The 121,896-nt window shown below is 44.2% G+C and overlaps 2 protein-coding genes and 1 pseudogene across 2 annotated transcripts; 2 read left to right on the top strand and 1 right to left on the bottom strand.

Annotated features, from left to right (window-relative positions):
• Positions 1-10,822: 10,822 nt before the first annotated feature.
• On the bottom strand, positions 10,823-18,813 carry LOC135547189 (7-dehydrocholesterol reductase-like). Its single transcript, XM_064975959.1, has 8 exons — positions 18,729-18,813; positions 17,459-17,579; positions 14,140-14,362; positions 13,828-13,918; positions 12,982-13,195; positions 12,656-12,860; positions 12,370-12,501; positions 10,823-12,152 (listed from the first exon to the last, which is right to left on the bottom strand). Exons 2-8 carry the CDS (start codon positions 17,566-17,568, stop codon positions 11,688-11,690), a joined length of 1,440 nt encoding a protein of 479 aa, XP_064832031.1. The 5' UTR covers positions 17,569-17,579; positions 18,729-18,813; the 3' UTR covers positions 10,823-11,687.
• Positions 18,814-20,251: 1,438 nt separating this feature from the next.
• LOC135539873 (glutamine-dependent NAD(+) synthetase-like) lies at positions 20,252-35,100 on the top strand (annotated as a pseudogene).
• Positions 35,101-46,827: 11,727 nt separating this feature from the next.
• Positions 46,828-56,486, top strand: LOC135557490 (two pore channel protein 2-like). The gene is made up of 22 exons (XM_064990818.1): positions 46,828-46,891; positions 47,171-47,348; positions 47,495-47,611; positions 47,737-47,843; positions 49,692-49,764; positions 50,063-50,162; positions 50,271-50,336; positions 50,442-50,506; positions 50,615-50,724; positions 50,825-50,906; positions 51,011-51,097; positions 51,265-51,384; positions 51,502-51,690; positions 52,094-52,143; positions 52,505-52,604; positions 53,088-53,159; positions 53,321-53,394; positions 53,535-53,628; positions 54,062-54,144; positions 54,565-54,646; positions 54,760-54,851; positions 56,004-56,486. The coding sequence occupies exons 2-22, from the start codon at positions 47,202-47,204 to the stop codon at positions 56,077-56,079; spliced, it is 1,986 nt and encodes a 661-aa protein (XP_064846890.1). The 5' UTR covers positions 46,828-46,891; positions 47,171-47,201; the 3' UTR covers positions 56,080-56,486.
• The last annotated feature ends 65,410 nt before the right edge of the window (positions 56,487-121,896 follow it).

Below are 121,896 nucleotides of genomic sequence, written 5' to 3'. Positions count from 1 at the left end.
ATAGCCCATAATGACAAAGCGAAAACAAGTTTTTTGAAATTTGTGCAAATTCAAAATAAAAAACAGAAATACGTTATTTACATGAGTAGTCAGACCCTTTGCTATTAGACTCGAAATTGAGCTCAGGTGCATCCTGTTTCCATTGATCATGCTTGAGATGTTTCTACTACTTGATTGGAGTCCACCTGTGGTAACTTCAATTGATTAGACAAGGTCCCACAGTTGACAGTGCCTGTCAGAGCAAAAACCAAGCCACGAGGTCGAAGGAACTGTCCGTAGAGTTCCGAGACAGGATTGTGTCGAGGCACATATCTGGAAAAGGGTACCAAAACATTTCTGCAGCACTGAAGGTTCACATGAACACAGTGGGCTCCATCAATCTTAAATTGAGAAAAACTTGAGTTTGGAACCACCAAGACTCTTCCTAGCGCTGGCTGCCCGGCCAAACTGAGCAATCGGGGGAGAAGAGCCTTGGTCAGGGAGGTGACCAAGAACCCAATGGTGACTCTGACAGACCTCCAGAGTTCCTCTGTGGAGATGGGAGTACCTTCAGAAGGACAACCATCTCTGCAGCATTCCAACAATCAGGCCTTTATGGTAGAGTGGCCAGACGGAAGCCACACCTCAGTAAAAGGTACATGACAGCCCGCTTGGAGTTTGCCAAAAGGCACCTAAAGGACTCTCAAAAAATGAGAAACAAGATTCTCTGGTCTGATGAAACCATGATTGAACTCTTCAGCCTGAAAGTCAAGCGTCACGTCTGGAGGAAACCTGGCACCGCTCATCACCTACGGTGAAGCATGGTGGTGGCAGCGTCGAGCTCTGAGGATGTTTTTCAGCGGCATGGACTGGGAGACTAGTCAGGACCTGAAAATAGCTGTGCAGCGACGTACCGATCCAACCTGACAGAACTTGAGAGGATCTGCAGAGAAGAATGGGAGAAAGTCCCTGAATACAGGTGTGCCAAGCTTGTAGCATCAAACCCAAGAAGTCTCAAGGCTGTAATCGAGACCGCAGTTGCTTCAACAAAGTTCTGAGTAAAGGGTCTGAATACTAATGAAATATTGATATTTCAGGTTTTTTTGTACAAACATTTCTAAAAATCTGTTTTTGCTTCTTCATTATGGGGTTTTGTGTGTAGATTGATGAGGGGGGAAAAACAATTTAATTACATTTATAATAAGGCTGTAACGTAACAAAATATGGAAAAGGTCAGGGGTCTGAATACTTTCTCAATGCACTGTACACACACACTTTCACACACACTTCTCCACACACATGGTCCATGCAGTGTGTACAGTATCCAGCTTAACAGCAGGGCACCAGGGGAAGCTTGGACGGAGAATGTGTGGTCATGAAATTACCCAGAATACTGGCAGCCATCCGTTAAAAGAGAGGCCCAGAGAGCACTCTCTGAGGCACTTATAAAAACACACATAAACCCACACATCCATGTGGGTTGTTCCACCAATTAGGTGCCTTTTGAGTAGTTTAACTTGGTGATTTTTTAAAACATTTATTTCACCTAGTTTTAACATTCTGTCATAAAGAGCTTATGTTCAACTTAATAAAAAACATGTTTCCCATCTGAAGAGTTACAACAACAACCAAAAATACTACAGTAAGTGCCTATTTAGTGCAAAATAAGGTAAGTGGGTTGACCGTAACAGGGTTGACGACTTCATCTCAAATGATCCATAAATCCCCTTGTGACAGGGGGAACGGAAGCTGGTGTGTGCAACAAGGAAGGGCAATTGAAATCAAGCTTCACAAAGACGTTGAAGATGTTTAAGCATTTCCAGCCTGTCTATCTATGGATAACAGGGTTGATGTGTAATTACTAGGGCTTTTCAATGATGGTGAAAACTTGGATCAATGTAATGTTGGGATTAAGTTGGTTAATTGTTCCTAGAAGTCAAACAGGATCCATAGAAGGACAGAATGTTGTCACTTTAGCACGTCTTTATTAATATTTTTAAAATCTGCTTTAATGAATTTTCCATGTTGTCTGTATTAAAGGGCACTACATGAATATACAGTAACAGGCTTTAAAAATTCTATATTTCTACTTAAACTATCAAAGGGACGCAAAAGGCACTTATTTTGTGGAATTACCCACGCACACGTGCCCACACACATAAACACATGCACACACACACGCACGCACGCACGCACGCACACACACACACACACACACACACACACACACACACACACACACACACACACACACACACACACACACACACACACACACACACACACACACACACACACACACACACACACACACACACACACACACACACACGGGCCTCAAACCCATCAATTCTCCTTATTGAATTTGCCTCATCACAGGACTGACATCCTTATTTGAATCACAACAAGCCTTTATTCTCATTGTCAGAGTGTTGTTTCAACCCCCGTTTTGGACAACTTCCACTCGCTGATCTACAATTTATGGCTAAATCAGAAACATGCTTTGTTAGAAGTCCGCCAAATTCAATTTTACACACTAAGCAGGAAAGCTGAAGGCAGATGTTCCACCCTGTTACTGAGGCGCAATAATATTCGTACGAACCTGAGGATATATAGCGGATTTATACTGTTCCACATGCATGCAAAGCCAAAGCACACAACTCAACATAGGGCCTGTTGCAAAATGCTGTCGTTAAAAGTCTGGATGCAGCTTAGTCCATGAGTCGGATGTACCATGCTCAGGATAGGATGGCATAGGACTGTAGAACAATAGAGTAGAGTGGCCCACAGAGAGGGAGAGATGGGGGGGGGGGAAACGGGGTTTATGTACATTTAGGGACCTTTCACAGGAAAGCCTGGGCTCTATCCCTGTCTGTGTCTCTGTCTGGGAAAGGAGAGAGCAGCCGGGCACAGGCCTCGGTCCTCTGGCATGGAGCCAGATTGGAGGAAACGGGGGGAGGGGTCTTTCCAGGCACATATCATGACCACTAAGAGTCTGCTATTGGGGTGGCTGACTTGGATGTTGTGCGTTCAGTATTTGAGTGTTTTGTGTCTGTGTATGTGTATGTGTGATTGTACATTAGCTGAATGTTTTTCTCCCTGTATCTGTGTGCTTAGAAAGGTGAGCAGGGGGCTTTTGACTGTAGTGTATTCAAGGCTCCAGTAGCTTTGGTATCAGTCACAAAGCCAATGGCCTTCAGTATGGCTAAAAACAGCTCCTGTATAAAGTGAATATATCACGTCACATTGACTGATGATATTTAAGAATGGGCTTTGCTCTGCCCAGACTGCCAACCGCCTTGCCCACCGGGGCTGAACAACACTCACAGATTTGTATCCCTGATAGATTGATGGGCAGTGGCGGCGTCACCAGCCAGAAGGATTTTTGTTGTTGTTGTAAGTGGGACAATGAATAAATCTTTGATAGAGTCCCTGTTGTATCAGGACACTCATTCACTTCTCCCCCTCAGTCTTTTCCCTCATCCTCCTGCCTTGACGTTTTCTCCCCCCAAATACATTGTCAACAGTCCGTTGTAGATAGTGGACTCGTTTTTCCACTCGGCGCATTTTTGTTTCATCTTCATTTTTTCCTCCGTCAACCACGGGTGTTAAAGCAGCTTTCTCCGTTCGACCCACATTCACACACTCACATTACAGCTTGGTCAGAAGTGGGTCACATCAGCACTGTGAAGGGGAACAGAGAGGGGGGGGGGGATCTATGAACCTTTTCCTGGAGATCAAAAATACCCACCCCAAAAAAACTCTGCATGCCATTGAAAGCTTTCAAAGCAGTACTACTACTGCCGATGCTCCAGAGGAAGCACGAACTGCGGCTGCTGATGGCAACAGTAAAGAAGAGGTGTGTGTGTGTGTGTGTGTGTGTGTGTGTGTGTGTGTGTGTGTGTGTGTGTGTGTGTGTGTGTGTGTGTGTGTGTGTGTGTGTGTGTGTGTGTGTGTGTGTGTGTGTGTCTGTGTGTGTGTGTGTGTGTGTGTGTGTGTGTGTGTGTGTGTGTGTGTGTGTGTGTGTGTGTGTGGTGGCTGGGAAAGGGTGTGGAGGGCTGAGTCTGGGAGAAAGGCATTGTGTGTGCATGTGGTTTGGGTGTGTGGGTTGGGGGGTGGGCGTCAGGGTTGGCCGTGTTAGGCTTTTAGCATAGTTTGAATCAAACAACTGGGGCGTAGAGGGGGGGGTGGACGAAGCACGCAACAGATGTGATTATTCTATTGAGCTTTGTTAAAGTGTCGGCATGTCACCAAGAGTATGATGAAGGGGAAATCATGATACTATCATCCATCCATCATCAGCCTCTTCCCTCATGTGAACATGAGTCAATAAACGCTGATGCGGCAGGAAACTCTCACAACGGCCCAGGCTCCACCACATCTCATAAGAAATAAATGGAGAAGAAGAGAACATGTAGGGGACTGGCAGAGAAAGGAAAACAATATTGAGGTTTATAGAGGAAAGGAGCCCGAAAGAGAAAGAGGGGGAGAGGACGAGGGACCCGATAGACAGAAAAACAAACAGAAGGTGGAGAGCTGAAGAAAGAGAGGGGGTAGAAATAAATGGATGACAGAGGATAAAAGAGTTCGCGGCCGGCTAGGTGGGTGGAGAGATTGGGAGGTTACATGGTTAGGGAGTCTCTACGGATCAGTTTCAGGCTCTTTAAGTGGATATATCCACTCTGAATGCACATATGTTTGCTCTTTATATCCAGCACCGATTCTGGCATGAATCTCTCTGGCTCTGTATCAAACCTGAAATGGTCACGCAAAGGCCACTATCGATAATATGGCAAGTCAAGAGGCTTTCTTAACCTAAGCCGTTAGAAACTGTGTATCGTGTGCAGTATAATCGTCTGGATTCATTTCATGTGTGATTGAGTCTAATGGAAGAATGATCGCCCCCAATGATTTATTAAAGACAGGACATTAAAGTTGTGCGCTCTCAGAGGCACTTTACTCTGTGGCTCGTTCGATAATGACATCCGGTACAGGCCAGCCCATTTAACCGCTGGAATGGGCTGAGCCCTGCATGTGGATCACTGGCCAGGTCTCTCTGCAGTGGGTATGGCTCAGTCCTGTCTGCCAGGGTTGAACTGGATGACGGGGTGACCTTGCTGCCTGCTCTCTGCCAAGTTTGGCAACGGGTCCGCGTGGGCTGTATTACCACCCAGCCCCCCTGGACAGCTGGCCACTGCCCACACACCCGTCCCACCATTTCACACCCATTCCAGACCAAACGCCCGCTCGTCTCCTAGATAACCAAACGTGTCGACCTCCTCCCACAGGAAACTCCCCCACCTGTTCCCTGCTGGGTGGAGAGTTATTCGTGACGGGGTTAATGCTGCTGGACCAAGGGAGAGAATGGAGAAAGAAACATCTGAGAAAAAGCGAAGTATTGTAGCATTTCATGTGAACACAAACCCATGCTGACCACACGAATGTCAAGTAAGCCTCACATGGCAGAGGAGCCCATCCCTTGAGTTTAATGGACTACTTCAGACTGCAGGCCTCCCCAGAGAGGGATTTGGGTAAGGTCAGGGTCAGGGTGTGTGCGTGCGTACGTACGTGAACATGTTTGTGTATAAGGGTGTCTGCGTACTGTCAGGATGAGAATGTCCAGGGAAAAATACAATTGCCACTCCTTTTGAATTTCTTCATATTAGTAGAGATTCAGGAAATCTGTCCAGCTGATGATGTATTTCCACAGTAACGTCCTGCCTATAACTCCCAGACCACATGGGAAAGATCTAATTACAGGACAGCGTGTATAGTTCTACAGCACTATCACATCCTATCAGTATCGAATACTTCTCAACTGCACTGAGCACAATGAGTTCATCTCCACACCTCCATCTTCCTGGCTTAACGTGCAGCCTTCTCCTGGGATTATTAACACGGTCAGTGGTTAAGGTGATACAGCAGGTTCTATGGTTAGGGTCCGAGAGTCAGGGGTTGAACATGGGGTTGGAGATACAGTTGGTGCTAGGGTTAGACATGGGATAGGAGTTGGAGACAAGGCTGGGGTGTGTGTGTGTGTGTGTGTGTGTGTGTGTGTGTGTGTGTGTGTGTGTGTGTGTGTGTGTGTGTGTGTGTGTGTGTGTGTGTGTGTGTGTGTGTGTGTGTGTGTGTGTGTGTGTGTGTGTGTGTGTGTGTGTGTGTGCGTGTGTGTGCGTGTGTGTGTGTGTGTGTGGTTCTGTTGAACGGAAAGAGACTGAGGTCAGTGTCACTCTAAGGCTAGGTGTGTTTAGTCTGGTTTTTCTCTGGTCATCTCATCACAGGCTTTCTCATCCGATGGGTTTTGAGAAGGAGACGAGGAGAGAGGACGCGAGACGTATGCAATTGAGGTTCTCCCACACTCTGTGAGACATAGAGAAAGTACATTAGAACTAAATACATCATAGTTCATTCCAAAGAGAAATCTAGCAGCCCACTACTCAACATGTCTACTCCATTAGCTCCTTCCCACCAGATCAGTCAATCAACCAACCCCAATGACCACAATCTGAGATCCTCTGTTCAGGGGCCCATACAGAGGACTGCAAGGTCACTGCTTTTCTCTGCTAACACACACATCAAGCCCACATCCCCCCTCTGCCTCCAAACTAATTTTGCCTCTTGGGAAATAAAGTGCCTTGCGAAAGTATTCGGCCCCTTTGAACTTTGCGACCTTTTGCCACATTTCTGGCTTCAAACATAAAGATATAAAACTGTATTTTTTTGTGAAGAATCAACAACAAGTGGGACACAATCATGAAGTGGAACGACATTTATTGGATATTTCAAACTTTTTTAACAAATCAAAAACTGAAACATTGGGCGTGCAAAATTATTCAGCCCCCTTAAGTTAATACTTTACTTTTGCTTCGATTACAGCTGTAAGTCGCTTGGGGTATGTCTCTATCAGTTTTGCACATTCCTCCTTGCAAAACAGCTCGAGCTCAGTGAGGTTGGATGGAGAGCATTTGTGAACAGCAGTTTTCAGTTCTTTCCACAGATTCTCGATTGGATTCAGGTCTGGACTTTGACATGGCCATTCTAACACCTGGATATGTTTATTTTTGAACCATTCCATTGTAGATTTTGCTTTATGTTTTGGATCATTGTCTTGTTGGAAGACAAATCTCCGTCCCAGTCTCAGGTCTTTTGCAGACTCCATCAGGTTTTCTTCCAGAATGGTCCTGTATTTGGCTCCATCCATCTTCCCATCAATTTTAACCATCTTCCCTGTCCCTGCTGAAGAAAAGCAGGCCCAAACCATGATGCTGCCACCACCATGTTTGACAGTGGGGATGGTGTGTTCAGGGTGATGAGCTGTGTTGCTTTTACGCCAAACATAACGTTTTGCATTGTTGCCAAAAAGTTCAATTTTGGTTTCATCTGACCAGAGCACCTTCTTCCACATGTTTGGTGTGTCTCCCAGGTGGCTTGTGGCAAACTTTAAACAACACTTTTTATGGATATCTTTAAGAAATGGCTTTCTTCTTGCCACTCTTCCATAAAGGCCAGATTTGTGCAATATACGACTGATTGTTGTCCTATGGACAGAGTCTCCCACCTCAGCTGTAGATCTCTGCAGTTCATCCAGAGTGATCATGGGCCTCTTGGCTGCATCTTTGATCAATCTTCTCCTTGTATGAGCTGAAAGTGTAGAGGGACGGCCAGGTCTTGGTAGATTTGCAGTGGTCTGATACTCCTTCCATTTAAATATTATCGCTTGCACAGTGCTCCTTGGGATGTTTAAAGCTTTTTGTATCCAAATCCGGCTTTAAACTTCTTCACAACAGTATCTCGGACCTGCCTGGTGTGTTCCTTGTTCTTCATGATGCTCTCTGCGCTTTTAACGGACCTCTGAAACTATCACAGTGCAGGTGCATTTATACGGAGACTTGATTACACGCAGGTGGATTGTATTTATCATCATTAGTCATTTAGGTCAACATTGGATCATTCAGAGATCCTCACTGAACTTCTGGAGAGAGTTTGCTGCACTGAAAGTAAAGGGGCTGAATAATTTTGCACGCCCAATGTTTCAGTTTTTGATTTGTTAAAAAAAGTTTGAAATATCCAATAAATGTCGTTCCACTTCATGATTGTGTCCCACTTGTTGTTGATTCTTCACAAAAAAATACAGTTTTATATCTTTATGTTTGAAGCCTGAAATGTGGCAAAAGGTCGCAAAGTTCAAGGGGCCGAATACTTTCGCAAGGCACTGTAATCCCGAGTCTATTCACAGTTGCCACTCAGTCCAAATATTTCATTGTAGTTTTTGTATATCTTATTTCGTTCCACTCGCTCACACTCTCTCGCTCTTTCTCTTTGTTCGGCTGATCCCCAGTGCTTTGTAGATAAAACCAGGTTGTCTTTAAAGTCCGAATGAAAAACAGATCAAGAGGAAGTGAAAAGAATTAAACATGTTCAGGCTGTTTGCAGTATGGTCATTTGGAAGTCATGTGTGGGGTGATATTTGGTTTAATTCTCACAAAACTATCCCTCATAGTTTTTTCTACTCCGTTTTGAAACGTGAATCAATAATGTATAGTAGGACATTAGTAATAAAGAGAATCAATAATGTATACTAAGTTATTAGTAATAATGAGATTCAATAATGTATACTAGGACATTAGTAATAATGAGAAACAATAATGTATACTAAGTTATTAGTAATAATGAGAATCAATAATGTATACTAGGACATTCGTAATAATGAGAATCAATAATGTATACTAGGACATTAGTAATAATGAGAATCAATAATGTATACTAGGACATTAGTAATAATGAGAATCAATAATGTATATTAGGTTATTAGTAATAATGAGAATCAATCATGTATATTAAGTTATTAGTAATAATGAGAATCAATAATGTATACTAGGACATTAGTAATAATGAGAAACAATAATGTATACTAGGACATTAATAAGAAATAGAATCAATCATGTATTAATAATGAGAATCAATAATGTATATTAAGTTATTAGTAATAATGAGAATCAGTAATGTATACTAAGTTATTACTAGTAATGAGAATCAATAATGTATACTAAGTTATTAGTAATAATGTCATATTCAATCTGGTGTCGTTGCTTTATCACTTCTTCTTCAGTTCAGTCATCCTCTAACTGGCATTCATTTAAAAAAAGAAAAGCAATTTTGTTCTATCTAAGGCAATGTAATGCATTTGCCTGTACATTGGGTTCACTTTGAATAAAGACAGGGGAAATCGATGCATATTCCATTACCTTAACTGACTTACGTCCATTATTGTCCTTGTGAAGCATCTTATCAGTGGTGTGGTGCAGTCTCTGGGCAAGTGCTTACATTATGTAATGGACCATTTATTCGAATGAGAAATAACCCCTTCTCCCCCTTGGTAATCATCACTGGTCATTGGTGGGTGAATGTCTATGTATGGTGTGTAGTTTCACGATTGGGAGTAGTTGTGTAGTTGTGTTTCTGTGGATAGGACATTAGGGTCCCGTGTTTGTTTATTTGTGTCGGTGTGAAAAGGGATGGGAGAGGTGATTGAGTACGTGTGTATGTGAATGACTGAAGAGGGAGTAGAAGAGCGCTCTGTGTTTATTTGTCTAAGTCTGTGTGAAGAACGAGTAAAGATACGTGTGTCTGGGTGAATCATTTGGATCTTTTGTGTTGTCTTTAATGTTCATGTTGATGATATATTCATCATTCGGTGTGCTTGCTGAAGGCAAAGCACAACTCGAGATTTCTTACATACTCATATTCTTAGTATTTGATTTCTTTAGCCCACTCCAAAGCTTTAAGTGACTTACTCCATGAACACGAAAACCAACTTCAAAACGTAGAGACGGCCCAGACTTAGATTGCTTGAGAAAATATTTTTGATAGCATTTATACTTTTTGAACTATAACAATATTTTTAATGAGCTAACAATACATTTCAATGGGGGAGAAAAGGCACGTAGACTTGAATGGTAAAATAAATAATAATTCTCTATGTTCAGGCATATTATAACTTCAAATTCTTTAAGATCTTTATCAACTATAACTATATATATTTACATAAATGTAACTCGCCAACAGTTACTCTTCAAACGTTCAAGCAAGAGACACAAAACCAACTCTCGCATGTTCAGGCTCTCCTATCTTCCAATTCTTAAAAAATGGTATCAACTATAACTATATAAATAAGCATATATTAACTGTCCTAAAGTAACTCTTGAACCGTTCTCATGTTCAGGCTATACTAACTTCACATTCGTAAGAACTTTATAAACTATTAACAGTGGTAATTAGCATCATTAGATTTTTTCACAAACCGTGTTCTACTGCCCCCTGCTGCTGGATGTCAGATTTGAGGTGACTTTAAATTAGAGTGGGAGAGAGGGATAGAAAGATGAGGATTAGGGAGACATAAGAACAGAGAATAGAGGAAGAAATAGTAAATGGAAGTGAAGGGTGCACTCTTGATGTTAGTGCAACCACCACCCTTACCAGTGAGTGATCACTGTTATACCCACTCCAGGGGGTCTTTCCACCAGCCACCCCTTCCACATTCACCCTCCTCTTGTCTGTCAGAGCCTAACATCAGCCTCACATCCAGCTCCAACCGTCTGTGTTTGTTTAACTCTTTTCCTGGCAGCTGTGATGATCGGAAGGGGTCAGGCAGGTCAGCGTGAGAGACGGGAGGCCTGATCAACCTCTTCAGTCACAGCAGGAGGAAGTGGTGGCCTTCCACAGGAACAACTCTGTGATGTTGCAATGACACCTCTGTCGTTGTCATTTCCTCCACTCACACACACACAATGCACAAACACGTACAATTTTTTTTTTGTTGGAATCAAAGTAAAGAAATCAGAAATGTATTCACCATGTTAGGTTTATTTACTTTGCTAAGTTATCACTTGAGGAAAGGCAGATGAGGTAAAAAAAAAAATGCAAACAACTGAAATCAAATGTCAAAAAGACTGTTGGATAAAGTAAAAGCACTATTAGCACAAAAACAGGTACCTCAAATATATTGACAGAAATAAAGAAAAATGTATTTTAGCAGGAACAATCATTGTATAGTTGTAGCTGCTTCTTGAACATAATATACCAGTCTGCTGCTAGCATTTCATGTAATGCTGGGCTGACCCCTAAGTAGAAGAGACATTTGCAATCGACAGTGCATTGTCAAAAGACATCTAGATTATTGCTCACTTGTAGCTGTAGTTACTTGACCAACGCCAACTAAGTGCTACTGTATGGTTATGTGATGTTCACGTTGCTAGACTACAGTACACTCAAATACAGATTTTAATTAGAAATCCATTTTGCAGAGTTTCTCATAGCATCTATGTACCATAGAACATAGATATGTACCATAGTATCAACATTTACGGAGAAATGCTCCTAGGCACCGGTGAGAGCAGTTCTGAGAGTAGCTGAGGATTGCTTCTTAGAGCACAATGCTGGCTGTCTTCTGACTACAAGTGAAGATCTCACTCTGAGTACTATGTATTTTCAGACAGAGAAACCCACATTGACATCCAAAGACACCACGGCACACACACACACACACACACACACACACACACACACACACACACACACACACACACACACAGCTCAAAATGTCATCAACGGCTTTCCCATGGAATGTGAACAGTCCATTTAACACACATCTCCTTCTTCTGGTAAACTTCTTTCAGGATGCAGGGATTCCTTCAACCTTTGACTCGACTCTAGAAGATCCCAGGCAGCAGGCGATAGGGAACTGCATCCGTGTAGCGCTTCCAGTCTTTGCCGTACTTGCTGCTGCAGCGATGCTCGTCTCTCACACAGCGGTGCACCAGCAGGATGGTCATGTAGACAATGTAGAAGTAGGGGTGAATGTGGCCGAAGCCGCAGGCTGCACAGTAGGCCAGCGAGCCCATCAGGTCGCCCGTGTAGTTGAGGTGGCGTGCCACGCCCCAGAAGCCGGAGGTCATGAGCTTGCTGTGGTGCAGGCCGCCGTCACCCGAGCGGTAGGCACACTCAATGAAGGTGGGCTTCTTGCCCCAGACGGAGCACTTCCCCTCGGTACGGCGGAACAGGTCCTTCTGGTGGTTGGTGGAGCGGAAGACGTAGTAACCCACCAGACCCAAGAGGAGGACAGCAGCAGCATGGGCTGTGGAGAGCTGGACTGGGTTGTACACCAGGTACAGGCCCTGTAGAAAGAGACATGATGCCAACCATACAGTATGATGTCATCACTGTTGAACAGAAAACAAGAAAGACTGCATCACAGCCATATTTAACTCAGCCAGTATAATAGAAGCACGTCGATGCATCTATAATTTCCATTACTTATTCATATTTTTTTGCAGCGGCTTCTGTGTTGGGTGTCGGACTCATTTTTTTATTTTTTATGATGATGTGACTTACCTGCAGCGTGTAGAGGAAGGGCAGCCACACACAGTCTCCCCAGCCCAGGTACCAGCCGAAGTGGTCATGGCAGATGTCAATAGTCTTCAGGTACCATGCCTCATTCCAGAAGAAGTCGAGAACATAGATTGCCTGGAGGAGTAGCTACTACATCAGTAGCCATTCACTGGAGGCCAAGCTTGCCTAAACTGGTTCATTCAAAGCTACCACTCTAAGGTCTAGTTTAGCTAGCTCACTCGCTTAACATACCCTGCCATCTAGTGGTAAAGGGAGAGGAGTGTCTCACCTGCAGCACATTAACCAGGATCATAGAGTTGGTCACATAGCCATAGAGCTCCTGCTGTTTGGCTGCATAGGAGAGGTTGATTAGAGTCCAGGCAACAATACCAGGTCTCCCGTTGAAGAAGAGCTTGAAGTCGAACCATTTGCCGATGCGGGGATTGAACTCAATGCCCATCATGTAATTATAGAAGACGTTGCCTGTGAATTTGCTGGAAAATGACAAAGGCAATTCAGATTAACTATGCCCAAAGTGACAAGTTTTATGAAATGTTACATGCAAGTGACAAGTTTGAATATCCTAACATACTATTGGACGCATGTAATCCTCACCAGTCCTCTGCGTTGGTGGGGAAGAGGTAGGCCTTGACAAAGGCAAAGGTGGACACAGCATAGCCCAGTATGTTGGTGCACCACAGCAGTGGGATCCAGTTGTCGAAGATTATGGTGGGGGGAAACCAGTGGAAGTACTGAGCGTTGGCATACCACAGGGCATGGGTGATCAGCCACGACTGTAAACCGTTGATCTCATACTTGTTTATGAGGCCTAGGAGAGAACAAACAATGTGGGCTGAAACAATGACTGCACATGAACAAAGCCATCGATCACGTGACCCCATTCTTTCCTATGCGAAGACTCAACAACACATTGAAGCCAAATTCAGTTGTTTAAGATGGCGTCTCATGAAGACAACATGCACAGTTTGAGCTACTCCAGGAAGTGACGTTGCAGGCCAGCTCAGCGCTGCTCCCTCTCATTGAGTAACTCAAGTTGAAGGCCGACCGGGGCACTGCAGACTGCCATTAGCAACTAAATTACCCTTATAACTTTGTCTGTGTGTGATTTTAAAAGAAACGGCTCAAGGACATACATCACGTGTATTAGAAGCAATTATTGTTACCATAACGGTTTTCAAGTATTATTATTTTTTACACGAAAATTGCCATTTTTTTAAATTCACTATAATGGGGATCCTGTTTTCTGCAAACCCTGCCTGCAGTACCGCGAGGCTTCAATGAGAGGGGGCAGTCGTTCTCCTGGGTGGAACAGAGACAAGTGTTTGCAGACAACTACACTTAACAGTATTGTGTGCATACAATATCTGGAAATATTAATAGAAACCAATCCTTCATGCTAGAAATCTCCAAAAACAACTTTTTTCTTCTCAGGTGCCTTACCTGCTGGGGTGCGAGCTCCATCCTGAACCCCACCTGCGTAGCCAGGCAGGAACTTATGAGTGACATCAGGAACACACATGTAGAGCACCACCTGATGGAGAAACAGTGTCATTCCACAGAACTCCCAGCGGTGAAATATTCTGACGCTATAAACCATAATAAAATGCAATTTACACCAACTTAAAAAAAATACAGTGGCAGCCCAATTCTGATCTTTTATCTGTTCTGATTGGTCAAAGGAGCAATACATGGGCAAAAGAATTGGGCTGCCTGTGTCAACGCAGCCTATGTCCCTCTCTTCTCTGGCCCTACCTGGAAGGAGACCCAGACGGTGTAGATCTGAGCAGCGGTCCAGGTGAAGGAGGGGGCCTTGTCCCAGATGGAGCGAAGGGTGGCCTCTCCACTGTAGAGCTCCACCAGGGGCTGGCTGACCGAACATTGGTACTGGTCACACACCATGACGAAGAAGAACACCAGGAAGGGAGCTGTGCACAGCAGCAAGATCACAGCGCTTAGAGAGAACCAGTCCACCTCCCTAACAGAGTGGTAGGTGTGGAGGAGATGGGGGAAATAACATACAGAGTTGTAATGGTGCAAATGCATAATCATTGGAGCATTTATAATAATTAATCATTCCTTACATTTTTCCTTTAAAAAACACTTGATACTCTAATTTGTTTGAGAGTTGTTATTATTAGGCTGTAGATCTATTCTGACATAAACGCTATCGGCCGTGTTCTGACAACTTTGCTAGAGTTCACTTTAGAAGATAAGCATGACCAGTTTATATTACAGGCTCATTTGAATAACACTGATTATGACAAGAATGATATAGGCCATTTTAGTGACTGTCTGTCCATGTAGTGACTGTCCATCAGCAGAGACGGTTGAGGGGCGGACGGCTCATAATAATGGCTGAAACGGGAGCAACTACAATGGTAGCAAACACATGGAAACCATGTGTTTGGTGTATTTGGCACCATTCTACTTATTCTCCTCCAGCCATTACCACGAGCCCATCCACACCAACGAAGGTGCCACCAGCCTCCCGTGCTGTCCATGTGCAGCACAAATCAACCGCATGAATAACATAAATATTGAGAGCCTAGTTTTTCCTTAAAAAAAAAAATATCATTCTGTTGTGAATCCATTCGCTAACCCGAGCTTTGCATAAGGGCTACAATGGCAAAAACATGCATGTCACTTTTTAACTTATTTCAGTGGCAGCGACCCATAACCCAATGACAACTGGAATAGACATACAGTGCCTTGCGAAAGTATTCGGCCCCCTTGAACTTTGCGACCTTTTGCCACATTTCAGGCTTCAAACATAAAGATATAAAACTGTATTTTTTGTGAAGAATCAACAACAAGTGGGACACAATCATGAAGTGGAATGACATTTATTGGATATTTCAATTTTTTAACAAATCAAAAACTGAAAAATTGGGCGTGCAAAATTATTCAGCCCCCTTAAGTTAATACTTTGTAGCGCCACCTTTTGCTGCGATTACAAATGTAAGTCGCTTGGGGTATGTCTCTATCAGTTTTGCACATCGAGAGACTGAATTTTTTTCCCATTCCTCCTTGCAAAAAAGTTAGAGCTCAGTGAGGTTGGATGGAGAGCATTTGTGAACAGCAGTTTTCAGTTCTTTCCACAGATTCTCGATTGGATTCAGGTCTGGACTTTGACTTGGCCATTCTAACACCTGGATATGTTTATTTTTGAACCATTCCATTGTAGATTTTGCTTTATGTTTTGGATCATTGTCTTGTTGGAAGAGAAATCTCCGTCCCAGTCTCAGGTCTTTTGCAGACCCCATCAGGTTTTCTTCCAGAATGGTCCTGTATTTGGCTCCATCCATCTTCCCATCAATTTTAACCATCTTCCCTGTCCCTGCTGAAGAAAAGCAGGCCCAAACCATGATGCTGCCACCACCATGTTTGACAGTGGGGATGGTGTGTTCAGTGTGATGAGCTGTGTTGCTTTTACGCCAAACATAACGTTTTGCATTGTTGCCAAAAAGTTCAATTTTGGTTTCATCTGACCAGAGCACCTTCTTCCACATGTTTGGTGTGTCTCCCAGGTGGCTTGTGGCAAACTTTAAACAACACTTTTTATGGATATCTTTAAGAAATGGCTTTCTTCTTGCCACTCTTCCATAAAGACCAGATTTGTGCAATATACGACTGATTGTTGTCCTATGGACAGAGTCTCCCACCTCAGCAGTAGATCTCTGCAGTTCATCCAGAGTGATCATGGGCTTCTTGGCTGCATCTCTGATCAGTCTTCTCCTTGTATGAGCTGAAAGTTTAGAGGGACGGGCAGGTCTTGGTAGATTTGCAGTGGTCTGATACTCCTTCCATTTCAATATTATCGCTTGCACAGTGCTCCTTGGGATGTTTAAAGCTTGGGAAATCTTTTTGTATCCAAATCCAGCTTTAAACTTCTTCACAACAGTATCTCGGACCTGCCTGGTGTGTTCCTTGTTCTTCATGATGCTCTCTGCACTTTTAACGGACCTCTGAGACTATCACAGTGCAGGTGCATTTATACGGAGACTTGATTACACACAGGTGGATTGTATTTATCATCATTAGCCATTTAGGTCAACATTGGATCATTCAGAGATCCTCACTGAACTTCTGGAGAGAGTTTGCTGCACTGAAAGTAAAGGGGCTGAATAATTTTGCACGCCCAATTTTTCAGTTTTTGATTTGTTAAAAAAAGTTTGAAATATCCAATAAATGTCGTTCCACTTCATGATTGTGTCCCACTTGTTGTTGATTCTTCACAAAAAAATACAGTTTTATATCTTTATGTTTGAAGCCTGAAATGTGGCAAAAGGTCGCAAAGTTCAAGGGGGTCGAATACTTTCGCAAGGCACTGTATAATGGAAAGACAATGCGTGGAACATGGGAAGCTTGTGAACTGATTCAAACTGGTCGTTAATTTTCCACAGTCAAATACGTCTACTTCCTTTCCATACTACCTTTGTTGACCGAAGATTAAGCAGGTCCCCACACACAATCTTACCCAATGTTTTGAGATGCTGCCCTCCCCAAAGAAATACAAGGTCCCCACTGTTCAGCAAGAATAGGAGCAGGGAAAATGTCATTCCGACAGCCATCAGGCTGCTCAACAGTGGGACATGGGACAGATGTAGGCCCGATTGTCAGACAGTAGGCCACGGGGACTGTGAATACGTGTGCATTGACTATGAACTTTCCAGTGTTTTCTGTATTGTGTATTTGTATGCTGACTTGACAAAAATGAATTTCCATATAAAATGGACATTAAATATGGAATCCACAGTTGGGGAAACAGCGCCACTCTCCGCCCCATGGCCGTTTCTGTTGACGAAGCAGAGGTGGGGAGTGTGAAACAAGTCTCAGTACATATGCTGCTGCTCTACCGTGCGCGCAATGATGCTGCTTGCTTGAACTACGTTGTTGTCGTGATATCGCAAACGGATGTGGCAGTTTCACCATTACGGACGGCAGCTTTAAGTATATCGTATCACAAATCAGTCCTGAACCAACAGAGAGTGAAACCAGTGACACGTCAACCCAAGTTACCTGAGTAGAGGATTAATGACCATAGGCCTACAGCCGGTCAGCCTCATCTTACCATGCTCTTCCCCACTGCCCTGCAGGTTCCTCCGTGGTCTCAGACGCCCCCCCGTTAGAGCTGAGCCTCTGGCGCCTCCGGGTGGCCTCCATGGCCACTGCAGAAGACATCTCTAGGGAAACTGAGAGAGAGTATAGAGTGTGATGGTAATGACCAGGACATAACAGACCCTACTGTACCTTATAAGGTCATGTGGGAAATCAAAGGACATCTGGGGTCCTTGAGGACCTGCCATAACACAGTCTGTGATGGTGCTGTACATGATGCATGGTTTGTGAATAGACTTGAGCATGATAATTCTACAATGAGAGGTTTTAGCACAATACAGTTGTGTATGTTAGCAAATCTAATGCAAGTGTTCAATCATATCAAATGCATTGGAAAAATGTGTATGTACACTTTCATAAGACCATTAACTGCCTATGGTATATGATTACTACATGGGCTCAAAGACACCATAGAAGCAAACAAACTTTCCGCCCCCATTATTAAACTACCCATTAATAATGTTGCTCATCCCCACCATTAAAATAAACATATATACATGCATTACTAAGTCGCTTTGGTTAAAAGTGTTTGCTAAATGGCATATATTATATTATTATACCATAAATCAGAAGTAGGCCCTACACATGTACTGTAACAATCCACAGAAAACACTCCACAAACAGCTTCTGGTGTAGTAAAAGCAGACCCACAGGGATAATAGCAGGTCTCAGTGCATAGGTTATGTCAGCTGATTTGGACCAAATCCAGCATACAGATACAACGATAATGCTGAGGGGAACAACAGTTGTACAGGTTGACAAGGACACTTTTGGCTGAGTGACAGCTGTCACACATTCACATAGACCACTCAAATAATGTTGTGTACAAGACTGGTTGAAGTACGGGTTTCATAAAAAGCATAGACTTCATTCTCCACCCTTTTAACGTTACTTATAATTACTGATGGGCCTACAACAAGCGTCAGCTGTTTATATACCCGATTATTGAATAAATATCCGCAATTCCCTGAAATTGCATTGTCAATAATTCTGCACGACAACGGATCGAATACATAAATAGACGATCGATAAAGGCTATCACAAAACAATTGATAACGAATTGCCTAACGCAGCCATAATGCACATCCGGAAAAAGCCATAACTCATATGGACAACAGCCCATGCATAATGTCGAGGATCATAGACGGAAAAATTACATAAACATTATAAACAGACATTTTAATAGATCTGTCTTATTAAATATCATTTCGTGGGCTACTCACCAACTTTTAAGACCTATGGGAAAACTCTTGGCCCAGATGTTTACGATATAACGAATAAAAGGTTATATATTAACAACAGCTCCGCCCAAATAATAAATGCGTGTAAACGTACAGCCAATAACGTCTCAGTAGGGTGCGCCACACCTCCATATCGACTTCTGATTGGGTAACACGGACCTGAAGCCACCACCGCCTGATGAGCTCATGAATGGATGGGCCATTAAAAATAATTAATCTTGTCAAGAGCCGACACATTACCTGGGAGTAAATCCAAATAACTCCTCAACATATTTTGAGTGGTGGAAAAGGTACCCAATTCTGATACTTGAGTAAAAATATTGATACCTTAAAAGATAACTACTCAAGTAAATGATAAAGTCAAACAGTAAAATACTACTTGAGAAAAAGTCTAAAAGTATTTTGTTCTAAATATACTTAACTATCAAAACTAAATGTAATTGCTCAAATATACTTAAGTATCAAAAGTAAAAGTATAGATCACTTCAAATTCCTAATATTAAGCAAAGCAGACGGCACCATTTTATTGTTTTTAAAATGTACGGACAGCCAGGGGCACACTCCAACACATCATTTACAAATTAGGCATTTGTGTTTAGTAGATCCGCCAAATCAGAAGTAGTTATCTTGATAAGTGCATGAATTGGATAATTTTCCTGTCCTGCTAAGCATTCAAAATGTATTGAGTACTTTTGGGTGTTAGGGAAAATGTATGGAGTAAAACGTACATTATAATCTTCAGGAATGTAACGAAGTAAAAGTAAATGTAAAAAAAAAAAAAATTAAAGTAAATACAGATACACAAAAAAACAACTTAAGTAGTACTTTAAAGTAATTTTACGTAAGTACACCACTACACATTTTCAAACATTATATACAGCAGAGGCGCAGCAGCTGGTTGTGTGAATGAGTTTACCTGTCTCTTTAATAAGATATATGAAGAGGAGGGGCAGTAGTAACAATGATTTGTATAACTAACTGGCCAGAACAAGCGAGGTGGGCAGAGCCAAGCACGAGTTAGCAAGATTTTATTTTTGCGTTCTAGCAATGTTTTGAAACTTGTCGTGTTCTAGCAATGTTTTAAAACTTGTCTCGCGTTCTAGCAATGTTTTGAATCCACTCTGTTCGTAACATGTTCTAGTTTTGGGAACAGAAAACTGTATTGAGATCAAATGTTTCATCGATGAGAAAATTAGCAGAATGTGGGACAAAATCCATCTCGTTCCATTTTGTCCCACTGCGGTTAACACAGCTTCCTCTCACTACCATATTTGGTACATTATTTGAGCGAGTGGAAAAACCAAGCGGATGCTTCACATTTTATACATCCGGTGAAATATCTGTCTCATTGTTGTATTTGTGGTTGGAGTGCCCGGATTGAAGTGAAACAACGTTGCAACTCAGATAGTATTGAGTCGAGTGATGCAGTAACTAATTTAAGAATTTAGACTAAGGTTCCAACGTTTGAATATCAACAAGGATACTTTGTTGCACCATTATATACAATGGGACGAAAGGTTATATTAGCTACGTGCTCATTGATACAACGGGCACTAGATTTTGACTGAAACTTGGAGAGAATACAAAGAAGTCAGAATAAAAAAATCCATTACTTGAAGATGCATTGTCCATTTAACTTAAATTGTAGTGGGCTCATATACAGGGCTGTTTTAAAGGTCATATGGTGTTGTGATGATTTATAGACATTCCACTCATAAGCCTATAGTCTACTATACTAGGTTACTTGCTCTGCTGGAATAGCGTGCACATCTTGCAAATCAGGACTCTGGACATGCCATTAACATTAATAATGATATATCCTCATGCCTTGGTGTCGCGATAGCCAAGTCTCATGGGGAAAAATACAGATTGGGACCAGAACTGAAAATATGGTATTTATTAAGTACATCTCCTTCATCAAAGTTATGACTGTAGTGATTGTTGAGTACATTACTGTATACAGTGAGTAGCCTACAGCACACATTTAGCTTATTAGACAAGTGTATGTCTTTGTTTATTTGACTCCTATAAAGCTCTGTGCTTGTGCATATAATAAGCATCCTACATGGCCATGCCTGCTCTGAATTTCCATGAACTTTCCCTCAACCTCCTCTCTTTCTGTCCCTGGTCATCATTGGGTATGGCTGTGCAGACCACTTCTACGAGTCAGACACCCTGCTGCACTGTTTCTAGGTACTCAGGAAGCTGCTAGGGTCACCTGTCACCCAGGACATCATCTGACAAGCACTTCAGCTATGTTGTGGCTCTCTTTGCCTCCTGGACTATCACGCCCCACTAAACAGTGTATGTTGCTGTTTAGTGTGTATGATGCTGTGGCTAATGTTCATTATAAGTCTTGGAAACCAGGAGTTCCACTGGTTTTCACCATGGAATAAACTCAGGTTAGTGATCAACATAGAATCTGCACAAGAAAGCCTACCTTCTGAACATAATGATAATGCTTTGATAAACAGGGAAATTAAAGATTCTCCGGTACTTGTGTATACGTTTTAGCCAGTAGTTCTGAAAGTAGGGCTCATAAGCCAAAAGTATTCTCAGAAAATTGCATACTGTGTCACAAGTGTTCAGATATGTCTACCGAGTCATTGCTCTCTCTCTCGCTCTGCTGTGTGTGCATCTTGATAGTTGACACTCAAATGGCGAGGGGCAGAAGCTTATTGGCTAGAACTCTAATTGCTACGGGGCTGGGCCACATAGGGGAACATTTAGGGGAAATGGCACAGCACAGCTTCGAGAAAAACAGTTGCTTTCAAACTAGGGATTTTGTGGCTAATTTAGGGAAGACAGTAATTTTGCTCATAGATTATGTATGTATGAACTACACATGGACACTATCCAGCCCAAAGCGGGAGGTTAAAAAATACTTAGTATTCACCAAAGTACCAGAGCATGTCTTTAAATGTTTTGATCTAAGGTCAAAGCAGATTTGGTAAGTGGAAAAAGACAATAATCCATTTATTTCACATCACTCATAATAACATGTACGCATTTAGCTGCACCCCCCATAACACCTGCAAATATCTGTACGCCACCAATAAACTTTGATTTGATTTGAACATGGCATTATTGTGCTTGTCTGCCCCAGACATGTGGAGGAGTACTTCCTGTCCAGGATGATCCAGGATGTCACAGGACAGGTAGGATCAATCTCTCTCCCTACCTCTCTCTCTAATGGCGGGGTGTTGGTATGCACTAACAAGGATCAGTGATGAGAGGATTATTTGCATGTTTCTTAATTTAAAGGGAAACTGTACCATTAATTAATATACAGTACCAGTCAAAAGTTTGGACACACCTACTCATTCAAAGATTTTTCTTTATTTTTACTATTTTCTACCTTGTGGCATAATAGTGAAGACATCAAAACTATGACATAACACATATGGAATCATGTAGTAACCCAAAAAGTGTTAAACAAATTAAAACATTTTATATTTGAGATTCTTCAAAGTAGTCACCAATTTGACTTGATTACAGCTTTGCACACTCTTGGCATTCTCTCAACCAGATTCACCTGGAATGCTTCTCCAACAGTCTTGAAGGCGTTCCCAAAAAAGCTGAGCACTTGTTGGCTGCTTTTCCTTCACTCTGCAGTCCAACTGTGAACTGCCTGTTCAGGGGCAGAACAACAGATTTGTACCTTGTCAGCTCAGGGGATTGAACTTGCAACCTTCCGGTTACTAGTCCAACACTCTAACCACTAGGCTACGCTGAACTCTGTGAGGTATTTACTTGGGCTACTTCCTCTGCAGCAGAGGTAACTCTGGGTCTTCCTTTCCTGTGGCGGTCCTTATGAGAGCCAGTTTCATCATAGCGCTTGATGGTTTCTGTGGTTACCCTTGAAGAAACTTTAAAAGTTCTTGACCTTCATATCTTAAAACAATGATGGACTGTCAGTTCTCTTTGCTTATTTGAGCTGTTCTTGCCATAATGTAGACTTGGTATTTTACCAAATAGGGCTATCTTCTGTATACCACCCCTACCTTGTCACAATACAACTGATTGACTCAAACGCATTAAGACGGAAAGAAATTCCACAAATTAACATTTAACAAGGCACACCTGTTAATTTAAATGCGTTACAGGTGACTTCCTCATGAAGCTGGTTGAGAGAATGCCAAGAGTGTGCAAAGCTGTCATCAAGGCAAAGGGTGGCTACTTTGAAGAATATACACTTTTTGGTTTCCTATATGATTCCATATGTGCTATTTAATAATTTGATGTCTTCACTATTATTCTACAATGTGGAAAATAGTAAAAATAAAGAAAAACCCTTGAATGAGTAGGTGTGTCCAAACTTTTGACTGGTACTGTATATGTGCAGCAATCAATAGTATCATCAATTTAATGGGATCGTTAATTAAGTTATTTTCCATTGTTCTGTCTCTTGAAGGACACCGTCCCCTTTGTTGACTGCGTCCTCTCAACCAAAGACACCTGCATTGGGAGTGAGGTCTGTGCTGAACTGTGGAACCCTAGGAGGCACATTCAATTAAGAGCCTCAAACGAAGGTATTTTCTTTTCCAACCTTACTCAATTTCTGTAATGAGTCGTGTACTACTGTGTCCTCAGTCAGTTGTGTAATGGATTGAAAGAGAGCTCAAAATGTTTTTGAGAGATTAAGTGAGATTGCTTCTGTGAATAAATATATACAGTATACAGTTTTTCTAGTTTTTCTAGGAAGCTACAGTATGTAATGAAGTATGTGGGAATGCCATGTGCTTGGCAGGCCCCATGTGAACATGGGTCTGGACGGTGTGGAGATCTTCACCAACTCCTCAGCCAGTTACCACGAGCTACGCAAGGCAGACCACAGAGTCATCCTGGTTAAATCAGCCATCATGAAGGTGATCATACACACATGAACGGACGGACGGACACATGCACATGTTACACCGCCCTCAAACTCAACTCTGAACCTCGAAGCCGGTTCCACTGCATTTTTTATTGTTCCCCTCTAATCAGGGACCGGTTTAGACCTGGGACAACAGGTGTGTGTGCAATTAATTATGAGATCGAGCAGAAAGCCTACGTGGTCCGGAGCCCGCTGGTTAAGGGTTGAGTATCCCTGTTACACAGTATGTTTAGTGAGAGTAGAGGTACTGCATGTTGCCTGCCCAGTAACCACTTAGAGGTACTGTTTTGTCATTAAAGCACTGCTCCATTTCATACAGTTTTTTTGCCTACATGTATATTTTGATTAGTATGAGTTTGGGTAACACTTATCATCACATTGATCCTAGATGTGTGTAATAACACTGTAATTACTACATAACTACATTGTTGTTTCATGTTATTTTGTGTTCACTGTTATTGCATAGTAATGAAGTTGGGCAGTTTCTAATATTACAAGTGGAATAAGGACAAGTGTGTTGTTTTGCACAGAGTGGGGAGGGTGGGGTCTGCGTGTTTGCCAATCAGAAGGGTTGTGATGGAGACAGACTCTACTATGATGCTTGTGCCATTGTGGCCGTCAACGAGGACATAGTGGCCCAGGGAAGAAAGTTCTCCCTGGATGACTTGGTAAAGACAGGCAAAACATACCGGAAAGCAAATGTGAGAAGAATATCTTGCAGCCTATTCTTTCACCCTCACTTCACACACCAGCTGTGAGCTGTGCTTGATTACATGGCATGTCAGCATATCGTGTAATGTTATTGTTAATGTTAGCCATTCCCAAAGGGAACTCTTGGATAATGTGTAACCTGTGTGTGTGTGTGTGTGTTGCAGGAGGTTGTGTCACTCTGTGTCTGGAGGATGTCCGCAGCTACAGAGGAGGGCATTGCCACCCACACGTGGTGAGCTGACATCTCTCTTCAAAACAGGGCACTTTTTTACTTCTCATAAATGGCAGATGTGATTCAGAAACGCCTTACTCCCCTAATGAAACTAGCCACTCAAGGGAAGCCTGTTCAACTCCCCAACATTCAACTTCCCAACCTAAGGCTCTGTCTCTGTCCAGTGTCGTCTTTCCTCCCTATACTGGGTACACACTCGAGAGTCACTTTAACTTCTCCCTTCAGTTATTGACTCAGACTCAAAATAACATGCCCATTACATTTAAAATGTCACATGGTTTGCTGTTATGTCCTCCACTGTGTCCAGGAGTATGAGCACAAGCCGTGCCATCGAGTCAAAGTAGACTTCTCCTGGTCTGACTGTGAAGATGTCTACCTCCCCACTCGCCAGCCCATTGAGTGGCAGATCCACACCCCTGAGGAAGAGATTAGGCATGGCACCCCCTGACAAAGACTGTGATCACAAGAGTGTTGTGTGGCTAAAATGCTGCCCAAAATAAATAGTAGCTATTTTTGACTGTGTCTCCCTGTATTTTCCTTTTCACCATGGAATCATTGGAAACAGACAGAGACAGCAGCTACTATATCGCCACACAGAGGATTCCGAAGCATGGAGTGTGACATTCATTTACCCTGACTGCTCCCTTTGTGCCTGAAACTGAGCTGCCTGTCTTTAGTGGAGCCAATCCCTGTCTGAGAGAAGTTAAAACTAAAAAGACACGTTTTATTTAAAGCTACTTTCCAGATCATGTTACTGCCCACCTCTTTACAGTTTACAGTGTACACATACAGACCCTTCCATTCATGTGACAAACAAGCACAGGCCTTCATTCTAACCTGCAATTTGACCCATGTCAAATACATCCACATGCGTGTCTCTGTGTTCTTGTCTTTGGTGTCTTCAGCCTGGGTCCAGCATGTTGGCTTTGGGAATACCTAAGGAGAAGTGGTCAGATGAGTAGTGCTATATTTGGTTTGAATGATGTGTAAATGTGCTTACACTTACTTGCTTATTACTGAATATTTGTACTGAATATTTATATTGTCTGTATATCTCTGTCCATAAAAACCCCCTGTTATTCCCTGCTCCAAGCTGGTTTCCTCCTGCCCCTCAGTGGTGGTGTGGACACTTCCTCTACAGCCTGTGTTGTCTACCCTATTTGTGTGCTGGTCTGCCAGGCAGTCAGAGATGGCAGTCAGTACTGGACTGGATACTGTACAGGCCCATAATGGTTTGTTGTGTCCCACAAGGGACACATGGCTCCTATTCTAAAGTTTGACGTTGCATTCCAAGTTTGTCACTACAGCTTCGGACAGCTATAGCTTCAACTTCTTTCCTTCCCTCCCTCTCCCTGTATCAGACTCCCAGGTGCTGGAGGATGTTCAACTACACCCCACTGGATCCACTGGAGCTGTGTGGACGCATCTTCACCACCTGCTACATGGCCAGTGAGAACTCCTCGGTGGGAACCCGTAACAGGGCCAAAGAGCTGGCAGCTCAGATTGGCTGGTGAGCGTCACTGGCCCCATCATAGTTGGGCAGTTACAGATTAACAAATTAGAACCTCTGTTGCATCTGTTATAAATCTCACCGTGTGCTTTTCTTCAAAAGTTATTTTTTCTTCTTTGTATTTTTCTTGTTGATTCAGTTCACACATGAACCTCAACATCGACATGGCAGTGAAAGGCATGCTGGGAATCTTCTCCATGGTTACGGGAAAGTGTCCCCAGTTCCGTGCTAATGGTGGAAGCACCAGAGAAAACCTTGCCCTACAGAATGTGCGAGTGGGTTAAGTGTAAAGGGTCCAGGAGTACTCCAATACATTGTTCAGGTGATACCTGAAACACTACAACAAAGCAGAGACCTGTTTTTTGCAAAGTGAAAAAACAAAACAAATCTAAGATGAGCAGGGCTTTTGCCCTCGCTTGCACTTCTCTTTTATTGCGCCATTTACTTGCATATTCACACATGCTCACCACAATCCTCACACCATCATGTTTCCGTTGAACAGTCTGAGCTGAGGAAACAATTGTGTGGTGTGTGAATTTGATGATCCTTTACTGTTTTGGGGCGGCAGGTAAGTGAGCAAGTCTCAGAGCAAGTGACGTCACCGATTGAAACGCTATTTAGCGCGAACCACCGCTAACTAAGCTAGCTGTTTCACATCCGTTACACTGGATCAAACCCCTGAGCTGACAAGGTAAAAATCTGCCCCTGTTTCCTCAGCTCAGACTGTTCAACTGAAACCTCTCATCCACATTGGCTGGGCCAAGAACTAGAAGGCCACCAGGTTTCCCCTCAGCCCACTGTTCCCCAGCAGGCCTGTCCCACCCAGGCTAGTATCAGGATGATTCTAGCCTGCCTCTTTGCTCAGTGGGCTGAGGGGAAACCTGGTGGCCTTCTAGTCCTTGGCTCAGCCAATGTGGATGAGAGGTTAGTGAGTACTTGTCACGTTCGTTGAAAGGAGTAGATCAAGGTATAGAGTTCCACATATTTTAACAAAACAATAAAGCACAACCGAAACATGATGCTAACAGGGCAACTATACATTGTCAAGATCCCACAAATCACAATGGGGAAATGGCTACTTAAATATGATCCCCAATCAGAGACAAAGATCAACAGCTGTTTCTGATTGGGAACCATACCAGGCCAACATAAACCATTAATCACCTAGATGACCCACCCTAGTCACTATCACGCCCCAACCAACATAGAGAATAAACAGCTCTCTGGTCAGGGAGTGACAGTACTAGAGAATGTCAATGTTTTTTATTTTTTTATTTAGAATTTTCTTTTTCACATTTAAAAAAAATCTGTGTTGTCTGCTTCAGTCCAACTTAAAATAACAAAAATAGTATGGACCCCTCTCTCTATTTGATCTTCACCTCAATACCCCTCTATTCTGCAGCCGAGCTGGCTACTTCACTAAGTAAGTATGACTGCTCAGTAAGGCAGACCTGACAAGCTTCCTGCAGTACTGTGTCGAAAAGTTCCAGCTCACCGCCCTCAGAAGGTGAAGCATGCTGTTCTGCAAATCCATATTCTTCTCTGGGACAATACAAAACAGTCAGTATAATGTCAGGAGACTCACCGTGTTTTGCAACTGTCTTTATGTCCTCTGTAGTATCATGGCTGCACCTCCCACTGCAGAGCTGGAGCCCCTGACAGACGGTCAGGTGTCGCAGACTGATGAGGTAACAAGTCACCACTAGTGGAGCCAGATGTGGCCTTGGGCCCTCTGACTATGTTGATCGTTGTGGGTGTGGGCCAACCACATATGAAGTGACAACTTATTCTTCTTTTTTTTCTTTTTTTCTTCTCACATACTGCACAACACACACTGCTGGGATTGACCTTTCTTTATACGTATTAAGAAAAGTTGACATTTAAGACTTAGGAGTTAAAGTCATACCATAAAATAAAAAACCCTCAGCTCTATTCAGCTTGACTACTGTTGTTATTGTCCTGCCATGCTTTTCCTCTGTGGCTGTGTTGACTGTGTGGCTCAACTTTCCTTGTCCGTGACTGCTGTCTATATATACCACCTCACAAGCTTGGAAGATGGATGTCTCTTCGGGGATGTCATCTGTGCACATAGCTTGTTCTGTTAGGGTGTAATCTGACCTCTTCCTTATCCCTTGCTGTCGTCCTCTCTCTTGCTCTCTCTGTGTCCCCTTCTCGTCAGCCTGATATTGGGATGACATACTCAGAGCTGTCTGTGATTGGCCAGATCAGGAAGATCTCCCAGCATGTCCTGCAAACTCATCCACACGTGGAGGGAGGTCTTCTCCCCTCCACAGGTCACTCTACACCCCTGTATCGCACACCATTTACTATTTTCATACTATTATATGCCTACCGTGTAAAAAACGAGGGAAACTCTCAATGATAGAGTGTTATGTTTCACACAAAGTCATATACACACTGAGTGTACAAAACATTAAAAAAGAACACCTTCCTAATATTGAGTTGCACGGACTCTACAAGGTGTCAAAAGCGTTCCACAGGGATGCTGGCCCATGTTGACTCCAATTCTTCCCACAGTTGTGTCATTTGGCTTGATGTCCTTTGGGTGGTGGACCGTTCTTGACACACACGGGAAACTGTTGAGCGTGAAAAACCCAGCAGTGTTGCAGTTCTTGACACAACCCAGTGCACATGGCACCTACTCCCATACCCTGTTCAAAGGCATTTATAAATCTTTTGTCTTGCCCATTCACCCTATGAATGGGACACATACACAATCCATGTCTCAACTGTCTTAAGGATTAAAGGTTGTTCTTTAACCTGTGTCCTCCCCTTTAATTACACTGATTGAAGTGCATTTAACAAGTGACAACAATAAGAGATCATAGCTTTCACCAAGATTCCCCTGGTTAGTCTATGTCATGGAAAGAGGTGTCCATAATGTTTTGTGCACTCAGTGTATGATATCTGTTTGTATGATTGAGAATAACACTTCTTCTGACCATTGAAATTTCAGGGGGCAGTCAAAGTGAAACACTTCTTCCAGATGTATTCTGTGAACAGACACAAAATGACAACTGTGACACCATCCTACCACACTGAGAGCTATGGATGGCCCCGATGACAACCGCTTTGACCTCAGGCCATTGCTCTACAACACTCGCTGGTGCTGGCAGTACAGAGCCATTGATAATCAGGTGGGGAGCCAACAGTCAACATGCCATTTTACTGTGGATCTTTCACATTTGCTTGTTCCCTCAACGGCTTTAGCGGATTTGATTTAATCTCACAAGAATTGTGAACGTCTACTGAACATGGTAAGTTATTGTTATTTCATACACAGGTTGTCACGCCTTGGTCTTAGTATTTTGTGTTTTCGTTAATTAGTTGGTCAGGCCAGGGTGTGACATGGGTTTATGTTGTTGTATTTCATAGTGGGGTTTTTTGTAGTATTTGGGATTGCGGCTGAGTAGGGGTGTTGTATAGGCTTGGCTGCCTGAGGCGGTTCTCAATCAGAGTCAGGTGATTCTCATTGTCTCTGATTGGGAACCGTATTTAGGTAGCCAGGGTTTCACTTTGTATTTCGTGGGTGATTGTTCCTGTCTCTGTGTTAGTGTTCACCAGACAGGCTCGGTCACTTTGAATTTTCTTTTTTTCTTGTTTTGGAAGAGAAGAGAACGAGCGCCATTCTCCTTGCGGAGATGGTGCTAAATACATCAACACGGTCGGTCCCTGGGATTGGGCTGGCCAACACGATTTGTTTTGCTTGGAAGGAAAAGGAGTTGGAGCCTTTAGGACAGGAATCTTTTGGAAGGATAATATTGATGGGGATTCTAAAGCTGACGGTGAAGGACGTGTTTTGTTTCCAAGGCAACTCGTTGGAGGGAGCATACGACGTGGCGCTATATACAGAAGAAAAACACGATGATATCCTGAGAAGGGCAAGAGCAGTGGGAGGTGAGAGGCCGATGTGCCACTACGAAATATCAAGCCTGGCGAAGAATAACTTTAGGGTTGTAACTGTCAACATTTACAACCCTTACGTTAAGGAGGAAGAGGTGAGGGCTTTTCTGGGGAGATACATGGATAACGTCTCACCAGCAAGGCACTTCAAAGACTCCCTTGGGTTTTGGAATGGGAGGAGAGGCTTCCAGGCCCTCCTCAGGGAGGACCCAAAGGGACATGGTGGCTACCTCCATCCTCCTGCTATGTTCTCCCTTGGGGCTGACAGGGGGACGTTGTTTTATGCACGTCAGCCCCCATTTTCAGGCGCTGTATGGCCTACGGACACATTTTCGCCTCGTGCAGTATGAGAAAATGCAGATTTTGTGGATCTGAGGATCACGAGGCGAGGGATTGTGACAAGCCTAAGACATGCCATGGGTGTGGCTCGTCAGCACACCTGTGGCGGGGGTGCCCGGCCCGTCAGAGGTCATATGCGTCTGCGGCTGGGGGGGGAGCAGGAGCGGGGGATGGGAGAAGAAGAGGAGGGGAAGGAAGCACGCCTCATGACAAGAGTACAAGTCCAGAGGGGAAGGCCACAAGGAAGGAAGAGGAGCAAGAAGCGGCGGATGAAAGAGAGAAGGAAACGGAAGGCACGGGAGTAGGAGAACCAGGAAAAGAGGCGGAAGAAGGCAACCGAGTGGAGGAGTATGAGAGAGAAGAAAGCGAGGGAGGAGTGGTGGAGAAGGAGACGGTGGAAGAGCAAGTGGACTGGGGGGAAAGTGCCCTGGTGGAAGAGATGAGGGGTATGGTGGAGGAGCTGGCGGGGGGGGGGTGGTATCTCTCCACTGCCGCCATCACCAAAGAAGAGAATGAAGAGGAGGGTGCGATTGGCCGACAGTGAGGGGGAGGGGATGGCCAAGAGAGTGATGGGGGTGGGAGAACCCTCTGGGTTGCTGCTGGTTTCCCCAGGCCCTCAACCTCGTTTGGGTGGGGACACACCTAACAAGACTCAGGACTGGGTACAGGAGGAGGTGGGGAGTTTTATGTTTGGGGACTCAGCCTCCCCAAATTTTTTCCAAACCAGCTGCAACACTGGGGAGGGGAGGATTGTGGGGATAGACCCAGGGTGCAGGGCAACCCGGAGCCAAACACTATTCCTGCATCCTGGGATGGTGTGATGGAGGAAGAGGGGGGATGTCGGGATTACGGATGGTGTTCTCACCGGTAGATATGGAGCAGGGGAGCATCGGGTGAGTCTCCTGTTTTTTTTTTTTTCTGTCTGGGTTTGGAATTTGAGTGTATTACATGTTTTTAATTTTTCATGGAGTCTAATTTTACTTTTGTAAGTTTAAATGTAAGGGGTTTAAGGGATATTGTTAAGAGGAGGGCGGTTTTTAGTTATTTGGAGGGTGTGGGGTTTGATTTTTGTTTTTTACAGGAGGTTCACCTGAGGGATGGAGGGGATGTTAGAAGGTTTAAGAGGGAGTGGGACAAGGGGGAGTCGGTTTGGGGTGTTGGGGGGGTGCACTCATCGGGAGTAGGGATTTTGTGTGGGCGCAGGGAGGTAAAAGTGGAAGATTCTTTTGTGGTAATGCAGGGGAGGGTTATAGGGGTGGATGTCACGATAAGGGATTGTAAATTTAGATTAGTGGTGGTGTATGGGCCACAGGTGGTGGCAGACAGGAGGGAGATGGTAGACTGTCTGAAGCCCCTGTGTGTCACAAATAGGAAATTAGTGATAGGGGGGGATTTTAATACAGATTTAGGAAGAGGGGGGGATAGCAGTGCAGGCGCCATTGCCAGGCTAATGGCTTGCCATGGTCTGGTAGATGGTGGTCTGCACACTACTCCGAAAATGGACGGTCCTACATGGCGTAACTCCAGGGGGGTTGAGCGGAGGCTCGACTATATTTTTGTACCCAGGTCTTTGGGTAATTTGTCTGGGCGGCTGTTGCCTGCTTTCTTTTCGGATCACGACGGGGTGCTCCTGCAGGTGGGGTCGCCAGTCTGCCTCTTTGGTAGGGGGTACTGGAAGCTAGATCGGGATGTGCTGGAGGAGCAGGCTTTTGTTGACGGGTTTTATGGTTTCTTTAGGAGGCTTGAGGGCCCCTGGTCCATGTGCGAGGGAGTGTTAGAGTGGTGGGAATTAGTTAAGGTGAGGATTAGGGCTTTTATAATAGGGTATTGCAAGAGGGAAAAAAGGGAGGAGAGGAGGGAGGTGGATCGTATCCAAAGGTTAATTGAACTCAAATACAAGGCAGGCAACCTCGGCGGGTCGTTTGACTGGGAGAGATCCTCAACCCTAAAGGCGCAGCTCAGGGAGTTGCAGGAGCGGAAGGCTCGAGCTTTCCTGGAGCGTGCGCATAGTGGCTTTCTAGAACATAATGAGACTTGTTCTGCTATGTTCTTTAAGTTGGTTAGGGCAAGACAGAGTAGGAAGGTAATGCATGGTGTTAGGGAAGAAAATGGTAGTATAGTTAGAGAACCAGAGGATATGGTCAGGGTGACAACTGATCATTTCCAAGGTTTATTTAAGGAAAGGGAAATAGATGTAGAGCAGGGAAATGTGTTTTTAGAACACTTGTCCAGGCGGTTGCCGGAGGACATTAGAGAAGTGATGGAGGCCCAGATCTCACTAGAAGAGGTTGAGAGCGCTCTTAGGAGGATGGGAAAAGGGAAGGTGCCTGGGATGGATGGGCTGTCGGCTGAGTTTTATCTCAAGTTTTGGGGTATACTTGGACCAGTGGTCCTCGAAGTCTTGAAGGCCATCCTTGAGATGGGGGTCCCGGGGGGATCAATGGCTGTTGGTGTGCTGTCACTTTTATATAAGAAGGGGGAAGTAACAGACCTTGGCAACTGGCGGCCGTTGACCATGCTGTGTGTAGATTACAAGCTACTTGCAAAGGTTTTAGCAGACCGGTTGCGCACAGCCCTTCCCTACGTCGTTCATGAGGATCAGACGTGCGGGGTAGAGGGCCGCTCTATTAGATGGAACCTACAGTTAATCAGGGACTCCATCGCTTGGGTTGAAGATAGAGGACTGCCTTTTATGGTAGCAGCGCTAGATCAGGCGAAAGCCTTTGATCGCGTGAATAGATCCTTTTTATTCAGAGTGTTAGGTCGATTAGGATTTGGGGAGAAGTTTATAGGATGGATTCGTACATTATATGTCGGAGCGGGGTGCCGAGTTAGTGTAAATAGTCACTTGGGTGACGTTTTTGACCTCTCGTCTGGGGTCAGGCAGGGGTGCCCACTCTCGGCTCTCCTCTTCGTTCTGTACATGGAGCCTCTGGGGGCTGCCATTAGGGTAGACACAGGGGTGGAAGGTTTGCTGATCCCTGGAAGTGGTGGGCTGCGTGTTAAGATGACGCAGTATGCCAACGACACTTCCTTGCTGTTGTGCAAGGACTCGTGCCTGACAAGGTCCCTTGCCATCTTTGGGGATTTCACCCGAGCGTCGCGAGCAGTTCTGAACCATGCAAAGTCTTCCGTCAAGTTTTTCGGAAGATGGCGCGGTAGAACGGATGTGCCTGGGGGGTTATCTCTCTGAGAGGGGGCCCTGAGGATTCTCGGGGTCCATTTTGAGACCTCCGGCTCAGCGACGCTAAACTGGAACATGCGTATCGCAGTGGTACAGAGGAAGCTAGCAATGTGGAAAGCTAGGTATTTGTCTTTTATGGGCAAAGTCCTGGTCCTAAAGGTGGATGTGTTGCCGTCTCTTTTGTATTTGGCATACATCTACCCATTGCCTGCATGTCTGAGGAGGCCTCTAGTGAGGCTTGTGTTTCAGTTTATGTGGAGTGGCAGGTGCGAGTGGGTCGCCAGGGCACGCATGATCTGTCCCATCGGGGAGGGAGGTAGGGGGGTACCACATTTCCCCCTCAAGCTGGACACAATTTTTGTTTCTTTCTTGTTAACGGAGCTTGCTCAGCCAGTGATACACCCGTCCGGTTACCTCCTGCGGGTATTTTTCTCGTATCAGGCGAGAAACATAATGGTGTGGTCTAACACGGGTCCTCGGGCGGAACAGCTGCCGTGGCACTTTGGTCATGCGGCCAAGTGGCTGCGTGCGCACCCTGAGGTTGAAGTTGCCCGAGTAGGTTTAGATCGTAGGCACCTGTACGAGGAGGTCAGAAAGGCAGGGAGCCCGGCGCCTGTAGTGGGCATCTCGGAAGTGGTCTGGGAGGGAGTGCAGGCGCGGGGTCTGGACAACAGGCTCAAGGACCTGAATTGGTTGAGCCTTCATAAGTGTTTGCCGGTACGTTCCATCTTGTACCGGTATAGTTTGGTGCAATCCCCCACCTGTCCAAGATCCTCTTGTGGCAGGAAGGAGACTGTGCGCCATGTCTTTTGGGACTGTGCCTTTGCCGGAGTAGTATGGGCTAGGGCACGGGTGTTGTTAGGTTTGGTAAAGGGGGATTTTGTATTGACGTGGGCCAGGTTAGAGAGGGGTGTAGGGAGAGCGAGAGGGACGGATAGGGACAGGTTTCTGCTCTGGCTTCTCATTAGTCTCTTTAAACGGGGGCTGTGGGAAGCAAGGCAGAACATGGTGAAGACAGGGAGAGATTGGGGGGTGGAAGGGATAGTGAGGAGAGTGGAAGGAGATTTGAGGGGGAGGATGAAGAGGGAGGAGAGGAAGTGGGGGCAGCATGCTGCTCGGGAGAGGTGGAAGGGGGGTTTAGGGCTGGGTGTCATTTAGATTTGTAAGAGGATAGATTAGGGACGGGGAGATAGGGAAAGGTATTTTGTAGGGTGACGGGGAGGGAAGATGCTCCCCTGAGGTTTTGTTTGGGGTTTATGTTTAGTTTAATTAGTTTAATTAAAAATACCATTATTTGAGTATGTATGTAAATTATGATTTGTAAAGAATGAATGGTATTGAAGATCATAAATAATTTTTTATAAAAAAAAAAAAACAGGCTGTATAGGTTTTTCACGTTCCGTTTGTTGTTTCTGTATTTATAAGTTATTTCATGTATCGTCATTTGTTTCATTAAAGACATGAGTAACCAACACGCTGCATTTCGGTCCGACTTTCTTGCGACAAACGAAGAATGTCGTTACACAGGTGTCCAAGATGGAGGTTGGGAATGACTACCACAACTACCACAGCATGTAAATCTTGGTGGGGCACGACAAGCGGATAAGAGGTAATCCATAATATTGATTAAGACATTAATGAGCGAGCTAGGATGGATGTAGTCATAACTATTTGTTCAGCACTTTTGAAATGTACAGCGACAGAATTCAGAACATGGGCCGTTCTTATAGTGTTCTCCCTGTACACCAAATCAGAACCGTAGGATAAATAAAGGGGGCATATAAGCAGACAATTTTTTTATTTAACTAGGCTAGTCAGTTAAGAACAAATTCTTATTTTCAAAGACGGCCTAGGAACAGTGGGTTAACTGCCTTGTTCAGGGGAAGAACGACAGATTTTTACCTTGTCAGCTCGGGGATTCAATCTTGCAATCTTTCGGTTACTAGTCCAATGCTCTAACCACTAGGCTACCTGCTGCCCCATTAATGAAAGCTCTTACAATATTAGATGATTACATTTCTCAAAAACAGGTTATAGGTTACATGCGCACCACCAAGTCATAACTGTAGGCAAAATTAAGAGTTGAAAATATACCAAATTATTAGGGTTAGGCACATGTGCTACGAACAGCTTACTACACAACATACACTTAGTATTACTTTCTTAGCTACAGTATACATATCTCCCTGGCATATTACATCATTTAAGCAGCAGCATACAATACATTTTTGGACTCACCTTGTTGTGCTGTGCTCACTTAAACAGGAAGGTGGTGCGGCGGTCCTTTTGTGGGCAAATTTTGTCATCCAACTTTGTAATCAAATGCTGGCATTCTCTGGATTTATGGTACTTTCAAGACACCTGGGAACTTTGAAAAAAATAAGGTTGAATCATGATGACGTCAGTGATCTTCAGGTTGTAGCTCTAGAAAAAAGCCAGAGTTCCCAATTTACAATTCCGAGTTAGATGAAAGTTCAAAACACCAGTCGTTTTCCCGGGTTCCCAGTTGTCTTGAACTCACTAAAGTCCGATTTTGCAGTTCTGAGTTAACAGTTGTTTTGAGCGCGGCACAAATCATGCTTCATTGACAGCATGGCCAATGTTGAATGTTTATCATTTTAAACTAGGAAAAGAGACGCTTAATCTTAGACTTGGGACCACATTGCCACTCCACTGAATATCAGGTTAATGACTGCTTTGAAATGCTTGCAGTTAGCCACTGATTCCTTCCAAACCACTCATTGTTGAATTTGCGATTTCCAACTTGTTGTGTAATGTTTATGTCCAATGGCCGATAAGCACCGCTACGTTTTATCTATAATTTATTTTAATTATTTATCTTCATATGACAAGGATTAAAAAGGATTTCCCAGCAGATTGTCGACTTGATTCATGATGATGACTGCTAGCTAAGATTTTGAAAGTATGATGTTGTCATGATCAGTCCAATCAAAGCTACTGTAGATAAAACGTGATTTGACGTCATTTTATCTGTGGCCAAGGCTCACCCTTTTTGGATGGGCACTTCTAATATAACTCTATTGCAGTACCCAAAGGGCTAGAATTTTTTAGGTCTACCCTTAGACTTGTGTCATGCCCTGACTTGAGAGAGCCTTTATCTCTATTTTGGTTTGGTCAGGGTGTGATTTGGGTGGGCATTCTATGTTTTGTTTTCTATGTTTCTTTATTTCTATGTTTTGGCTGGGTATGATTCTCAATCAGGGACAGCTGTCTCTGATTGGGAATCATATTTAGGTAGCCCTTTTTCTCTCCTTCAGTGTGGGTAGTTGACTTTTGTTAGTGGCACTATAGCCCTGTAAGCTTCACGGTTGTTTCTTCGTTTGTTGTTTTGTTGGTGACATTTTAAATAAAAAGGAAAATGTACGCTCACCACGCGCACTTTGGTCCACTTCTTTCGGCGGCAGTGATGTAGTATCCCCACGAGTGACAGAACACTGAGCCAATCTCGGCGCAACGCTCCGTATTTTCTGCTGGCTTGCCCCACCACCACAGAAAGCACTGAGCTAGGCTGAAACACCTGCATTTTGGAGCTGCATTACTTAAGAAGAAAAAAATAGACCATGTTTGTATGCGGCTTTATTAACTCAAATATATATTTTGTATATTGTTTGCCAACTGATATGTGACACGATTAATGACAAAATAACAGGCAAGCACATTGCTAAAAATATGGGTCTAACTTGCCTTGAATGATGGGTCGCCACTGCTGTACAGTATACCAATTTCTGAAAATAGACCTAGACTATTGATTGATATTGTAGACTCTAACAATGAAAGGTATTCAAAATGAGTATTTTGTGTCAGTGGTTCAGCATTAAGTGCATTATGTGGTCATTCTTCATGCTCTAGGTCAAAAGTAGTAACAATGTCTTTAAAAAAATATTATATTTTTAACAGTCTATTCTCTCAGGTTCAAATACAATGCACTTGTTCATTGAACTATTGATGTTCAGCTTTACTATTAAACACGTTTTCATCTTGGTTTGTTCTGTTGTCATCAATCATGTGTATAACATGAGCCTAAGTGGTAATTTTTACAAAGTAAGTGGAAAACTGATGGTTAAAACGAGTAAGTGAGAAACGTATTTTACGTACCACTTTTGATTGGTGCATAAAAGGCTGCTGACTAACACAATAGAAAGTACACTACCATTAGACCGTGCAAGTAGACCGTGCCAAAGTAGACTACCATTGTTTTACATTAAGACCTACTCGAGGCATTTTTTGGGGGGTGGGCAGGATGAACTTTTGAGTTTCGCGCGGTGTAGGTCAGTGGCGCAGTGAGTCACCCGCTGGTGAAAAGTGACACTTGAAGACGAGGACACAGGGAGGAGTAGGCTAGTTTAGTTCGTTTCCTAAAAACATATTCCCCGTACTGTCGTAGCTAAGTGGAGAAACTGTCTGTAAATAGAAAACGATGGATTTAACGAGCTGACACGTTTTTGACAGCATAACATGTTTTCTGTCTCTCTGACAGTTACAGTAGAGTTCTCATTCTCTTTACTAAAACTGTCAATTTACACAATCTACACTTGGCGGAGGTTGAGTTTGTTTTACCCGAGTTACAGGTGCTGTATAATCAAGTTTACACTCGCTTAGTTAGGTCAAATGTACTAAATGGAATCGGAATCACTGCTGGTTCCACAATGATCACCTTGAAAAGGGATCCCCAAAGACGAGACGTCTGTCCTCGGTTGCTGCAGACTATTGCTGTGTCGAAGGGGGTAAGCGTTTCAGTAGTTCACACTATTGGAAGCATAGCTTCATAACATGTTATAACACGGGCATAACCAGTCAATGTCATAACAGCGGACATCACTTGTCATGATATGCTCATAACACTGTCATGACACATATATATTTAGACCTGTTGTGACATATGACAATGATAAGGTCCTCTACCCTTTCGCCGTAGTATAATATCAGGCCACTGATCACCCAGTCTCTTCTGTTCTGGACGGTGTTGCATTGACATCAGAAGTAATTAAAATGGTTGTAAATACTATTGTAGTGTCTTAACACTTAGTACTTATTTATATAATAAGAAAGACTCTGAACACAAGCAATTGACCTGGAGCTTCACATTTACTCAAACGAGTTAGTACCAGAATAACATTGCCATGACCAAGGGTGCTTAATTAAAGGGGACTTCAGTAATTAACAGAACATAACATTCCTTCTCTTATACAATCAGAGTTACTTTTACCAAACCACAACTGAAACATTTCCCAGAACTTGTAGTTATTTTGCATCTTTTAATTTGAACTTGAACAGTTAGTTTTTGTTTGTTTGTTTATAAGTCCGAGTCTGTCTGGTGGACGGTGCCTTCGTTCTGGGTAGCGCCTTGGATTGTCTGGAGGCTCCTGAACATCCTCAGTGTCTGTCTGGTGGACGGTGCCTTCGTTCTGGGTAGCGCCTCGGATTGTCTGGAGGCTCCTGAACATCCTCAGTGTGTGTCTGGTGGGCGGTGCCTTCGTTCTTGGTAGCGCCTCGGATTGTCTGGAGGCTCCTGAACATCCTCAGTGTCTGTCTGGTGGACGGTGCCTTCGTTCTGGGTAGCGCCTCGGATTGTCTGGAGGCTCCTGAACATCCTCAGTGTCTGTCTGGTGGACGGTGCCTTCGTTCTGGGTAGCGCCTCGGATTGTCTGGAGGCTCCTGAACATCCTCAGTGTCTGTCTGGTGGACGGTGCCTTCGTTCTTGGTAGCGCCTCGGATTGTCTGGAGGCTCCTGAACATCCTCAGTGTCTGTCTGGTGGACGGTGCCTTCGTTCTGGGTAGCGCCTCGGATTGTCTGGAGGCTCCTGAACATCCTCAGTGTCTGTCTGGTGGACGGTGCCTTCGTTCTGGGTAGCGCCTCGGATTGTCTGGAGGCTCCTGAACATCCTCAGTGTCTGTCTGGTGGACGGTGCCTTCGTTCTGGGTAGCGCCTCGGATTGTCTGGAGGCTCCTGAACATCCTCAGTGTCTGTCTGGTGGACGGTGCCTTCGTTCTGGGTAGCGCCTCGGATTGTCTGGAGGCTCCTGAACATCCTCAGTGTGTGTCTGGTGGACGGTGCCTTCGTTCTGGGTAGCGCCTCGGATTGTCTGGAGGCTCCTGAACATCCTCAGTGTCTGTCTGGTGGACGGTGCCTTCGTTCTGGGCAGCACCTCGGATTGTCTGGAGGCTCCTGAACATCCTCAGTGTGTGCTTGTTCCATTATAGCTTCTGCTATAGCAGCACCTTCATCAACACGTTCCCTTCTTTCAGCCTGGGGTCTCTTTACTGCCCCACAGTTCCCCGTGTGTCACTCTCAGGATCTCTCTGTGCCTGTTCTCTCTCGATTGTTGTGCCGTTTTCCGTGGAATGCATTTGGTTAATGTGACGCCGCCACATTATGTCTGGGCTCACTTGAACCTGGTAAGTTCTGGGTCCTGTTTGTATATGTATGGTCCCTCTTGTCCATTTCCCTCCTCTTCTGTAGTCTCGCACCATCACTTCCTGTCCTGTTTGGAGATGGCGCTCTCGGCCACCGGAGAGCATCTTGGCTTGTTTGTTCAGCACTTCATTACGCCTGTTTGGCTTCATGATGTCCAGCTGTGTGTGGAGAGGCCTCCCGAACATCAGTGCGGCTGGGCTTTCATTTGTCGTGGCATGTGGGGTGTTTCGTTAGGAGGCCAGGAACTTGGGCCAGTTTTGTTTGCAAAGTCCCTTCGTCTCGTTTCACAGGAGCAGGCCTGTGAAAGGTTTCCAAACATCCACTACAGTTCTTCGCCATATTATCTATCTGTTGATCCAGACCTGGCCACCAGAAGTGGCTCCTTGCGAGCAGCTTCATTTTTGACAATTCCAACATTTACATTTACATGACCTTCATGTCGTTGCTGCAATACTAGATGTTGGCATTTCTGGGGTATCTTGACTCTCATTCCCCACATCAAACATCCTTAGTACGTTGTAATTTCGTTTCTCTGCTGGAAATATGGAGTCAGCTCCTTTCTGCCAGTAGCTGGCCACCCTGACATGGTGTAGGTGTACACTTTTGACAAGGTCACATCTTTCCTTGTCTCCCGTTTGATAACTGTGCTTGTGACCGGTAGTGCCTCGAGCTGAGCGGTGTGGAACATGTCCACTGCATCCACCCTCCTTTGCCTTTCTCTTGTACACGGCAGTCTGGATAATCCATCTGCATTTGTGTGGAGGGATGACGGCTTAAACTCAATGTCATACATATGACTGGCAAGGAACAGGGCATATCGCTGTAACCTGGCTGCTGTCATTGCCGGAATGCCTTTCTTTGGACTGAAAATGGGAAGCAACGGCTGGTGATCTGTAACCAGTGTGAAACGCTTGCCATATAGGTATGCGTGGGATTTATTGACGCCCCACACTAGTTCCAGTTCGTCTTTGTCGGTTTGTGAGTAGTTTTTCTCTGCTCTTTGTCGGTGCGTCCTGTTATGATCATGTCATCCAGGATACACTGGGTTCCTGGGATTCCTTGCAAAATCTGGTCAATAGTTTGTTGCCAAATGGCTGGGGCTGATGCAATGCCAAAAACCAGGCGGTTATACCTGTATCGACCTTTGTGTGTGTTTTATTGTCAGGTACTGTTTGGTGCTCTCTTCAACCGGTAGCTGCAGGTAAGCCTGTTTCAGATCGATTTTACTGAAGTGTTTCCCCCCAGCTAGTGCAGCAAAGATGTCATCCAGACGTGGTAGGGGGTATTGGTCCACATGCAACATTGAATTCACAGTTACCTTGAAGTCCCCACACATTCTAACAGACCCGTCTTTCTTCACAATAGGAACTATGGGTGTGGCCCATTCGCTTCTGTCCACTTTCGTCAGGATCCCTGTATCTTGCATGCGATCGATTTCCGCTTCCACCTTTGGTCTCAGGGAGTCTGGAACAGATCTGGCTTTGCAGAATTCTGGGGTTGCGTCGTCTCTTAGTACAAGTTTTGCTGTGAAGCTTTTTACTGTTCCTATCTGATCACTGAAAACTGTGTTGTATTTCTTCCGCAAGTGTTCCAGTGTTTGGTCTGTGCCTTTCTCTTTGGACTGGAACATGTGGAGCATTTAAGTCACACCAGTTCAGCTTTATTTTTGAAGGCCATTCCCTGCCAAATAATGGAGGGCCAGTTCCAGGCACCACATACTGCTATGTTTGCCCCCCATAACACACTCTGACCTGCAACGCCCCCATTGGGCTCAATCTCTCTCCTGAGTAGGTCTTCAGCAACACATTTGTGTTCTTCAGCTTGATAGCCTTAAAATGCTCATAGTAGACGGTAGTGGAAATTATAGACACTGCAGATCCTGTGTCCAGCTCCATTTTGAGGGGTTTGCCTTCGATATCTGGTGTGACCCATATTATGCTACTGCTGGGAGAAGTCACTGTGTTTAACTTCATTGTACCAATTAATCGTTCATCTGAATCACTGCCACTGTTCTCTGCTAGTGCATTCACAGACCCTTTAATTTTCTCAGTTTTCCTTTTGTGACTGAATTTCGCTTTGCATGCTCTTTGAATGTGCTTCTACTTCTACCCTTCTACTGCATTTGTGACAAATTTCATCTTTGAAACGGCAGTCCTCTGCTCTGTGACGATCTCTGTCACACCTGTTGCAGTTTTCGGCCACCCGCGGGCGCTGTCGGCTGCATGAAAACTTGTGCAGGGAAATTTGTGACAGGTCAGTATTTCTTTTACTTTGCAACTCAAATGCATCTTTAGTCACAATTTCCATAGCCACAGCAATCTCAACCGCCTTTGCAAACGTGAGCTCTGATTCTGTGAGCAAACGTTTTTGAATGTGTTCATGTTTCGGTCCACAAATAAATCTAGCCCTTAATGTGTCATTTAGGTTCTCTCCAAACTGGCAATGTTCAGACAGTTTCTTCAACTCCCTCCCCCTCATTCTGATCTCTCTTGTGGAAACGAAAACGTTCCGCGATTAGGAGTGGTTTAGGTGATAGGTGATATTGCAATATCTCCACAATCTCTAGGAATGTTTTATTTGAGGGCTTCAGAGGGGCAGTCAGATCTCTTAGCAAACGGTACATTTTTGGGCCAATTAAACTCAACAAAGCTGGTACTCTCTTGTTATCAGCAATGTCGTTTGCAATGAAGTACTGTAAGTTGCCCAGTTTTCTTGCGTGTCATCAAACACATCTATTTTCCCGATGCTGGCCATTCTCTTTACTTCCGGCTACACGGGTCTTTTATCTGCCGCCTCATTCTCGTCAGCTCTCCCCTCGTCTTCACTGCTTGCTAGCTGTTGTGCTACAGGGTCAAAATCTTCCTCTCTTCCTACGAGCTCCATCTGTATTCGTGATGCACACTGCAGGTAATCATCCTCGTCGACATTGTAGTGTCTTAACACTTAGTACTTATTTATATAATAAGAAAGACTCTGAATACAAGCAATTGAACTGGAGCTTCACATTTACTCAAACGAGTTAGTACCAGAATAACATAGAACAACACTGCCATGACCAAGCGTGCTCCATCCTTAAAGGGGACATCAGTAATTAACAGAACATAACAACCACAGTCAATCAAATTAACAAAATGATCACCAAATGTAATTATTGACTGTAATGTGACTATCATGAGCGCATACCCCGTAGCACTTCCAGGATGATCTGCATCTCCTTTGCAGCACCTCTTCTCTTATTGACTAGTATAATAAAGTTCACATTTGGAAATATAAATAACGTTACATCTTGAACAAGGACAGCGGTTTTGTAATGGTCCAGCTTCTCCATGAAGTTGGGGAATCTGTGAGAGAAAGACAAAGAGAGAGATTTGTGACTGATGCCGTGATGAGTATCTCAGGTCAAGACAACAATCATTACATTCATTATTGGTTATTGTCATGCAACTGTAATTTTGACGTGAGTGGGCTGAAACGGGGCCGGGCCACCTGTCTTTGGGTCACTCACAAGAAGTTAGACTCAACGTGTGTTTAATGGCAGCCTCCCACAAAGTCTTCACCTCCACAATGGATACAGATGCATGAGCTAGCTCCTTTCTCTGAAAAATACAAGAAGAGAAATCAGAGTAGGGTATACAACATGCGGTAATACCACTACAGAAAGATACACTCAAATCTAAGACCAATAGCGAACACGTTAAAATCACAATTTCTCAATGTTTACATTTACATATAGCTAATGTTAGCTCTCAACTATTCATGTACTATAGCTACCTAGCTATTTATTTGAACCTTTTATTTAGCGAGGCAAGTCAGTTATGAACAAATTCTTATTTACAGCGATGGCCTCCCGGGGAACAGTAGGTTAACTGCCTTGTTCATTGAGTGGCTGCTGCCAACATACTGAATCAATCTCTAGCCACTTTAATAATGAAACATTGATTTATCACTAGCCACTTTAAACAATTCCACTTTATATAATGTTTACATACCCTACATTACTCATCTCATATGTATATACTGTACTCTATACCATCTTGCCTATGCTGTTCGGCCATCGCTCATTCATGTGTGTTTAAGGTAGTTGTTGTGAAATTGTTAGGTTAGGTTTCTGGTTAGATATTACTGCATGGTCGGAACTAGAAGCACAAGCATTTCGCTACACTCCCATTAACATCTGCTAATCATGTGTATGTGACCAATACAATTTGATTTGTTCAGGAGCAGAATGACAGATTTTTTACCTTGTCATCTCGGGGTTTCGATCCAGCACCCTTTCGGTTACTGGCTCAACGCTCTAACCACTAGGCTACCTGCCGCTAGTGTTTGCAAATCTCTAAGATGGTGTTGTGCAAAACGACTATCTAAATATTCACCCATGCATTGTAACGTTATAGGCATCAACAGTACAGCTGTTATCCCCACAAGGTGAGGTATTGAAAGGTATTGAAAACGGGGGAGTCAATAAGTTTTACCCCTACCTTTGAGAGAAAAAAAAGTATTACTTGTTAAACAACAACAACAATTCTCTGAGCAATTGTATTAGTATAAAATAATATAATTTCCACAGTTGTTGAGCATACACTATAGCTCAGTATTTAAATTATTTATTTTAAACAGTCATTTTTGCTAATTTTATCAAGGGTGTCAATTTCAGACCCCACATATACGCTATACATACATATATAATTTCATGATCTATAGAATTTATGTCAAGTATGCCTTTTAAAGTAAAATATTATGAATTACATTTGACACATGGGCTCCAGACAAAGTACATTCAAAAAACATTTTTTTTTTTTAAAGAGCGGACGACTGTCTGGAGGCCTATCACGTACATCACCATATATCAGTCATAAGTCACACATGCTGTCTGGCTCCTGCACTCATCCCAGTCATCAGCAACAGAGCAATGGGGTAGGCACATGTTTTGACATCAATGTATGTGCAATTACCATGGTAATAAAATGGCCAATTTCAGAAAATGTTATATAACATACTATTTACAAGTAGGCTATGCTGGAATGGAATGGTTGGCCTTGTGTGGTAGGTTTTGTGGGTTTTGGCACTCTAATGTAGGTGTCATAACCAGTCATAAAAGATTGCATAATACGTCACAACACATATAAATATGTGTCATGACAGTGTTGTGACAATGTTATGTCAGGTTATATGATATGTTACGCCAACTGTTATAACATGTTATGACATGGTTATGACCGTGTTATAAGGTGTTATGACCCTATGCTTCAAGTAAAGTGTTACCAATTGTTTTTAATGTCTCAAATCTCTATTTGAGTGGTCCACAATGTGTTTATAAAAATCTTTAAGATGCTTGGTGACAGTAGAAATCATTGACAGGAAGTTTTCTTTGGCAGCAAATTGTGGACTGCTTTTGAGAAAAGCTGCCCTGTCAGAGACAGCCACGATGAGTGATGACATATGATGTGGTTGTAGTGGCCCAGCGTTGTTTGGCCGGGGTAGGCCGTCGTTGTAAATAAGAATGTGTTCTTAACTGACTTGCCTAGTTAAATAAAGGATAAATAAAAATGCTTTACACCACTCCACCCAAATTTGGCATTGTGCATAGTGAACTTAGGCTTGTGTGCGGCTGCTCGGCCATGGAAATCCATTTCATGAAGCTCCGGACCAACAGTTCTTGTGCTGACGTTGCTTTCAAAGGCAGATTGGAACTCGGTACTGAGTGATGCAACCGAGGAAAGACAATTTTTACGGGCTACGCGCTTCAGCACTCGACGGTCCCATTCTGTGTGCTTGTGTGGACTACCACTTTGCGGCTGAGCCGCTGTTGCTCCTAGACGTTTTCACTGCATAATAACAGCACTGACCAGGGAAGCTCTAGCAGGGCAGACATTTGACGAACTGACTTGTTCAAAAGTTGTCATCCTATGACGGTGCCACGTTGAAAGTCACTGAGCTCTTCAGTACGGGCCATTCTACTATAAATGTTTGTCTATGGAGATTGCATGGTGGTGTGCTCAGTTTTATACACCTGTCAGCAATGGGTGTGGCTGAAATAGACCCAATTCACTAATTTGAAGGGGGACAAATGGAGACAAAGACAAATAGAGACGATATGGCTTCTTAACACAGATCAGAATAGCTTCATGAATTGGATTTAAACTGAAAATGATAATTGAATTGAAGTGACAGTCCAGTAAGTGTAAGAGGGTTCAGTTGACATTTAGATGTGTAATGAGCTCTGTGGAAAAATGCCTGGAATCAGTAGCTAATTTAATCTAACCTGGCGAGGGATGTTTGGAGCACACTATTCGTCCAGGCTTGGGTCTAATTCAATTGGAATATTTTAACGACTAAGATGAATTCAGACATGCTAGTGTTGAAGTTTACTGCATACACATACACACAGGCCTACTGTAGGATTAGGATATGGGCTTAGACTTTGACCTCTGGAACTGACTGCGCTGTTTTTTGTTGTCGAATCAGTGGCCACTGATAAAAGGTGATCACGAGATGCACGTTGTTTTTTGGTTGGGGTTTATTCATTTGCTTGAGAGGTTTGTTTTCAATGTTTTGTTTTCAACCAAATACAGAGTATGACTTTATTTGCTTGAGAACAACTATTGCTTCACAGCACGTGCTTTTGACAATGTGCAAACGTAATCATTTCCCTCTCCTCATACACAGGTGATGAGGATCTCTACCTCCAGCAAGCTGTCGTGTTTATTGAGGACGCCATACAGGTGAAACATATATATCCTCTGTATGAACTGTCGCTGTAACTGATTGACATATATTGTTTGTATGACTGGTGTGGATTAGGAACTACCCCTAAACTGCGGTTTCAAAACAATGAAATGTGTTTCTCGTTCTACAGTCCCGATCCATCAACCATAGAGTGGATGCAAACTCGTTACGTCTGTACAGGTGGTACTACTCCAGGATACGGCAATGGTAAGTCGCCACTGTCGCGAGTCAAAGTATATTGTTTTGGATTGAAGGATGTCATTATATCCCCACTGCATTGTATCTCACTGCAGTGTGTGACCACACTCAGCATGTCTATGTCTTAACTCTGTCCTGTCTTAGCTTCCTCTGTGGTTAAGTGTCGTGAGAAGAGCACTTTTATGACAGTGAAGCCAACCATCACCCTTCTTGTTCTCAGTCAGATGTTTGAACCCTACCCCCCAATGGGTTTTGTGTCATTGTTAAGCGACTGTCTGTGTTGCTCAGGGGGCTGGGCCTGACTATTGCGGTCGTCTTGATGCTGGCTTTCATCGAGAGGCCCTCGTCCTTCTCCTACACATCAGACCCTCGCTTCAGACCTCCCCCCTGGGAGCCCCCCTGTGGCCTGACAGAGGGCATAGAGATAGTCTGTCTCGTCATCTTTGCCATTGACTTTGCTACCAAGGTAACCATCTGTCCATGTTTCTGACAATGCCAACGGGGAAGAGACACACAGTAGATGGGCAACAATAAGTCCACATGAAAATCCCTGTTGTGTCTTTATTTGCAATAAAAAATAGATATGACTCTAACTGAATATATTGTTCTTAGAGCTACTTGATTGGTTGGGAGGAGTTTCTGAAGTGCAAGTGGTTGATTGTCTACATCTTTGCCGTCTCTGCGTCTGTAATTGATTGGGCGTTGACGTTGAGCATGTATTGTGATCAGGTGAGAGGATATTCAAAATGTTGGTTTAAACATCCTCTGTAATATTTAACAGTTCATAAAGACATGGTTTGTAATGCAAAGATTCGAATGGAATGTTGCTCCTTCCCTTTTGTTGTCGACGGCAGAACTTGCGAGTTAGGAGACTCATTCGGCCCTTCTTCCTCCTTCAAAACTCCTCCCTGATGAAGAAAACCTTGAAGTGCATCAAGCGGACCCTCCCAGAGATAGCCAGGTAATTGTGTTTGCCACCAACACTTTCTTCAATCTCATACCTTCCCTTCACAGCTTTACAATTATCGTCAACCTCAAAATGCTCTCACTTCTGTGATCACATACGTAGTTCCCTAAAACTGCACCGTAGGGTATATTTAGGGTTATATACATACACGATTCACTCTTGTTTCAGTACATGTGAGACCCACAGAGGGCACCCTAATATACTTGTATATGTACAGTGGGGAGAACAAGTATTTGATACACTGCCGATTTTGCAGGTTTTCCTACTTACAAAAAATGTAGAGGTCTGTAATTTTTATCATAGGTACACTTCAACTGTGAGAGATCCAAAAATCCAGAAAATCACATTGTATGATTTTTAAGTAATTAATTAGCATTTTATTGCATGACATAAGTATTTGATCACCTACCAACCAGTAAGAATTCCGGCTCTCACAGACCTGTTAGTTTTTCTTTAAGAAACCCTCATGTTCTCCACTCATTACCAGTATTAACTGCACCTGTTTGAACTCGTTACCTGTATAAAAGACACCTGTCCACACACTCAATCAAACAGACTCCACCCTCTCTACAATGGCCAAGACCAGAGAGCTGTGTAAGGACATCAGGGATAAAATTGTAGACCTGCACAAGGTTGGGATGGGCTCCAGGACAATAGGCAAACAGCTTGGTGAGAAGGCAACAACTGTTATTAGAAAATGGAAGAAGTTCAAGATGACGGTCAATCACCCTCGGTCTGGGGCTCCATGCAAGATCTCGCCTCGTTGGGCATCAATGATCATGAGGAAGTGAGGGATCACGGCAGGACCTGGTCAATGACCTGAAGAGAGCTGGGACCACAGTCTCAAAGAAAACCATTAGTAACACACTACACCGTCATGGATTAAAATCCTGCAGCGCACGCAAGGTCACGTCTGCTCAAGCCAGCTCATGTCCAGGCCCGTCTGAAGTTTGCCAATAACCATCTGGATGATCCAGAGGAGGAATGGGAGAAGGTCATGTGGTCTGATGAAACAAAAATAGAGCTTTTTGGTCTAAACTCCACTCGCCGTGTTTGGAGGAAGAAGAAGGATGAGTACAACCCCCAAAACACCATCCCAACTATGAAGCATGGAGGTGGAAACATCATTCTTTGGGGATGCTTTTCTGCATAGGTGACAGGATGACTGCACCGTATTGAGGGGAGGATGGATGGGGCCATGTATCGCGAGATCTTGGCCAACAACCTCCTTCCCTCAGTAAGAGCATTGAAGATGGGTCGTGGCTGGGTCTTCCAGCATGACAACGACCTGAAACACACAGCCAGGGCAACTAAGGGGTGGCTCCGTAAGAAGCATCTCAAGGTCCTGGAGTGGCCTAGCCAGTCTCCAGACCTGAACCCAATAGAAAATCTTTAGAGGGAGCTGAAAGTCCATATTGCCCAGTGACAGCCCTGAAACCTGAAGGAACTGGAGAAAGTCTGTATGGAGGAGTGGGCCAAAATCCCTGCTGCAGTGTGTGCAAACCTGGTCAAGTACTACAGGAATCGTATGATCTCTGTAATTGCAAACAAAGGTTTCTGTACCATTTTCTGATGTAATCAAATACTTATGTCATGCAATAAAATGCAAATTAATTACTTAAAAATCATACAATGTGATTTTCTGAATGTTGGTTTTAGATTCCGTCTCTCACAGTTGAAGTGTACCTATGATAAAAATTACCGACCTCTACATGCTTTGTAAGTAGAAGAACCTGCAAAATCGTCAGTGTATCAAATACTTGTTCTCCCCACTGTATATAGGCCTGACTGTCATTGCAGAGGTGTCTAATGCACCACTCCTCTCTCTCTCACACCTCCCAGTGTTATCCTGCTCCTGGCCCTCCACCTCTGCCTCTTCACCATGATTGGCATGCTGCTCTTTGCTAAAGGAGAGGTACACCCTGTTCCACCCTGCTGGCTGTTCTGTTGACGCCCAGTTCTCAAGCCAGAATGTGCCCTTTTTACCTTACCGCACGACTGTTTTATTCACCCCGGTGGTATAGGCTTTAACAGAGCTTTTAACACCAACCTGTGGTAGATGTGTCATATTACACTTGTCTAAATAAATTCCTGTACAGTAACTCGCCCTCACGTGACCATTAAGACCAGGATAAAGCCCGATGAATGTCCATTTAGCATTGTTGTTATAAGGGACTTACATATCTCCATATTACCTCCTGTTTTGTCCCTAGAACCCTAAGCAAAATGGGGAGTGGGAGGCCTACTTCAGAGACTTGCCCACGTCTCTCTCCTCTCTCTTGGTGCTCCTCACTTCAGCCAATAACCCCGATGGTAAGTCCACTGTATAGGTCATAGTGAATTAAACATATATTTCCTGCTGAATAATTTACAGATGTGTTCTCCACCTAAACCTGTTTCCACGTTGTTGTTTTTTAACAGTGATGATTCCGGCCTATTCCTTAAACCGAGGATACTCCGTCTTCTTCATTCTCTTCAGTGGTTTCGGTAAGAACGAGCCACCAAATGAACTGTTAAGAGACACGGAAAATATGAAACGGATTGTGTGGTAACACAATAGGTTGATCATTTGTCTGATTTACTTGCTCCCAGGAACCTACTTCTTGATGAACTTGCTCACTGCCATCTTTTACAACCAGTTCAGGGGATACCTGCTGGTGAGTTTAAGACTGCCACTGGATTGATATGATTGAAATATCAGACCCTTTTAAGGTACAGTGTAAAACCCCATAGGTAATCATGATGAAACTGTTCTCTTGTGGCAGATGTCTGTCCAGACGTCCATCTTAAGGAGGAGACTGGGCGTCAGAGCTGCCTTTGAGGTCATGTCCTGCCAGGGGCGGGGTCAGGACGCTACACACTCAGAGGAGCATGTGTAAGACTGCTCATTCTCTTACCCGTAGCCCTACACACACAAAGACACACACACACACACACACACACACTGAATGGCCTTACATCTTGTTCCCCCCCAGAGAGCGTGTGCGGGTGGATGCCTCTTTGCAGGTCATGGCGAGGGTACAGATGAAGTCCTACTACAGACAAGCCATCATCAAGGTGAGAAAGGACTACGGTGCAAATCTTTAGAACGCGTTGGATAAACATTTGAATATTGCTCCCTTTGAATGTGCCTCTCTGTCTCTCTCTCTCTCTCTGTGTAGAGAGTGCAGCAGTTGTCTGATGGCTTTATCCAGTGGGAGGCCTTCCGGAGGCTTTTTGACGAGCTGGACAAGGACCACATCAAAGAGGTGGTTGCCACATCTCATTAACTGCTCTGCGCTTCTCCACTGGATCAATGTTACTGGAATGGATTTAACGTCAATGTCAGTTCTAAACTGGCTTATTTTACTTGTCTAAATGATAGCTAGATTGCTCCTGTGTGATTTGACGAGTCTTCATTGTCTTTCTCCTGCAGCACCCTCCGAAGCCAGAGTACAACTCCTCACTCCTCCAGGGGCTTCAGTTGCTTTTCAGCCACTACTATGTTACGGTAGTGGGCAACACCGTGGCCCTGGCCAATGTCATGTGCATCTGTGTAAGTCCAGGACCTTCGGGAACAGACAGGATGTCGAGCCTGTATTTTGCGTGTCCATCATATTAGACAGAGGCTCAACTTGTTTGGTCTCTCTGTTTCTCTCTGTGTGTGTTGCAGACCATACTGGTGCTTGACTCCGAGAAGTCCATTGCAGACCGGGATGACTACTACATGGAAGTTATTAACTGCTTCTTTATTATATACTACCTGATGGAGATGAGTCTAAAGATATTAGCCTTTGGGTGGAGAGGCTACTTGTCATACAGAAACAATAGATTTGATGGACTTCTCACAGTTTGCCTTCTGGTAAGGTATTCTGTAAATGAAAGGAAACATATTAAAAAGGTGCAGTATGTAGAAATCACTCGACCATTTCAATGCTTCTCCTAATTTCAGTATAACAATGTATAGTGTGTAGAGAATCATTGCGCAATCTAAAATGCTCTGAAATGTATTTTCATGAACCAAATATCTTGGATTTTCAGCTGTTTGAAGCTGGTGTACAAAACCGAAAGAGAAAAGACGCTCGCTAAAACGTAACTTAACTTGAAAATGTGCACATCGAATGGATCTACCGCTTCTCAGATCTATAACTCACATTTCTATGTGAATTTGGTCTGGTCGACCCCCAGAAAGCTACATACTGCCCCTTTAAGCATATTTCTGTCTTGGTAATAGAACTCAAAAGTATTTGATTTTTCTTTTACAGGTCCTTCAGGTCACCATTTTTGCCACCTACAGGCTTCCGTTTCCTAAATGGTTGGTGTCTTCACTTCGGTCATATTTCTCGCTCAACAAATACATTCTGTATAAGGAAATTGTCTTGAAGGATGGTGCTCATTTGTATATACAGTTACAATAGTGATGAAAGAGTAACTTTGTTTACACACACACACACACACACACACACACACACACACACACACACACACACACAGGTACATGGGGATGGTTGAAAACAGGAATAGAAACATGGACATATAGATATGGTACATGGTGATGCACATGATAAACATAGCAGAGGAAGAGTGTTACTGAATAAAACACTACGATGGATGAACGATAAGTAACTAAGTAGCACTGTGAGATTGAATAAACCTTTGTGGTGTGGTTGTCCCAGGATCCCAGCGTCGCGTGGCCTGATGTCTCTGTGGGAGATGGTGCGTCTGGTCAACATGCTCATCGTCGTCCGTTCCCTCCGAATCATTCCTGATATCAAGGTGAGGAAGTGGTGCCGCTGGGGAGAAGTAGTGTCGTCGTTTTGGGCCTCCCGAGTGCCGCGGCGGTCAAAGGCACTGCATCTCAGTGCAAGAGGCGTCACTACAGTCCCCGGTTCAAATCCACACTGTATCACATCCGGCCGTGATTGGGAGTCCCATAGGGCGGCGCACTATTGGCCCAGCGTCGTCTGGGTTTGGCCGGGGTAGGCCGTCATTGTAAATAAGAATTTGTTCTTAACTGATTTGCCGAGTTAAATAAAGGTTAATTAAACAAATAATGATAATTCAATGAGATGAGATGTATTTGGCTCCACCTAATGGTGGAAATGGTTTATTGCTGGACTTTTGCTCTATTTTGGTGTACCGGTATGTCAATAGATTTGTATTGTAAATTCATGCCGGTACAGCCAATGTCTTTATCATCTCTGGTTATGCGTGTTGGTATTACACTATAGAAACAGTCATCCTTAATGCCTCTTTTAGCTGATGGCCCTCATAGCGAGTACTTTGGTTGACCTGGTGAAAAACCTCCGAGCTTTTGCAGGAATACTAGTGGTGAGTGACTCAACGGCACTTGTTTTTCTTCTCTTTTGTTCTCACTTCTAACTAGTCATTTGAAATGCATGTCTATACACTAGGCGTCTGTTTGCTGGACGTCATGGGTTCCCTATCACAGCTACCATTTATCTGTGTTTTTGCGCCTCGTTCTTCTTTAGGTGGTGTTCTATGTGTTTGCTGTCCTTGGCATCTGGCTGTTCCAGGGAGCCATCACAGCTCCAGGGCAGATGAGGTACACTTTGACAATGATGTATTTGAACGCTTGTACACTATTCAAAGGTAGCAATGGCCTCATACAGTAGCTAATGTGGCTGTTTTAATGTGTTTACTGTGTGAGGTAATTGAAGTTGATTTGTTTCTATTCCTCTACAGTGTGATGTCCAATTCCAGTATGAAGAACATCTCCGTGGAGTGTGGTTCCTACGAGCAGCTGGGCTACTGGCCAAACAACTTTGACGACTTTGCTGTGGGTACCCTTCTCTCATCTCTCACTCTGACAGTCCCTGAAACCAAATCATAGGCAGAGAACACAGAGGCTTAGCTCAAGGCGAACATTCTGACTTTAACGATAGCATTCTCTGCATAGCCCTGTCTACTGTCATAAGAGACTGGTTTAATGAGAATGGGCTTTGGAGGGAATGAAACAGTAAAACACATGGTTGGCATTCTATCGGTGACTCATCTGTACTGGCTCTGACTGGGAAGGCTGGTGGGGGTAACCTCTCAAAGGGATAATGCACTGAAGTAACTTTTAAAAGATACCTATAAAATACCATGGTGGGTATGTTGACATTTCAGTTCCGGTCAATCCAATTAGTCTTTAAATTGGGTCTAAATGTTGAGAGAGAGTGGACACAAACCTCTGTTTTCGTTCTCCTCTCTCCCTCTGTTTTGCTCAGTCTTCCCTCGTCCTCCTTTACAACGTCATGGTGGTGAATAACTGGCAGGTGTTCATGGATGCCTACACCAGATACACCACAGAGTAAGCCAACTGTAATACACATCAATGCATGAGTCTTGTGATCCAACTGTCAGATGCTTCACTTTGTTTCCCCTTCCACTAGAGGGCAGCAGTTGACGCTGAAGCACATGAGTCCTTTTCATTTTCTGGGGCCGTGCCTTACTTTAATGAGCTCCCGCTTCATAATATTTATCTAATTTCAGTTGTTCCCTAAAAAATTGCAACTGTTTGGTTGGTTAAACAAGCTTTTGTACCCAACTCAGGACAAAGCTAGTAACGGTGAAAATGCATGTAGGAGTGGGGGCATAGTCATTATTTGTCCTGCTTAAAGAGGACGAAGACAAGTTAATTGTGCATGGGGCTCCGTTTGTAAAACAGCGATTATGGGTAATGGTGATGTGTCCATGTAAACAGTTGATCAGGTTTCTTCTCTCCTCCCAGGTGGTCCAAGGTCTACTTTGTCTCCTGGTGGCTTACCTCCTCTGTCATGTGGGTCAACTTGTTTGTGGCTTTCATCTTGGAGGTATGTATGAACTTATGCTGGCCTGATTTGTACTTACTGTGTTTTAAGTGCAAGATGTTTCTGGGGGGAACAAAACATGTCAAATGCCACGATACCTCTGTTTTATGTAACAGAACTTCATCTATAAGTGGGACCGGAGTGTCATGTGTTCAGTGGAGGACGTTGAGGGAACAGGTTATGAGACTACCGTCCAGCTCATGTTCAGGTAGGTTGCTGCAACTCTGCAGCTGCTTTTTAACTCTGCTCTGCTCTGGCTCTGGCTTTTTTTGCTCCTGTTTGTTGTCTGAGTGGTTGCATATTCCTGCTTTCTGGTGTTTGGGTTTTAGGCCTAGAGGTCAGTCACGAACTGGGATACCCTCACTGTCAGCGGTTCTGTCAGTTCTCTGTGAACTGCCTTAAACCCTGCTCGTTGGCTCCTCACGTTTCAATGCTGAATCACTTTTCCCCCAACAAATATTCAGAAATGCTTTTGTCTGTGCAATTGTGTGTGGTGAGCTTTCTGATAACAAACTGTGAAATGGCATGTATTTCTTCAGGACCTTGCTTGCAGATAATGCATTATATCATTTAGGGCTGGGAATTACCAGGGACCTAACGATATTATCACAATACTTAGGTGCCCGATTCGATATGTATTGCAATTCTCGCGATTTTGTTGCGATTCGATGTTCCAAACATATTGTTCGCCATGTCTGTTGCAGAGTGACGAGAGAGAGAGCCATGATCAGTCAAGGATATAAAAGCGCTGGAAACATCTTGGCTCACTATTTATAGGATAGGCGCAGGCACAGCTTGGGTGTTCAAGCGCAGCCTGGGTGTTCAGGCGCAGCCTGGGTGTTCAGGCGCAGGCACAGCTTGGGTGTTCAGGCACAGCTTGGGTGTTCAAGTGCAGCCTGGGTGTTCAGGCGCAGCCTGGGTGTTCAGGCGCAGCCTGGGTGTCCAGGCGCAGGCACAGCTTGGGTGTTCAGGCACAGCTTGGGTGTTCAGGCACAGCTTGGGTGTTCAGGTGCAGGTACAGCCGACTAGCACTTTATTTGGTCAAAATCGTCAAAAATAATATTGCGATATGTAACTGTATCAATTTGTACCCCATCACTAATATAATTGGTCGCAAAATCATCCGCCCACCCTTTTAACCCGCTCGATCAACTAAACGCATGTCGCTGAACTATTTGCCGAAAGTGCTGTTGATATGTTTAGCAGGGACAAGTCAGAAGAGCAACCCTTAATGTCCATCCCTAAATGTACGTTGTGGACTACAGCAGCCGCCTGCATGAGCATGCTTCGCTTCAACTCGCTGTGTGTCTCTTGACACTGTTTGGTGTCCTGTCTTTTAAAACTCCACTGTACCTTCCAGAGAACAAATTCAGGAGCCTACAGAGGAGGAACTGGTCACCCAACTCCACCAGCACCCTCACCTGCACCTCAGCTGATGACCCTATGTCCGACCAGGCCAATCCAAAATAAACAGGGCCTTTACTGGCTATCACGTATGTCTGTGTGAATGGCAGGGACTCAAAAGCACGAGAGACTATATTGTTAGGGCTCAATTCTCAATTCTGATTAGTCCTATGTTGTCACATTTTGTATGTTTTTTGCACTCAAACCACTGGACAACTGCGCCACTCGGGAGCTCCCGTTATTACTTTTGTTTGATGGCAATCGCTGTATGCCATCAAACAAAACAAAATACACCACTGTTAATTATTTAAGGGAGTAAAAAGGGGGAAAGGACTAGTTTTTATCCGTATATTTGTCATGAAAGCGGTTTCTTTTGCTTACCTGCCTTGCAATGTAAATAGGATCTTGCCTTTAGCTAAATAAAGAAATACGGGTTTTATCTCAGTGACTGTTATATAAATGATGAAATATGTGTTTAGCATGGCTGGAAAAGATTCTCTCAAATGTGTGAAACTCATTTTTAGACAAGGCCTGCCCTTGTGTTTTTGTTGTTGTTGCATTGGGTCAATTCTCTCCCGAATAGCTATAGCAACAATTTAATTTTGAAGTTACATAATTACCTGACTGTTGCAATCAGTTGGAAGGTGTCGAGGTTGTGTGTTTTCTGAGACCCTCGGGTCTTCCGGCCATAACCACCAACTGTTATCTCCCTCCTCCTCACTCATCAGGTCAGGCTAGTTAGTGATAAGCGTGAATGAAGATTTCCTGCTGATGCATCCTGGTGATGGTCATTTCAGATAAGGGTTATTAGCTCTCCCCGGGGCTTGCAAGTCTTGACTAAGGAAACCTGCTCACACTGCGGAATGGCATGATATAGAATGGAATGGTATAGAATGGAATGGTATAGAATGGAATGGTATGGAATGGTATGGAATGGAATGGTATAGAATGGAATGGTATGGAATGGAATGGTATAGAATGGCATGGTATGGAATGGTATAGAATGGTATGGTATGGAATGGTATGGTATGGAATGGTATAGAATGGAATGGTATGGAATGGAATGGTATAGAATGGCATGGTATAGAATGGAATGGTATAGAATGGCATGGTATAGAATGGCATGGTATAGAATGGCATGGAGAACTGTTATTCTACCTGAAGGGCAGCGGGAGAAACATGTGTTTTTGAGAAGAATAAAAATGGCATGTTTTCCAACGTCATAATAAAATGCAATCAGGAAGATAATTACGGTGATCAAGGCATGGCACCATTCTAGGCATTTCCCCCTGGGTTTGTTCTGTGGTTCTATGCTAATAGAGTACACACACACTGGTGTTGACACTCCACACCCCACACACTCAAGCATCATGTTTACTGGAAACAGACGAGGGCAAACAAGCCAACCTCCAGAGGACCTGACATCAAAGCTCTGACCTCCTCCTCTCTTCCCACTATTTGTTTGCTTTTCCTCTTGGTGAGTTTGGGCTCGTGCAAAGGCCTTACCACAAACCCTGTCCACAACCACATAAGACGGTAGAGACATGTCTGGTTAAAAGCCCATTTCATGACAACATGACAGACCATTGAGATATGATTTCGGCTTGCTAGCCTGTGATGGGCTATCTGGACGCTTCTCTTTGAGTCTTTTCAGAGTAGTGATTTCTAGATTCTAGAACAGGGATGGGTAACTGGCGGCCCCCATTTTTGAAGGCACGCGGACCAATTTCAATTATTTTTGGGGGAAACTCAGGGTCTCAACTTACTGTTGAGAGTTAGAGTAATAAAATACACAATTTAGATATTTGGTTGTGCATCAGAAGTCACACAATTAGCCCATGACATGTTTTTTCTTATTGGTAAGTTAGCCGGCCGAAAGACTATCTAAACTTGTAGTAAGCAACGTCAAATTACCAAACAGGGGCCCGTTGATCATCAGTTATCAATATTAAAAACAGCAAACATTTTCCTCCACCCGATGGCAAAATGTGTAATAAGAATAATTCTGCCCGATGGCAAATTTTGTAGAATTGCATGAAATTCGTTCTAAAACAAACATTTTCTCTACGCCCCACAGCAAGATGTGCAGAATGGCAGGAAATTAAAACTTCAAATGTTTATCTTCGCTGTCACGAGTTGTCACCATCAAAGCTGCCCATCCTTGTTCTAGAAGGTTGAAGCTTCCATCAATTTTGCCAACATGTCAGCCATGTTCTGTCTCGAGCCCACCACTGCAGTGACGGCAGAGCCAGAGACATCCAAGACGAGGCATGATTAGAGATAATTAGAAGCAGGTGGTTAATGAGTCCGGCAGACTAATGAACACCACACACTCCTGTTTACCCAGCTTGATGAGGACAGATTAGGTAAACATAGCCTGGCTGCCTGGAATGCCAACACTAGCAGGAGGGATAGGCCTAGGTGATGTGTGGTAGAGCAGAGGTTCCCAAACTCTTTTACTCAGGCCCCCTTTCCAGCGTTGGGGAACATCCCCTCCCCACTTTATATTGGCACAAGCACTGTTCATGACGCAAACTGTTCAAACTACTCTTGTTGGCGGAGAGAAAATGTTGCAGGTTTAATGGTAATTTCCAGCAATTTCCCACATTTTGTCATGGTGTGGTACAGAGAACATTAAAGTACATTTCCTGGAATTCTCCACATTCCCCTATGTCTTATGTGTTTGTGATATTTGAGTGACTCAAACATTGACAACAAAATCAATGGGCTAAAAAAAACCTAGCTAAAAAATGTTAGCTGACATGGGCTAATTGATCTGTACATTTCTGACTATAAATAGCTCTTTAGGGTCTGCAATGTCTAACATGACAAGAGGAACTGATGATGCACTACCCAATTTCGAAATTGCACCCTGTGCATTCTACTTTTACAACAACGTTCAGGGGTAAGTTGAAAGCCGGATTGAGTTCCTTAAATCCAACAAAATCAAGCCCTTCACAGGCTTGCTCTGGGGCCACAGTTTGGGGACCACTGTGGTAAAGGAATGCAGGCTGGGCAGATGCATGTATGTAGGCATTAATAGTCATTACATCCCCTAGGAACCTACTATATCACTGCAGTGTGTTTCTTTACCAGACCATAGTTTGTTGACCCTGTTGTTTGTTCAGTCACTGAGGTTGGCTGGGAGTTACGTCCGTCGTCAATTGAATAAGACCAAAGCTCAGCGTGGAAAGTGTTCATCGTACTTTATTAAATGAACACTCCCCCCCAACAAATAATATATATATATATACATATATACACTGCTCAAAAAATAAAGGGAACACTAAAATAACACATCCTAGACCTGAATGAATGAAATATTCTTATTAAATACTTTTTTCTTTACATAGTTGAATGTGCTGACAACAAAATCACACAAAAATGATCAATGGAAATCAAATTTATCAACCCATGGAGGTCTGGATTTGGAGTCACACTCAAAATTGAAATCACACTACAGGCTGATCCAACTTTGATGTAATGTCTTTAAAACAAGTCGAAATGAGGCTCAGTAGTGTGTGTGGCCTCCACGTGCCTGTATGACCTCCCTACAACGCCTGGGCATGCTCCTGATGAGGTGGTGGATGGTCTCCTGAGGGATCTCCTCCCAGACCTGGACTAAAGCATGCGCCAACTCCTGGACAGTCTGTGGTGCAACGTGGCATTGGTGGATTGAGCGAGACATGATGTCCCAGATGTGCTCAATTGGATTCAGGTCTGGGGAACGGGCGGGCCAGTCCATAGCATCAATGCCTTGCAGGAACTGCAGACACACTCCAGCCACATGAGGTCGAGCATTGTCTTGCATTAGGAGAAACCCAGGGCCAACCGCACCAGCATATGGTCTCACAAGGGGTCTGAGGATCTCATCTCGGTACCTAATGGCAGTCAGGGCTGTGCGGCCCCCCAAAGAAATGCCACAACACACCATGACTGACCCACCGCCAAACCGGTCATGCTGGAGGATGTTGCAGGCAGCAGAACGTTCTCCACGGCGTCTCCAGACGCTGTCACGTCTGTCACATGTGCTCAGTGTGAACCTGCTTTCATCTGTGAAGAGCACAGGGCGCCAGTGGAGAATTTGCCAATCTTGGTGTTCTCTGGCAAATGCCAAACGTCCTGCACGGTGTTGGGCTGTAAGCACAACCCCCACCTGTGGACGTCGGGCCCTCATACCACCCTCATGGAGTCTGTTTCTGACCATTTGAGCAGACACATGCACATTTGTGGCCTGCTGGAGGTCATTTTGCAGGGCTCTGGCAGTGCTCCTCCTGCTCCTTCTTGCACAAAGGCGGAGGTAGTGGTCCTGCTGCTGGGTTGTTGCCCTCCTACGACCTCCTCCACATCTCCTGATGTACTGGCCTGTCTCCTGGTAGCGCCTCCATGCTCTGGACACTACGCTGACAGACACAGCAAACCTTCTTGCCACAGCTTGCATTGATGTGTCATCCTGGATGAGCTGCACTACCTGAGCCACTTGTGTGGGTTGTAGACTCCGTCTCATGCTACCACTAGAGTGAAAGCACCGCCAGCATTCAAAAGTGACCAAAACATCAGCCAGGAAGCATAGGAACTGAACTTTATTGGGGGTGTCTTGCTAATTGCCTATAATTTCTACCTGTTGTCTATTCCATTTGCACAACAGCATGTAAAATTTATTGTCAATCAGTGTTGCTTCCTAAGTGGACAGTTTGATTTCATAGAAGTGTGATTGACTTTGAGTTACATTGTGTGGTTTAAGTGTTCCCTTTATTTTTTTGAGCAGTGCATATATATGTATATATATATATAAACTAACGTAAAGCTCTGTAGTGCTAAACAGCAATTATACAAAGACAAGATCCCACAATCTAGGGTGGAAAACAGGGTACCGAAGTATGATTCCCAATCAGAGACAACGATAGACAGCTGCCTCTTAATGGGAACCCTACCCGGCCAATAAAGAAATAGAAAACTAGAATGCCCACCCAAATCACACCCTGACCTAACCAAATAGAGAAATAAAAAGGCTCTCTAAGGTCAGGGCGTGACAATGGGTTTGTTTCATTGTTGGTCAGCCTCACTTCTTACTTGACACTCAGTTTCATCAATATCAACTTAGTTGGGGAAATACGCCAAAGAGCTGCGCCAAAGAGCTGATTCAAATTGAAAGCTTGATGATGAGTTGGTTATTTAAAGCTTGATGATGACTTGATTATTGGGATCAGCTGTTTTGTGCTAGGGGGGGGAAAACTAAATCTGATGTCCCCAGGACCGAGTTTGGGAAACGCTGGTCTCTAGGCCTACTAAACAGCATGAGGAATCAGGGTTATAGTAATTGGTGGAATAAGTCAAGTGTCTCTCTATCTGATCACAGGGCCTGTCTGATCTCCAGATGTCAGTTCCTCCATCCCCACCACACACATTCCCTGCAGAAGATGCTCATGGGAAGCTAGCAGTCTGTGTTACCTGCCAAACTAAGTTATGTCATAGCCTGGTGACCTTTTGCTCTGTGCGCTGAAATGCCAGTGATGAGAGATGTCAGTTCTCCAAGCATGTGAAGAATGCAGCTGCTGACAGGGGAGGTGACCCAACAAGGGCTCTCTCTCTCTCTCTCTCTGAGGATATTGGAAACAATGTGAGGCATTCACATGCAGTTGCAAACAGAGACTAGTTGGCCTTGTCTCCTACTGCTTGAAGAAGGTGTTGTTGTTTGCTCATTGTGGGTTTCGGTTGATCTTTCCCTATGTTTGTGTTATTCCCTGTGTGAAGCAGTTGGCAGGACTACCAGCGCTAGTTACAGCATGTGGGACTGACCTGTGGTAACCCTTTTTGGAGCAGAAAAGATCATGATTCAAACTGCTTCTGAACCTGTATTTCCCTGCTAGTGACCTCATAATGGCGGTCGCCAGTCCTTCCAGAATTTTCCTGATAACATCTTTGTCATTCTCACTGCCCTGAAAGGGTTCTGTGCAGCTGCACCATGTTCTCACTGATTACTGAGGGGAGTTTTTTTCTTCTCTCTCTCTCTCTCGTTCTGTAAAAAGAGAATTACTGCTCTTTGGGTTCCTGAGCAATATGCTTCACCTGATCAGTCAGATGGTTTGACTGTATCTCAAAAGTTTTCTTTTATTTGAGTGAATAGGTCAAATGCCAACATATATGCTATTGAAAATCCAATTGGAACAGCCGATTCTGTCCCTCCTATTGAATCTCAAGCTGTCACCCGTATAAGTAGTGTGGCGTCTAGAAAGTTGAAGAATATTGAACAAAAAGATTCCGTTCACCATCCAGCTGCTGATTGTGGATCATCTTTCACGTCTTAAGTCTCGGACACCATAGTTACTAGAGCAGGAGCGAGGAAACTGATCCAGGAGCAACTGTCGAGGGGCAGGTTTAGTCGCCACCTACTTCTCCACCCTTCCCCTGTTCACCTGAAGGCTTTAGCTAACCTGCCTCTATAAGCCCTAATGATACCTGTTGGCCCCGGTCCGTTCTCTCACCCCTTTCACCAAATGCGGGAGACCTGCTTTTACAGGACCTTTTGAAGCTGCCGCACCTGGTTGCGATCTTATATTTCGCTCAGGGAAAAACGTTGATTTATATAATTAAAGGGATTGGGCTGGAATTAGAAGAGCCTTGCGACTCCACAGGTCTTTATTGTGTGGTATTGGGCCATTCTCACCCTCTGTGAAGCCACAGGAAGAGAATAGAAGGAGATGTCCCTTCGTCACCATATAGCCTTTACCCTTTACTTTGAGACCAGAAGACCCATATCTGGACACGGGAGAAGTATGACCTACACCACATATCACCTCCCCTTCACCACCTACTGCCTCACAACTCTGTCACCACATCTTCCAGGTCCTATCTGAGGTCTCCCTGACTGTAATCACTCAGCCGCCCACCAAACGGACCGGCCAGCCTGGCCGACTTGGCTCCTTTCCTCTGTTGAGTGGCTGCCTGTCTGCCCTACTCTGAGTGGGAGCAGATGCACCTGTCTGTCTGTCAGGCACTGCCCAGCTCCTTTCTCTGCCTGGTGGAGAGGCGGAGCTGGGGCTGGTGCCCACTCAGGTGAGAGGGGCCGTTGATCTGGGGCATGGTGCACCCTGGCAGCCTCCTCCAACACCTGCCAGCCAGGTGCCACTTTATCGCCTCGCCTCCCTCTCGCCTCGGTTTGTCCGGTTTCACTCCCCATACAGGATAAGGAGGGCTGTAAACAATAAGGGAGAAAAGTTCAGGACATTCCACTTTCAGCCTGTCTCACGACCCAGCCCATCTTTAGCAAGCAGCAGCTGGTTCTCACTCGCCCGCTTTCTCTCTCTGTCCCTCTCTCTCTCTCTTTCTCTCTCCCACTCTGGGTGTGTGAGGGAGAGAGAGAGAGAGAGAGGTGCGTTGCTTTTGATCAATACTCCCAAGTTGCGTAACGCCATAAGAAGCATTTTTTGTTGTTGAAATGACTAAGCATTAGCTACAGATATTTTATTGAGGTGCCCTTTTCAGCGATTGAACACTCAGTCCGAAAACTCACAAGAGTACTTTCGTCAAGTTTCTTCCACACTACCACATACGGCAGAGCAGATTTAAAATAAAAAAACTAGATGCTGCTCAAAGCACTTTTGGTTGGCCAGCCTAATGACATGAAAAGAGATTTCTGCAAACTCTCCTCTCTGTGTCTGGCACTGTAACTCTCCAGTAATAAATTAACTTGTGGCCAAAGTGCGGAATGCATTCTTCAGCAGCGGAAGCAATCAGTCTGCCCGTCCTGCCCTTTCTCTCCCGCTCAATACACTTAGAGAGCAGGCTCATTAGCATACAGGTGAGAAGAAGAAAGCAGGTCTTTAGAGAGGGAACAGGGAACGACCAGGGCGACGATTGTCGAGTAAGAAGCAAAGGTGTTTTTTCTTTCTCTTTCTGGAGGCCGAATGTGGGGGATTTTCACTTTAAAAAAAGGTTTAGGTCAACATTGGCATGTAGACAGAAGCCAGCAGCTGTCCTCTGGGCTCTGTCTGTAGGAGGCAAGGCAGCCATTAGTCTCTGTCAGAGCAGAGCTGCTCTGGGGAACTTCCATACTTAATGAGAGGGATCTCCCCGCTAGATGGCAGTAGTTGCTTCCTAGATGCGACAAGTCCTAGATGCAACAGGTGGTGAATTCTATGAGACTATCTTACCCCCGCTTTTTCTATGAAGAGAAAACAAAGGGCTTGTAGTTGATGGAAGTTTTTTAAGACCTAGGCCTACGGTTTTACCAGTTTTATCAGGCATGGTGTGCAAAAATGAACATGAAAAAAGTCCAGTTCACTGTTGTTGGACGTAGCTGGCTGTTTAGTCATGCTGTTTGGTGGACCCTGGTTAAATAGAAGGACTGCTCGGCATTGCTATGATAATGATGAGGTTATCACCCCTACAGCAGCGGCCCCACTCCCATCCCAATGTTGTTCTGATTTCTCAGTGATCCACCATGTCAAAATGTCTCATGCTTTTATTAATGCTGATTGACCCCTATTTGGATATAATACCTATCTACCTACTCTCCATATAAGGGCATATTGTTCATCGTCCACATTCGTGTGTGTGTGTGTGTGTGTGTGTGTGTGTGTATAGATGAGGGGGAGCCATCTCCTGTGGGCAGAGTTGTACTTAGTTGCGGTGAACGTGAGAAGGGTCACTGATGTGGCATCTTAAGTTTCCTGGTAATCGCTCTTGAAGGAAGTGTTCAGAGTTTCCCACAGAGACAGGACAATGAGTCTAGTCTTGCTTAGTGGAACGCGGCTACCTGCCACCCCTCTCCCTCCCAATCTCTCAAATCATTCTCCATTGAAAGGAAGCCTACATATGATCAAAGATCAAGTCTCTTCGCAGACGGAATGTAATGGATACCGCTAGAATGTAGCTGTTTATATTGGCTTTAATAGATCTACAACCTTACCTTAGAAATGCCCGAAGCAGTTTCAGTGTTTTCTTAGGGAATGCATTTTCTTAGTCATGTTTTTGCACTGGTAGGTGGGGAGAGTTCCAGGTAGTGAATTCAGGTGTGTTTCAAAACGTGGCGTCGTAGTCCTTAATGAACCACTTTTTTTTTTGTTCGGAGTGCGGTGTCGGTTTGGCATGACTGTAGCCTACCCATGTGCCTTGAGTAAATGTGGCCGGATTGGCCCTATGTGTCTCTTAGAGGACCCATCCTGTTAAAGCCAAGGATTATTCTCTGCTTTAGGCCCATGTGACCACTATTAATGACTGTTAGTGGTTTAGATGCGCTCCGATACGTTTTCTCAGAGGCTGACGGATCCACCTAAGCTCATTACAGTAATGTGGACAGCAGTGTGGTGTCTAGTGGTCGACCCTGTTGACCCCTGATGGTCTTGGGGTCAACGGAGGAGGTACCATACAATGAGGCTGACATGATAAACATGAGCTCCCAAGGGACAATGCTAACAGTATTCTGGGTCTATACCCCTGTGCTATAAATTGAACGCATCCCATCCAACTTGATTTCATTGATGACCCTGAGAAGGAGCGAGTCTATGGGAATCAGGGGTGAAGTCGGGTGAATGGTTGGTGTGGAGATGGGAAGCTAAGGAACAGACACCCTTGCTGCAATGTCCAAGCTGAGCTCTGTGCTCTGCTTACAGCCCGCTGATATGAATTGTCTGCAAAGTCCAAACATTGTCCTGGCCTCCAACCTTAACCCTTGTGAACGGTAGTCTTCATGGCTCTCCCAGGCAGGGCAGACCACCACCACGCCAGGGATGTGAGAAGTGAAGTGGGGAAAGCAATGAACTTGGACGTCTCGGTGCGAGATGTTCTGGTGTGGATTTCGGATGGATGCGGACTCGTCGGAAGAAGGGAGAGCTGGAAATAAAAGAGGGTGAAAATTATGTCAGTGAAACAAATGAGAATAATGAAGAGGAATAATCTCATGGAAAAGAAAGCTCCTCGTAGTCTGGATGGATGAGCGAGGGAGGCGGGAGGGGAGAGGAGGGAAGAGAGACAGGGTGCTGAAGAGAAGGGGGTTCCTCACTTCGCTCGTCTGCTCGATTAGCACGGTGTGCAGTATTTTAGCGCCCCACCCCCTCCTCGCGCATGCCTCACACAGTTGCCATCGTTAGCGGCGGCAGTAGCCTGTCAGGCGCTCTGGTGTTCAGTGCAGGGCCTCCTTTGTGCCAAGGTGGGGAGGGTGCTGGAGGGAGGGATGGAGGGGGGAAGCAGGGCCAGCCGGCGGGGCCTTGCAGCTGTCGCGAGGGTCGGCCCATGGACGCCTGTGATCAGCCAGCCGTGAAATCTGCCCTGAACAGCTCTGCATTCAGGGCACAGGCAGACCCTGACCCAACCACACACACACACACACACACACACACACACACACACACACACACACACACACACACACACACACCCTCTCTTTGACTAAACCTTCCCTTTACTAGTGGGGCTCGAATGGCGCCGTCTATCAGTTGCCCCTTTTCTGTCAATAAACCTACCCCCCTTCCTATTCTTGATTCTCTTTAATTTGGCCAAAACATGCAGCTAAATACACTAGTAACAAGTTAAAGGAATGTAACTTCACTTCTCACTGAGGGAATGACTTGTTCAGACACACATTTGAAAAGTTTAAAAAGGATGAAACTGGTCTGTGCGTTGCATTTCATAACTTGTGCTAGATATCACGTTTCTCTTTACAGAGAGATCGGATCATAGTTAAGATAAGGACTATTCCCTCTCTCACCCTACTATCACCAGACTGATCATCAATGGCCCAACTGTTGCACGGTATGCTGGGAAGTCTGGTAGTGGAAATTTACTGTGACCTCAGCAGGCAAATGTTGGATTTGCATAATGGGTGTCGGATGGTGATTGGGGGTGGGGGGGGGGGGATCCCTAAAGGTATGGAAAGACTTGGATGTCTGAATAGAAGCAAATACATGTATGTTTGTACCACTTTCATTATGGTTCCACGAAAGTCGCGCAACAGCATTTGTAATTGTTGATCAATTATTATTTCATGTTTGTTCATTTATTCCGTTGAGGATAATGATGATTATGACTGTGCAACGCTTGTGAATGATGTAATGTGTTGCCATTGGCATAGGTATGAATTTTCCTTAGGAACCATAACCCTTTTTCTTTCAAATTGCTAACCTCTGCGTACCCACAGCAAGCAGAAGTCGTGACGCTCCAAACAGGACCTGGTGAATAGTAGATGAGTGTGACATCTCAGGATTCGATCAATATGATATAGCTTAACAATGTTGTGATCTGCGCTGGCCTGTGTATCTGGAAGGCACCAATCAGACTCAGGTCTGAATGGAAGAGAGGGAGGCTAGCCCACCCAGGCTGCAGAATGGTTCACGGATGAGTCTTGTGCCCTGTGCCCTGTGACCTGGCTTCTTGGCTCTAAGTTGGAGGTTGGATCTTGGATGGGAACCCAGACGGCTGCTCCTGCCATAGCAATGGAGGACGCCCCCTCCCTCCCCACCTCCGTCCCCTCCTCTCCTCTCCTCTCCTCTCCCCCGCCCCCATCCAACCCCCTTCATCCTTTCAAGTCGTGCCAGAGCAGAAGTCTGCCCTCTGCACTTGGGGTTATTGTCTGCCACTTCCACTTCCTCTTTTCTCTCGCTTCTCCTGTCCCGTAGACACCACTGTGTGTTTAGTGACTGCACACACACACACACACACACCACCTGTGCTGCTTCTCCACTCGCGTGGTTCAACGCGTGCCTTCAAGGAAAGCCTTTGCATTTAATGCAGTGATCACCGTGAGACTGTGACATTTCATAGTGTTGCATGTATTCTATGCAGTATGTGTGGTCGTTGATCATGTTGATAAAGTCTGAGGTGAAAGAAGGATTCCCTAAGGTCAGTGGACATCTGTGTTGGTAGGAAAGATCGGCCAGTGATAGAGAACATGTCTCTGCAGGCAAGAGAACTCGCCCTGGAGCTTCGAGAGAGAATTGGATGGACCAGTGAGCTACACAAGTCATATTTTGTTCTGGAAGTTCTTCAGTAGACTCAACTCCCAGACAGGCTTATAATGATTTTCTTTCTGAAATTCTTATTGTTACTCCGTGTTGATACTTACTTAGTGTCCCCTGTGCATCTCTCTGGAACTAAACAACAGCTAGTTGACCTCCACATCATAATGAGGCTGCCTGTCCTGCTTCCCGGATGCCCTGTTGAGCTGCACTTTGTCTGTTTCACCTCTGAATCAGTCGCACATGAAGAACCTTTTGACCGGTGACCTTTTACAATGACATTCCAATCTCTCCCAGAGCTCCAGAGCCCCTGGCCAGGTCTACACCAGTCCTGAGCAGTAGGACTGCCGGTCATGGGTTATCTGTTTTGTGTGCTTGGTGAGTGGGCGGGTTGCTGGTGTTTATTTACTGTTGACTCCGTTTATTTACTGCCCGCCGGGCAGAGAGAGCAGAGGCCCCTGGTTCTCACCCTAAACCCCCTACACTATCCCAGCCCTGTGTCAGGTACTTAGCCCCCAGGCAACTCCGCTTTGCTCTCCATGACTGAGTGAAATGAGGTGGGGGGGGGTTGAGAAAATAATGCTTAGCCGTCCCCCGGCTTGTGGTTTACCTCACACTTCTCATGGGTCAAATGGGCCAGTGGAATGCTGGGATAGGTGTTTTTTTTCTCAGATCGTCATAGAGATAGCAGAGAAACTTAACAAAAAAAAGGAGTCCCAGTCTATATGTTTGTTTTCCTGGAGCTTTGCGCCCTGCATGCGGTCACATTGACAAGGCAGTGTTAAGCTTACAATTTATGTAACGGTAACTATGTTCTGGAAGCCATTCTGGATGGATCCCTCATGACTAAGTATATACTCCTCTTAGCTCTCCCTTCTGTTGCTATGTGGTAGAGCAGAGGTAGTCACATTTAAGCGTGAAGGCCCGGAGTATTGATTGTTGTCTTTCCACCCTGGGAGTTAATTTATTGATCCATGTCACCGATTGGCCAGACAGTTCCTTCACCTGAAGCCCCAGGGTTGTATCAATTCCTGATTAGGATGAAAGAATGGAAACCAGCATGAGTCAGACCTCCAGGCCTGGAACTGAGAGAGGAGTTGCATGGTCTCCAGGCCTGGAACTGAGAAAGGGGCTAGCATGACCTCCAGGCCTGGAACTGAGAAAGGGGCTAGCATGACCTCCAGACCTGGAACTGAGAGAGGAGTTGCATGGTCTCCAGGCCTGGAACTGAGAAAGGGGCTAGCATGACCTCCAGACCTTGAACTGAGAAAGGGGCTAGCATGACCTCTGGGCCTTGAACTGAGAAAGGGGCTAGCATGACCTCCAGACCTGGAACTGAGAAAGGGGCTAGCATGACCTCCAGACGTTGAACTGAGAAAGGGGCTAGCATGACCTCTGGGCCTTGAACTGAGAAAGGGGCTAGCATGACCTCTGGGCCTTGAACTGAGAAAGGGCTAGCATGACCTCCAGACCTTGAACTGAGAAAGGGGCTAGCATGACCTCTGGGCCTTGAACTGAGAAAGGGGCTAGCATGACCTCCAGACCTTGAACTGAGAAAGGGGCTAGCATGACCTCTGGGCCTTGAACTGAGAAAGGGGCTAGCATGACCTCCAGACCTTGAACTGAGAAAGGGGCTAGCATGACCTCCAGGCCTGGAACTGAGTAAGGGGCTAGCATGACCTCCAGGCCTGGAACTGAGAAAGGGGCTAGCTGGTGATTTGACAGACAATGTCATTTTTGGAAGCATCTTTGTGTCTGGGCTTCACATGAAACCTCTGAAACTGAAAAAACATCTGAATACGTATACCATGAACTGATCTGAGAAAATAATCTCAATGTCGACAGGCTGTTGTCCCTTAACGTTATCAGGAAAGTCAAAAACAAGGACTTTAAATCACACCCCCATGGGTAAACTCTATGTACTTTATTCAAGATAAGGCTGGTCTTCACACTACTGGCAGATTAGTAAACTCAACACCTTCCACAGCAGACGGTTATGACTTGTCTCCCCTCAGACGGAAAAGCCAGTCATGCAAGGTGGGATTCTTTTGTGATATTTACACAGTATACTTAGAAGGTATACTTAGACTACAACATCTGTTGGAGAAAGGCTTTGGTGGCCCAACAGGGAGATAGCTACAGTTGATTTTCCAGTTGTGTGTTTGTAAAACAAACACACAACAGTCTGTCCCTCAGGCTGTTCCGAACCCGGACACCTCTTCAAGCAAGATACAGTGGTGGACAGAAAAGGGGATTTGAAGTGATAGAGGAGAGAAAGGACCCAATTGTCTCTGCAGCCCTCTTCTCCTTCCCTGTGACAGCCCTGCGCGCCTCTGGAAAGAGAAAGGAAAGAGATATAGAGAGAGAGTGCGAGTGAGTGAGAGAGCGCAGTTTCGCTGTGCAGCTGCTCCTCTGGATGATTTTGGATTACATCAGCAGCCGAGAAGAAAGGAGAGAAGGAGGGATCGAAAAGGGGGCACAGGGAGAAGGGTGTGTGGCACACTCCACAAATCAGGGCTCCTTTCTGAAGGGAGCAGGAGATTGCTCCGGAGTTCCTCTTGACAGAGCTATCATTGTTAGCAGGCTGAAGTGGCAGCGATGAATAGTGCTGTGGACTGTGCCCCCCCCCCCACCCCCAACACCACCACTGCACCCCATTCCACTGCCTCTGAGTAGTTTCTATAGGCTGGGTTTGTGAGCAGCATACAATCACATTCCTTAGCAGGACTGGCTGTATTTATTAATTCACATGTTTGTGGGAGAGGGAGAGAAATGTCAATAAAGTTAAATATTGGAGTAGTTGATAGGAATTCATCCGTATCTTAGACGAGTAGTGATTACATAATATCTTGGTGACAGACAGAGATATCTGAGTTTAGTGGTTCCATTGCTGTTATTTCTACCATGTTCTCCGGTGCTCTCATGGTAGAGCTGGTGGCTCTGATTCTCTTTAGGAGGATCATATGGCATACTGTCTGCCTTGTTATCGGGGACAAGATGCTTAACAGGCCCGTTAAGACCAGAGCAGCCACACCGGCCCTTCATCGTATTAATAATAATAATAATAATAATAGGCAGTGGAGCCATGATGAAGATGAGGAGGAGGAGGATGATATGTTCTCATAACTACTGTGGCTTTGCTGGAAGGCTTTCAATTTCACTCACTGACATATGTGGATATTCTGTGTGCATTAGCCTATGTATTCTCACAGTGAGGTAATAAATATGTCATAATTGTTGAATGGTGTGTTTTTTTCTCTCCCTCATTGGTGTGACTGTGTGTGTGTGTGTGTGTGTGTGTGTGTGTGTGTGTGTGTGTGTGTGTGTGTGTGTGTGTGTGTGTGTGTGTGTGTGTGTGTGTGTGTGTGTGTGTGTGAGCGCCTTGGGCGACTCACTCTTTGTTTCGTCAACGTGTGGACTATTTAATTGCAGCCCGAAAACTATTTATTGAGTAAAAAAAAAAAATAAATCGGAGGAAATAAAATGTGTCGTGGTGTTTTTCCTAGCAGATGAAAATGCTCCCTGAAACAGAACATAAGCTTATGTGCAGTATAGTACAATAACGGAGAGTTGAATTACACACGTTGGTCTTTTTTCCCCATGCTCTCACTTAATGGCCATCTCAAGGGAAGGTTTGCTGTGATCGCAGAACTATGTGTCATTGAAGACTATTTCTATTGCTGAAAAGCACCAGTGATGTATTCTGGGCTTTGTTTGCTGAAAACAAGACCATTGCATCACTGTGGAGTCATTTATTTTATTGTTACTTTATTTGGGGATATTTTTAGAAGGTCAACTGGTCGTAAGGTCTCTGGTTTGTTGTAGTCGAGCAGGAACCAGCGAACAATGCAGTGCAGTTTCAGACAACCTAGATATAGTCAAATAACAATGGTGCAAAAGAATGGCGGTCTGACACCTAGCCAAAATAAAGATGATTTAATTGACTTCCCTGGTGCGTCTGAGAAATAAAATGGTGCTGTAATACATTGGCATCCCGTTGAGCATCCAGTGGGCCTGTGGTTCTGGGTGTGTGGCCACTCCTGAGCCCAATTACCAGCACAAGCTTCGTCAACTGGAGTCATATATATATATATATATATATATATATATATATATATATACGAACCCTGACATTCTGTTCAATCTCTGAACACTCACACAGTGGAGCTGGGATGTTTTGTAAGGCTGGTTTATGATGAGGAAAATGGATGTTTGATTGTTCGGGCCCTGTGAAGCAAGAGCTGGAAAAAGAGGTGAATGAGCGGAATGTTATATGTGACACAAAGAGAAGTGACACATTTATGAGGAGGTGACTGGGAAGAATGACCCTCTACTAGAAGGGTCCTCTGCCTTAAATCGGCTCTTGGCCCGCATTTCTTTCTCATTTGTGCTGAAATGGCACCACTGTGTTAGTTTCCTTGTTTATGACTTTTTTTTGTGACTGTTGTTTTGTTACTTGGAAATGAGGGCACAGCCCCTCTTTGTGTGATAGCTCTGCCCCGAACGAACAACACAGTGGGGTTGGGGATTGTGATGTGGAGGGTGTGACTACATACAACCTCTCCCTCAGCAGATCTTTGTTGTTGATAGAGGTTTAATGGCACGTTTATTAGCCCTCAAAGTCAAGGGCAGGGAGATTATATCTCTGCAATATGGGGTGGTCCATCAGTACACTTGCGCTCATTGTGCCTGCCGTTCTGTCTCTCAGCTTGGTAAGTAATGTTCCCACTGTTCAGTTGTAGAAGCGGAGGGGGCACTTCCTCCACTGGCTGGTAGTGTGTTAGGTATACGGAAAGGCTGCGACACGCATGCACGCACGCACACACACACACACACACACACACACACAGTGTGAATGCATCTGGGCCCCATGATCAACCTGTGTGACCCCTATGAATTCCTGCCAGTGTTTGTCTTGCCAGAAGGGCGTGGACACAGCGATGGCGGCTATCTGCACAAAGTCACACACCATGTTTACAGAGTTTCTCTTCTGCTCCAACCCAGGATGAAAGCAGGTAGGGGAGGGAGAGGGGATGGATTTACCAGTCTGCAGGGGCGTAGGCCTTCCCATTGGAATACCAAAGGCATGTCCGTTGACCACTCCAGCTAAAAGACATTGTCAACTTTATTCTCGTCTTCATTCCCACATTGAACATATGCACGATTAATACATTAATTGTATCAAACGTCTTACGAGGTGACAGTTTTTTTTACACTGCTGCTACTTGCTGTTTATTATCTTTTACCTATGCATAGTCACTTTACCTCTACCTACAGTACATGTACATATTACCTCAATTACCTCGACGAACCTGTATCCCCGCACATTGACTCAGTACCAGTATGCCCTGTATATCAAATCAAATCATCAAATCAAATTTTATTTGTCACATACACATGGTTAGCAGATGTTAATGCGAGTGTAGCGAAATGCTTGTGCTTCTAGTTCCGACAATGCAGTAATAACCAACAAGTAATCTAACTAACAATTCCTAAACTACTGTCTTATACACAGTGTAAGGGGATAAAGAATATGTGTATAAGGATATATTAATGAGTGATGGTACAGAGCAGCATAGGCAAGATACAGTAGATGGTATCGAGTAGAGTATATACATATGAGATGAGTATGTAAACAAAGTGGCATAGTTAGTGGCTAGTGATACATGTATTACATAAGTGTCAGGATTTGGCCAGGGTTGTTCCGGGTTTTGGTCACTAGATGCCCCCATTGTGCTTTTTGACCTTATGTTTTTTCCCTTGTTCCCCATTATTATTTGCACCTGTGCCTCTTTTCCCCTGATTGTATTTAAACCCTTAGTTTCCCTCAGTTCTGTGCTCTGTGTTTGTATGTTAGCACCCAGCCCTAGTGTTCTGTGTATTCTTGTCGATTCCGGTGGATGCTCTTGTGGAATTCTGTTTTTGTTTTCGAGTATCTCTTGAGGCTTTTTTGTGCTATTCCTACCACCTTTTGGATTTGCCATTTTTTGTATTGAAGGACTTCTCCTTTTTACTTTATTAAATACACCATCTTAAGTACTGCTGTGTCTGCCTCATCTTCTGGGTTCTGCTGACTATTCGTGGCTCAGTTGGTTAAGTGACTGTTTCTCACTCCGGAGACCCAGGTTCGTAACCGGGTCCTGACAATAAGGATGCAGTCGATGATATAGAGTACAGTATATACGTATGCATATGAGATGAGTAATATAGGTTAAGTAACATTATATAAGGTAGCATTGTTTAAAGTGGCTAGTGATATATTTACATAATTTCCCATCAATTCCCATTATTAAAGTGGCTGGAGTTGAGTCAGTGTCAGTGTGTTGGCAGCAGCCACTCAATGTTAGTGGTGGCTGTTTAACAGTCTGATGTCCTTGAGATAGAAGCTGTTTTTCAGTCTCTCGGTCCCAGCTTTGATGCACCTGTACTGACCTCGCCTTCTGGATGATAGCGGGGTGAACAGGCAGTGGCTCGGGTGGTTGATGTCCTTGATGATCTTTATGGCCTTCCTGTAACATCGGGTGGTGTAGGTGTCCTGGAGGGCAGGTAGTTTGTCCCCGGTGATGCGTTGTGCAGACCTCACTACCCTCTGGAGAGCCTTACGGTTGAGGGCGGAGCAGTTGCCGTACCAGGCGGTGATACAGCCCGCCAGGATGCTCTCGATTGTGCATCTGTAGAAGTTTGTGAGTGCTTTTGGTGACAAGCCGAATTTCTTCAGCCTCCTGAGGTTGATGAGGCGCTGCTGCGCCTTCTTCACGATGCTGTCTGTGTGGACCAATTCAGTTTGTCTGTGATGTGTATGCCGAGGAACTTAAAACTTGCTACTCTCTCCACTACTGTTCCATCGATGTGGATAGGGGGGTGTCCCCTCTGCTGTTTCCTGAAGTCCACAATCATCTCCTTAGTTTTGTTGACGTTGAGTGTGAGGTTATTTTCCTGACACCACACTCCGAGGGCCCTCACCTCCTCCCTGTAGGCCGTCTCGTCGTTGTTGGTAATCAAGCCTACCACTGTTGTGTCGTCCGCAAACTTGATGATTGAGTTGGAGGCGTGCGTGGCCACGCAGTCGTGGGTGAACAGGGAGTACAGGAGAGGGCTCAGAACGCACCCTTGTGGGGCCCCAGGGTTGAGGATCAGCGGGGAGGAGATGTTGTTACCTACCCTCACCACCTGGGGGCGGCCCGTCAGGAAGTCCAGTACCCAGTTGCACAGGGCGGGGTTGAGACCCAGGGTCTCGAGCTTGATGACGAGCATGGAGGGTACTATGGTGTTGAATGCCAAGCTGTAGTCGATGAACAGCATTCTCACATAGGTATTCCTCTTGTCCAGATGGGTTAGGGCAGTGTGGTTGAGATTGCATCGTCTGTGGACCTATTTGGGCGGTAAGCAAATTGGAGTGGGTCTAGGGTGTCAGGTAGGGTGGAGGTGATATGGTCCTTGACTAGGCTCTCAAAACACTTCATGATGACGGAAGTGAGTGCTACGGGGCGGTAGTCGTTTAGCTCGGTTACCTTAGCTTTCTTGGGAACAGGAACAATGGTGGCCCTCTTGAAGCATGTGGGAACAGCAGACTGGTATAGGGATTGATTGAATATGTCCGTAAACACACCAGCCAGCTGGTCTGCGCATGCTCTGAGGGCGCGGCTGGGGATGCCGTCTGGGCCTGCAGCCTTCCGAGGGTTAACACGTTTAAATGTTTTACTCACCTCGGCTGCAGTGAAGGAGAGACCGCATTTTTCCGTTGCAGGCCGTGTCAGTGGCACTGTATTGTCCTCAAAGCGGGCAAAAAAGTTATTTAGTCTGCCTGGGAGCAAGACATCCTGGTCCGTGACTGGGCTGGATTTCTTCCTGTAGTCCGTGATTGACTGTAGACCCTGCCACATGCCTCTTGTGTCTGAGCCGTTGAATTGAGATTCTACTTTGTCTCTGTACTGACGCTTAGCTTGTTTGATAGCCTTACGGAGGGAATAGCTGCACTGTTTGTATTCAGTCATGTTACCAGACACCTTGCCCTGATTGAAAGCAGTGGTTCGCGCTTTCAGTTTCACGCGAATGCTGCCATCAATCCACGGTTTCTGGTTAGGGAATGTTTTAATCGTTGCTATGGGAACGACATCTTCAACGCACGTTCTAATGAACTCGCACACCGAATCAGCGTATTCGTCAATGTTGTTATCTGACGCAATACGAAACATGTCCCAGTCCACGTGATGGAAGCAGTCTTGGAGTGTGGAGTCAGCTTGGTCGGACCAGCGTTGGACAGACCTCAGCGTGGGAGCTTCTTTTTTTAGTTTTTGTCTGTAGGCAGGTATCAGCAAAATGGAGTCGTGGTCAGCTTTTCCGAAAGGGGGGCGGGGCAGGGCCTTATATGCGTCGCAGAAGTTAGAATAACAGTGATCCAAGGTTTTTCCACCCCTGGTTGTGCAATCAATATGCTGATAAAATTTAGGGAGTCTTGCTTTGTTATTGTTCTTTTATTGTTGTTCTTTTATTTTTTTACTTTAGTTTATTTAGTAAATATTTTTTCTTAACTCTTATTTTTGTTAAAACTGCATTGTTGGTTAAGGGCTTGTAAGTAAGCATTTCACGGTAAGGTTGTATTCGGCGCATGTGACAAATACAATTTGATGCTATATTTAAGCGAATAAAGTTAACTAGGGCTGTCAAATTATATATATTTTTTATCTAGTTAAATCACAGGAATTTCTGTAATTAATCCCGATTAGCCACAATTTCTGAATTTGCCCAACTGAAGCTGTAATTTCAGTTTTTTTTTACAACAATATTGCCGTTTTAATTTTGTCCAAAGTAACGTCTAGAAAAGTCAGGTAGATTGATAAAGCACACTTTCTTTAACCTCAATGTCAACTTGTTTTGACATCTCATTGTTGTTTTTAGTGGTGTAGATGATGTATTTTGGATGTTTTCAGTGTATTTTCAACGATTTCAGACAATACGATTCATTACAAAAAAATGTAATAATTTGAGCACAAAATTACAAAAAGTCATCTTGAGTTAACTGATTAACTATGACAGCCCTAAAGGAGACTCTTTGAAAGAGCGTGTCCTCCCCTGCAGGCAAAACACTGCGAGGCCCTTCAATGTTAAAGGCTGCTACAAATGGTTGTAGATATGGCTGGGTAGCCCGTAGCCCCAAGAAAGAGAGGGGGTTGTGAGACTGAAGGACTGACTGACTGACTGACTACACTCCATTTTTCTGGGTTTGGAGGATTGAGTTGTGCAGATGGGATCAGCCTGGATATGGATCTGGGTAGGGATGGTGGAGGGAAAGGGGGGAGGAGAGGTGGAGGTTGGAAGGGGTTCAGGCGTCAGTCTGCTTCAGTTCGGCCGAAGTCGGCTAGGCGAAACAAACGAGTGTGCTCGCATACTCCCTTGACATTAGCTTGAAAAATGACGGGGGAAAGCAGCAATAATACTGTTTGTCCATTTTGAGACGCCATAGATAGAATACACCTCTTCAAAATAGTCTTAGTCGTGTAATTTTACATCTAACAGATGTTTTGGTGCAGTATTTGTAAATGAAAAAATGTGAATGAAAACGAGTCGTCTCCCGTTGAAAGACAACAAGGACTTTACTGAAGAATCCCTACTGTTGACCAATCACCGATGAAGGGGCGTAGAATTCAGCTACTGACTTTCGGCTTGCCTCAAGAAAAGAAATGTTGCGTGCCCGAACAACCCCAAAAAACTTTACCGAAGTCCAAAATTAACAAAAAAGGCCTTTCGTGTAGCAGAGGGGTGGGTGTGTAGAGGAACGCGGGTGTTGCCTGGAACTCTGGGGTGTTGGATAACAAATTAAGGTTCAACACAACCCACACAGGAGATATGGTTAAAGGAGATATGGTTAAAGGAACCAGGAGAGATACAACACTCAGTTTCAAGAGCCACATGCTGTTTTTGTTTTCTTGTTTTGCTTTATGGAACATTTTCTTTATGTATAGACAACAACAACAAAAACATTTTCAAATGATAATGAACATCTTCGATACTATATGCCTGTTGTTATTCTCTGTGAATATAATGAAAGTAGAAATACCAATTAAAACAGGAAACGGCTGGAAAAGATGCGAAAGCGTGCAATAGTAGAATGGGCTGGTGTGCTCATACTGTGTTTATCAGTTAATTGGCAATGTGTTGTAGGCATTATCCTGGCACCAAACCTCTAAGAAAATACTGTATCTTAGTACTGTACCCCCCCCTGACACTTGAGTGGTCAATCGATTTGACCATCAGCAATGGTGAGACGCAGACTAGCCTCTCTACCTCTAGAGTTGTCCGAATGTCTCCTTGATGTCTTTGTCATGTCACCGACCGGATCGTAAAGACACCATTAGGATTCCTGAGATGCCAGGAGCGGGGGGTATGTCAGGATGAACTTTCCCCAGCACCATGCTGGTGATAATGGTGCTACGTTGTGATGCATTTCAAACGACTTCCTTCCCGACGAGCCGTATCTCCAGCCCCTGACTTGGAATGGTGCTCTCCAGTGGAGGGTTAAGCTGTGGGTCAGCTGGGATGCCAAGGCCTTAAAAAATGTCAATAAAACGAATGGCCCCTAATCGGCCCACCAGTGATGGCAGGATCCCTGTAGCATAGCAGGCCCATAAATGCTGCCTTTACTTCCCCTCCACTCACAGTAAGGGAAGGCTGTGAAATGCTTTAAAATGCTCATAGCTTTACAAGACAAATGTCTCAATGGTATAGGGACCTCTTTTATTGGGGAATAAGATCATGTAGCCAGATGTCTCCATGAACGTCCTAATTGTTGCTCTGCCACTCACATTCTTCTGCTTCTTCTGTTTACTTGTCATTGTAAAACAAAATAAAGTGTGTTGTCAGAATTGGCATGCAACTGCATACATGGTATTAAGCATTACTCTTCTTGTTGGAATGTTTTGAAGTTTGTATTATTTGGACTTTAACTCGTTTACATGGAGGCAGTTGCACATTTTTTTTGTGGAAAGGACACTTCAAGGATCCAGGAGAGATGGCCATATGCACTAAATCCTCCATGAGGACAAAAACCAGTCTCTTCTCTCGTCTGTCTGTCTGACACCAGGGTTCCTTCAGCTCAGACAGCATCCGTCACCCAGTGGCCACATAGCTGGGCCTATCATGACTTCAAACAGATTGTGGAGCGGCTAGAAGCAAGTCACTGTGAAGAGAGTGTTATCCGTCCACAATCCACTCCTACTAAAATAGCTGTTGTTACTCGCTGTCATCTGACACTGGAAGTGTCAGCTCATCACCTGGCTGGAGAGGTTATTGAGATTCTTAGTGACCTGAAACTGTGGGAAGGTGAAGCATTGATTCAGTAACAGGATAAACAGCAATTCTCTCACCTCAGCCTCCTCTTTGCCATTATATTTTGAATGACTGAAGTGGATCAGACTTCTGATATATTGGACTGATACAAACAGCATATTCCGTATGTGGCAATAGAACCCAAAAATGAGATGTTTCCAGCACCATACCCTAACCCAATGATCCATTAAAACCACAGATCCTTTCAGTACCCAGATATTTGTGACCTGTACTAACCATGGCTCTCCTTCACCCAAAAATATCAACTTCTCTCTGTATAAATCCTCTCCATAGAATAGGCTTCCTCTCCTCACCCCATCTCCATAACCCTCAACCCTTCTCCAATCCTCTCACACCTTCTCCAACCCCTTCACCCCTTTTTCAATCCCTCTCACCCGTGCGGCCCCCGGACATCTTCACACATCAGTGCAAAATGCGGATTTCCCCCTCCCATCCTCCGGTGCTTAACCCAGAGACATTTATTTATTTTCATCTCTGTGGTTCCCCCACCCAGTGCAGCAAGGGGCCATAGTGGGCCCGAGCCGCAGGGTTCTCTGTGTGATGCTATTTAGAGCCACATCTGTTTGTGGCCCCCATTTGCATCACTGAATGCATGCATTCTGAGGGCTACACCCACTCAGATGAGTCTCTCTGTGTAGGCTGTTAAAAAAAGAGAAGAAAAAAAGAGAAGAAGATCTGTTAAAAAAAGAGAAGAAAAACATGTACACTCCCTAAACCAACTCCATCTGTCGTTGGTGTACAGCAGTGGTTCCCAAACTTTGTATAGTCCCGTACCCCTTCAAACATTCAACCTCCAGCTGTGTAGCCCCTCTAGCACCAGGGTCAGCACACTCTCAAATGTTGTTTTTTGACATCATTATAAGCCTGCCACACACACACACTATACGATACATTTATTAAACATAAGAGTGAGTGTGAGTTTGTCACAACCCTGCTCGTTGGAAGTGACAAAGAGCTCTTATAGGACCAGGGCACAAATAATAATCAATAATTTTGCTCTTTATTTAGCCATCTTACATATAAAACCGTATTTGTTCATCAAAAAGTAAAGTGGCTGTTCCACTGGATGTCAGAAGGTGAATTCACCAATTTGTAAGTCGCTCTGGATAAGAGCGTCTGCTAAATGACTTAAAATGTAAATGTAAAAAAAAAAAAAAAGTGTGAAGAACTCTCCACAGGTTAATGAGAAGGGTGTGCTTGAAAGGATGCTCATAACTCTGCAATGTTGGGTTGTATTGGAGAGTCTCAGTCTTATATCATTTTCCACACACAGTCTTTGCCTGTATTTAGTTTTCATGCTAGTGAGGGCTGAGAATCCACTCTCACATACAGTTGAAGTCGGACATTTCCATACACTTAGGTTGGAGTCATTAAAACTCGTTTTTCAACCACTCCACAAATTTCTTGTTAACAAACTATAGTTTTGGCAAGTTGGTTAGAACATCTATTTTGTGCATGACACAAGTAATTCTTCCAACAATTGTTTACAGACAGATTATCTCACAGTATCACAATTCCAGTGGGCCAGAGGTTTACATACACCAAGTTGACTATGCCTTTAAACAGCTTGGACAATTCCAGAAAATGGTGTCATGGCTTTAGAAGCTTCTGATAGGCTAATTGATATCATTTGAGTCAATTGGAGGTGTACCTGTGGATGTATTTCAAGGCCTACCTTTAAACTCATTGCTTCTTTGCTTGACATTATGGGAAAATCAAAAGACATCAGCCAAGACCTCCACAAGACCTCCACAAGTCTGGTTCATCCATGGGAGCAATTTCCAAACGCCTGAAGGTACTACGTTCATCTGTACAAACAATAGTATGTAAGTATAAACACCATGGGACCACGCATCCACCATATCTGTCACAATCATCGTTGGAAGCATACTCGGACCAAATTGCAGCGTGATCTGGGTTCCACATATTAATTGGAGTGAAACACACACAAAAAAAACAATAAAGAATACACGATACGTGACGCTCATGCAGTGCTCATAGGCAACTACACAGAAACAAGGTCCCACAAAACATAGTGGGGAAATGGCTGCCTAAATATGATCCCCAATCAGAGACAACGATAAGCAGCTGTCTCTGATTGGGAACCATACCAGGCCAACATAGAAATCAACAACCTAGATAGAAACACCCCCCCCCCCCCATAGTCACACCCCGACCTAACCCAAAATAGAGAATAAAAAGGCTCTCTATGGTCAGGGCGTGACAATATCGCTCAGGAAGGAGACGTGTTCTGTCTCCTAGAGATGAATGTACTTTCGTGCGAAAAGTGTACATCAATCCCAGAACAACAGCAAAGGACCTTGTGAAGATGCTGGAGGACACAGGTACAACAGTATCTATATCCACAGTAAAACGAGTCCTATATCAACATAACCTGAAAGTTTGCTCAGCGAGGAAGAAGCCACTGCTCCAAAACCGCCATAAAAAAGACAGACTAAGGTTTGCAACTGCACATGGTGACAAAGATTGTACTTTTTGGAGAAATGTCCTCTGGTCTGATGAAACAAAAATAGAACTGTTTGGCCATAATGACCATCGTTATGTTTGGAGGACAATGGGGGAGGCTTGCAAGCCGAAGAGCAGCATCCCAACCATGAAGCACGGGGGTGGCAGTATCATGTTGTGGGGGTGCTTTTCTGCAGGAGGAACTGGTGCAATTCACAAAATAGATGGCATCATTAGAAAGGGAAATTATATGGATATATTGATATATGGACAATGACCCTAAGCATACTTCCAAAGTTGTGGCAAAATGGCTTAAGGACAACAAAGTCAAGGTATTGGAGAGGCCATCACAAAGCCCTGACATCAATCCCATAGAAAATGTGTGGACAGAACTGAAAAAGAGTGTGCGAGCAAGGAGTTCTACAAACCTGATTCAGTTACACCAGCTCTGTTGGGAGAAATGGGCCAAAATTCACCCAACTTATTGTGGGAAGCTTGTGAAAGGCTACCCAAAACGTTTGACCCAAGTTAAACAATTTAAAGGCAAATTACCAAATACTAATTGAGTGTATGTAATCTTCTGACCCACTGGGACTGTGATGAAAGAAATAAAAGCTGAAATAAATCATTCTCTCTACTCTTATTCTGACATTTCACATTCTTAAAATAAATTGGTGATCCTGACTGACCTAAGACAGGGAATTTTTACTCTGATTAAATGTCAGGAATTGTAAAAGAAAAAAACGTAGTTTAATTGTATTTTGCTAAGGTGTATGTAAACTTCCGACTTCAACTGTATATACACATACATACATACATACATACATACATACATACATACATGCATGCATGCATGCATGCATACATACATACATACATACATACATACATACATACATACATACATACATACATACATACATACATACATACATACATACATACATACATATATAGACAAATAAATACAGAAAAATAGAAAGATCACGTAAGATCTCACACAGTCACTTTTCTATTACTAATGGCAGTCAGTATAGGTAATATCTGACACACAAACAGGTATGATGCTGACGTTTTAACAGGTCAGATAAACATACCCAATTATGTTCTCCCCATCAAACGACTGAGGCTGCCATCTGCCAAAAGCATCTCCAATCCATCTGTAGAAATAGGCAGAGTTGATGCAGAGCTCATCAGTGACACATGGAAATAAAAGGGTGTGGCTAATACCAGACATTTGTGCTCTGCTGTATTATTAGTAATCACTCTGGATGTGTTGAGTGCCAGTTCTCTCCTCATCTCATGCATCTGCGAACACATACACACATTCCCTGTTCTATTACAAATGGCAGTTAGGGATAGGTGATATCTGACACACAAACATGTACTAGGCTGTTGGTGAGCAGGCAAGAGGATGGAGGTGAGATCTTTGACAGAGCCCCATTGATTGACATAGCAGCGTAGATCAGCCCCTCATCAAAGATACTGGTCGGTCACACACAAAACACACACACAGATTACATTATCAATGTTGGTTATGATTAGCCTGGTGGGACCAATCTGATCTCTGCGTTCACCTTTCTATTTCACTTCAGATATCATAAAATGTGAAGTGAAATAGAATGGAGAACACAGCGACAAGATTCCACCAGGCTAAGACATGCCCTGGACATTGTACGCATCTAAGAAGTAGAAAATAAGCAACAAGTAATGTCAGTTTACATAAATTATGTTTAACAATTGGGTTATCAAATGTATCAAAGTAATAAAATGGGTTAACTTCTGTATTTGTACAAATGATGCGTTTGTGAAAGCTGTTGCCACTGATAGGTGAAGGTTGCTGGCCGGATACTTGCTAACAACTGGCTGAGTATTCCATTCATAGGAATCCTCACAGTGAGGGCATGTCTGCATGGTGCTGATGAGGGCCCCCTTGCTGGTCTTCTCTATGCTGCATGTTCGGCTGCAAACAGGACATCAAACAGTGTTTCCTAGCCTCAGTACAGTGGGCAGCTGGGAGGAGGTGTTCTAATTCTCCATGGACTTTACAGTGTCCCAAAACCTTTTTGAATTAGTGCTACAGGATGCAAATTTCTTTTTGAAAAAGCTAGCCTTAGCTTTCCTAGTTTATCGAAAAAGAGGGTGCCCATGGTTACGGATTTAGGGTTGTACCTGGTAGGTTCCTTGATAATTTGTGTGAAATTGAGCGCATCTAGCTTAGATTGTAGGACAGCCTGGGTGTTAAGCATATCCCAGTTTAGGTCACCTAACAGTATGGACACTGAAGATAGATGGGGGGCAATCAATTCACATTTGGTGTCCAGGGCACAGCTGGGGGCTGAGGGGGGTCTATAACAAGCGGCAATGGTGAGAGACTTGTTTCTGGAACGGTGGATTTTTAAAAGTAGAAGCTCAAATTGTTTGGGCACAGACCTGGATAGTATGACAGACCTCTGCAGGCTATCTCTGCAGTAGATTGCAACTCCGCCCCCTTTGGCAGTTCTATCTTGTCGGAAAATGTTGTAGTTGGGGATGGAAAATTCAGGATTTTTGGTGGCCTTCCTAAGCCAGCATTCAGACACGGCTAGGACATCAGGGTTTGTGGAGTGTGCTATAGCAGTGAATAAAATAAACTTAGGGAGGAGACTTCTGATGTTAACATGCATGAAACCAAGGCTTTTACGGTTACAGAAGTCAACAAATGAGAGCGCCTCGGGAATGGGGGTGGTGCTGGAGGCTGCAGGGCCTAGGTTAACCTCTACATCACCAGAGGAACAGGTTTAGGATAAGGGTACGGCCAAAGGCTATAAGAACTGGTTGTCTACTGCGTTCGGAACAGAGAGTAAAAGGAGCAGATTTCTGGGCATGTAAGAATAGATTCAAGTAATAATATACAAACAAGCGTATGGTAGGATGTGAGTACAGTGGTTAACCTAGGCATTGAGTGACGATGAGAGAGGTTTTGTCTCTAGAGGCACTCGTTAAGCCAGGTGAGGTCACTGCATGTGTGGGGAGTGGGACAAAAGTGCCATCTAAGGCATATTGGGCAGGGCTGGGGGCTCTACAGTGAAATAAGACAATAATCACTTACGAAAACAGCAATAGACAAGGCATATTGACATTAGAGAGAGGCATGTGTATCCGAGTGATCATAGGGTCCAATGAGTAGCAATAGGTGAGTCAGGGAGCTGATTCAGTAGTTGCTACTACACTAGGCGAGCTGGAGACACGCCGATTCAGATAGCGAGCGGGCCGGGGCTAGCAGATGGACCTTCGGCAAAGTGCTTCAGCACAAAGACGTTAGTCAGGAGTAGCCACTCGGATTGCAGCTAGCTAGCTGCGATGCTCCGGTGTAAAGGCTCAGAGCCCCTGCAACCCGCTAACTAGCTAGTAGCTAGTTAGTGGGTTGCAGGAGAGTATATTTAGTCCATAGATGGAAAGTGAGAATAAAATATGTAATAAATATATACGAGGAAAACAATATTTACACAGGACAGGACTGGACAAGACAAAACATACGTCCGACTGCTACGTCTACTCAGAACAAACAGGGTTATGATACCCACCTTTGCTCCTTCTGGTAAGTCCCAGGGTCCATTCATGACAAGGGGATCAGTCTGGCACCCTACTGTGCACTTTGTCTAACAGAAAACAGGGTCAACGATTGTCATTATCCCTCAATTATAAACATAGCTTGAAAAATAGCAATCTCTTTTGGAAGCTAATTTCATTTATTTTTTTACCTTTATTTAACTAGGCAAGTCAGTTAAGAACAAATTCTTATTTTCAATGACAGCCTAGGAACACTGGGTTAACTGCCTTGTTCAGGGGCAGAACAACAGATTTTTTTACTTGTCCGCTCAGGGATTTGATCTTGCAACCTTTCGGTTACTAATCCAACTTTAACCACTAGGCTACCTGTCGCCCCAATGTTTTACAGATGTAGATTGACTGGCTCCAGATTGGATTAAGGGCGGTGATGCCGTTAAACTATGCAACCAACTGTTACATGTTACACTACGCAACCAACTGTGACATGTTTTGCTATGGCCCTGGATTGGTTTGAGTTTGTTGCTGCTCAACATAAGTTAGCTATAGTAGTTCCACCATAGCTGCATCCATATTTGTGCCCTAGACATGAGTTGCACCTAGGAGGCTAATGTGACTGTTTTTTACAGTAACTTAGAGTGCCATGGAAATACGATGACATTGCTCAAGTAGGAAATAGTAGGAAAATATATTTTCCATATTATGATGTTGTCAAATGTACTTTAGAGAGATGGCAATGTTGTCATTACTGTTACTAGCAAAGTCTGTCAAAAATAGCTAGCAATGCTAATGTGCGCTTGATAAAATATGAAGGTCCCCTTAAACTATGTTAGCTGGCTAAAGTTATACTGCATCTAAAGTGAATCTGGCGACATCACAATCACGACAAAAGGTTTTCCTACTACTATTTGCCTTCTTTTGAAATGTTACCAAGTCAAATCCGAGTTGTATTGAGCTAGCTACTTAGGTAGCTAACGTCAGCTATGGTAGCGATGATGGTGATATGGATTATCAAAATATACATAACCAGATACATAACCAGCAGTCTGCTGTATGGTCTAGCTACCTGTATATCCACCACAACTAGGGGCCAACAAACTCCAACCACCTTTTCCTTCAGCAGGGCATGCAAACCATAGTTGGTCAACACGTAGGTAGGGCTTTTTAGTCTCAAACTGCTGTGACCTTTGAACGCGTTGGGGCGATGAAACAACGGAGCCCCATTCAATGAAGGGAAGCGAAGTGGGCAGAGGGGTGATTTGCAAGTTGGGGGGGCATGATTTGTTGACATAACTGTAATCCAAACCCAACCTTCATTTATTCATTTAGGCACTGAGGTTCCAAACTCCGTTTTAGACGAGACTGACTCCATGACCAAAATAATCCTATTTACACTTTGTAGTCAATTTTGACACTAGAATAAATGTTTCTGACTCATATCGATGCCTGTAGGCCATTTTCAAAAAGGTTTGTTGGTTTTTAGGGACAATACAAAAGTATTACAGATACAGTGTAAGGATTTATCTGACGCTATTGCAAAACGTAGAACCATAGTAGATATATCTCTATTTTCTGGTTCGAGTATTATGGAGTGAGGGCCCTGGCCTGTTCCCAGATGTTGGACTGGTGTTGTTCTCCCCGTAGTTAACTATTCTTCAGGTTGTGTTTGAATCTAATCATGAGCCAGTCCATCTCCCCCGGTGTGTGAAGAGAGGAGCAGACATCTACTAACATGGTCTCCAACCTTAAGCCCTTGAAAGAGAATACTCAAATAATGAATAATTATGCATTCTTGTGCGATCTTCCAGGAGTTAAAACAGACATTTCTAGTCGTCTCTTCTATATTGTGTTGTGGATGTAAAAGTATGCTGTCAAATTACCCACATTTTCAACGCTATCCCAGTTCAAGGTACGCGAATATCCTAGCCCTTTTAATGGAATGATGCCAGACCACCATATTACTTAGCACTTTGTAAATATGGGCTCCATATTGACCTATGGGTTGAGACGGTGTATTTATCTGGAATGAGTTGAGCCCTCCTATACTTAGCAAGAGCACGAGTTGTAATTTACCCGTAGTCATCCGAGTGTATCACTTCCTTTAGCATCTCCCTTGGCCCTATTTAGTTTTAATGGCTTTGGTTCCTTTGCTCGAACATTTAAGATGCTTGCATTTTGTGAATACGTAATTATGGCATATTGTGCCTGTTGACTATAGCAGAAAGATCGCCTGTCCACTTGCATTAGGGTAAATTGATTGTGTGAGCAGCTCAAGACGGCATTCACTTTGGCCTGGTTTCAGATGTGTTGTATGGCCTTGCATTTTTCACATGGTGCTACTTGGGGGTGGAGGTTGTGGCTGCTTTTGTGGTGTTACATGACCGGTGGTGAATTCAAGCCTCATCAAAGAGAGCACAGGGGATTTATGTGTTCAAAAACTCCCTGTCATGAAAGCACATTTTGTCTTCTCTGCTGTTCCCTCCATTGACTCGCATGTGGTATTAGCATTTTTTTGTTTCCAAATGCTGCAAACTGAAAGTGAGGTGTTTTGTGGAGCTCTTGTTAAGAGCATGCTGAACACTACTACATATACATATTTATAGTGAGGATCCTGTGGGTACATCTTTAGATGTGCAGAGGAACTAGTTCATCAATTCACCAATAGGTGGCGCCCATTCCTCAAAGGAACTTTGCACTAAAGTGGATGGTCAGCAAATCAGTCTAAATGCTTGCATACATTTGAATTATAACTTGTGTTTTATTATGAGTTTATCTTTGTTTGTGTCTTTGTTCAATCTTAAAAGTCCAATGCAGAGATTTTTTATCTCAATATCAAAGTGTTTATTGGTAACAATGAAGTACCTTACTTTCATTGTTTTTAATTAAAGTGGTTTAAAAGAAACAAAAATAGCTTCTTAGCAAAAATAGAAACTTCTCAAGCAAGAATTTTGCTATGACTGTCTGGGGGTGGTCTGAGTGGGGAGGGGAAAACTGAAAACTAGCTGTTATTAACAGAGAGGTTTGGAACTCCCTTTGTTGTTGGTCTCTTTACTAATTTACCCCCTGGTGAAGGCAGGCCAAAACTCCATCCCACCAAAACAGCCTGAAATTTCAGATGGCCTAGCTCTTACAGTAAAAGGACATAATCATAATTTTAAGAATTTGACAGTATTATTCCAACTTCATGGTAAATATATATAAAATATAGGGAAATCACGTTTATGACTGCACTGGGCCTTTAATTTAAACATAGTTTACTTTATATAGTTATTGTCAACTAATGTGACTACTCAATAGTAGTTTTATGGGCCATCAGCATTTGTCTTTTTTATTTTTTATTATTCATCCTGTTTTTATTGGTAGTAGACCTTGGGTGATCAATCTTGATGCCCTGGCTCTGTGTACAGGAGGTTGGTGGCGCCTTAATTGTGGAGGACGCGCTCGCGGTTAGTGGCTGGAGCGGAATAAGTGGCATGGTAGCAAATACATCAAACACATGGTTTCCATGTGTTTGATGCCATTCAATTTGCTGTGTTCCAGACATTATTATGAGCCATCCTCCCCTCAGCAGCCTCCACTGTACAACGCACCAAAATCAATTTCTTTTCTTGAACCCAAACAAGTTGGATGGCTCAACAAAGTGGCCGCTGCTTTGTAATTCCTCTCTATTTGCTTTCCAAAACAAACAGGCTGCGCTGAGGCAGGCGGCTCCACTTGGACTGCGCCCTCTAACCTCTCACCTCTAACCCAGTACACGCAGCAGCATGCTATGTGTATTCGGCTGTATGCTGTGTGTGTTTCAGGCTACGGCTGTGTACAGTGGAATCTAGCAGTCAGAGCAGCATGTGTACCTGAGTCACCTATGGAGTGGGCCGGGGCAGAGTGATCTTTCTGACCCAGTCGCTGGCCTTGCCCGGCTCTCTCTCATGGACAGCCTTATCTGCAGAGCAGTGTGTGGCTCCACAGTCCAGGATGCTGCTGCTGGCATAGGGGTATCCCACAGGGACACAGAGACCCATAACAACACACAGAGACTCTGAGCTGAGTTGAGACACGCCACTGTCGCTATTGTGTACATGACAGAATGTCTCAAATATTGCTGCTACTAAAAACTCCTTGAATTGATTGTAACACAGCCAGCTCCCTGACTTAAGTGTAAAACGGCCCTTTCCAGAATCGTCTGGTGTCCTCAAGAGTAGAATGCCACGAGTTGTGCATGCCGAGATTACAGTGGAATACGATACCAGTTTCAGTGTGGATGGGACAAGTATTTAGGAAACGTAAGGTACTGTATGTTTACAGTCTATCAAATTGGTAGTAAGCATGCCTGCTTCCTCTCTTTCCTGGTCTTAAGGAAGAGATCCTTTTCCACAGGTGTGAGGATTGATTAATGTTATTGTGTGCTTAATTAAGAATTTGACATGTTTCACAATGACCTTCTGAGGCGAGAGTAAGTCATTTTGAAATATGTCCTATCCATCGAACTGAAGGGAATCATCTGCTTGAAGGAACAAACATGCCAGCACAGCTCTTTCTGCTCCTAGTTATCTAGATGTTAAAGCCTCTCGGGAGTCACATTCAAATCATTACAAACTCCGAGCTACTTATTTGGCACGCACTAATGGTCAGACGTGCAACAAGTGCCAGATCCTGTCACATATGTCCCTCTGTCCTCGCCGTGGCACCTGCACCTGCATGCCGACGCTTCTCCCCAGGACCCAGTCGCCATTGTTGATCCCAGAACGTTTGCCGACGGACAGCTTGCCCTCTGGTTCACCCGCCACATGCCAACATGACGCAACCTATCTGTTCATTATGAAAGAATAAGCATGTGCTTGTTCTTTTTCCCGGCTCTTTTCGGTAGCGCACATGTAGCTAAACAGATGTACATTTAACACGCCTGGCTCTGCACTCTCCTGCCAACCTGACCCCAGGGTGTGCCATATACATACCCCCTCTACGCCCCTTGCCAAATTAGAGGGGAGTGGAGAGGGGGGAGTTGGTGTAACAACGGAGGCCTTGTGCCGGGCGCATGGCAGGCCAGTGTGGGGACTGTGGGGGCTGTAGATGGACTCGTGGAGGCGCTGGGAATGATCTGGCAGGCAGGTGCTCCTTTTGTCTCCGGGACAGTACCAGCAGACAATAGCCCCGGCACTGTCACTTTGCTCACTGACTTGATACACTGGAGCAATGGTTGCTAGAGGGCCTCAACTTTGACCCCAAGGCAGTCTGGACAGGCGAGACCTTGCAGGGCTGGTGTGTGCAGCTTGAGACACACACTGTGGTGTCAGCGGGAAAGAAAGGGAGAGATGGAGGTCCCAGATTCATTGGTTTTATTTAATCAGTCTGTTTAATGAGGTGAGCTGCATACGATTAGAAAAAACTCAAATATATGTTCTTGTTGGGACTGGTGAAGAAATTGGGAAATTATTAACTTTAATCGCTTGTGTTTTTTATGATAGGAATGATATACTCTTTGGCATAAAGTGACCCGATTCAAAGACAATTACATGCTAGTCTATTCCAAATGTCACAAAACCTTCAGGCAACTTTGCCAGGACCTTGTTTGAAATATGAAAATAATAAATATTTTGATTAGCTGGAAATGCCTTTAAAGCATCAAAGGATTTTCCTGACGACACAGGACTGTCTATTGGCATAATGTCTCTGATGCTCCCAGTGGGCATCATATAGACACACAGACATATTGGTACGCACCAGAAGAATGTATGTTACTACATGCCAATTAAACTGGTTGGTTGAAAAATAGGCTATAACGATGTTAGTATAGCTATCGTCTGTTGTCCAAATGGGTGTCTTCTATATGAAGAGTTTCATTCCAAAACGCTATATATCCATTTTCAGAAATGATGGTAAATGAGCTTTTATTGTTTCAAGAAATGTATGAAAGAGTGGTGTTTTTTCACTATCTAATTATGGCATGCAGTTGTTCAATGTATTTGTTTAAAATCTATCACTTGATGGTTTCATTTCAGAGACAAATAATCATGTTTTTTTGCAAAACGCTATACTGAGTATACCAACACTTTTTTTTGCCCTCAGATGAGCCTCAATTTGTCGGGGCATGGCGTCTACAAGGTGCTGAAAGCATTCCACAGGGATGCTGGCCCATGTTGACTCCAATGCTTCCCACAGTCGTGTCAAGTTGGCTGGATGTTCTTTGGGTGGTGGACCATTCTTTATACACACGGGAAACTGCTGAGACTGAAAAACTCAGCAGTGTTGCAGTTCTTGGCACAAACCGGTGCGCCTGGCACCTACTACCATACCCTGTTCAAATGCACTCACATTTCTTGTCTTGCCCATTCACCCTCTGAATGGCACCCATCCACAATCCATGTCTCAATTGTCTCAAGGCTTACAAATCCTTTCGCCTGTCTCCTCCCCTTCATCTACACTGATTGAAGTGGATTTAACAGGTGATTTCCATAAGGGATCCTAGCTTTCACCTGGATTCACCTGGCCAGTCTGTTTTGGAAAGAGTGGGTATTCTTAATGTTTTGTATTTTCAGCGTACAGTGTGTATCCGCCTCAGAGAAGTAAGTAGTACTACTAGGTTTTACAGTCAAATGTAACATAAAGAACAGTACAATTGATACATTTGTGACATCAATAAAAACATTAAACAAATGAAAAGATTCAATACAGTGACATGAGATCTGTAAGTTAAACGTTTGACATTTTAGTAATTTAGCAGATGCTATTATCCAGAGCAACACACCGTAAGTGCGTTCATCTTCAGATCGCTTTGGTGATACAACCACATACCACAGGCAAATGTGCAGGATACGAACATTCTATTCCAAGCTGAACAATGGATATATAGCGTTGAGCAACAACAACAAAAACATTTTCATACACATCTATGAATCAAAGAAAATCTGAGAACAGTCAAATATACACATGTGAAGGTGATCATATGTGATCATTTCTGATGAAAAACACCAATGTGAAAAATGGGTGGATATAGCATTTTGGAAATACTCTACTCATATACATAAGTGCATGTAGAGTTACGGAGGGAAGTGCACTTGCCATATTGTGGCCTACAAGTCTTTTTTTAATCATATCCTCCAATAAACATAGGCAGGACTGTATTTATCAAACTCGCTTCCAGTATGCACACATATTCACACATGAATTAATCATTGATACCACATAGCAAATCTGTTCCCTTAATACCAATGCAACGAGGGCCTCTAATGAAGACAATATGTTTAATTGCAAAGTAACGCAAACGATGCGTCCTCTGGTTTTGTATGCCTGTATCTTATGGAGCATGAAATGTGAACATGATTATATATGACTATATGAACCAAGTTAGAGGGGAACTCAACACACCGCCCCAACTCCTGCCACCAGCAGCTCACCTCCTTGACCCTGATGCAATGCTTGACGAGTTTCCTCTCCAGCAGATATGTGGGTCAGCGGTGGGGGGAGAGTGAAGCGTGCCCAGTCTCAGACGGTGACAAGATGGTGACCAGTCCTAGACCAGTCCCAGTGACTCTCTCTCAACGGGAGGCCACCATCTCCCCAGACCACTGACCTCATTCTCCCTTTCTATATGAAACTCATTAGTTGCTCATACAATGGCCTTTGACCCCCCCAGCCCCTCCCTGCTGCTGAGTTCACAGCTGTACCAAAAATAAGTTTGCTGGTGGGAGGCTGGTACTCAGTAGAGGGTGGTTGGACTGTACAGTACATCAGCTGTTTTTGTTTTGTTCGTGGTCAGCCTCAGCCGGCCTCTTCAGTGTTACATCCCTTGGGGCAAGCAGAGCAGACCAGACCCGGCCACCCATGGTCATTTTCTATTTGCCCACGCGTCTCTGATACAATCACAGGGTGGTTCAGGTCATAACAAACAAGAACACTCGTTTCATATGGAATTGGTACAGTAGCATCACAATGACCCTGTCTGGACTTCAATCCGTCTTATAGTGAACTGATTGAGAGCTTCCAAGAGTCTTAGAAATGGCCGAGATGAGTCTCTGTGTGTCTTGCATTCTGTTTTGTCTTTGCTCACCGTCGCTTTATTTAGCGAGACATCTCAGTTAGGTGTAAATGGACAGCATAGGTTATCCAAGGTATAGCGGTGGGAGTTGGAGGTGATTCAAGTTATGACGTGTTTTTCTTAGCCATTAAACATGGTGGAAATACTTGGAAATACTTGGAAATACAAGTGTCTGTGGAGGTTGACATCATAAGCAGAGGCAAAACTGGAGTAGTTTTATTCATGCTTCCAGTTTGTCAATGGAGTGACTGAAGGGCATGAATGAGCATGATGCATCTCATTTTCTGTTATTATCAACATGCATTTGTCAACCTTTGTTTGTTGTCTAATTGAGTTTGTTTGCCAACAGTTTGTGTGAAACCATGTGGAAAGCAAACAAGCGGACTTTCCCAAAAATGCCCCCGATCCCGCCCCATCCCACCTTTTGTTTTGTCTGCTGATGGCCATTACTGTCAACAATAGCCAAGTAAGTGCAAGTTATCTTGTTATCTGTTGTGTCAGCTTTGTTCACGCTGAATGTCTCCTCGGAACTGTCCAAGAAGTCTGGCTTTTGTAAAGTAGCAGCAACAAAAACAAAAACAAAACAAAGATATCACTCCTGAATGTCAAGTGTGAGGGGAGAGTCAAGAGCTGGTAAAAAGGCACAAAACAAATGTGACCACCACCACCACCACCCTCCTTCCCTGTTCCCCCTCACCTCTTCCACCTCCGCAACCCCACCCTCCAGTGAAGATACAAGGACCTCTTTTATGCTGGAACAAATGTCGGCCCCCTCAGTACAGTTAGCAGCAACAAAGGGAATCAAAGCTGGTGTCCATGAATGGCCGCGAGGTTCTGGCACGGTGCTCAGGGGACTGGAGCGTGGCGCTCGCACCCAACCAGCAACAGATGGGGGAGCGGAGAAGGTGCCACAGGCACCAGACTGAGCAGAGGGAAGACCCCCATTATCACAGGGATGGACAGAGAAGGGAGAGGGCTGGGGTGACAAAGGTTAAGAGAGGAGAGTGGCCAAACCTGATTTTGGAATATGAGTTAACGAAATCACCCGGAAAGCGGTGAAAAGAGACCTTGGGCCGGTGTGGAGGAGCAGATGCTTGGCAGGCTCTGGGGCAGTAATGAGAGACACGCTCTGGCCACACGTTAGTCACGTCACAAAACAACGTCAACCAAACTCTGAATTGGTTCAATTAGTTGGAAGTAAGCACCCTGTAACAGTGGAACGGTATGCATGCTGCCATGCTCAGATGATTTATTTGCAGTTCATCAGGCTGGAGCATGGAAATCATAATGATTCAATGATCTGTCTGAGCTACTACAGACAAGGCCCGGACTTCACTCTCCAGTGCCATAATACATACTGTAATCATCATACTTATACTGAGATCAGGTACACAAAACAATCATATACATCATTTAGGTTTCATTTGTTTCACAACCGTTGAAGACATTTTTTGAAATGTCTTAACATTTAAACCTCTTTTGTATCCATGAAACAGTGTTAACAAGCAGAATGGTGGGTTGAACAAGACGCAGATGTATTGTGGTGGCTTCAGTGGAGCACTGGTGGCAGGTTCACAAGGCTATGGGTGCATCCGGTCACACAGGGAAACATTCCTACAGGATCAGGTTAACAGGTGAGGAGTGATTCCCAGCCCTCCCCGAACCACGAGCTGAGTGGACAGCTAAATCACAATGATCTGTTTCTTTGTTTCTGGCCAACGGAGAGATCTCCATGGAAATTGTTCGACATAGCATGTTTTTAATCCCGCTAGTCTGGCAGCCGTCTCGGTGGAAGGAGTGTCAATGAAGTGGAGTTTCTGACGTTTCCTGGTTGCTCAAATTCTAACAGTTAACAGTTGCCTAATTTCAGATTTAAACTAAGCTTAAGATCGGGAAGCATAGAAATAGCACGCGGGGAACACATCTACTGCACGTTAGACGAGAAATCGATGAGAATGACATGTCACCCAAAAACGTACCTATTGCGGCAATTCATTAAATACATCTTTTACTTGTTTTGGCGATAATACGTGCTACACATACATTACTCGCAGAGAAATTACAACTTTTGGGTTAGTTGTATGGGGTGGGGGGGGGGTGTAGCTACCTAGCCCTCCAATCAGTTGGTCCGTTGACACAAAGACCGCCTGACCATGAGCCCTGTTTTAATTGCTCTGACAGCCCTTTTTTTTTGGCGCGCTCTGCCTCTGTGACCAGACTGATGACCATTGTTCACTAATATCTGCCCTGGCCCTCTCATTGTCCTCTGACATACGAGTGGCACATAGCCCACAATCGATTGTGGCATCTGCACACACACACACACACACACACACACACACACACACTTAATGGATATGGGCGCACTCTGCAGGGGATGAGAAAGGACGCACGTCCGCCCTATATGATTACAAAAACAAACCTCTGATACTGTGTGTGGATGCATGTGTGTGTGTGTGTGTGTGTGTGTGTGTGTGTGTGTGTGTGTGTGTGTGTGTGTGTGTGTGTGAGGGTCCTGACGGGGACATGCCACCCATGAGTCTCGCAACCACAGTCTAGTGATTGCAATCACCGGGCTAGAAGTAATTTGCCGTAACGCAGTCCTGGAAATTGAAATGGCAGTTTTGATTGTCCCAAGGGAAGCGGGAAATCTCCTCGTCTCTTTAATTGTCCTCTGGGTTTCTCTACGGGTGGCTGGGAGGAGTAGTGGACAACCAACTACCAAGCTGCTCCATTGTTACAGGTTATATAACAGAATCAAAATGGTATCTGGTACTCCTCGTCAGCGCAATAGCAGACAATACTACTTACTCACTGAATTAATGTGAAACATTGCCCTGCCTTGGGAGCACTTGAGCATTAGGTATAACCATTTGCATGAGAACCTACTAGGATAGACTATATCAACAGATCAGTTCTAGAAAGGGCTTTTTCAGGAAGTAAATCATTTTTTACTAATTGAGTGACAAACAGAAAGAAAGAGAGTCACACTCTATATAGTCTAATTGTATAGGCTGTAACCTATTGTCTTTTAATGGTTTCACTCAATTCATTCTAATCAACCTCATAATTATGACACACCCCTCACTATTGTCATTGGTTGCACTAATTGCACTGTTTGTCTACGTAGCCTGATTCAAGCATTCATGACATCACCCTGAAGGAGGCACAGTGATGCCGAAACGTTGGTGTTTTACACAATCAATTACTGGGCGTATATTTATATAGAGTGTGCGACTGTCTTTATTTCTTTTTATATAGCTTACAGTTTATTTGCCATTAGTCAGCACCTCAACATTAAATACTTGTCTCTGTGTGTGCGCCAGCTCATGATCTTTGTTAATTGAGTGACTAACATAATGTGAAGTCGAATAGGATGTTATGAAGGAGGCGTTAATTCTACTGTGGTTTGAATGTTCATATCAGGATGTTTATTTTTGTTGACTTTTATGTAATGCATACAGTATTTACTTCCACATAGCAGCAACACGCCCAGGATTAACCAACCATTTTGTTTTGTGAATGGGAAGAGGTGCAGGTGTCTACTAATGTAAACTTTCTCCCATAAAAAAAATAAGAGCACTGTTGAAAGTTAATGAAAGTGGTTCTTAATGGTCTACTGTATACTGTTGTATAAAATTAAATGACTTCCCTCTTTTAGACGTTGGCCACCTGTGCTCTTTTAGGGAACCACCAGCAAGGGAAGTGTCTTTAGCAAACATGGTCCTACGCAGGGCGTGAGGTACAACGGATCTACAACAATCAGCACATACCTGATATTAGCACTTATACAGCCAATGGTTCTCTTATATATAGTTGAAGTCGGAAGTTTCCATACACTTAGGTTGAAGTCATTAAAAATCATTTTTCAACCACTCCACAAATTTCTTGTTAACAAACTATAGTTTTGGCAGGTCGGTTAGGACAACTACTTTGTGCATGATGCAAGTCATTTTTCCAACAATTGTTTACAGACAGATTATTTCACTTATAATTCACTGTATCACAATTCCAGTGGGTCAGAAGTTTACATACACCAAGTTGACTATGCCTTTAAACAGCTTGGAAAATTCCAGAAAATGGTGTCATGGCTTTAGAAGCTTCTGATAGAGGCTAATTGTGTCACGGTCGTCCTCCTCTTCATCTGAAGAGGAGAGGCGAGAAGGATCGGAGGACCAAAATGCGGCGTGATATGTGTTCATGTTGAATGTTTTAATTAAAGAGAGAACTGAACACAGAAAAACTATACAAAAACAGTAAACAAAATAACAACCGTGAAGCTAATGCGAGTTGCGCTGAAACAAGCCATCAACATAGACAATCACCCACAAACAAACAGTGCAACCCAGGCTACCTAAGTATGATTCTCAATCAGAGACAATTAATGACACCTGCCTCTGATTGAGAGCCATACTCGGCCGAAACATAGAAATCCCAAATCATAGAAAATCAAACATAGACTGCCCACCAAACTCACACCCTGACCATACTAAATAAATACAAAACAAAGGAAATAAGGGTCAGAACGTGACAAATTGACATAATTTGAGTCATTTGGAGTTGTACCTGTGGATGTATTTCAAGGCCTACCTTCAAACTCAGTGCTTCTTTGCTTGACATTATGGGAAAATCAAAAGACATCAGCCAAGACCTGAGAAAAAGAATTGTAGACCTCCACAAGTCTGGTTCATCCTTAGATGCAATTTCCAAACACCTGAAGGTTCCACGCTGATCTGTACAAACAATAGTACGCAAGTATAAACACCATGGGACCATGCAGCTTTGATGCGAAAAGTGCAAGTCAATCCCAGAGCAACAGCAAAGGACCTATATCGACACGAGTTCTATAACCTGAAAGGCCGCTCAGCAATGTAAGAAGCCACTGCTCCAAAACCGCCATAAAAAAAGCCAGACTACGGTTTCCAATTGCACATGGGGACAAAGATCATACTTTTTGGAGAAATGTCCTCTGGTCTGATGAAACAAAAATAGAACTGTTTGGCCATAATGACCATCGTTATGTTTGGAGGAAAAAGGGGAGGCTTGCAAGCCGAAGAATACCATCCCAACAGTGAAGCATGGGGGTGGCAGCACCGTGTTGTGGGGGTGCTTTGCTGCAGGAGGGACTGGTGCACTTCACAAAATAGATGGCAGGACATGTATGTGGATATATTGAAGCAACCTAAAGACATCAGTCAGGAAGTTAAAGCTTGGTCACAAATGGGTCTTCCAAATTAACAATGACCACAAGCATACTTCCAAAGTTGTGGCAAAATGGCTTAAGAACAACGAAGTCAAGGTATTGGAGTGGCCATCACAAAGCCCTGACCTCAATCCTATAGAAAATTTGTGGGCAGAACTGAAAAAGCATGTGAGCAAGGAGGCCTACAAACCTGGTCAGTTACACCAGCTCTGTCAGGAGGAATGGGCCAAAATTCACCCAACATATTGTGAGAAGCTTGCGGAAGGCTACCCGAAACGTTTGCCCCAATTATACAATTTAAAGGCAATGCTACCAAATACTAATTGAGTGTATGTAAACTTCTGACCCACTGGGAATGTGATGAAAGAAATAAAAGCTGAAATAAATCATTCTCTCTACTATTATTCTGACATTTCACATTCTTAAAATAAAGTGGTGATCCTAACTGACAGGGAAGTTTTACTCGGATTAAATGTCAGGAATTATATATAAAAAAAAAGGTATTAAATGTATTTGGCTAAGGTGTATGTAAACCTCCGACTTCAGCTGTATTACAATTACATGACTCATCAATATTTCATTGCTACTTCTTCTTTGCTGTGGTAAGTTAGTCAACAAAAGTTGAGAAAGCAAGAACACTATAAAGTATACAGTAGATGGTGTACATGTAAAAGTCTTCTACCTTATTCTCAACATAGTCATAATTGATTACTGCCGTATGATCACGCTACATTTTCCTCATACTGCTTTACTTCTGCATAGTCAATAGGTTTTAGTGTAGTGCAGTACTGTTGCTGAGCTCCATCTGGACATAATATCAGGCCATCTCCATCCTTCCGTGGAGGGGGGGGGGGGGGGGGGGGTAATTCCTCCAGGCAGCACACCTTGCCTTGGGTCAGGCCCTCAGCCTGCTGGATCGGACTCACTAACCCCCTACTGCACTCATTTGCCTGATTTGAACAGTGCACTTCGGATGCTTTGATGTGTTACCCCCCGTCCATCAGGGAGACATGACGCAATGTGGTCCAAGTGTCACTCTACCTTTTAAAGGGTATAGAGTCAATGATATCCCTGCTGACCAAACCCTCCCTAACCCAGACGACGCTAGGCCAATTGTGCGTCGCCCCATAGACCTCCGGTCACGACAGAGCCTGGGCTCAAACCCAGAGTCTATGGTGGCACCGCTAGCACTGCGATGCAGTAGACCACTGCGCCGCCCAGGAGGCCTCCCAGCCAGTCTCTTTGCTCACCTTATCTTCAACCAATTCCCTGTAAAGACACCTCTCCCTACCCTACCCTGGCTTGCCCTGCCAGCACCTGCTCTCTGAGCTGTTGGAAAACAGAATGTGACCAGTGGCTGCAGATACTTCGATTTTCAAGTGCTTGTATCTGGACTTAATTTGTGTCTACAGACAATATTGTCTGAATGGGCTGTAAAGGTGAAGGCAGTGTCCTCTCAGTATGACACTAGTTGCTATCTGTGACTCCTGCTGGCCCTGAGAAAGCCACACAAGCCTGAAGTGTCATCTAGAAGGGTAAATTATACTGTCATCCCCTGCCTGAGGCACATGGCATTCCACCTCCACACTCACCGGGGCCTGGTTGCCCTGGAGACGGTGGCAGCGGTTCTATCTTGTCACCCACTAGCATATTTTTTGGACCAGACATACGTGATTATTGCCATACCATTAATTGATGTATGTCAGTGATAGGCAGGTGTAGGCTACATCACATCAGGACTGGGTCAGTTCTTCCTGTCACACCAACCATGCCTATAATGCTGAGGCCTTTGTGTTTTCTGAGAACCCTAAGTACCAGCTGACGGAAAGCACTATTTTCTCCAAAACAAGACTTTGCCCATCTGTCAGTCAGGCGCTCGCTTCACTTCCCCAAGGTTAATTTTCAATCTTTCAAAACTGAAAACATCTATAACAATCAGTGGAGGATAACAATAGGATCTTTGTGAAGCATTTTTAGGAAGACACCTTTTAGTCATTGGACCAGATCAACTCATCCAAAATGTATGGACCAAACACAGAAAAACATTTTGGGCCCCTGCCCCTGTGAAACGCAGCTAGGGCAATAGCTGGGTCTGTGAGTCGCTGTGAAACCACAGTCGCCGCCGCCCTTTCAATCATTGACCACAGGAATGTCTTTCTTGCGGCCGCCTCACAGCAGACTTCCCTGCCCTCGGAGCCCGTCCATGCTGTATCTTTCTCACCTGGCCAGCGAATTCCTGGCTGAACAAACAAGGGCAGAGCTTTTTCGCCCCAGAGCCGTGGGAGCTCACTGCTCTTTAATCATCCACCTCTTTCTCTCGTTCTCCCTCTTTCTCTCTCTTTCTCTCTCTGGCTCCCTCTCGCTTCATGTCACTCTCCCTCTTTCTCTCTCTTTTACTCTCTGGCTCTCTCTCGCTTCATGTCACTCTTTCTCTTTCTTTCACTCTCTGGCTCCCTCTCACTCCATGTCACTCTCTCTTTCTCTCTCTGGCTCCCTCTCACTCCATGTCACTCTCTCTCTTTCTCTCTCTGGCTCCCTCTCGCTCCATGTCACTCTCTCTCTTTCTCTTTCTTTCACTCTCTGGCTCCCTCTCACTCCATGTCACTCTCTTTCTCTCTCTGGCTCCCTCTCACTCCATGTCACTCTCTCTCTTTCTCTCTCTGGCTCCCTCTCGCTCCATGTCACTCTCTCTCTTTCTCTTTCTTTCACTCTCTGGCTCCCTCTCACTCCATGTCACTCTCTCTTTCTCTCTCTGGCTCCCTCTCACTCCATGTCACTCTCTCTCTTTCTCTCTCTGGCTCCCTCTCGCTCCATGTCACTCTCTCTCTTTCTCTTTCTTTCACTCTCTGGCTCCCTCTCACTCCATGTCACTCTCTCTCTTTCTCTCTCTGGCTCCCTCTCGCTCCATGTCACTCTCTCTCTTTCTCTTTCTTTCACTCTCTGGCTCCCTCTCACTCCATGTCACTCTCTCTTTCTCTCTCTGGCTCCCTCTCACTCCATGTCACTCTCTCTCTTTCTCTCTCTGGCTCCCTCTCGCTCCATGTCACTCTCTCTCTTTCTCTTTCTTTCACTCTCTGGCTCCCTCTCGCTCCATGTCACTCTCTCTCTTTCTCTTTCTTTCACTCTCTGGCTCCCTCTCACTCCATGTCACTCTCTCTTTCACTCTCTGGCTCCCTCTCACTCCATGTCACTCTCTCTTTCACTCTCTGGCTCCCTCTCGATCCATGTCACTTTCCCTCTTTCTCTCTCATGCTCCCTCTTGCTCCATGTCACTCTCCCTCTTTCTCTCTCTTTCTCTCTCCGGCTCCCTCTCGCTCCATGTCACTCTCTCTCTTTCTCTCTCTGGCTCCCTCTCGCTCCATGTCACTCCCTCTTTCTCTCTCTTTCTCTCTCTGGCTCCATGTCACTCTCCCTCTTTCTCTCTCTTTCTCTCTCTGGCTCCCTCTCGCTCCCTGTCACTCTCTCTCTTTCTCTCTCTGGCTCCATGTCACTCTCCCTCTTTCTCTCTCTTTCTCTCTCTGGCTCCTTCTCGCTCCATGTCACTCTCCCTCTTTCTCTCTCTTTCTCTCTCTGGCTCCCTCTCGCTCCATGTCACTCTCTCTCTTTCTCTCTCTGGCTCCCTCTCGCTCCATTTCACTCTCTCTCTTTCTCTCTCTGGCTCCCTCTCGCTCCATGTCACTCTCCCTCTTTCTCTCTCTTTCTCTCTCTGGCTCCCTCTCGCTCCATGTCACTCCCCCTCTTTCTCTCTCTTTCTCTCTCTGGCTCCCTCTCGCTCCATGTCACTCTCCCTCTTTCTCTCTCTTTCACTCTCTGGCTCCCTCTCGCTCCATGTCACTCTCTCTCTTTCTCTTTCTTTCACTCTCTGGCTCCCTCTCACTCCATGTCACTCTTTCTCTTTCTCACTCTGGCTCCCTCTCACTCCATGTCACTCTCTCTTTCTCTCTCATGCTCCCTCTCGATCCATGTCACTTTCCCTCTTTCTCTCTCTTTCTCTCTCTGGCTCCCTCTTGCTCCATGTCACTCTCCCTCTTTCTCTCTCATGCTCCCTCTTGCTCCATGTCACTCTCCCTCTTTCTCTCTCTTTCTCTCTCATGCTCCTTCTCGATCCATGTCACTTTCCCTATTTCTCTCTCTTTCTCTCTCATGCTCCCTCTTGCTCCATGTCACTTTCCCTCTTTCTCTCTCTTTCTCTCTCATGCTCCCTCTTGCTCCATGTCACTCTCCCTCTTTCTCTCTCTTTCTCTCTCATGCTCCCTCTCGATCCATGTCACTTTCCCTCTTTCTCGCTCATGCTCCCTCTTGCTCCATGTCACTTTCCCTCTTTCTCTCTCTTTCTCTCTCATGCTCCCTCTTGCTCCATGTCACTTTCCCTCTTTCTCTCTCTTTCTCTCTCATGCTCTCTCTTGCTCCATGTCACTTTCCCTCTTTCTCTCTCTTTCTCTCTCATGCTCCCTCTCGCTCCATGTCACTCCCTCTTTCTCTCTCTTTCTCTCTCATGCTCCCTCTTGTTCCATGTCACTTTCCCTTTTTCTCTCTCTTTCTCTCTCATGCTCCCTCTCGCTCCATGTCACTTTCCCTCTTTCTCTCTCATGCTCCCTCTTGCTCCATGCCACTTTCCCTCTTTCTCTCTCTTTCTCTGTCATGCTCCCTCTTGCTCCATGTCACTCTCCCTCTTTCTCTCTCTCTCTCTCATGCTCCCTCTCGCTCCATGTCACTTTCCCTCTTTCTCTCTCTTTCTCTCTCATGCTCCCTCTCGCTCCATGTCACTTTCCCTCTTATTCTCTCTTTCTCTCTCATGCTCCCTCTTGCTCCATGCCACTTTCCCTCTTTCTCTCTCTTTCTCTGTCATGCTCCCTCTTGCTCCATGTCACTCTCCCTCTTTCTCTCTCTCTCTCTCATGCTCCCTCTCGCTCCATGTCACTTTCCCTCTTTCTCTCTCTTTCTCTCTCATGCTCCCTCTCGCTCCATGTCACTTTCCCTCTTATTCTCTCTTTCTCTCTCATGCTCCCTCTTGCTCCATGCCACTTTCCCTCTTTCTCTCTCTTTCTCTGTCATGCTCCCTCTCGCTCCATGTCACTTTCCCTTTTTCTCTCTCTTTCTCTCTCATGCTCCCTCTCGCTCCATGTCACTTTCCCTCTTTCTCTCTCATGCTCCCTCTTGCTCCATGCCACTTTCCCTCTTTCTCTCTCTTTCTCTGTCATGCTCCCTCTTGCTCCATGTCACTCTCCCTCTTTCTCTCTCTCTCTCTCATGCTCCCTCTCGCTCCATGTCACTTTCCCTCTTTCTCTCTCTTTCTCTCTCTGGCTCCCTCTTGCTCCATGCCACTTTCCCTCTTTCTCTCTCTTTCTCTGTCATGCTCCCTCTTGCTCCATGTCACTCTCCCTCTTTCTCTCTCTCTCTCTCATGCTCCCTCTCGCTCCATGTCACTTTCCCTCTTTCTCTCTCTTTCTCTCTCATGCACCCTCTCGCTCCATGTCACTACCGTGTTTCTCAATCAATTGTTTTCCGACTTTCTTTTCTTGTCTGTGCTCTTTCATACATTCATTCCTTTGAATATTGAACAGGTAAAATGTGAGTTTATTACTTTAGATGTACCTATGAATATTCATATGATTTATTCTAATATCAAATTGTGATCTACAAACTTTAAAAAATATATATATCCCACTGTATATTCTCAGTTTCATTCACTGGCCACTAATGGGGCGAAGTGTCGTTGTTCACCGTCCTGTAGCCCTGTGATCAAAGCCTGTGCCTGTTCACTCCTTGCCAGGACGGTAACTGCACAAGTGATCCAGCCCCTGAACCTGCTGACTCACATGCCCCTTGTGAATGTGTTGGATCAGAACCACCACAGGCAGGAGGAGGAGGCAGTTGTTGTGCCCTCACAAGCCAGACGGTCGTTCCCCTTTGATCGATAAATGTTGACTATGGAGTCATGGAAACCCATGGCACTTGAGCCTGTAAGTGCAAGTCTTTGAAACACATCCAGGACGTGATGCAAATGACCAAGGGACGTCACTGTGTTCACCATGCGTCCATGAGCTTGCATAAATTCTTCTAACTCTTCTAACCAAAGTAGGGCAGAGGTTTCTCATATCTTAAAGTGTAGTACCTACTGTATATACCTACTGTATACTGGAGTATTCTAACTCACAAAGCAGTGGGCTTGACAGTGACATGTACCATTGTCCAAATTCCTAGCTTAGTCATGTGTTAGTTACTCATATGGTCAAATATAACAAAATGAATCACGTTGTTGTAACTTTCTGGTGAAACAGACCTTCAAGGCTAGGTATTAAGTAAAAAAGTAATTTTAAAGGAATAATTGGGCACAGCTACCAGAGTACAGTGCAAGTAGCTAAGCTGCTCAATATTTTTTGCTTAAAGACAGGTTAGTGTTAAAATAGATTACTTCATCATTGGAATCATATAGGGGAGAGTGGGATATGGAGAGCTAGAGGGGTAAGTTGAGCTAGAGGGGTAAGTTGAGCTAGAGGGGTAAGTTGAGCCAGAGGGGTAAGTTGAGCCATCCTTGTTTCTAGGAAACCAAACACAAAATGTATAATTTGACCAAATATTTAGGACGAGGTCATCTTTTCATGGAGTCTATAAAGGAAAAAAACACATGGAAAAAGTGGTAAGGAAGTTAGGTCCAGTTTCACCAAGTCAAATGAATTTCTTGTGTTAGAGGTTTTATGATGCATTGCATTTTCACCAAAGTAGATACGTTTAAGATTGTTCTATACATCAATTGTCTCTATAAGCTTCAATATGCTCCTAAACCTAGCCGAAAAGTGCATTCTTGTAGCTGTGTGGGCTAATATACTCCATACCCAGGGTAAGTTGTTTTGAGATACCACTTTTTTGAACAAGCTATGTTTTCAAAATAATATTTACATGAATACTGATGGTTTACACAACATCTTGAAATATATACAGTGGGAAGAAGAAGTATGTGAACCCTTTAAAATTATCTGGATTTCTGCATAAATTAGTCATCAAATTTGATCTGATCTTCATCTAAGTCACAACAATAGACAAACACAGTCTGCTTAAACTAATAACACACAAACAATTACAATTGTTCATGTCTTTATTGAACACACAGTGTAAACATTCACAGTGCAGGTTGGAAAAAGTATGTGAACCCTTGGATTTAATAACAGGTTGACCCTCCTTTGGCAGAAATAACCTCAACCAAACGTTTTCTGTAGTTGCGGGTCAGACCTGCACAACAGTCAGGAGGAATTTTGGACCATTCCTCTTTACAAAACTGTTTCAGTTCCACAATATTCTTGGGATGTCTGGTGTGAACCCCTCTCTTGATGTCATTCCACAGCATCTCAATCGGGTTGAGGTTAGGACTGACTGGGCCACTCCAGAGGTGTATTTTCTTCTGTTCAAGCCATTCTGATGTTGAGTTACTTCTGTCATTTGTGTTGTTGTCCTGTTGCATCACCTAACTTCTGTTGAGCTTCAATTGGCGGACAGATAGCCTTACATTCTCTTGTCTTGATAAACTTGGGAATTCATTTTTCCGTCGATGATAGCACGCTGTCCAAGCCCTGAGGCAGCAAAGCAGCCCCAAACCATGATGCTGTCTCCAACATAGTTTACAGTTGGGATGACGTTTTGATGTTGGTATGATGTGCCTTTTTTTCTCCACACATAGTGTTGTGAGTTCCTTCCATAAAACACAACTTTAGTTTAATCTGTCCACAGAATATTTTGCCAGTAGCGCTGTGGAACATCCAGGTGATCTTTTGCGAACTTCAGACATGCAGCATATTGTAGACTCGTCGACAGATATATTAGCATCTTCCAGAGATTTCTGTAAGTCTTTAACTGACACTAGGATTCTTCTTAACCTCATTGAACATTCTGCACTGTGCTCTTGCAGTCATGTTTGCAGGACGGCCACTCCTAAGGAGAGTAGCAACAGTGCTGACATTTATATACAATTTGTCTTACCGTGGACTGACTTCTAGAGATACTTTTGTAACCCTTTCCAACTTTATGCAAGGCAACAATTCTTAATATTGGGTCTTCTGAGATCTCTTTTGTTCGAGGCATGGTTCACATCAGGCAATGCTTCTTGTGAATAGCAAACTCAAATGTGTTTTTTATGGGGCAGGGCAGCTGGAACCAAAATCTCCAATCTTGTCTCATTGAGTCTACTCCAGGTTAGTTGACTCCTGACTCCAATTAGCTTTTGGAGGAGTCATTAGCCTAGGGGCTCACATACCTTTTCCAACCTACACTGTGAATGTTTAAATGATGTATTCAATAAATACAATACAATAATGTGTGTGTTATTAGTTTAAGCACACTGAGTTTGTGTATTGTTGTGACTTAGATGAAGATCAGATCAAATTTTTATGTCAAATGTATGCAGAAATCCAGGGCATTCCAAAGGGTTCCCATACTTTTTCTTGCCACTGTAGATATCTTTGTTAGAAAGAATACTATCTTTCCCTTGATGGAATGATGCTGAATGTAAAAAAGAATGGCTCAACTTACTCCACGCTAACCTACTGTATAACCATGAATTACAATTTGATTTCAAAGGTGAACACTGTGTTATGGAGTATCTGGAGCTATCCGGAATGACCTCTGGATCTTTCTTTCAGTTTCTGTCTTACAGATTTCCCACAATGATTCCACTGGGGTGTGAGACATGTTGTATCCAAGTTCACCACCCATATCAGTAGTCTGTTATCATTAACTAACCTCTATAAATGCTTTTAATACTCCCATGCCAGTCTCTCCAGCAGGGACAATTGACTTTACATGTGCCGCAGATCTGAAGAGTCATTGATTGACAAATCACAAGCTGCCTGGGAAGTGACTCAGTTCTCGATGTGTTCTGCAACTCCTCAGTCGATTCAGTTGGGGTAAAATACCTTAGGAATAGCGTATTGCGATACATTCGACAGACAATGACTGCATAACAATTCCACATTGCACATTAACACAACATTTTATCTTTAAAATCACATACATCTTAAAACGGGCATTTTTGATGAATATTTTGACTAATGTCCACAATAGATCTTATGAGTCATACATACAGTATTGTTCTAGCATGTTATTGGCCAAAGCAGGACAAGGTCTTCTGCTCTGCACAATATACTGGAAATGAAGTATGTATTTAATTGTTTTGCATTGAATTGACTGAAATACAGCTTCAACTGTTTCTTTCCTATGATATCTGTTCAAAGAAAGTCTGTTCTAACTTTTCCGGCCTTGACATTTATGTCCTACTTTGATAGGATGTTTATTTGGAGAGAGCAGTAATGTGACGTGCTGGTTGCCTGTTAGTCAGTCAGAGGGCCTCGCATTCTAAAAGTGAAACTTTGGTCCTGTTTTTACTGTGTGCTGAATTGGCTATATTTTGTTAGTTTGGTCGGTGCAGCTGCCCTTAGCTCAGGCTTGATAGCGTAAAGCCTTTCATCCTCCCACGCAGGCAGCGATACCACGGCCCTGTCCTTTGTTCTCACAGCTCCTTTACCTTCTCATACACCAATGGCCCTGCAGAGACCAGCTCTGCCCTCCACTAAACGTCAAAACAAAGATAGAAGGGGAGAAAAAACCTTTCTCAATTACTTCCGTCGTCCGGAAACAAATATAATTAGACAAATTCATAGATAGTGTATGCGCCATTTTACTATGGGGCACAGTTTAATCCATGTGGTGTCTTCTCCTCCAAGCTGTCTTATCTTTAATTGAGTTATTTGAGGTCAATCGGGATCATTCTAGATTTTTTTGAATGGATAGTGCCTGTAATTGAAGCTGTTTGAAAGTTTTTCCTGAATCTGAGTTAACCAACCACTGGGCACACCATGTCATTTCAACGTGGATAATTGGGTAATATTTGGTTGAGACGTTGATCAATCAGATTACAACCTATATTCACCCACTCATAAAGACAGCCAAAAGTGAGTTGATTTTACAATGTGTTATCACTGTGCTGTCAAGCATTTAAAAGCACACATTACATTAAATGTTCATGGTGCAAGTGATCAATGCTGTTTGAGTTTCTTAGCAGATTATTACAGCAATTGTGAAGATCTCCCCAGACCTGTGGCAACCTATGCATGCTATCTTGAACATGCACACTTTATATGATTCCATAAGAACAATTGTACAGTTACAGTAACCTCAAAGTAAAGCCATTGATGTTACTCATTTTAAAGGCCCAGTGCAGTCAAGAACGTGATTTTCCTATGTTTTATATATATTGCCACACTATGAGGTTGGAGGAATACTGTGGAATTGTGAAAATGATGATAATTCCCTTTTAGTGTAAGAGCTGTTTGAAAAGACTGCCTGAAATTTCAGCCTGTTTTGGTGGGATGGTGTTTTGGACTGACTGGTGACATCACCAGCTGGTAAAATAGTTCAATAGACCAGTGGTGATTTTAGCATGTACATTTTGACGGGGCAAACATTTTTTTTATATGCATGCCAGCAAAGCCACTACACAACACAACACTAAGCAATAGATTAATTGGACTACAGTTTAAATGTGTCACACCCTGATCTGTTTCACCTTTCTTGTGCTGGTCTCCACCCCCCTCCAGATGTCGCCCATTTTCCCCATTATCCCCTGTGCATTTATACCTGTGTTCCAGACCTTGGCAGACACCATGACTGTGCCTTGAATACATTGCTGGAGCAATTGCACAGATTATCTGTGAGGCCGCCGGCCACGACAGTAGCCTCCCAGCCCCCCCAGCAACACCGCTGTCAGCAGTGCGTCTCTCCAGGCCAACCGGGCTTCCCGAGAACCCCGCTTACATCCTCCAGAACGCGTCGCTGGAGGGTCAGCAACCTGTCGGGCGTTTCTCTCCCAGTGTTCCCTCATATTCGAGCTGCAGCCCTCGTCCTTCCCATCAGACTGCTCGAAGATAGCGTATCTCATAACGCTAATGTCCTGGAGGGCTCTCGCCTGGGCTACTGCGGTGTGGGAACAACATTCGAACGCTTATGCTGTCGGCATACCTGGAAGAGAGCTTTGTCCGTTCTTCTCAAGACCACCTCCAGGTATCGTCAACAGATGGACCGCCACCGGACCCCGGCTCCCCGTTATTATCTTGGGCAGATGGTATGGTAACAGCAGTCACAACATGTTTCCAACACCTGGCTATCAGCGTAGCCTTGTCTGGCAGCAAAACAGTTCAGCTGCTTAAAACAAACATAGCTAATATGACTGACTTGCTTTAAACCAATGTGGTTTCTACTGACAATTGAGCTGCACAAATGCTATGGCATAATAGGACGACGAGCGGATAAGAGGCCGTCCGTAATTTCAATGAAGATGTTATTGAGCGGGCTAGGACGAACGTAGTGTTCAGTATTCAGACCCCTCTTTCCACATTTGGTTACGTTACAGCCTTATTCTAAAATGGATTAAATCTTTTTTTCCCCTAATCAATCTCCACACAATAATGACAAAGCAAAAACAATTATTCAGACCATTTACTCAGTACTTTGTTGAAGCACCTTTGACAGCGATTACAGCCTCGAGTGTTCTTGGATATGACGCCTCAAGCTAGGCACACCTGTATTTGGGGAGTTTCTCCCATTCTTCTCTGCAGATCCTCTCAAGCTCTGTCAGTTTGGATGGAGAGCGTCGCTGCACAGCTATTTTCAGGTCTCTCCAGAGATGTTCAATCACGTTCAAGTCCGGGCTCTGGCTGGGTCACTCAAGGACATTCAGAGACTTGTCCCCAAAGCCACTCTTTCATTGTCTCGGCTGTCCTTAGGGTCATTGTCCTGTTGGAAGGTGAACCTTTGCACTAGTCTGAGGTCCTGTGCGCTCTGGAGCAGGTTTTCATCAAGGATCTCTCTGTACTTTGCTCTGTTCATCTTTCCCTCGATCCTGACTAGTCTCCCAGTCCCTGCCACTGAAAAACATCCCCACAGCATGATGCTGCCACCACCATGCTTTACCATAGAGATGGTGCCAAGTTTCCTCCAGACGTGACACTTGGCATTCAGGCCAAAGAGTTCAATCTTGGTTTCATAAGACCAAAGAATCTTGATTCTCATGCTCTGAGAGTCCTTCAGGTGCCTTTTGGCAAAATCCTATTCGGCTGTCATGTGCCTTTTACTGAGTAGTGGCTTCCGTCTGGCAACTCTACCATTAAGGCCTGATTGGTGGAGTGCTGCAGAGATGGTTGTCCTTCTGGAAGTTTCTCTCATCTCAACAGAGGAACTCTGGAGCTCTGTCCGAGGGACCATCAGGTTCTTGGTCACCTCCCTGACCAAGCCTTTCTCCTCGAATTGCTCAGTTTAGCCAGGTAGCCAGCTCCAGGAAGAGTCTTTGTGGTTCCAGACTTCTTCCATTTAAGAATGACGGAGGCCACTATGTTCTTGGGGACCTTCAATGCTGCAGAAATGTTTGGGTGCCCTTCTCCAGATCTGTGCCTCGACACAATCCTGTCTCGAAGTTCTATGAACAATTACTTCGAACTCGTGGCTTGGTTTTTGCTCTGACATGCACTGTCAACTGTGGAACCTTATATAGACAGGTATGTGCCTTTCCAAATCATGTCCTATCAATTGAATGTACCACAGATGGATTCCCATCAAGTTGGAGAAACATCTCAAGGATGATCAATGGAAACAGAATGCATCTGGGCTCAATTTCGAGTATCATAGCAAAGGGTCTGAATTCTTACAGTATGTAAATAAGGTTTTTTACTTTTAATAAATTTGCAAACATTTCTACATTTGTCATTATGGTAATTGTGTGTAGATTTATGAGGGGGAAAAAGTAATTTAATCCATTTTAGAATAAGGCTCTAACGTAACAAAATGTGGAAAAATTCAAGTGGTCTGAATACTTTCCGAATGCACTGTAACTGTTTGTTCAGCACTTTTGAAATGTACAGCGTTTCGGGTAGCCTTCCACAAGCTTCCCACAATAGGTTGGGTGAATTTTGGCCCATTCCTCCAGAGCTGGTGTAACTGAGTCGGGTTTGTAGGCCTCCTTGCTCGAACACGCTTTTTCAGTTCTGCCCACAAATCTTCTATAGGATTGAGGTCAGAGCTTTGTGAAGGCCACTCCAATACCTTGACTACGTTGTTCTTAAGCCATTTTGCCACAACTTTGGAAGTATGCTTGGGGTTATTGTCCATTTGGAAGACCCATTTGCGACCAAGCTTTAACTTCCTGACTGATGTCTTGAGATGTTGCTTCAATATATCCACATATTTTCCCACCTCATGATGCCATCTATTTTGTGAAGTGCACCAGTCCTTCAAGTGCACCACCCCCACAACACGGTGCTGCCACCCCCGTGCTTCACGGTTGGGATGGTGTTCTTTGGATTGCAAGCCTCCCTCTTTTCCCACCAAACATAACAATGGTCATTATGGCCAAACAGTTCTATTTTTGTTTCATCAGACCAGAGGACATTTCTTCAAAAAGTACGATCTTTGTCCCCATTTGCAGTTGCAAACCGCAGTCTGGATTTTTTATGGCAGTTTTGGAGCAGTGGCTTCTTACATTGCTGAGCGGCCTTTCAGGTTATGTCGATACAGGACTCGTTTTACTGTGGATATAGATACTTTTGTACCCGTTTCCTCCAGCATCTTCACAAGGTCCTTTGCTGTTGTTCTGGGATTGATTTGCACTTTTCGCACCAAAGTACGTTAATCTCTAGGAGACAGAATGCATCTCCTTCCTGAGTGGTATGACAGCTGCGTGGTCCCATGGTGTTTATATTTGCACACTTTTGTTTGTACAGATGAACGTGGTACCTTCAGGCGTTTGGAAATTGCTTCCAAGGAGGAACCAGACTTGTGGAGGTTTACATTTTTTTTCTGAGGTCTTGGCTGATTTCTTTAGATTTTCCCATGATGTCAAGCAAAGAGGCACTGAGTTTGAAGGTAGGCCGTGAAATACATCCACAGGTACACCTCCAATTGACTCAAATGATGTCAATTAGCCTATCAGAAGATTCTAAAGCCATTGCATAATTGTCTGGAATTTTCCAAGCTGTTTAAAGGCAAAGTCAACTTAGAGTATGTAAACTTCTGACCCACTGTAATTGTGATACAGTGAATTATAAGTGAAGTAATCTGTCTGTAAACAATTGTTGGAAAAATTACTTGTGTCATGCACAAAGTAGATGTCCTAAACGACATGACAAAACTACAGTTTGTTAACAAGAAATTTGTGGAGTGGTTGAAAACAAGTTTAAATGACTCCAACCTAAGTGTATGTAAACTTCCGACTTCAACTCTATTTCCCTGACATATTACATCATTTAAGCAGCAGCATACAATACATTTTTGGACTCACCTTGTTGTGCTGTGCTCACTTAAACAGGAAGGTGGCGTGGCAGTCCTTCATGGGAAAAAAATTTCGTCAAACTTTGTCATCAAGGTCTGGTGTTCTCTGGATTTATGGTGCTTTCAAGACAACTGGGAACTCTGGAAAAAGAACGAGGTCGAATCTTCAGGTCGGAGCTCTTGAAAGAGGCCTATGTTCCCGACTTGGAATTCCGAGTTGGATGAATGTTCAAAATGTATTTTCCCAGTCGGAGTCTTGAACTCACTGAAGTTTGAGATTTCCCAGTTCTGAGTTTCCAGTTGTTTCGAAAGCGGCAGAAGTCATGCTGGATTTACTTATTCTTTTAAACTTGCAAAAGAGACCCTGAAACCCAGAGTTGGACCACATCCACTCCACTGAATAGCAGGCAAGTGATTGCTTTGCAATGCTTGCAGTTAGCCACTGATTACTTCCAAACCACTCATTGTTGAATTTGCGATTTCCAACTTATTGTGTAATGTTTATGTCCAATGGCCGATGAGCACCGATACATTTTATCTATAATTTCTCTTCATAATTTATTTTCATTTGACAAGGATTGAAAAGGATTTGCTCGTAGATTGTCGACTTGATTCATGAAGATGACTGCTAGCTTGCTAGCTAAGGTTTTGTGTGAAAAATTGCTCTTTGCTAAGAAGCTATTATTGTTTATTTCTGACCTTTTTAATTGAAAACAACCCCAGTAGAAATGACTTGATATTGGGATTAAAAAAAACGTCTGCATTGGACCTTTGAGTTTGACCGTAACATTAGTTTGTAAGCCTTAACTTTAGTATATTTACTGTATTACAAAAGTAATATTGAATTGTGTTTGGTTGACAACAAAACCAAATATGGATAGCTCCAATTTGTTCCAACTAGTACCAATTACTTAACTTGTTGACAAGTCAATAGGCTATTTATTGTATTTCAAAAGTGATATTGAATTGTGTTTGGATGTCAATGCAACCAAATATCAATATTTCAAGGAGTATTAACTTCTTTTGAATTTGCAGATAAACTGGAATTAAAGCCAGACTAAGTCAGTGGTACAGATGGAACCAACCAAGCAGAAGATTCGTCACCTTCAAATGTTGATATTGGGTTGTGTTGATAACCGAACACAATTGAATATCACTAAGTATTATTACATTTGAAATCAACCGGAGCTTGAAACCCAAGGCCTATATATTATTGTCCATTTTCTTGTTGTTGAATTCTGGGGTGCATTGAAACAAAAGCTGCTGATGACTTTGCAAATGCTTGATATAGTACATTTCAGTTGCTCTGTTCAACTTTCCCTTTGGAGTGTCTTCCAAGAGCAACAGTGAACCAATTTCCTTTTTAAAAGGAGATCTCTCTCAACAATCATTCTCACGATAGCACATTGGTAATAGTCAGTGACAAATATCATAGCCATGCAGGGCTTGGTTAAAACCCTGGATGGGAGACCCAAGGGTCTCTGTAGATAGATCATTGCCCCAGCCTATTGTATTTTTTTACTGATAGTGGATATAACGTTGAAGATCAGATTTTTTTTGTTTTAAAGGTACAAATTCAATATATTTTACACAAGATTTGTCTATGTTGAAATGTGGTTACCGTGATGACAATCAATTTAACCTTTATTTAAAAAGCAAGTCAGTTAAGATCAAATTCTTATTTACAATGATGGCCTACCCCAGCCAAACCCGGGTCGACGCTGGGCCAATTGATGACTTTTTAAAAATCCAATGTATTTTCCACGTAGATTCCACGTCACAATACCTTGACAAATTACATGTAAACAACGTTGATTCAACCAGCTTGTGCCCAGTGGGCACGAGTTAGTGAGATTTGAGTGGAGGGGTTTTAGGGAGTAGCACAGGAAGTTATTGTTAGTCTCTCTGTTTGTGTGCGTATGGTGTGTGAACAAGAGAACCAGTGTGTGAGTGAATGCTATGTGTTTGCACTCATATAGACCTACCAAGGCCTTTTGGCTACAGGTGTTTTGTGTTAATCAGAGAATCTGGGGATAGATATAGGGGAATGGGGACAAAATAGCATGCAGACTGGGTGGGCTGCTTTCAGAGACAGAGCAGTATCCCCCTACTATGGGGTGGGGGAAGTGCTATGCAGCTTGGACAGGGGCCAGGGGGTGGGGAGAAGATCAAGGGTAACCCAGGACATATTGGAGGTCAATGCTCAAACACCCAGTCTTGCCTGGCAACCACCCCAGGAATGTTCTCACAGACCGTGCAGGGGAAGTTGGGAGCCCCCCAGACAATTGGCCAAGAGTTAATATTGTCCTTCCGGGTCAAAGGTTAAATGCAGGAAGGTCAGGAAGGAGTGCAGGAATGAGCTGGTCTGCTGAGACGGTGCCCCCAGTTGTATAAAGTGAGCTGAAGAACTGGCCATAGAGGGGCCAGATTGAAGAATAATGTTCCTCGGGCCTTTAGAACACCCATTGGTCGACAGCTGGCCATGGTGTCTAGTTACCCCCTCACACTCAACAAGCTAGTGGTATCAGCCATGCACAGACAGATATTCTTGTCAAAGTCAGCCTCGTTGACTTCTAGGAGCAGCAGACATTGGCTAGTGTAGGACAGAACAAGGCATTCTCGTGAAGCTTATCAGTGTGCAACTCAAATGTTTGTTCTTCCTCAGGAAGTGTGAAATGTGTTATATTGACATGTGACTTTGAATGATAGAAAGTCTTCAAGATAGTGTGTGGATTGTGCCGGACCTCATGGTCTACACACCATGAAAGGATTTGACACTGTGCCAACTGAACTAGTCATTCATTTGATTAATTCATTCAGCAGTTCACTCATCAAATTCTAATTTCATTCATCTACATATGGTTATTAGATTGTGCTTTGAGGAAAAAAAATCTGATCATGTGTGATAGTGTGTGTTTGTTGTGTGGGATGGACAGATCCCATTTCCTTGTCTGCAGTGGAAAACTTTGAGAGCCCATCCCCTTCTACAGGGCTCATGTTACCCTGAGAGGCAGGAATGCATGAATGGCGCCCTCCCAATATCTGACTAGCTCCTTCATTCACAAATATTTAGTAGATAAGTCAACTGACCTCCACTGTTCAAACAGGGGCGGATGGAGGAACTTCAGGCAGACACAGAAGAGGTAGAATCAATGTTGACGTATAACTCAGATTCTGTTCAAGTTGCCCGGATGAACAATATAAAGATAAAATTATGTTGCTGTATGTGTTCTCTAATAACTGGCTTCAGCACGTCATGTTTTAACATGTTTCTATATATCAAGGGACCAAGAGAAGATATGAGCAGATAATTGACTGCTTCTCTTGTATTTGAACATATCGTCAATTAAAAACATTACATAAAAGGATGTTTGCATGTTTTTGCCTATGCAGTTATGTCCTTCAAATATTAAGATACATTTGCTAAATCTTTTGACCCAATGACCAGGCATTGCTAACAGTGGGAGCTGAGAAAAGACTCTTGCGTGAGTCTCAGAGTTTCCGGAACAATGCTCTGTTGTCTGCTGTGGGAGGAATGTTTTACTTTCAGGAGTGTTTGCATCCATCTATTCTATTATACACCTAAAGCAGAAACAAGCTGCGTCTCTTGAGAGCAGTAGGCCTCATCCTTGTATTATTTACACAGGTAACATATGAAAAAGGTGTCTGTCCATTTCTTTTGTCTCCTTCTTAAAAACAGCATGTGCAATCATCCAGAAAGGTGACCAATTTGCAAATGACAGTAAGACAAGTCAGACAGCCTGAAGAAGACTGAACCTCAGGCCACTAAAATGGTTAAATGACAAATGAGGGAGGCTCCTGGTCATGCAAATACAGTGCTGATCCTCAGTAGGACCTGCATTCACAGATGGCACCAGGAAGGGGCCAGGCAGGGCCCCTGGCTCCATGTGAGAAGTCCTGAGCCTGACCTTCTGGCGGCCATGTGTACACCCAGAGAGCCACAGCCTAACGTCCCAAGGCAGGGAAGAGATGCTGACGGCCTCACACACCCCCACCCACCATTGGCCCCATCCGTCTTCTCCAGGTCACTTGAAGGTCTCCCCTGTGCCTCTGTAGACAATACCTACCAACGAGGACTGATTCTCAACCAATATGTGCTTCTCCGAATGGTTATAACCTGTTCAGGCGGTTCGCAGTTTTATTAAATGTTATTGTAGTGATGGAAGAAGGGAAGACTTTCCCACCGCGTTTCCACATTCCACTGTTACTGTGTGACAGCTGGATGTTTTGGGTTCATGGTGAACTAATACTGAGCCACAGTCTCTCCTCCAGGCTTCCCAGCAAGAGCAGGAGAATTTGTAGTGGCAGACTTTAGCTGCAAATCCCGTCAGGCTCCATCAGGACTGAGGGGAATGTGATGTGACATCTAAGAAATATTACTCGAACGAAAGCTGTGGTCACAGTTATCAATATTGACATTTACTTCCCGGAGTTTCATTTGTGTGGAGCACATGTTGCCATACATGACTGGAGAAGTAGCATGACGACAGGTCACTGTGCAATGTGACTGTCGATTCTAACACACCCTGAGACAGGGATGGGGGGGGGGGGGGTGTTGAAGAATGTTTTGTTCTTACCACAGAGGGACCACAAGTGCACCACCCGTTGTCAATGTTCCAAGGCGAGCCATTCTAACATGGGCTCATAGGCTTCCAGGAAATGCTTCTTGTAGCTAATGTTGCAGATGGGGATGTCTCGAAGATATTGATTCCTACAGAAGATTTTGACTCGACTTTCTCTGCGATCAGCATCTTTAGAGATTTTCCGTACTGACGCCATTAGCTAAGATGCAATAATGTATCCCAAATAGAATGTGGAAGTCAAGTTTTAATGTCACGTGAAATGCCTTTCTGGCAAGCGCTAAACCCAACAATGCAGTAATCACTAGCAATATTATACTAAAAATAGCACAAGGAAGAACAAAAACCTGTGAGAAATACAAATAGAAAATAAGAAGAACGCGAGAAAGTAAGTACTGTACGTATAATATTTAAGGGTCAGTTAGTTCCAGTACCATACTTTATATACAATGTGCAAGGACACTGGAGTGATAGAGGTAGATATGTATAGGGGTAATGTGACTCGGGCATCAGGATATGATATACAAAGATTGTATGTGAGTGGGTGTGTGTCTATCGGGTCAAGACGTTATGCATTTGTTATCGATATCACAACATGGTTTCTTTAGAGCTGTAGAGTTGTAAAAACAGCCCCCGCACTTCCCTAGCTCAGCGGCACTTTGCAGCACCTCCTGTCAAAAGGCACTGTAAATGGGTTTAGCAATGCTAACGTTCCCACGTGAAATCCACAGAGCAATATACTAGATCAAACACATTGTCAATGCTATTTCCTCTTAGATTTCGTTGTCTTGGAACTGAGAAAGATGAATTTGTTCATTTCCATCATGGGAGTCGATATACAGCTAAGTTATCCAGAATGTGAAAGTTGGATTTTACGGAAGTCCTTTGTCTTGTTGTAGTGGAAGATGTATTATTGTCGTACTAATATTTACCTATTGTTTGCATCAAATTACAATGCTCATTGCATATCGCAAATTGCCTACCTGGTCCACATACGGTCCAAGTTGGACCACTGCAGCTATGAAAAGAGGGGCCTCGTGGAGTGTCCTGAAGCATATGGGAACCGGGCGCAGTTCCTCGTGGCTACCCCTAGGTGGTGCTTGCATTCCAACTCAACAAAGCTGCAGCAGAGGGTCTGGCAAGGTTAGAGTGGTGAGGAGAGGGCAGCAGACTGAGATATCCAGAGGGCTGAGGTAATGGCCAGCCAGACGGGACCTCTCCTCTCTCCAGCCACTATAAATAACCAGTGGGGTTTTCTCTGTGCTCTCCTCTGCTTAGGTCTAAGGAGACTGGGTCATGCCTCTGTGACCCTTGTCTATGCTAAGTCGGCAGAAAACGTTAACATCCGGTTTTCAGGGATACAGTGTTTTCAACTTCTGTTTCCCCTGAAGAAAAGGAAGTGGGACCTCCGCTCAGGCATATTGCTGCGCCTGCTATGTTAGGTTACTGTGAGCCTATATGGGAGACAGAAGTCACTTCACAGGATGGTCGAGAGCGAGAGAGTGATGTGTGATGTGATGTGTGTGTGTGTGTGAAGATAGGAAAGGAGAGATTACTATTACCAAATATTTTGTATGAATAGAACACTAGTGTGAAGGAGGAGTTTGTGAAGAACGACTATCTAAACTCAAAAGAGTAACTACAGAAATATAATATTGACCAATAATGCAGATAAAACATTTCATTTTACTAGGCAAGTCAGTTAAGAACAATTTCCTATTTACAAAGACAGCCTACCTGAGAACAGTTGGTTAACTGCCTTGTTCAGGGGTAGGACAACAGATGTTTACCTTATCAGCTCAGGGGTTTGACCCAGCAACCTTTGGGTTTCTGGCCCAACACTCTAACCACTAGGCTACCTACCTCCACATGACAGGGATATCTTTTGTTAGCACACACTCCTGCTACACAATGCTTCAAAGCCACCCACTCTTGTCTAGAGCATGTAACTCCTCAGGTATTTGTGTGGTTTCTAAGTATGTGTTAATCACACTAGGACGCTACTGAACAAAATGAACAGCTACTGTAGCTCTTGTGGGGGGCCATGTGGACGTATAGGTAGGAGCTACAGAGCATTCTATTTAGCCAAATGTGAAAAGCTAAAAACACGTTAGGGGTCATGACTTTGACATCAACATTCCAACAAACAATGTTCCTTACATTTCACTAAGAGTATGAAAAGGGGATCTACTCCACCCAAAGCAAACCATAGGCATTTACTTTTTATTAACCTCAAGGCCTCTCAAAATCCAACGTTTTGCTCTTCATATAAATAGACTTTCCGACAGGGCAACTTTAAGCGGGGGCCAAATCCGATGGTATTCCAAGCATTGATCTTTCATCAGGGAAGAATATCTGGCTGGGAATTCTGCAATTACCTCAGTCTGCCTTATATATATATTTGTTGTACAACCATGCTACTCTTTTGTTTGAGGCGTAGAATCTATTGTTCTAGTTAGCGCATCTGTTTATTCGTCCGGCTTTTAGTAGTTTGTATTAGTGGTGTATGTTGTTCTTTATGTGACTCTTTGTGTGTGTGTGTGTGTGTGTGTGGGGGGGGGGGGGGCTTATGCATTCCATGGCTGAAGCTTCTGTCTGTCTCCACATAGTCCCCCAGCCCCACCTGCTTCCCCCAGCTAGTTGTTGCTCTGGGTTCTCATGGGACGGTAATCTACAACAAAGGCCTCCCAGCCCACACACTAGGCAGAGTAATGCTCCCACATAAAGCTCTCCCCCGAGCCATGTGCTCTGGGCCTAACATTCTACATGCTCACACGTTACAACCCAGGGAGAGAGGGCGAAATCTTTCTGCAGACAACAGAAAGGGGGGGGGGGGTGTTAACATTTTTTTGCTCTGAGGAAAACCACAGAAATAGTTTAAGGATGTTTTGTTACTCATGAAAACTTTCACACTTCCTGCACAGGCAACGTAGCGTATGCTACCTGTGTGGGGGCCTCACATTGATGCTATTAGCTCTTTGGTCAACATTGATGGAAGGTAGATATGTTGTTTAAAGCATATAATGATAACATGTTTGTATTTTCTTTTTATCCTCAGTCCCCGAACCAACCCAGAGCCACTGTATCAAACTGTTTGAGTCAGTGTCTCTGCAGTACCTCAGAAAACCTCTGCACCTCCCTCTGGCCTTGAATAGCCTCCTTGATCTGATGCTGTTTTGGTTTATGTTCTTCTTTATCCTCCCTTCACAGTTTATTTTCTGTTCTGCACAGGTCTATCTGTCTTCACTTAGACAGCGGATAGGAATATGTTTTAAGACCATCAGTTTTCACTCATAGGGAGTATTATCTTCAAATCTGTCTGTTTTCAAGTGTCTGCATGCACAAAGTGCCTCTAGAGCCATGGAGCGTATGTCTTTGTAATCATTCCACACAAAGATTGTTCTGGTTTTTAAGCCTCCACCCACATCAACCCTATAGATTCCTTCCTCCTATGACAGCCGAGCGGAGGCGCAGTTGTACATTTTTTGGGGGATGTTGGGTTTATTACATAAGCAGGCTAGACGGTTGGGAAAGAGAGAGCGCTCCCATTTTGGCTAAAACGAATCGGCGGGATTTGATTTCTGAAAGACTACCTTGTGTGTGAGAAGTCTTACCACCCCTTCACTCTGCAACCCCCTCTATAAACGACGAGGGGGAAGGTGAGGTGCACAGTTTCCCTGCCCCGCTTGTCATTTTTAAACGTTGGGTGAAATCACACACGTCTCAGACTGTTCAAGCCACTTGTTTCCGTGGAAACAAGGGGAATTAAATTGCCATGCAGATTTGGAGAAGGTGAGAGTGTCACCCATCAGAGGTCTGGTCTGAAAGGCCTGAGGGTCACCTGGCCTGGGACGGTGTGTGGCCCAGCTGCATTCAGGTGAATCTCTCTCAAGTTCTTTGGCCTTTATTCAGTTGTATCAACAAGGGAAATGTGTCGATGACAATACCTAGAAGTAGAAGTGAGTGTTTTGCAAGTCCTAAGATGGAAGTTGTTGCCCACAACTTTCACATTCAGTTCCTAATTCCTGCAACTTGATTGCACACTGCTGACAAAGCCGCGCAATTGACATATGACAGAGTTGCGTTGTGAATGAGGGAAAGAAAGAGGGAGAAGAGGAACTTCTGCGAGTTGGTCGGTGAAAGAGGCTCCCTCTGATTGGCCCGGAGCTGATTTGGTCACTCAAACAGTGATTGGCTTGTCTAAGAGGATCGTTGCACAACCTCTAAGATCTGGATCTGTTGCCATGTGAAGGCCTTCAGGTGTCCCTGTTGGAATCAATGTCTTATACACTACAAGTAGCACACAATTGTCTTACTTTTGTTGTTGTAGAATTCAGAAAGAAAGACACAGACAGACAGTGAGACAGACAGACAGACAGACAGACAGAGAA

Source organism: Oncorhynchus masou, chromosome 1 (genome assembly GCF_036934945.1).
Source record: "Oncorhynchus masou masou isolate Uvic2021 chromosome 1, UVic_Omas_1.1, whole genome shotgun sequence".
Lineage (NCBI taxonomy): Eukaryota > Metazoa > Chordata > Actinopteri > Salmoniformes > Salmonidae > Oncorhynchus > Oncorhynchus masou.
The sequence above is the reverse complement of the archived record's forward strand: the minus strand, read 5'-3'. Positions and strand labels throughout refer to the sequence as shown.

Coding starts and splice junctions, on each gene's coding strand:
- LOC135547189 (XM_064975959.1), bottom strand. CDS start 17,568: ATGTCTTCTGCAGTGGCCATGGAGGCCACCCGGAGGCGCCAGAGGCTC. Junction 14,363..17,458: donor GGGCAGTGGGGAAGAGCATG/GTAAGATGAGGC, acceptor CCACTCTGTTAG/GGAGGTGGACTGGTTCTCTC. Junction 12,153..12,369: donor CCTTCCTCTACACGCTGCAG/GTAAGTCACATC, acceptor CTCTTTCTACAG/GGCCTGTACCTGGTGTACAA.
- LOC135557490 (XM_064990818.1), top strand. CDS start 47,202: ATGCTGGCTTTCATCGAGAGGCCCTCGTCCTTCTCCTACACATCAGAC. Junction 47,349..47,494: donor CCATTGACTTTGCTACCAAG/GTAACCATCTGT, acceptor TATTGTTCTTAG/AGCTACTTGATTGGTTGGGA. Junction 54,852..56,003: donor ACCGTCCAGCTCATGTTCAG/GTAGGTTGCTGC, acceptor TGTACCTTCCAG/AGAACAAATTCAGGAGCCTA.